Source organism: Mchenga conophoros, linkage group LG20 (assembly GCF_057382185.1).
Source record: "Mchenga conophoros isolate Kocher_MC1m ecotype Shallow Benthic linkage group LG20, M_conophoros_male_GT1.1, whole genome shotgun sequence".
Taxonomy (NCBI): Eukaryota; Metazoa; Chordata; class Actinopteri; order Cichliformes; family Cichlidae; genus Mchenga; species Mchenga conophoros.
In genome coordinates, this window is record NC_140545.1 from 18,727,130 (window position 1) to 18,871,308 (window position 144,179).

The 144,179-nt window shown below is 42.2% G+C and overlaps 1 protein-coding gene across 4 annotated transcripts; it reads right to left on the reverse strand.

The window, feature by feature from the left end:
- Nucleotides 1-888: 888 nt before the first annotated feature.
- LOC146550617 (paired box protein Pax-7-like) lies at nucleotides 889-108,640 on the reverse strand. Of its 4 annotated transcripts, none has more exons than XM_085260858.1 (9): nucleotides 108,215-108,640; nucleotides 107,172-107,407; nucleotides 106,821-106,950; nucleotides 106,324-106,452; nucleotides 69,012-69,211; nucleotides 59,665-59,824; nucleotides 58,467-58,666; nucleotides 36,540-36,807; nucleotides 889-2,043 (listed from the first exon to the last, which is right to left on the reverse strand). In XM_085260858.1, exons 1-9 carry the CDS (start codon nucleotides 108,297-108,299, stop codon nucleotides 1,928-1,930), a joined length of 1,524 nt encoding a protein of 507 aa, XP_085116984.1. In that variant the 5' UTR covers nucleotides 108,300-108,640; the 3' UTR covers nucleotides 889-1,927. The 4 variants fall into 4 exon arrangements, with proteins under 4 accessions (XP_085116984.1, XP_085116983.1, XP_085116986.1 ...); XM_085260857.1 differs by having other exon boundaries at nucleotides 106,806-106,950; XM_085260860.1 differs by having other exon boundaries at nucleotides 106,821-106,947; nucleotides 107,172-107,444; nucleotides 108,201-108,640.
- Between the last annotated feature and the right edge of the window lie 35,539 nt (nucleotides 108,641-144,179).

The window sequence follows — 144,179 nt, forward strand, 5'->3', positions numbered from 1 at the left end:
TTCTTTACAAATCCTACCATGTGAATTCATGGATTTTTTTTTTCACATTCTGTCTCTCACAGTTGAAGTGTACCTCTGGTGCAAGTTACTGACCTCTGTCATCATTTTAAGTGGGGGAACTTGCACAATCGGTGGCTGACTAAATACTTTTTTGCCCCACTGTATTAGTATAATCCCATTTAACCACCAACTTAATTAAAAATAAGTTATGAGTTAGAAACTACTGTTAAAAGGTACGTGAAGTCACGAATTTATGATAAATAAAGTATGCACCATCTTAATCAAAATATTTAAACTACTTGGATCTTTAGGTTTATCAGATCTAACTTACTTGGGGTTATGTAGCATTTTCTTTTCTTTTTTTAGGCATGGGAATGGGTGGTGACATTACAGAAATATATATTTATTGGCAAAATCCTTAGTGTTATAATACAAAATTTTAAATTCTGAGTGCTAAATTGCTTGGATCAGCAACATTTTGTAGTACTTAAAATCAGCAGTCTGTTTGATATCATTTACAGTCCACTGTTCTACTTTACAAAAAATGTATTGAAGACAAGCATTTGTTAAAAGATGTTAATTAGTAGAAATATAGTTGCAGATATGGTTCTACAAAGATCATTTTTTGTTTATATGATAAATATGAACAGAGTAGATACTAAAGGAACCACAATGAAGAGAAATAAATAAATATAGAAACTAGTGATTGATGCAGATGTGAATGATGGCAGTTAATCAGAGTACATGTTAGACTCTCAGTTTTGACCTTGGTGTCCTTGGAATTCAGCTATGAACAGAGCTCAGAATAAGTCATCCCGTGAGGAATTATCTGATATAGATCTGCTACAGAAATGTTATTCTTCTTCACAAACTTAACACATGCACAAATTATGACATTTTGTTTTATTGTCTTATTCATCTTTTTTTTCCATGTTCTGTTGTTCAGCAAGAAGGACTCCTTAGAGTAGGCATCGGACGACTTCACCAATATTGGTGAAGTCGTCCAGGCTTCACATGGAAGAAATTAAAAATAAATAAAAAGGGTCAACAAGGATCAATCTTTCTTGATGAGTGTTTTCTTTAAGACAGGAGAAAAATCAACATATTTGTTGAATCCAGTGGCTTAAATTCTGTTTGGGTCAGATATACAGCATGCATAGTCTCGAGGTAGCTTTCATGGTCTATACGTTTTCTGACAACACAACCAGAATCATATCAATCAAAGATTTACAGAGACTACAAGGGACTTTTAGGGTACTCAGCTGTTGTGTGTAACTCAAAGGGTTCTTTCCTAAATGTAAACAGGCAATAGATCAGTATGTTTTAACAATTCATTGAAACATTGCCATAAATTCATTTTATTTTTAAATTTTTTAAAATTCATCCTAAAAATGTGCTCTGCATTCACATTTTTACTGTAATTCAACCTTTTTTTATTTGTTGAACTACTGCAGTAAGAGCAGAGTGATTCTGTTTCACTTGGAACATTTTGCAAAGAACCAGAAGTAACATTAGAATAACTGGATATTATTTCCTCACTGTGATTCTGGTTATACAAAAGTTATTTTATTTCAAAGATTACATTCAGATTATCTTTTAATTCACATTTAATTGCTTATAACAAATTTCTAGTTATCTAAAAAGTTTGACACACCTGAAATTTGGTGCAAAAAGTATGTTCCTAACACTTCCTCATTGTTAGTTTGGTTGTTTCCATGAAGAATACTTAAAGCTTGCAAAACTGCATCATTCAGTCTTTCACCCACCAATATAAAATAATGTTTAAAAAAACCTAAATAGCAGTCACATTTGTACTCAGTTTGTGGCACACACTCACAAATGCTCTCTGGAATATGCGAGTTGTAGCAGGCAGTGTGGGTTGTGCTGGTGACCCGGTGTACTGCTGTTTAAATATGTTGGGAAAGTACTAGTATGCTTGGCCTGTCTCAACTTGCAGCAGTCCCAGTACAGCTGAGTGGTCAGCCAGCTTCATTCTGCGCTGATTGGAGAGATTGACGTTCTTAGCCAGGTAATCCACAGCAGCTGTGGAGAATAGAAGACAGGATGGAGAGTTAATGAAGATTTGTTAGAATCCTTGCCGCTTGCAATTGATAAAATGGTAAATGGACTGAAAGTCACTAAGGCAAAAACTAATTAATACAAATACAAAGGAATAAGAACAAAACGGTTTACAAAAGGATTACAATGTGAGACAACCCAACCAGACAACCTGACAATGAACAGAGGGAATCTGACACGCTAAATACACACACAGAGGGGAACACATAACAACAGGGGAAGCAAAACTGAACACGCTGAACACAAGACAAAAGACTAAGATGCAGACCAAAATACATGGCATGATACAGGGATAAGAGGAAGGAACACACAGGGGAACAAGGCAGACTGAGGAGAAAAAGGGAGGTGACACAATGAGAGAAACATGGAAGTAATTAAGAAAGACGAGACACTGAGGGAGAGAGAGAGACAGACAGGACGGGCTGGGGAGAACATACATGAATGCACATGACAGACAGGGGAGACAGAATGAAACACAAGGAGGGAAAATGTAAAGGGAAAAGGGAGACAAAACACAAAGGCATTACTGGGACCTGGGAAACATGCAGGGAAAGGCACGTAAACACAGATGACACGACAGACACGAGAGACCAAAACACAAGGGGACCCTAACAGACAAGAAACTAAACATAGTCAATCACCCAGGAACACAGAATAAACTAAAGACTAACTAATGAACCTTAAACCATCATCATAATATATAACAATCACCAGAAGCCAAGAAACTCAAAATGCTGGGTCGGATGACCCAGAACCATGACACTACTTTTACATTATGAGTAAATCATGTTATTTCATGGTTTACTATTTATCCTGCAAACCTAAATGATCAGTTCATTTCCCCTTGTACTCATTCTTGATAGCACCTCCTGACAATGTGTTATGACTAGAATAGAATAGAATTAGAATAGAATAGAATTCAACTTTATTGTCATTGCACATGCACAGGGCAACGAAATGCAGTTTGCATCCATCCAGAAGTGCTTAGTGATATAGATATATTACAATATATATTAGCAATAATATAGATATGTAAGTATATTACAGAAATGGGTCTATTATGTTATAATGTACACGGTATGAAGTATGTTGTGAATATTCTATAACTATAAGTATGTACAGGCTGTAGTGAGTACAAGCTGTAGTGAGTACAAGCTATGTACAGGATATGGACAGGATATAAATATGAAAAACTATACAGAATATGAAATAAATAACTTTACAGGAATCTGAGATATACAGCTATACAGAAATGGGAACTATGCAAGTTGTAAACAGTTGTAGGGTTAAAAATTATCGTATGTACAGAATGATTGTTTACACAGGGCTATACAGTAGTGCAGTTAAGGTAAGTGAGGGTGTGGATAATTTCTACAGAGGCTATATAAAGTGCTAGTGGTTGTGAGTGGTGGTTCACTCCATGTTATTATTGTGTGTTTGAGGGTACAGTTGTCCATTGTGTGTGTGTGTGTGTATGTTCAGTCCATGAGTTAACGTGGGTCAGATGTCAGGAGGCAGAGTTCAGGAGTCTGACAGCTGTGGGGAAGAAGCTGTTCCGGTACCTGGTGGTCTTAGTCCGGAGGCTCCTGTAGCGCCTCCCAGAGGGCAGGAGGGTGAAGAGTCCATGTGATGGGTGACTGGGGTCTTTGATGATTTTCCCAGCCCTTTTCAGACACCGCTTCCTGTAGATGTCTTTTATGGCAGGAAGTGGTGCTCCGGCGATGCGCTGGGCAGTTTTCACGACCCTCTGCAACACCTTCCGGTCCGAGGCAGAGCAGTTCCCGTACCAGACTGTTATACAGTTGGTCAGGATGCTCTCGATGGTGCAGCGATAGAAGTTCACCAGGATGTCTGAGGACAGGTGGTTCTTCCTCAGAGTCCTCAAGAAGAAGAGGCGCTGGTGAGCCTTCTTGACCAGCTTGGAGCAGTTGGTCGTCCAGGTGAGATCCTCGGAGATGTGGACTCCCAGGAACTTGAAGCTGCTCACACGCTCCACAGCCGTCCCCTTAATGTGGATGGGTGGATGTGGGTCAGCATTCCTCCTGTAGTCCACGATGAGCTCCTTGGTCTTCTCGGTGTTAAGCAGCAGGTTGTTTGTGTCGCACCACTCAGCCAGACGATCCACCTCCTCCCTGTAGGCGGCCTCATCGTTGTCACTGATGAGGCCAATCACCGTGGTGTCATCTGCAAACTTAATGATGGTGTTGGAACCATCAGCAGGTCTGCAGTCGTGGGTGAAGAGGGAGTAGAGGAAAGGGCTCATCACACAGCCTTGTGGTACACCGGTGTTCATTGTGATGGTAGATGAGCAGCGGTTATCCAGCTGGACATGTTGGGGGCGGTTGGTCAGGAAGTCCAGTAACCATTTGCAGATGAGGGAACTGATGCCCAGGTCTGTCAGTTTCCTGATGAGTTGTGAGGGGTGGATTGTATTGAATGCTGAACTGAAGTCTATAAACAGCATTCTGGCGTAGGTGTTGTTGTTGTCCAGGTGTGAGAGGACAGAGTGCAGTGCGATGGAGACTGCATCCTCTGTGCTCCTGTTCTGGCGGTATGCGAATTGGTGGGGGTCCAGGGTGGGGGGGAGACAGGATTTGAAGTGTGCTAGGACCAGCTGCTCTAAGCACTTAGTGATGATGGGGGTGAGTGCTACTGGGCGGTAGTCATTGAGGCAAGATGGGTTGGAGTTTTTGGGTATCGGGACGATGGAGGTGGATTTGAAGCAGGCCGGTACCACAGCGTGGGCCAAGGACAGGTTGAATATGTCTGTCAGCACTCCTGCAAGCTCCTCAGAACACGCTCTGAGAACACGCCCGGGGATGCCATCGGGACCTGCAGCCTTGTGGACATTGATCCTGCTCAGCACCGCTCCTACATCGGTGGGGGAGAGAGTCAGAGGTTGGTGGTCTGGCGTCACGTCTGCTTTGGTTGTGGGGTTCCCTCGCTCAAAACGAGCATAAAAGTTGTTGAGCTCGTTGAGGAAGGAGACTAAGAACAACAGTGGCATTTCACTGCACAGGGTACTGCTTTGTCATTTTTCATTGTCCAGGGCTGCACTTCAAGTGAGTGTATTGTTTGATGAGAAAGCCTGAAAAACTGTTAAAAGGGTGTTCTTTCTGGTCTATCTTGGGATTATCTGATCATATGTCTCTCTAATGTTGTAGAGTATTTATCTTTCAGTATAAAGAGAACTGGAGTGTAGGACGAACAGAATTTTTGATTTTAGCTTTTCTTTTTCCACTTTGCTGTTTGTTTATATGTAGGTACCAAAACTGCTTGGTTAAACTCTTAAGCACAAATTAGAAGGCAATCTTGTCCCCTATCATTTCTTCATTTTTTAAATCACCATGATTGTGAAGAGAACTTGTAGAAGGCAAAGGAACTCAGACTCAAGATATCTTATACATGTGCACACATGGACGATCGTCCCTCACCGTCCAATCCATCCTGCACCAGACGAGTGCAGGACAAATGTGAGACAGAGGAAAGACCGCCCAGGGCTTTCAGAGCTTTCTTTATTTATACTTAACCCAAGCTTTCAGGGAAGTAGGAGTGGCAAAAACATTTCCACAAAAGGAGAAAGAGACCGTTAGCTTGCCTGTTAACAAAGGAGGTAGTATGTATGTATAGAAATTCAGACATTCCCATATAATGAGAGAGAGACCGTTAGCCTGCCTGTTAACAAAGGAGGTAGTATGTATGTTACAGCATTCCTCTGCACATCAGTTTTCACTCCCTTTTCCTGTGTGGTAGTTTCAATTCAACAGCTCTTCTTCCTTTAAATGAAGCTACAACTAAGCATAATCACAAAACTCAAAAATCTCTCAACAATGATGATGAGAATTTTTGATCAGCAGAGGAAATTTGGTCTTGTGATGTACCAGTGCGTATATGTATGAGGTAACTGTTTTGATTTGATTGATGTATAAAAAATAAAGTACTTAATTACTCACAAGTAATTTGATATTCAATTCAATTCAATTTTATTTATATAGCACCAAATCACAACAAAAGTCGCCTCAAGGCGATTCATGATATACTACTCTGTACATTACTTTCATGTGACTCCATAAATTAGTGTTTCCTAACCTTTTGGAGCCATCGCACATATTTCACAAAAGAAAAATCACATGGCACACCACCAATCAAAATTTTTTCCTCGCACCAGGCTCTGTTTGTCCCCAGTATACCTTTCTTGCTTTCTTCTGGCCACTACTCATGCTAGGGCCTTCATCTGGGTCAGAATTTTTTCCAGGACCCAGGTCAGATTGACTACTTTTTTCAAATCTCACAGCATGACTATTATGCAATTTCTTCTTCTGTTTTACCTGCAGTTGGCAACCTATTTAATTAGAGCAGATAGTTATACTAGTGCTAGTGGAAAAGAATGTAATTGTTCTGCCCGTTTCTCCCGCCGATGGCTTAGAGTACGAATCAGGTGGAACCAGATAATCTTCAACGGAACACCTGATCAACTGTTGGGAAACAGCCATAAATGACCATGGTCACATAATTACTATTTCCATACATAAACACAAATCCCGATACTAATGAGGACACATATGATCTTTTAGTTTTTATGCATGAACATGAAAACTGACAAAACAAGAAAAATTGAAAGAGACTTAGGAGAGAATGCCACAGTGACTTTTAAAAACATGAACACATACAAATGCGCTTGCTCATCACTGCCTTTATTGTGTGTTGAAGAGGCTCTGGCTGCTGAGCTGGGGTCAACATACACTCACCTTTACATCATTCTGGGTTCTAGCCAGTGTTGGGAAGGTATTCCAAAATGTATTATTCCACTACAGATTACAGAATACATGGCCCAACATGTATTTTGTAATGTATTCCATTAAGTTACCCAATGAGTTAAGTTACTCAATCTGTCTCACAGAAACATGGCTAAAAGACTCAGCCTTCCCGATCCATGGCTGAGTCCATGGCAGAGTGAAACAGTTCAGGGGGTCGGCCCCACAGAAGGTTGTGGAGGCAACACAAATCCAAAAGCCGGCCGTGCGGAAGGCAGCGGCGGCGACACAAATCCGGAGACCGGCAGCGCGGAAGGCAGCGGTGGCCACACTGTTCAGGCGATGGTGATAGTCGGACGGGCTCCTCAGACCCCCCCAGCGGAAGCCGCAGGCGACGGTGATGGCCAGACGGGCTCCTCGGACCCCCCCAGCGAAACTAGGAGGCGGGAGCGGATCTTCGTGCCCCCCCAGCAAAGAATGAAGGCTGAAGCAGCCCCTCGGACCCTCCAGCGAAGGCCAAAGCGGCTCTTCGGACACTCCAGGAAAGACCGAAGGCTGAAGCGGTTTCTTGGACCCCCAGCAAAAGCAGGAGGCTGGAGCGGTTCCTTGGACCCCCCCAGCGAGAACAGTCACAGAACCAGTGTGAGCCAGTGTGAGCTTCTGGCACACACGAAACAAAACCAGCAGGCACGGGGGCCTCTGGCACACACAAAGCAAAACCAGCAGGCATGGGGGCCTCTGGCACACACAAAGCAAAACCAGCAGGCATGGGGGCCTCTGGCACACACAAAGCAAAACCAGCAGGCACGGGGGCCTCCAGCAAACATGAGGCAGACTGCTGCGCAGAGCACTGACCCTGCTCAGGCAGCAACAGCCGGGCACAGTCCTCAGCTGGCTCCTTAGCCTCCAGGGGTCCAGAGTCAGCTGAGGCCTGGAGTGAGTAAAAGTCTCAGAACAAGCCAGCTTTTGAGAAACCAGTTTAGTGTTAATATGTTTGTCTCTCTGCTCTGTATGGGAGGTAGAAAAACAGTCCTTAATGCGTTGTATTGCCATAGCTTCCTGTACAGAGGCAGGTGAAAGCGAAGGTTGTACAGGTGACAAAATAGAAGAATGAGTAGATGAGGAGGCAGGTAGCTGAAGAGATAACTGTGCTACTGGTGAGGCTAATGGCTAAACAGGTGACCGGGCTAAGGGTAAAGGTGTAGGCTGGGCTACTGACTGAATGGAAGCCTGAGTGGCTGACTGTAATGATGGTTTTAGCGGAAGTTAAGCTGGTGAAGAGGGGAAATCAGAGTCATTATTCTCCCCTGTCCCAAAACACAGAGCCCCCGAAAAAACAGTCCCAAAGACAGAAGTGGTGTAAAAAATGTCCCTTTGACTCACCACAGCCAGCTGCTTAGATGTCAGCCGTTGTCCGCTGCTGCCAGACGAAGTCTGCTAATTCCCGAGCTTGCACTGCCGCCTGGGCTTTATGTAGATCGGCAATTAGATCTGTGAATCCTCTGGCCTGGTGGAGATGGGGATTTCCCTCGAGGATTGCCTCAATCGCATTCATTCCCACAATCTTCGCTCTTGTATTTGAGGTGTGGGTTATCCATTCCACCAGGCGTAGGACTTGCGCCAGATCACTCTCCCCAGGAAAGTCCGCTGGATCCATGTTTGTGGTCACTCCGTAATGTCACGGCTGGGGCAGCAGTCGTGTGGTGTAGTGAGACAAGGATCCAAAATGCAGGTACTGGCTGAGGTAGGCATGTATTTGTAGTGAAAGCAACGTACAAACCAAGAAATAAGGAACAGGGAGCAACTAAAACCTAGACTGGGAAATCTAATAAACAAACCTGAAAACATAAGGACACGGGGAGACACGCAGGGAAAGCACGAAGAAAGGAGAGCGGAGAGACGCAGGGAATACCAAATTACACAGACGGAGCAACAAGGAACACAGGCAGGCACACACTATAAATACACACAAGGTAATGAGGGAATGATACACCAGAGGGGAACACAGCTGAACCTAATGAGACACAACGAGACACAGACCTTCAAAATAGAACAGGAAACTCACAAACTGTTTTACAAACACAAACTCAGGGACATGAACAGAGCACAGGGGGGGGGGGGAGAACACAGGTAGGAATAATAGAACACTGAACACCAAAACCAAACCCTAAGAATTAATACAAAATCAGAAGAAACTAGAAAATAATAACAATAAACTCAAAACGCTGGGTCACCGACCCAGGACCATGACAGTTTTCTTTTTATTGTTTCTCGGTTATTCTGTTTCTTTCACTCCAGGACCGTGTGCACCTAATTTCATTCCACCTCATGTAAACATGTGATGCGAATAACACTAAAGAATCCTTGAATCCTTGAGCGTAACGTATTCTAAATACTTTGGATTACTTAATATATTGTCTTGCTCTTTACAACGACATGAATTATGTGATTTATTACTATTACTGAAGGCTACTAACCATACCAATACCAACTAGATATTTAAATCTTTATATAAAATGCCTAACAGTAATGTGGACATTAGGTAAGGCTGCACTTTTTGCAGTGCTTGTATAGAAAACTATTTCTGTATCAGTAATATGTTTTCTTTTTGTCTGTTAACAATCATGTGAAACTGCACATGATTATTTGCAGCTAGCAGGTTGTTAATGCTATCCATCAAATCTAAAAACACTATGTTAACACATGGAGATCCTGAAGGCTACTCCAAAAAGGATCGGATTATATTTTAAATATTTGTTAAACTCTCTTCCAAACCCCAGCTCTCTATTGTAAGTTTTGAGTGTTTACTAAAATGAAAATAAAAGCGTTCTAACTTCTCACTTGTCTGTTTTTATTCAGGCAAACATGTATAATATTTTTATTAAGAGAGATTAGGCTTTACCTTTTAAGACTTAAACTTAAGTGTTTCTGTCACGTAGTGATTGTGCTCAACTGTACAAAGCTTATTAGACATTATGAAACACATGATATGTAAAAGCGAATTTTTGAATTATCTTTTTTTTTTTCTTAAAGAAATCTACTACATCATGTGTAATTTTTTAGTTAAAACAGTTAAATTAAGAGGGAATGGCAATAAAAACTCTGGAGCTGTGATGTCATCAAGTATACTGCAGTTCCAACTATAGCATTCTCAGGAAGTCTGGTGACGAGTAGCCTTCATAAATAGTAATAAAATTCACACACCAATAGTACATCGTAGATACTGAAGTTTTGATCATCCCATTTATCTCCGGAATTTCCAAGTAAGAAATGCATACCTGCCCGTGCACTGCTGGCTCTGGGTCCATTGTCTAACTGATGCCACCAACATTAACAGGATGCTTACATTAGAGCCTCCTATTGTGTGTTTTGTTTGAGTTTCTGACAATCAGAATCAGAGAAACTGTATTAATCCCAGATGGAAAAAAAAGGCCATGGGTCAGACTCGAGCCCAGGCAGGCCACTCTCAGCCATGTGCCATAGGATTGCATGCTCTTCCAACTGACCTAAACCTGCACCCAACTGCATTTAATCACCAAAATTGGAGAAGGGATAGAGCTGGGATAGCCTAACATTAGTCAGGAAACAACAGGTGTGTATTCCACTTATTTCAATAAAGTAACTGTATTCTGATTACCACCTATTTAAACGGTAACTGTAATGGAAGACAGTTACTCATATTTTGTATTTTAAATACGTACCGCCTTTAAGCTATAAAGGTTGGACTTTTAACTGTATTTTTATAACTTTTAAAACTTTTTTTTTTTTTTTTTACCAATAAGGCCCTCGCTCATGGCCATTCACAATACACCAAAGTAATTTAATAACAAAATTTTGGGACTTTACACATTACTTCTTACAATCTGAGCTCAAAGAGTCATGCTGACAGATTTCTTTCATTGATTATGGCAGCATTTCTTCACCATGTAGAAAAACTGAGACATAATGTTGAATTTGCTGGGTTTTTTTAATCTTATATTAAGATATGGTAAATGGTCTGTATTTGTATAGCGCTTTACCAATAATAGAACATCCATCCATCCATTCGCTTCCGCTTATCCTTTTCAGGGTCGCGGGGGGCGCTGGAGCCTATCCCAGCTGTCATAGGGCGAAAGGCGGGGTACACCCTGGACAGGTCGCCAGTCTGTCATAAATCACCAATAATAGAACACTGAACACCAAACCCTAAGAATTAATACATATCCAGTCATCCACCCATACATTCACACACTGGTGATGGCAAGCTACATTGTAGCCACAGCCACCCTGGGGCACACTGACAGAGGCGAGGCAGCCGGACACTGGTGCCACCGGGCCCTCTGACCACCACCAGTAGGCAACGGGTGAAGTGTCTTGCCCAAGGACACAACGACTGAGACTGTCCAAGCCAGGGCTCGAACCGGCAGCCTTCGAATTACAAGGCGAACTCCCAACTCTTGAGCCACGATCGTTCCTATCTAATAGATTGAATGCATAGTTATACTTTTTAAACTGACAGAAACTGGAATTTCACCATTCCGTGGACTTACTGTATATCAAGGGCCACATATATCAAGTATGTGGCCCTTGATATAAGATGATTTTAATAGCCATGACATAGATGCAATCTAAATAGGCTGATTGTAGCACAAGTGCAGGAGGAAAAAAAAATTTGTTTATATATTTTTTTTCTCTTTTTATCGAGATTACAGATTACCAAGGAACGTTTGCAATGCAAACAATGACATCATTTTAACTGTGATGTAATACCTGAATTTAGGATAGGAATGTGCTACATTACCACATTATTGAAAAATGTAATTTAGTTACAGTACTGAAACATTTCGGAACATATTACATGTTAACCTCAGAAATGGGAACAGGCTAACCCACCGATCCCTACATTCTGTTTGAAAATCAATCAATCAATCAATCAATCAATCTTTATTTATAAAGCACTTTTCAAACAAAAAATGTAGCACAAAGTGCTTTACATAGTTAAAAGCAGCCCACCCCACCCTCCAACTCACTCCCCGCACTCTCATTAACATAAATGATGTGAATACACACATATCTCCCCCCCCCCCCCCCCCCCCCCCCCCACACACACACACACACGCACACTTAACCCTTCTTTGGCCCTGGGACCATTTTTGGTCCCTTTAGTTTTTCAGTTACAAGCCATTTGCACTGTGTTGAATGGAATATAGCCAAATTCTCTAAAAAAAAGTTTGGCATAATTTCATTTCAAAATTCAAGTCTGACTTCCTTAAATTAGCTTCAGTGGCTAAGCTAACAATACACATCCTCTTAGAGCCCTAGGGACCATTTTTGGCCCATTGACTTCCATTATAAATGCTATTTTTCACTGCAGAATTATTACCGTTAATGTCTTGGTGATTACTTATGTTTCCGTCTCGTTTTGGTCTATGAGCCTTAGAGTTGTAATTTTTTATTTGTCCACCGGGTGGCGCCCTTGCTCCACATTTGATCCCTGCTGGAAAACAGCGGGCTGCTTGGACAGACCTGTGGGAAACGAAGCCTCATTTCCGGCGTGCAGCAGCGGCTTCGCCCGATGATCGGGCGGGACCATTTTTTGGTCCCTAGGACCGTTAGAGGGTGCTTTTTTTTTTTTTTAGTCAACAGGAAATGACGTATTTGTTGTCACGTGGTATCGGATGTGTGGGCTGGAAAAAGCAGTCCCCGGTGATCGTGCCCCGGTGATCGTCGCGACTTACCCCGGCAACATGCACTTATTTCGGCCTAGAGGAGGAGCATTTGCCGCCTGGAGACCATTTTCTGGTCCTGAAAAAAAAAAAAAAGGCGATCGAAATGAATGTTGGTGCCAATCTTTAGTCCATCTAAAGGCCTAATTATAATAACAATTGAATATTACCTTAAATGTTTTTTTTGGAAAATATTCAAGTTTTATGTTTTTTGGGGCAAAAAAAGCAGTGCGCTCATGTGACGAAACCGGGATATAAAGGGTTAAAATCCGCGAAATGTAATTAAAACTTGACATGAATATTTCAAGGAGAAGTAGGTCTAAAAGATTGGCTAATTTAAAGTGGAATAAAATATTAATATATAAATTTTTTATAGCACTTTTTTGGGCGTGGTCGATTAGGACCGATAGGGTGTGCATTTTATGAAATGCGCTCCTGCAAAAAAAATAAAAGGCGATCGAAATGACTGTTGGTGCCAATCTTTGGTCCACCTAAAGGCCTAATTATAATAACAAACAAATATTACTTCAAATGTTTTTTTTGGAAAATATTTAGTTTTTTGTTTTTTGGGGCTAAAAAAACAGGGCGCTCATGTAATAAAACTGGGATTTAAAGGGTTAAAACAACGAAAATATAATTAAAACTTTATATGAATATTTCAGGGAGAAGTAGTTTTAAAAGACTGACCAATTTAAATTGGAAAAAATATGAATATATAATCTTTTTATTACACTTTTGGGGCGGGACCATTTTTGGTCCCCAGGGCTCTAAAGGGATGCATTTTTAAGGGTCAGCGAAGGTTAAAGAGTAAAAATTGGGCTGGGTTCACATGAGCCAAGTGAGCCAAGTGAGGAAACACTATAACACGGAGCCGTCAGCACCGAGAGCCGGTCACAGACCGCAGCCTCCAGGCCGGGCACACAGCAGGAGGGAGGCAAAGGAGCCCCCCAGCCAGGCTGAGAGGACCCCCAGAGACCCAGCAGCCACGGTCGATCACAGCCCCGGTGCAGAGAGCGCCCTCCGAGGAAACACTGGAGATATGCCACAATAGGCTATATACAGGGTAAAATGATAAAATAAATAAGAACGGGTTACAATATAAATATAAATATAAATAGAGTAAGAAGATTAAAAAATGGATAAGAATAAAATCAATAAATATTAGGTAAAGCCTGAATTAATAATAAAATAACAGGATAGAATAAATAAGCATAAAATAAATAAACGCTAAGTAAAAGCTAAATTAAAAAGGTGGGTCTTGAGCCTGTTCTTAAAAACATGTACGTTCTCTGCGGCCCTGAGCTCCTCCGGCAGGCTGTTCCACAGACGAGGACCATACCACTGAAACGCTGCCTCTCCGTGAGTATGTGTCCTGACTTTAGGGACAATCAAAAGGCCAGTACCAGAGGACCTCAGGGTCCGCGAGGGTTCATATGGTAAAAGCAGATCTGAGAGATAAGAAGGCCCAAGACCATTAAGACATTTAAAAACCAATAAAAGAACTTTAAAATCGATCCTGAAACACACGGGGAGCCAATGCAGCGATTCTAAAACCCTCTGGTCTTCGTCAGCACACGAGCCGCCGAGTTTTGTAAAAGTTGTAAAGTTGAAATATTCTTCTTAGGAAGACCAGAGAGCAGGGCATTACAGTAATCAATACGACTGGTAATAAAAGCATGCATCAGCATCTCTGTTTTGGCCTGAGAGAGAATAGGGCGGACTCTGGCTATATTTTTTAGATGATAAAATCCAATTTTGGTCACATGTTTAATATGTGGGACAAAACCAAGCTCAGAGTCAAAAATAACACCCAGGTTTTTCACTTGTAGCGAAGGACATAGTGAAAATGCCTCTAATTTAGACAAGAGTTTCTCTCTCTGAGCCTCAGGACCGACGATTAAAACTTCAGTTTTGTCCTGGTTAAGCTGTAAAAAGTATTCTGCCATCCAAGATCTTATATCTAAAATACAGTTAAAAAGGGCATCCATTGGTCTGGTGTCATCAGGAGACATGGAGATGTACAGCTGCGTGTCATCAGCGTAACTGTGGAAGTTCACTCCATGCCTCCTGATGACACCGCCGAGAGGGAGCATATACAAATTAAAAAGTACAGGGCCTAAAACCGACCCTTGAGGCACACTACATGTCATTTTATGGATCTTAGAGGAGCATGTATCCATACTCACCATAAAAGTTCTGTCAGAGAGATAGGAAGTGAACCAGTTGTGTACAGCACCAGAGAGGCCTACCATGTGTTTCAGTCTGTTTAAAAGAATAGCGTGGTCTACTGTATCAAAGGCTGCGCTTAGATCCAGTATCACCAGGACTGAGAGCTTTTGGGCGTCCCAGTTACATCTAAGATCATTTAAAACCTTTAGGAGAGCCGTCTCTGTGCTGTGGTTCACCCTAAATCCAGACTGGAATATCTCCAGGATCTGTCTATCATTTAGAAAATCATTAATCTGAGTAAAAACAAGTTTTTCTAAGATTTTACTTAAAAATGGTAAGTTGGATACAGGTCTGTAGTTATTAAAATCATTACAATCCAAATTGCTCTTCTTCAGAAGGGGCCTCACCACCGCCGTTTTAAAGGCAGCAGGGAAGACACCCAACTGAAGAGAGCAATTCATCATGTATAAAAGCTCAGCCTCAAAAAATCCATAAAGTGTTTTAAAGAGTGAAGAAGGGATTGGATCTAAAAGACATGTGGTGGGTCTCACTGTGGAGAAAACTTTCTGAAGGTTCTCAGCATTAACCAGGACAAAGCTGTCCAGTGTCTCCTCAGGTACAATCGAGCCCTCAGATGTGTTTACAAACATATCGCGATTAGATAAAATATCAGATCTGATGGCGCTGATCTTTCCCCTGAAGTGGTCTGCAAACTGCTCACAGAGTGAGTCTGTGGGGGTTCTTTGGGAGCTGTTAAAATCAGGGTTAAATAAATGATCTATGGTGGAAAAGAGGACCTTGGGATTATTTTTGTTATTACTGATTATTTTGGCGAAGTATGAATTTCTTGAATTCCTTAATGTATTATTGTACACTTTAAGTTGCTCGCAAAATATTTGATGGTTGATAGTATTTTTATTTTTCCTCCATCTCCTTTCTGCTGCCCTGCAATTTCTTTTGAGTTTTTTGACTTCTTCGTTTCTCCAGGGTGATGCATGTTTTACGTTAATCTTTTTGGTGGTGAGTGGAACAACGGAGTCAAGGCTTTTCTTCAGTTTGCTGTTAAAATGATTAAAAATCAAATCGCAGGGTGCAGGTAAAATCACAGGGGGGCATTCGTCTAAAACCCTGGTAAAATTTGCAGCCACTTCAGAGGTTAGATAGCGCCTCCTCACAGTTCGCACCGAGGTCTCCCGCTGAATAAAACCGGTGATGTTAAAAAACACACAGTAGTGGTCAGAGACAGCCAAGTCAACAACAGAGGACACGCTGGTGGACAGCCCATGGGTGATGACCAGGTCCAGAGTGTGTCCTCTGTTGTGAGTCGGTTGTGTGACGTGCTGGGTAAAATCCAAACAGTGAAGAATGTTTAAGAATTCTTTTGATGCAGGGTCAGAAGGATTATCTATGTGCAGGTTAAAATCACCGGTTAAAATTATCATATTATATTTTGAATGTATGTTTGTTAAAAATTCTGAGAATTCCTTGATAAAAGCAGCACTGTCTTTAGGTGGTCTGTAAACTGTGACAGATAAAACTGGAGGGCTGCTGAAAACAATAGCGTGGAATTCAAAAGTGGTAAAATGATCAAATAAAATTTGTTTGGAGGTGAGTGTGTTGTTGGTTAAAGATGCAGTCCCACCACCTCTCTTACCAAGGAGATCATTGTAGATTTCCGGAAGAGGGGTCATAACAACCATCTGCCTCTCTTCATTGGCAGTGAGGCGGTGGAGAGGGTGAGCAGTTTTAAATTCTTGGGGGTAACTGTGACCGAGGACCTGTCCTGGGGCAACCATATCACCTCAGTTGTACGGAAGGCCCAACAGCGCCTCTACTACCTGAGGAGACTGCGGAGCGCACACATTCCCAGATCTCTGATGTTGAACTTCTACAACTGTGCCATCAGCAGCGTTCTGACGTATGGATTTCTAGTGTGGTTCCCCAGCTGCACCAAGGCCGATCAGCAAGCACTCCAGCGGGTGGTGAAAGAAGCTGGCAGAATTATTGGAACAAGTCTGCCAGAGATCAGTAATATCTTCCCCACTCGCTGTCTGAGGAGGGTGCACAGTATCCTGCGGGACCAACATCACCCTGCGCGCCACCTTTTCCATCTGCTGCCCTCAGGGAGAAGGTACAGGTCTATACAGGCCAGAACATCCAGACTGGCCAACAGCCTGTATCCACAGGCTGTGAGGCTCCTGAACTCTCTGCCCCCCTCTCACGGACAATAACCATATCCAACTTCTTAATAGCAATGAACTGGTCTGCATTGGTGCATCATATCTTTATTCTCTTCCCCCTCCTGCCCCCCCCCCCCCCCCCTCTTTCTTAAATAGATAACTATCATATCTGATATCATATCTCACAGTACAATAATATTGAATGGGTTGCATTGTTGTATTTTGTCATGTTTCTCAGGTCTTTGTCTGAATTTCTACGAACATTATTGCTAAGGATTGTCTTATTGCATTGGAGTCACACTGGGTTAAATATGTACACTTGGGTTTTAAGGGGTATTTATTATTTTCTTCTCTTTTTTTGGGTTGTATGGAAGCCCCAAACGCAATTTCATTGTTCTTGACAATGACAATAAATAAATAAATACTAAATACTAAATAATAGAAAAAGAGAAATTAAAATTTGGTGGGGAGGCCTCAGTGAGAACAACTGGTGCATCCGAACCCAGCCATGTTTCAGTTAAAAATAAACAGTCAAGTTTATTATCTAAGATTAAATCATTAATAATAAAAGACTTGTTCAACAGAGAGCGGACATTTAAAACTGCCATACTGATTGAGACTGGTGGATTTTTGACAATAGAGTTGAATGGATGTTGATATTTTTGAAGAGGCCGGAGGTTATTAATGTTTTTGGAGTTACTGGATTTATGATAATTCTGTTGCTCTCTGTTTGTGATTATGACGGGTATTGTGTTGACTGTGGGAAAGAGAGGTCCGAGTCCAGAGTTTTGTGTATTACTGTTAAAAGTGGAACAAATATAGGAGCTGGGACCAGGGGAACATCAGTCAGTGGCAGTCAGATCAGCAGGTAATGTCAATTTGGGGTAGTGACAGGGCGATGTGCGGGAGTGCTGTACGCCAAATGCCAAATTGGCGGACAGCAAACGGCGTCCCCAGGCGTTGAGGTGGAGCCCGTCTGCCCCAAAAAGATGCCTCCTCTCCCAGAAGGCATCAAAATTGTTAATAAAACCCACACCGTGGGAGGCACAGGCGGAGGAAAGCCAGGTGTTAAGGCTGAGCAGCCGGCTGAAACGGCCTATCCCTCTGCCACAGGTGGGGGTGGGCCCGGAGATAAAAGCACTCACCTGCAACTGACCAACGAGGCTGAAGAGTTGGAGGAAGTCCAACTTCAGCAGCTCAGATTGCTGTTTGGGGATGTCATTACTTTGTACAACTATCTACCTACAACCCATTCAAGGGTTACATGAAAGTTAGTAGAGTTTTTTGGGATTAACAAAGTCCGTGTAAGGTGTTGAGGAACCAGGACACCCTGATGACAAGTGGGCTACTGGAACAAGGTGGCATCGGTGGAGAAGAGATAAAAATTGGGCACTGTTGGGAAGCTACTACCCAACTAACCCCAGCAGAAAAGGTTACATGAATAGGATAATTGAGCTATGGAATCTTTGATTCCCAGCATCCAGAGTGATGGCGAAACGACTAGTATGACCCCCCTATGAGCAGTGTTGGGGAGTAACGGAATACATGATACGTTACGTATTTAAAATACAAAATATGAGTTACAGTTACCGTTTAAAAAGGTGGTATTCAGAATACAGTAACTTTGTTGAAATTAATGGATTGAACAGCGGTATTTTCCTGTTTCATAAGGCTATGCTCTCTATTTTTGGTAATTCCACGCCAGTGGAAACCCAAACAAAACACGCATTAAGAGGCTCTAATGTCTGTGTCTCAATCTCGCGGCCCATGGGCAGTGTAGTCTGTGCTGCAGGGAGAATGGACTGCCATACCTGTTATGTGTCTGTGAGTGCCAGGGAGGGAGAAAAAGAGTCGAAACGTACGAGTTGTCATCGAGCAGAAACAGAAGATGGAAGCATGTAAATAGAATAATAACCACTGCAGCCAAAAAGAGTGCCTGACGAGCCCAGTTGTAAGTAAGCTATTGACTCGACTGTACACAGTGTTTGTGTTTTCCTCTCAAACAATAAGTTCTGTTGGAGCAGCCTTTCTCTGTCTCTCTCTCTGTCTCTCGCTAGCAAAGTTGACCCAGACAACAAAGTAAAGCTAGTTTTCGGCTACGAGCCTGACACGGAACCCGACATATTAGCCAGAGGTCCCTTTACGGGGTGGCTGTAGCTCAGGTGGCAGAGCAGGTCAGCCAGTAATCAGAAGGTCGGTGGTTCGAACCCAGGCTGCATCCTGGCTGCATGCCAAATATCCTTGGGCAAGATACTAACCCCATGTTTGCCCACTGGTGGTGGTCAGAGGGCCCGGTGGCGCCTGTGTCCGGCAGCCTTGCCTCTGTCAGTGCGCCCCAGGGCAGCTGTGGCTACAATGTAGCTTGCTATCGCCTATGTGTGAATGACTGAATGTAGTGTAAAGCGCTTTGGGGTCCTATGGACTAGAAAAGCGCTATACAAATGCAGGCCATTTACCATTTACTACGGTTCGGAGCCGCGGACATGTTTTAAATATACGCGCAAAATAGTTTTCTATACGAAATCGCTACAAAATCTCGTATAGGCTCTCCATGTATTAACATAGTGTTTTTAGATTTGATGGATAGCATTAACAACCTGCTAGCTGCAAATAATAATAAATATAATAAGTTACTTTAAATTACTTTACTTTAAATTAGTAACTTAGTTACATTACTAGTTACTTCTATCAAAAGTAACTCAGTTACTTCAAGTTACTCGTTACTTTCAAAGTAACTAGTTACTAGGGAAAGTAACTTTGGTGTTACTCAGAATTGTCTTGTTAATGTGTTGCTTCCGTAACTGGATACCCAGCAAGATTGCCAGTCTTCTAGCTTGCTTCACAGTAGGTATGGTGTTCTTGGGATGCAACTCAGTATTCTTCTTCCTCCAAACACGACGAGTTGAGTTTATACCAAAAAGTTCTACTTTGGTTTCATCTGACCACATGACATTCTCCCAATCCTCTGCTGTATCATCCATGTGCTCTCTGGCAAACTTCAGATGGGCCTGGACATGCACTGGCTTCAGCAGCGGAACACGTCTGGATTTGATTCCCTGCCGTTGTAGTGTGTTACTGATGGTGACCTTTGTTACTTTGGTCCCAGCTCTCTGCAGGTCATTCACCAGGTCCCCCCGTGTGGTTCTGGGATCTTTGCTCACCGTTCTCATGATCATTTTGACCCCATGGGATGAGATCTTGCGTGGAGCCCCAGATCGAGGGAGATTATCAGTGGTCTTGTATGTCTTCCATTTTCTGATGATTGCTCCCACAGTTGATTTTTTCACACCAAGCTGGTTGCCTATTGTAGATTCACTCTTCCCAGTCTGGTGCAGGTCTACAATACTTTTCCTGGTGTCCTTCGAAAGCTCTTTGGTCTTGGCCATGGCGGCATTTGGAGTCTGACTGTTTGAGGCTGTGGACAGGTGTCTTTTATACAGATGATGAGTTCAAACAGGTGCCATTCATACAGGTAACGAGTGGGGGACAGAAAAGCTTCTTACAGAAGACGTTACAGGTCTGTGAGAGCCAGAGATTTTCCATGTTTGAGGTGACCAAATACTTATTTTCCACCCTAATTTACGAATAAATTCTTTACAAATCCTACCATGTGGATTCATGGATTTTTCTTTCACATTCTGTCTCTCACAGTTGAAGTGTACCTCTGGTGCAAATTACTGACCTCTGTCATCATTTTAGGTGGGGGAACTTGCACAATCGGTGGCTGACTAAATACTTTTTTGCCCCACTGTAAATGCATTTTGCCAGAAACACCAGAATCACAAAACTATTTCAACAACCGCCAAACAGCTAAAACAAATGAGCAAATGAGCAACAAACAAGCAAATGAGAGCAGGTAAACAGATTCCGCACAAAGACAAAAACACAGAGCGTGGACCTGAAGGATCAGAATCTGTGAGCTGTTGGTTTTCAGCTCCGATGGCACAACAGCTCACAGATTCTGATGTGATGTGATAACTAAATATTTGGCAAACAGAGAAGGAGAGTATTGGTCAAACAGCTGGAAGCCCTTACTAATACTGCAAGTAGTTAAGCTAGCAAACCTGATTAAAATAAAAAACACTATACCTAGAATTTTTAGCTATTTAAGGAGAATATATGCTTTAATGTATGCTTTAATATATGCTTTCATGTATATTTTGTAATATGCAATAGGTTTCTATGAAGATTATAATGTACACTCTGTACACACATGACTGTGTTAGTTTCCACCCAGACAACGCAGTCATCAAGTTTGCAGATGATACCACCGTGGTGGGGCTCATCTCTGGGGGAGATGAGACGGCGTACAGAGCTGAAGTTCAGATGCTGTCAGATTGGTGTGTAGATAACAACCTGGACCTCAATACCAACAAGGCAAAAGAACTGGTAGTTGATTTCAGAAGGAGGAAGTCTGAGCTGCAGCCTGTCAGCATCAACGGGGAGTGTGTGGAAAGGGTCTCCAGTTTCAAGTTTCTGGGTGTGCACATAGACACAGACCTCCAATGGAGCTGTAACACCTATGCGGTTTTAAAGAAGACCCAACAGCTTCTCCACTTTCTGAGAATCCTCAGAAAAACAGACCTGAAGAAGGAGCTGCTAACCGTCTTCTACCGCTGCTCCATTGAAAGTGTGCTGACATATTACATCGGTGTGTGGTTCTCCAGCTGCACCACAGCACAGAGAAAGGCACTCCAGGGGTCATCAATATGGCCCAAAAAAATCATTAGACATCCTCTTCCCTCCCTGAAGGACCTGTACAGCACTCGCTGTCTCAAGAGGGCACGCAGCATCCTACGGGACGGTACACACCCAGGACACGGGGTGTTTAAGCTGCTGCCATCTGGCAGGAGGTTCAGGCTGCTGAGGTCCTGAACAAATAGACTCAAGGACAGCTTTTACAACAGGCAATAGCCCTGATCAATGCAAATAGCTGATCTGACTGGCTACCTACCTGGACTTTTTTGGGGGGGTTAACAACGGTAAAAACAGTAATAATAATAATATTTATATCTGTAACAAGGTGCAATAATAATTAATGTGCAATAATAACAGTGTGCAATACAAATTATTGCACATTATTCTAATTTTTTATTACTAAGTTATTATACTGTGTTGTGTTGTTTGTGTTGCGTTGTGATGTGTTGTATCGTGTTGTGTTACATGTAGTGCCGACGTAGGACAGTTTTCCAATTTCATTGTACTATTGTACTATGTATGACTGTGCAATGACAATAAAGAGTTATCTATTATCTATTGAGCAAAATGATCAGTTAGCAGCAGCAGACCATGATCGTGGGCCACCAACCACTACCAACACACACAACACCAAAAGAGTGCCAGCAGTGAGTTAGAAAGTCAATAATTAATGTTCATTGTAATAAAAGAACATCAGTGCAACAGTGTTGTTATGTGAGAAGTTATTAATAGTTTCTGAGTGAAGCTCTCAAAATAAGGTGGTGTCCTTATTACTTGTCATGAGGACACAGTCACTATGACAGAAAAACAGGATATAAAATGTCACCACACTAATTCTTTAACATCTATTGTCACAGAACAGATTATTATATATCCAATCATACAGATTAATAAGAAGACACTACATTTGACAGACAGACACAAAGAAGTCAACAATTTGGTTTATATACCCAAACACAGAGAGGCAAGCAGTCACTAGAATAAATGTAGTTTTTAGAAAGCTGACATTAATGCTTAGCATATTTTCTCTCAGACTGGTAAATGTTGCCCCTCCCTGGTTCAGCTGGTGATAGGTTCTCTTTTATGATAGATGTTATGTGACATGTTGTGTGTGGGTTGTATATGTGTGTTTTAGTTATGGGGAGAAGATAAGTAAGGCATGTCAGTTAAGTAGCTTGTGGGCATAGAAAGGAAACTGTCACTACTGTGATGATGAATGAGAGAGAAAGAAGAGCACCTTTGGGTGGGCAGGTCTGTCTGCCAAAATGCCAGTCACCTAGACAGCATGCGGGGGAGCAAATGCATGTATTTGTGTGTGTGTGTTTCACAGGGGCTTAGAAGGCCCTGCAAAGGGAGCTGTTTTTTTCCTGTCAGGTAGGTTTATACCTTAAATCCCTGTTAAGCAGTCACACTGAGAGTTTTCTGCCTCTGAGATAAAGCCTGATAACACATAGGAACAAACAGAAATTCGCACGGGCAGTCATGTCAGCTTTTTTGACATTATGCACTTTAATCTGTCAGGAGCTTCCTGAAACAGAAGAGTAAGTTGTGGTGTGAAAAAGTATATGCCCCCTCCTCAGTCCTTATTTTTCCATGTTTGTCACAATCTAATGTTTCAAATCATTAAAAAACTGCAAATATTAGCATAGATTCACCCCCCCACCCCTCCACACCCCCCACCCCCACACGCACACACACACACACACACACACAAAATGCAGTTCCTAAATGAAGGTGTTAATTATTACAGCAAAAAAACTGTAACCAAGCATTGGCAATAACGTTTTTTCCCCCTAATAATAAAAGCCTACATTTATTTTCATTTGTGTTATCTTTGACTAACTTTTAAATTTGTTTGATGATCTGAAACATTTAAGCATGACAAACATACAAAAAACATAACTGGAAGGGGGCAAACACTTTTTCACAGAACTGTAAATGCCAGAAGCAAGCTATTAAATCTGTCTGTAAAAAGGAAGAATGGGGTGGATGGTCATGTCCATACCCTAAATGTCATATTAGACAATGACCATAGAAAATCTTCTTTTAACTGATAGAAATTTGAAGGGAAACATCTAAAAACCCAGGACAAAAAAAACCCATTTTAAATCTTTCAGTTAAAAAGTGTAAAACATAAGTAAACCAATTTTTCAGCATCTCTGTGAAAAAGGATGTTTCAATTTTAGAGAAATTGTACAAATGCAAGAAACCAGTACTACATATTATTCATGTCTGTGGGATAAGAGAACTGAAGGAAGAACTAAACTAAAGCAACTGAGAACTAGGTACAATGAGTAATTATTTAAACTGAACTTCAAAATAGCTGGGTAATAGACCCAGGACCATGACACAATGCCATAATTGTAGTAGTAGTAAGCTCCGCATCACAATTATGGCAAAGGTGTAAACCTGATGAGCACCTGGATGAGCACTTCCTTTCCTCAGTGAGAACACTGAAGATGGGTTCTTGCAGCATGCTAGTGACCCAAAACATTCAGTTCAATTCAACTGTAATTATATAGCACCAAATCACAACAACAGTCTCCTCAGGGTGCTTTATATTGTAAGGCAGACCCTACAATAATACATACAGAGAAAAAAACAACAATAATATGATCCCCTATGAGCAAGCACTTTGGCAACAGTGGGAAGGAAAAACTCCCTTTTAACAGGAAGAAACCTCCAGCAGAACCAGGCTCAGGGAGAGGCAGCCATCTGTTGTGACCGGTTGGGGTGAGAGAAGTAAGACAGGATAAAAGAAATGCTGTGGAAGTGAGCCATATATTAATGACAAAAAAGATTCAATGCAGAGAGGTCTATTAACACAAAGTGAGTGAGAAAGGTGACTAAAGAATAATTACTGAATGCATCATGGGAATCCCCCAGCAGCCTATTGCACACCTATTGCAGCATAACTAAGGGAGGATTCAGGGTCACCTGATCCAGCCCTAACTATATGCTTGAGCAAAAAGGAAAATTTTAAGTGTAATCTTAAAAGTAAAGATAATGTCTGTCTCCTGAATCCAAACTGGAAGATGGTTCCACAGGGGAGGGGCCTGAAAACTGAAGGCTCTGCCCCCCATTCTACTTTTAAATACTCTAGGAAACACTGTTAAATGTTCAGTTTCTATGCCATATGTTAAAACAAGATCTAGAGTGTGATTAAAGTGGTGGGTGGGTTCTTTTACATTTTGACAGAAGCCAATTGAGTCTAGTAACAGATTAAATGCCATGTTGAGGCTGTCATTTTTAGCATCTTCATGGATGTTAAAATCACCCACAATAATTATTTTATCTTAGTTAAGCACTAAATCAGATAAAAAGTCTGAGAAATCTGACAGAAACTCTGTGTAAGGCCCAGGTGGATGATAGAATATTACAAATAACTGGTTTCTGAGTTTTGCAGCTGGGGTGGACAAGGCTAAGCATCAGGCTTTCAAATGAATTAAAAGTCTGTCTGGGTATTTGGTTGATTAATAGGTTGGTGTGAAAAATTGCTGCCAAGCCAACCCCTCTGCCTGTGCCTTGAGGATTCTGATAGTTAGAATGCCTCGGGGGTATTAATACATTTAAGCTAATATAATCATCCTGCTGTAACCAGGTTTCTATAAGGCAAAGTAAATCGATTTATTGATCAATTATTAAGTCATGTACCAACAGAGACTTGGTAGAGAGAGACCTAATGTTTAATAATCCACATTTCACTGTTTTACTCTTTGGTGCAGATGTGGATACTGTATTGTTCTTTTTTTATGATTTTTTTTTATGTTTAAGTCATTTTTTGCTGGTTTTGAATTTGATTTTTATCTGTTTGGGAGCTGACACAGTCTCTAAGGGGATGAGGTTTTGGTGGGATAACAGGAGAAGAGAAGCTGCAGAGAGACATGTAAGACTACAACTCTGCTTCCTGGTCCCAACTCTGGATACTCATGTTTTGGTTTAATAAATTTGGCCAGATTTCTATAAATGAGAGCTGCTCCATCCAAAGTGGGATGGATGCCGTCTCTCCTAACAACACCAGTTTCCTCCAGGAAGTTTTCCAAGTACCTATAAAGCCCACATCATTTTTTGAAGACCACTCAGGTAGCCAGCAATTTAAGGAGGACATACAGCTAAACAAACTACAGAGTCCAACATCGGTGTGATTGCAGCCATTCCCCAACTCTCTGTGAATGGTACTCATGGCCATTGATTGGTGGTCACTGATCAGTGGTCACTGATCAATGGTCACTGATCAATGGTCACTGATCAATGGTCATGACAATATGCATATTAATGACCATGAAACTGACCTCATGGCCCATTGTTAGTCAGTGGTGCTAGTGTCAGTCATTATGCAAATGTGCTATTTATAAGGTTGGGGAAACCTGCAGTCAGCTGAGACTGCAGAAGTCACTTGGATGAGTGACGAAATGTTTCTTCCACTGAAAACCTTACATCCAGATGATCAGAATCAACTTTTGGGGATCTTCTTACCTGGATGATTGAGCATGCATCAAGACAGTGTAAGGGACTATTTCAGTTACTACTAACATCCCAGACAGCAGCTAACGTTAAAGATCAAGTCACTTGGTTTCATGCTAGTCATTGCAAGAGAATTTCAGAACACCAATCATACCCCAAAGTGGTTAAAAAGAGTACTACATTGATGTTGAGCAAGACATGCTCTACCGCTTTAACCTATGTTGGAACAAAGAGAGAGAGAGAGATGAAAAAACACAATCCTCTAACAAGGGCTCATCAATGGAACACAGACAGCACCTGATTAAACAACAAGTCAGATGTGACCTGAAATGTTCCTCGTGTTTTTCAGTTCTGGTGGCACTGGATGTGACTTTTCTCATAATTTTTTACACGACAGACATTCCCACGACATCACAAACACAGGAAAAGCTAGCATTAATAATTAAGGCATTCCTTCCAGTAAAGTTTTAAACCTTTACCTAGTCTTATGTCAAACATAACGTATGAGAACAGCATACCAATTTCACAACCAAACAAATTACCTCAGAAACCTTTGTATCAGACCCTTATTTTCCTGATGCTGATTACAGCTGTAAGATGCTTTGTGATACTGTCCATACTGTAACATGTGACCTATGTTTGCATCAGCCACTAGATGGCACTGTGTTACTGCAGAGTATGTATTTTACCGGCGAGCAAGAAGCACCGGGAAAAATGGAAAAAGAAAATGAAGTGGGATCGGAGCAGAGATTGGTGTGTGCGTGCATTTAATAAGAAGCTTGGTATAAAGACAAAGATAATACATGGTGTCAGAGTAGCGGTTTTCTAAGCAATCCCTCACCGTCGGACAGCGCAGACATGGAGGCTTATGGCGTTCCCACACCGTGCATGGATTGGGACTCTAGCAACCTGCCCGAGGCATGGCGGCGCTTCAAGCAGCACGCCGAGTTAATGTCCACTGGTCCTCTTTCAGGGAAGGAGGAGGCAGACAAATGCAGCTACCTTCTTCTATGGGTCGGTGAGAAACGACGGGTGGCAATTAATACAATACAAAATACTACATAGAGTGCACTATATAGGTCATCAGATGTTCCAGATGGGCTTTACATCTTCCAACAACTGCTCACACTGTCAAAGCAATACACCAGACAATTACATCCACGCTCTTTGGTTCTGTCCACCAGTGCAGAGGTTTTGGTGCGGGATATGTGAAGACTTATCAAAGTGTCTGAAATGTAAAATTCCATGCTCCCCTTTAGTGTGATTGTTGGGCAAATTGGATGATGTCACTACAGAAACGAAATACAGTCCACATGGTTTTTACTGCCCTATGCATAGCCAAGAAAACGGTCCTTATGACCTGGAAAAATAAAAATAATCTTAATTTTAGCCAATATAGAAACCATCTAATAGATCACATTAGTCTTGAGACAACCTCTGCCACCACATTAGATCAATCCCTCTGGGCTCCTTTGATTGGCTCCATCACCTAGCAGGGGTGGGGGGTCGTGGTTTGATCCCGCCTTTGCCATTGTGGTTGATGTGGAGGTAGGGACAGGCTTAGGGCGTCTGGAGAATCCCTAGGGACGTTATCCCTGGAGGGCTTAACCCAGGGGTTGTGGTCATAACCTGGTTAGTTGCTCTTAGAGGGTGTTCTCCTTGTGGCTGCGTGCAGCAGGGCTGGGGGAGGGTCTGTGCTGGCGGACGTAGGTTACTGGCCTGGTAGCCTGGCTGCCCCTGAGTGGATGCCCATGCGTGGGGGCTTGGGGTTCGGGGGTGCTTTGCCTCTGTGCTAGGGCTCTGGCTGGGCCTTGGGGGCTTAGGTCCTTGTTGGTGTGTCGCCGAGGTTGTGGCGGGTGGGTGCACGGAGGCTCAGCCCTGGTGCAGGGGGCCTCTGGCGCATCGGCCCAACTAGGGGGCTCTTCAACTGACAGGGAGTTTGTTCCATCCTTGCAGGAGTCCACTCTGCAGGTGGGGGAGAGTCATAGGAGAGGTGGAGAATAAACTTAACCTGGGTGTCTACTGTCTTGTGCAGTCTGGGAGATGATTGAATGTTAGGGTGGGTACAGTTTCCTCTGCGGTGGGGTCGGGTGGGCTGCCCCGGGTCCTGTGGGGCTGGGGGGTCCTGCTGCCGTAGGCCCCCGATCTGGATGGGCCTGGGCTCCCTTGCCTTGGTGGGTGCCGAAGGATGGGGGTTCCTACTGGGGTCAGCGGGGGAGCTGGCCCCAGGGAGGGTCATCTTGCTCATCCCTTCTTTTCCTCCCCATCCCCGGCTGCCTCCCACTTCCCGCTCCAACACACCCACACAAGTAGGGCCTTGGGGTGCGGGTGTGTCACCAGGGAACAGGGGAGGCATCCCTCCCTCTGTCCCCTTCTGGCCACCTGTGCCTCAATTTTATTCCACAACTTAGACATCCACATTACTCACACTCTCATAACACATACATATAGGGCCTTGAGGGTGGGCACATTAACGGCGTCCAGTGGACGGTCTGTGTATTCAACCCCACCTCGGGCACTGGTGCCCACCTCTCAATTTTAAATTCATGTAGACATTGAGGGTTCTCGGGAGGGGCCGTGCTAACACCTGCTGCTCTCTGGCAGCAACACCATGCTCTCCCACGTTTTAAATGCACCTTAGAACAGCACGCAGCAACACTACACATGAGCGAGAGGAGGGAGGTTTGGGGTCTTCACACACCCCTGTTCTCTGGTGGCCATCGGGGCAGGGGGGCAGGGAGGAGGTGTTGGTCGTCCGATTGGGATCTGCTGCTGCGGAGCCTGGGGCCGTCTGCTTGCCTCCACCCCGGGGAAAAGGGTAACATCTCCTGGGTCTAGGTGCCGTTTCCCCCTCCAGGGGCGAGGGTACCTGGACCTGGGGTATAGAGTTTGTTTGAGGAGTGTGATTGTGTGTACAGTGTCCATGTATGTGTATCACTACGTTGGGTGAGTGCTGAGTATTTGTATATGTGTGCATGAGGGTGGTAATGCATGTTTGTGTCTGTGTGTGCCTGTTTGTCTGTGTTTATATGTCAGGTCGGGTCTTACACTCCACCTCTCTGGGAACTCCCAGGCCCTCCAAAGGCCTATCTCCCCTCACCACACTCCCTGCCGGTAACTGATGCCCTCAGGGGTCGGTGCGTTGGTGGTTCTTGGTGTCCGGGGCTGGGCGCTCAGCTATGTACCAGCTCACTCCCGGTGACTACTTGGCGGGGCCTGGTGCCTGTTGCCCGGTCAGGCCTCTTCCAGGGCAAAGGGGGCCCTCGGGCCTCCGGCCTCTAAGCCTGCGGCTCGGTTCACTCTGGCACAGTTGGCTGCCAGCAGAGCCGGCGGGCACGCCACTGCAGCCCCCTCTGGCTTCTGCTCCGTGGCTACTGGGTGACCCCTCATCTGGGGCTCTACTCAGCTCTTCCCAGGAGGGTGACACTGATGCCCCTCCGGTGGTCCTCCTTGGGTTCTCGCACTATGGGGCCTCTGGATGTCTGCAGCCTGGATCTCCTCCATGCCTGCTTCATGCCCTGGGAGACAGGGCTATGGCTCTCTACATCCTCTAGCAGACCATTATATGGGGAAACCTTTTGAATACAAGCGCAGTGATCCACACAGGTGTGCACACGGGTGTTCACTGTTCATAGACATAAACTACACCTTTAGTGGCTGCTATTTCCAAGCACATTGTGCGCTGTCGGTCCTGCTTGCTACACAACAACATTCAATATTTAGTATTTACTGCTGTTTACACTTAGTCAAGTCAAGTCAAGTCAAGTTGGCTTTATTGTCACTTCAACCATATACAGTTTAACAGTACACAGTGAGGCGAAACAACGTTCCTCCAGGAACCAAGGTGGTACATGCAACATAAATTTACAACATAAATTAACAGAAAACACTAAACTAGCTAACTAAGAGGCCTAGTTAGCTGGCTAGCAGAGACAAGACAGACTGACCTAACATAAATTACAACATAAATTAACAAAGAAAAAACTATCTAACTATCTAAGGAAGACTTTTTTTTTGTTATCAGACAGCAGACAACAAAGTGCACGTGCAAATGTGCAAACAAACTTAGCTAGATTAACGTGATGGTGTTGTGTTTAGTATGTTGCTCTCTTTTTTTGTGTGCTTGTTTTCTCTTCTTTTTCTCTCAACAGGTGATCCAGAAGATTTTTTTTCTCTTCTTTCTCTTTTTAAGTGCCCTTTCTCACTGTCCCTCTTCCCTTCTGTTTTTCTTTTCTTTCATCTTTTTTTCTCCCTTCCCTATCCCTCTGTCACGACCTGCGGGATCGGCAAGGCGCTGATCAGCATCTCTCCACTCCTAGCCCCCCTTCTCTCCTCTTTTTCCTCTCTCTCTCCCTCTCCCCTGTTTTGCCGGGGCGGAACTCATGGCGGGTTCACGCCCTCAGTCCACGCCTTCCCGGATCGTGCACACCTGGGCCTCATCAGACCAGCTGGTATATTAGAAGGAGGAGATCAGCTGTTCAACGCTGGATTGTTGTGAAGGCTCTTGTCAGTCTTGTTCCTAGATTCCCCGGACCCGTCCCCGTGTTTCCCCGTGTGGAGTGTGGAAGGAGTGACAGGTCGCTAGCGGAGTAGAGAGAGGCTGTTCTGACCGCGTGTGTGATTTCCCCGTTTTCTCTGGAGCCCTGGACCCCTGCCCCTCACATCTTGTAAATAGCACTAACCTCGCACTGTCTGTACATACACTTGGTGAAAATCTGTAATAAACAATCTCTGTTTGAACGCTACCCAGGAGTCCTGCGAGTGGATCCTCTAAGTAACCCGTGACACCCTCAGTCATGTCTGTCCCGTCTGTAACAACTGAAAATAAAATAAAATAAATAATAACAACAAAGGTTGATCAAATGGACAAATACGGCAAGGCCGTGATGATCCATTTGGCAAAGTAAATCCATTGGGTATCCTTGTTGGTCTTCAGACAACCATTCTGACGACTGAAGAACCCAAAAAAAAAAGAGAAAGGGGATGTCTACAACACATGGACCCTTACCGCAGACAACTCCCAAAAGCTTCAAACGTACTACGATAAGTACACTGATTAATAATAATAATAAATCACGCCATCGGCCCCTCTGGCCAACACCAGTTGGTGGTAGGGTAAAGTGTCTTGCCCAAGGACACAACGACCAGGACAGAGAGCCCGGGGATCAAACTGGCGACCTTCTGGTTACAGATATGCTTCCCAACCCCCCTGAGCCACGGTCGCCTGTGATTACATCACACCGAAAGCTAACCTAATCTACACCAGATATAAGTTCCATGAAAAGATGCAGGGTGAAAATGAGGCATTTGAATAGTTTATTACAGAACTGAAACTGCTTGCTAAAGACTGTGGGTACCCAAATACAGATGAAATGGTCAGGGATTGCATCGTATTTGCCACTAACTCGCCACACGTCTGAGAAAAGCTACTCAGCCAAGGCGCAGAGCTCACGCTAGAGAAAGCTATAGATATAGCATTATCACACAAGCTAGCAAAGCAACAGGATCGTGATGGCAGTGACGGAGGAAAGAGACAAGACAGCTAACAGTTCGCAGGCAATACTAGACAAGTATGCTGACATATTTAAAGGGATAGGAGAATTTCCTGGTGAATGCAGTTTCCATGTAAACCCAGACGTCGCACCCACAGTCAACCCACCTCGTTGGATTCCCATCGCTCTGCGAGCCCGACTCAAAGACAAGCTCGACAGCATGGAAATGAATCAAATAATATGCAAGGTCACAGGTCCTATGGACTGGGTGAATGCACTTGTTGTCGTGGAAAAACCCAAGACAGGCAGACTCAGAGTATGTCTGGACCCCAGACCCCTCAACAAGGCTATACAAAGACCCCATTACCCTCTACCCACCTTGGAATATGTCACCACAAAACTTGCTGGGGCCAAGTATTTTAGTGTTTTGGACGCCAGATCAGGCTACTGGGCCATTAAGCTAAGCCACAAATCATCTCAGTTAACCACATTTAATACTGTGTTTGGCAGGTACCGCTTCCTCAGGCTGCCATTCGGCATAATCTCAGCCCAGGATGAGTTCCAGCAATGCGTGGATGAGACCTACCAGGGCCTGAGGGGCGTGGCAGCCATAGTGGACAACGTGTTGGTCTTTGGAGGAACCAAACAGGAGCATGACGACAACCTGAGGGCCATGCTGCAGCGCGTGAGAGAGAGTGGTGTAAAACTGAAACACGGACAAGTGCATCATCTGCGTCAAAGAGGTCAGTTATTTCGGTCACCCATTGCCACATGAAGGACTATAACCAGATCTAAAAAAAGTAAAAGCAGACCAAGACATGGCGCCCCCACAGAACAGGGCATAACTGGAAACAGTGCTGGAGATGGTTAATTATTTAGCAAGATTTGCCCCACACCTGTCAGAGTTAAACGCACCGCTCCGCCAGCTGTTAAAGCAGGACAGTGAGTTTGTATGGGACAAGAACCATGACAGATCCTTTCAACAAATGAAGGAGCTGATCACTAGAGAGTTCTCTCCTTCTTCAACCCCAAGAAAGCGCTATGACTCCAGGTCGACGCATCCTCGGTGCTGTGATGCTTGTAGGACGGCAAGCCAGTCGCCTACGCATCCAAGTCTCTTAACAGCACCGAGCAGAACTATGCCTGTGGCGGAGGTGTGGTCCCGGGTGCGGCTGCAGGGGAGGAGTGGTGCAGTGGGCTCAACGGGATGGTGCTGGAGATGCCGGTGAGAACAGCTGATGGCGATTTGGACTGATAATGGTTTCCTTCCCTTTTTATAGTGAGACGGAGAGGAGCGGAGACAAAGGGAACTCAGCTGGGACCGACAGCTGTCAGACTGTGTTCAGTCATAACCTGGGAAAATTGTAAATAAATGTGGAACCTGGTGATAAAGACCTGTGTGTGTGTGTACCTGTGTATAGTGTATTTCACAATGCCCAAATAGAAAAGGAGCTGTATGCTGTTCTCTTTGGCCGCAAGCGGTTCCACGAGTACATGTACGGTCGACATGTGTCCATTGAATCGGACCACAAGCCACTAGAGTCCATACTCAAAAAAAACACTAGCATCAACACCACCATGGCTACAGAGGATGATACTACAGCTGCAAAAGTACAACATCAGCATCATCCACAAGCCAGGGAAAGATCCCGGTAGCCGACACGCTCTCCCAGAAATCCATAGTTCCACGATAAATCACTATGTGACGGAATGGATGAGCAGAGCTACACAGTCCACAGCAACATGCCTGTCAGTGATCAGAGACTCTCAGAGATAAGAAACGAAACAGGCCAGGACCCTCAGCTCAACACTCTGAGAAGGACCACATTGAGTGGATGGCCGGATAAAAGGTCTCAATGTCCGCCTGACATCCAGGAGTTTTGGAACCACAGGGATGAGATCTCACTGATAGATGGGATCATGTTTAAAGGAGAGAAAATGATCATCCCAAAAAGGCTCAGAAAGGACATGATAGATCGGATTCATCCAGCCATATGGGCATAGAAAAGAGTAAAAACAGAGCTAGAGACCTTCTGTTTTGGCCAGGCATGGGAAAGCAGAGAGACAAACTGCTAACCCCAAGGAACCCCTGCTGTCACATGCAATACCAGAAAGACCGTGGCAGGTTATAGCAACCGATCTGTTTACTTGGAACTCGGAAGACTACATCATCATTGTAGATTACTATAGTAGATTCTTCGAGTTGGAAAGACTGCACAGCTGCACTGCAGAAGCAGTGATCCACAAACTAAAGTCAGCCATGGCCAGGGTATGGTATTCCAAAGTCAGTGATTAGTGACAACAGCCCGTGCTATGCTTCAAGTAAGTTCCAACAGTTCGCAAAGTCATGGAGTTTCACCCACACCACTACTAGCCCCCATTACCCACAGAGCAACGGCCTAGCCGAAAAGACTGTCCAGACAGCAAAAAAACTACTGGACAAGGCCAAAGCTGAACATAAGGATCCCTACTTGAGCCTATTAGAATACCAGAACACCCCCGTGGACAACTTAAAGTCGCCTGCACGGCTACTCATGAGCCAGAGACTCCGCTCCATCCTCCCTGCAACACCAAAACAGTTGGAACTACAAGTAGTTTGCCAGCAAACCGTGCGTGAGAGGAGAGAAGTCTGCCAACAGCGCCAGCAGACTTATTTCAACAGAGCAGCCCAACCTCTGCCTCAACTATATCCTGGCACACCGGTCCGGTTCCATCAACAAGATGGTTCCTGGAACCAGCTGTGGTCACGAGTTGTGCAGACACGTCCAGAAGCTACAACATAACCACAGATACAGGACAAGTTTATCACCTCCTCGAAGGCAGAAACAGCGTAGGAGGTGAGGAGTTCATTCAATCGACAGTCAACAGCAATGACAGCGCTGTGGTTTCTCAGCCCCCGCCTGTGGAGCCCCCTGATAAAGACATTACAACACCCGGATACATGACTCAATATGGGCGTGTTACTAAACCAAGACAGGTCTTGGACCTGTAATATTGTAAAGGGTGCAGGCAGATTGCTGCCCTAAAAAAAAACAAAAAAACAGCTGTTCACATGTTTGTTGTTCCAATGATGTCACTAAATGCATCTGTTTATTATGGTAATGATGTAGCCAGTATTGAGCCGAATGCTATGTTATTAATGGATGTTGCTCAGGATGTTTATTCCCGTAATTTCAGTTGCCTGACAAATTTTAAAAGCCTGAGTTGCTTTATTGTTTTGTTCTTCTTCTTTTTTTTAAAGAAGGGAGATGTAACATGTGACCTATGTTTGCATCAGCCACTAGATGGCACTGTGTTGCTGCAGAGTATGTATTTTACCAGTGAGCAAGAAGCACTGGGAAAAATGGAAAAAGAAAATAAAGTGGAATCGGTGTGTGCGTGCATTTAATAAGAAGCTTGGTATAAAGACAAAGATAATACACATACAAATTCTGGCACGTCGACTAAAATTCCTGAGTTTTGTGATCATTTTATTCCATCAAATGACTGTACAAGGCCTACACCACCCTTGAAATCTCCAAAATTGGTGTTATTCCTTAAGAGCTAAATGTAACAGATTGTGTTGTATCTCCCTGGAGCAAATGCTGTTTGTAAATAAATGGTACCGGGTCCATAGCCCAGGTGTTGGGGACCGCTGCTCTAATGTATATATAAATGTTATGTCAGTTGTTCTTTGGGGTGTCCCTGAGGAGTATAAAAGGTAAATTCCAACAGGACTTAACACAGGACATATCATTACTTCAATTCATAGGACCCACTCTAGAAAACCAACACAAATAATAAGTGGATCAGTTGCATCTATTACAGCCATTAATGATTTACAAAATTTTCTACAGTTTTCACTGAAAACTCTCTCTAGGGACAACAAATACATGCACCTAGGCCTATGTCATGACAAAATAGAATGGAACTTCTTATGTGTTCTTATGTGTTCCATATTTATTCCTAACAAGTTAGGGGTTACTGCAGCTGATGGGTTATTTACAGAAGAACTCTCTAATTTGAAACATTGGCTAATGAACCTGAAGAGAACGTTGGCACAGAGACTTCTGTCTGAGTGGCTGACTAACAAAACACTTTGTTGGTCCCTCTGATCACAAGAGTCATTCTAGCTTTGGCTCTCCTAACGTAGAGTGGATGCTGTGTAATCCCCTGTATTAGAGGCCTGTTTGTTAGAACAACTGATAAATTCGTCTTTCATCAAGTGGCTTCTTTACCTGAAAAACAGCCTGCCTCTGAATTAACAATCCTGATATAAATCGTATACCTAACTGGTTACCTCCCTATCATGATTTTATAAATACACATTCCTTAAACAGTGAATAAAGTGAAGATATATATAATTTTAAATGTTTTTAGTTTTTAACTTGTAGAATGCCTACAAAACAGCTAAGGCTGTTTCATTTTCAAATTCATGATGTGTTTGCTTAAAATCCAGATCTGTAAGCACCGATGTTTTAGAAAGTTTTTATTATTATTATAGATATCTGTTATTGAGTTTTATTGATACCCATTAAAAATACTTGGTATGTGACAGGAACTTTCTTGAACAAAGGAAGCATGTGTGAAAATTAGAAAGAATGGGTCTAAAAAGTGCCAGCAAGCTGTATTCCGGCATTATTAATATCGGCAGGTACCTATATGACTGAGAAAATTACTCAGTAATAAGTAAGCTTTTATCAACACAAGTATAAAGGAGCTGCTTATTATTTTCTGCATTAATGCTGTTATGACAACTTTTCCATGCATACTGATCCCTTTGTAAAGGTTTTGTTCAGTGAATGTCAGAATGAATTAGTTTATTAAATGTTTGCTCAAAAGTTATTTTGTTTTTCCATGGCATACAGTGGCAGTGAAGGACAACTAGTAATTGTAGTTTGCCAGCATAATTTGTGAAAATAGGACCACTAAGCTCAAAGGGAAAAGCATAAGGAACTCTACCCAGGAAAAGTATTTAAAAGTTATTCTTGTTAGTTAATCTGAAGTAGTAGGACTCACTCTGGCCGTACTGACTGTACTGATAGCCGGCAGCAGCCACAGATGGGTCCATGCTGTAGCTGGTGGTGCTGTATGTGGGGGGACAGTAAGACTGGGAAGAGGGAAGGCTGTCCACCGTCTTAATGGAGGCCTCAGCTGAACGCTGGCTGCAGCTGGCTGAAATACTGTTGGATGAAGTAGAGTCCAGAGTGCTGTGGAGAGGTGAGATTGGGAAATCGTGCTGTGTTTGTGAGGACACACCACTGGAGTTACTCAGGATGCTCATAACCTGCAAATAAAGAGAAGATGCATCAGAATTTACCACAGGCAACAGAGCAAAATATCTTGAGGACCACTAGCTTATGCATAAGAATAATTCTCAATCATCCTGATGAATACCTAAGCTTTAATTTGTTACCACCAAAAGGTTATTGGTTCTCACAAGATATGCTGTCACATGATTTGTCAAAGTTCTTTCTCTCTGCAGGTCACAGAAAAAGGCACAAAATACAGTTTATAAAGTTGCATGTTCAGTGTGGTTTTATTATTAGCTTATGCAGCCAAAGGACCTGTAAGCTCACACCATGGCGAGGCCTCTTTCATCTCATCCATCCACAGTTCACAAGAACAGCTATTCCTCTTAGACCATTTGTCAGAATTTAATTAAACTTATAATCAATGATCACATAATAGATCTACATCCAAAATATCCTCAAGGTCAAGGGCATTTTTCCATTTTCATAGCATGATGTCCATCCACAATAAAAGCAAATTCTTGTCCCTGATGTAGTGAACAATATTAAAAAGCATCACATCTTTGCTTTTTGCAAATGATCATAGTTTCTCTCAATATCTGCACAGGGAGGAAGACCCTGGAGCACTCATATCCAGTTTGACCTTCCCATATTTCTCATAAGTTGCAGACATGTTTCAGAGCATAGATAGAAAGTATCTGAATAGGATTACACAGATATACAGTGGTTAGCACTGTCACCTCACCACAAGAAGGCCCTGAGTTAATACATAGTAAATACATTTAGACATTGTTCTCTGGAGGGGCTGTGCTGATACCAGCTGCTTTCTGGCAGAGATTATCATGCCCCTTCCATGTTTTAAATGCACTTTAGAACAGAAAGCTGCAACACCACATACGAGCGGCCGGAGTGAGATATGGGGTTTTCACACTCCTGGGGCCTGTTCTTCGTACCTCGCTAAGTAAGTTAGCTGGATTAGATTGTTGATGATTTCGCGTGATCTTTGATCGTTCGGTTCCCCGAAGCTCATCCGGGACTTGCTGTCATAGCAACAGAGCCGTAAGCGTAAACCTGCTCGGGAGCAGGTTTACTTTATGTAAACAGGATTAGATCGCGGCCACGCAGGTATGTCCGCTTCATTTATACGAAAGCAACAGCGATATTTTTCCACTGTTTCACCATAAATAAATATTATCAATGTAACTAAAGATAATGCAGCACTTGATCCTTTTATTGATGTCACACAGATACATACAGGTCATTTCCTAAAAAAGGGAAATGAACTATTAACATTCTATTACATGTATGTGATTATTACAGATGTAATTCATATTTCAGAGTAGTAATTGTAAATTACTTCGTGTAATCAAGATGAGAGACCACGGCTATAAAAGCGAAGGTGGATTTGGGAAGCCTGTCGCAGCCATGTCCTGTCCGTATACGTGACCAACCCATTGCGGAAGGTGCAAGATTGATAAGGAGAGTCCTCAGAATTCAGCGTATATTGCGGGATAGACAGGATCCTTTAGCTCAGCGCGACAGTGTGCTCATAGAGAGATATCGATATTCCCGTGAGGGTATTATTTACTTAACCAACTTGTTGACGAGGGGGTGCAGGACCACCACCTGTCTTTTTTTCCTCTGCCCTTTTCTTGGTTGCTGTTATGAACAAACTAACAGAGTATTACAGGCCAGTATTACCTTGCCAAGAGACGCAAAGCAATCTAAGAGATAAATATTACCATTCTGTAGAATACTCCTGTATTCCACTTTTACTTGTTCCCATGTTCTTGTGGGTCCTGTTGTGGCTCTAATGTGAAAGGGGATATAATATAACATATTATAATATAATATAATGCCATATGATATTGGACAATATAGTGTCATATGATAGATCTACCCTACCGCCTACTGGTGTTGGCCAGAGGGGCCGATGGCGCGATATGGCAGCCTGGCTACAACCGTAGCTGCCTCCACCAGTGTGTGAATGTGGGAGTGAATGAATAGTGGTATCGTAAAGCGCTTTGGGTGCCTTGGAAAGCGCTATATAAATCCAATCCATTATTATTATTATTATTAAATTACCTACGAGTTTGATTTGTCAGCAACTTTCTGCCAGCCCTCTCTCCTTGCTTTTGCAGCCTTTGCAGTGTTCTCTTGCGTTTTAATTAAACTCTGAAACTCCTGAAATCCCTCACTCATGAGTTCTTGCTCTGCTGCCGGAAAATACCGAGCACGCCCCTTCGACATTTTCGCCGACCAATCAGCGGGTTGCCGATCAATGTTTCTACTATCGATGCGTAGCCCCTTTTACGACACCCAGTGATGTCACATTCCTGCGTCCAGCTGTACTAATCGTCAACAGCAGGTGTGTTCGGGGAACCGGATTAGCGAGCTCACGGTTAGCGCGATGGTTTGGTCTTGGATGTGTCATTTGATCTTGGATGTAGTAAGCGACGTACGAAGAACAGGCCCCTGTTCTCTGTTCGCCATCTGGGGTGGGGGGCCAGGAGGAGGAGTTGGCAGTCTGATCGGGGTCTGGAATGCTGGGCTTCCCTGCTGCTGCCCGACCGGGGGCAGTCTGCTTTAGGGCTGGGTATCATCACTGATTTCTAGAGTTGATTCGATTCAATTTGATCCACGATTCGATTCAATCCACGATTCGATTCGATACAATTTGAATTGGGGAAATTTTGCCCCAGACAGTCATAAATATTATAATCCTGATCATTTTTCAGTACATATCCATATTTTTATATCAATAAAAACAAAGCTGACACTTGTGAGACTTTATCAAAGGTGTAAGCATCACAGCAGATGCCTTTGTGTCAAAGTAACTGAACATAAAACACAGAAAAACATGAGGGAGATTTTCCTGGCCTAGCTTTTTATGGCAAATAACCACCTTAAAAATATTGCAGTAGAACAAAAACGTTCTGCAGTAGAACAAAAACTGAAGAAAACCGTGAATCATCATATAAACATTACCTGATGCTGCTGAAGTGAAGCAGACCCAAGTTACAGTGGTTTAATTAGAGACACAGCTAAGTGTTTTGCAATTTTGCATAATTATAAAAAGTTTAAATTTCTTCAGTATTGAACAGTAGAAAAGAGAGTTTCTTGTCGGAAGTCAGTGGCTGACAGCACTGTACATAACAGTAGACTGGTGGGTAATAAGCAAGGAATAATGCAGAAAACAGAGATTTTTAGATGGGAAACTGTTCTTGAAGTACACTGAGAGAGAGCAAGAGAGAGAGAGCTGTGCATGAAGTGTCTTTTTATCGTGGTGGAAGCAAAACAGCAAAAGTAAGAGGGAATTCATGACGAGGTTTATGTGAAGCGAAATGTGAAGCGAAGTGTGAAGAGTAGTTTGGACTTCTTTGGTGCTGGTCAAATTTGACTGGAGAGTGATGAAACCTGCAGCATCAGAATCTAAACAGTTGAAACAGTAAATGAGAGCAGGTAAACAGATTCCAAAAAAAGATGTAAACACAAATCACGGACCCGACACATCAGAATCTGCAAGCTGTCTGCTTTCAGCCCCGATGTCCATGTACGTGCCATCAGGTGAGAAAGCCAACATCTCACTGATTCTGATGCGTCTGGTCTGTGCTTTGTGTTTACATATTTTTGTGGAATCTGTTTACCTGCTCTCATTTACTGTTTCAACTGTTTGGTGGTTGTCGAAATTTTGTGAAGTTTTAACCTGAGATTCTGGCGTTTCGGGCAAAATAAATTTATATTTGAAAATTGATTCAGGATTTTAATGAATCAATATTACGCTATTCAAGCTAGAATTGATTTTTAATAAGAAAATCGATAATCAAAACCCACCCCTAGTCTGCTTGTCTCCACCTGGACCTGGGGGGTATAAAATATGTTTGGGGAGTGTGAGTGCGTATACAGTGTTCATTTCTGTTTTTCTCCATATTGGACGACTATTGACTGTTGACTATTTGTATATGTATGTATGAGGGTGGGAAGGCATGTTTGTGTCTGTGTTTGCCTGTTTATGTCTTTGTGTCAGGTCGGGTCTTAAACTCCACTTCTCTGGGAACATCTCAGGCCCCCTCAGGTGTGTCACCCCCCACCTGGCTGATGTCCCCACTTGTCGGGTGCGTTAGTGGTTCTCGGTGTCCAGGTCTGGGTGGTGGAGTGTGTACTGGCTCACTCCCGGCGGCTTCTTGGCGGTGCCTGGTGCCCGTGGCTCAGTCGGGCCCCTTCTGGGGGTGGGGGACCCTCGGATCTTGGGTCTCTGGCCCCGGGGGCTCTGCAGGCTCCACCATGTTTCAGGCTCCACTGAAACACGGTGGAGTCTGTCACCGCAGCCCCCTGTGGCTTCTGCACCGTACCTGCTGGGTGACCCACCTCAGCTCTTCTCTAGGGTGGTGGTGCGGCTGCCCCTCCAGTTTTCATCCTTGGGCTCTCGTGCCTCCAGATGTCTGGTTTCTGGATCTCCTCCATGTGTGCTTCACCCGTGTGCACGGATGTTCACAGACACACACTATTTTCCTTGGCTGCTGCCTCTAAGCATATCGAGCATTGTTCGTCTTGTGTGCCTCTCAGCATTCAATATTTATTATTCACTGTTATTTATAGGTTGTTGCTGTGGTTTCCCTACTGTGTTTTCTTATTTTTCTTGTTTTCTTTTTTCCAGCAGATTATGATTTTTAGTGTCTTTTCTCTCTGTCTCTCTTCCCCTCTGTTTTTCTTTCTCTCTCCTTTTCTTGAACTTCCATCTACGTCTTTTTCTTGCCTACCCCCTGGTCCTGTCTGTTCCAATTGTAATAACTTAAAAGTTTGAAAAAAAATATGTTTTTAAATAAATCAATAAATCAGTCAATTAATGATAAAGATCAATTAAGTGGACCAGTATGGCAAAGCCTTAATGATCTACTTGGGAAAATCAAATCTGTTGGGGATTTTTATTGGGCTTTAGACAATAATTCTGATTGCTACTGCCAGACGGGACAGGCAAAAAAGAAGAAAAGAAAAGAAATGTCGGTACAGATACTATATTGGAATAAGATTATTCATTATATTGTTTCTCCACTGAAGAACACTGAGAAATTTGACTTTGTGAACATCACACCAGTTTTATGTCATGGTAATTGTTCTAGCCAAATAAAAACTATTTTATGCTACATGTACACTCATTCATGCTTTACTATAACGCACCACTTACTGTCAGGTTGAATGTTTGTTGTGAGCAGATATAGCAATTGCGATTAAGGCTAGTGTTGCTTGTGTTGATCATATCTAACACAGTCTTCCTTTGAATCTTAGTCAGGAAGTATTTGCAAAGCATTTCAAGAGTATCAGTATGCATTCAAATATCTGATGCAATCAGAGGTAATTATGCCATTTTACTAATCAATATTTTTTGTTAGGCCAAGCATCTTCAAAATCCCAACTCCCCCATCAGTTAAAAAACAAATCAAATTAAATTTCACACTGTTAGCCTTTGCAGTAATTTCCATAGCTTAGTACTGCAAAATCAACAGTAAAAAACTCTAAAGGATGTTAGCAGTTTAGTACTGTAATTTGCATGTAATTGTGGGAAAATTCCATGAGATTACATTATTTTTATGGTAACTCACCGTACTCATGGAAACAGCTGTAAAATACAGCAAATGTAACAATTGGTGATGTTACTGAGATTATACTATTACACCATCCGGATTTCTGTTGTTTTCTACTGTAGATCTAAGAGTAATTACTTAAATCCTCATTCAGAGTGTATTACTATAAAATGTGATTCACTGTGAAAGTAGTATAACATATAAACTACAATATACAGCATAATTTTTTAACTTAAGGAGTAAGTTGCAGCCACACTAAAATTAAATTCCTTGAGCTGAATGGAACCTCATATATTAATAAATGTATTTGTTTATTCAAACAATGTGAAACATTATTAATACTGTAAGGTTAGTATTGTGATAGAGTCGAGTATATTTTAATTATACTTTTGTAGACATTATGACATTATGCTAGTACAATTATGGTGAACAGAAAGTACATCTAAAAGTTAATTTCAAGAATACTGTTATGTACTAAAACGGGGGCCAATATAGTCCCAAGAAGCATTATTAGTATACGTACTAGTTAAGGTATACTTGGGAAATATAATTGAAGTATACTTATTTTTTGTATGGCCAGCAACAAAAACTAATGGCTACATTTAGAGTAATGTTTAAAAATGACTTCATTTAGCAGGGTGTTCCTTTTTTTCTCTTCTTATTCTTTCTTATACTGGACCTTCATTTGTTTTGTATAAGGTGGTACTTTTTAAGACACCTCTGCCTAACTACAGTGAACTAACCTAATAATATGCTCTGGTCGTCATTTTACACAAGTTAAGGTGTCACATCCATGAAACCTACACCACTAACCAGCATCAGTCCTACAACTTCACTCTCAAAATTAATAAATCCTGGGACAAGCAGAAACTGTATTTTTAGCAGTGCATTTTGTTGCAGGCCAGACTGCTATTAAATGCACTCTCCTAAAGAAATAATTCCTTTGTAGCACCACTTCGTCTTGGTTCAGAAGAGATGTCCTGGATATACGTGATAATGTAACACATTATCACAGTTTAGCGCGTTGGGTTGGGTTTTTAAAGCGATTGTTATGTTTATTGTTACGTTTTTAAAGCTTTTTAATGCGACAGGTGCGATAGCCGACACCACACCTTCACCTGACGTACAACGTGACGTATGACGCACACGTCAGGTATTCACTTTCTAAACAACAATGGGGATAGAAAATATTGCTCGAGGTGGTTAATGCGCCTTTCGCTGGTTGCCAACCACCATTAAATAACAACAAGAAGAAAATATTGATCTGCTTTTCTTAGTTTTGCACGTTTAAGCCGCAATTCAGACTCAAACAAAGCTGCAAGGCAGGAGAACAACATGACCATCAACTATTCTGTGCCACAGATCCAGTTCGCTGCAGCACAGAGTGATGATGAGACCGTTAACATGTGCAACTTAGAAGTAGTCAGAGGCATAGCTGGACTGGCCATCGGGCATACCGGGCATCTGCCCGGTGGGCCACTGGCGATTTTTTGTTTTTATGGGCCGATGGATTTTCTTTTTTTTTAGGAAGGGTATATATAATGAAAGGTGTCGGATTGGCCAATTGGTCATGATCGACTCTGGGCTGGACCAATTACAGCCGAAGAGGCCGGATGCACCCTCCCCCTTGTTTATCAATCACGTGATTTTCGTGCATTGCATGCCAGGAACTCGTGGCAAAACAATCCAAGTACCGCATCAAATGCAAGCATTTGCAGCACCGCAAAACGTTCTTTCCTCGGTTCCAATACCTTCTTGTTTTTTCTTTGCCGCACAAAAAAGGAATGTACAAAACAAAAGTAGAACAATGCCGGTCCGTACAGACTTGACGAAAAGACAAAGAAAAGATACGAGGAAAAAATCAAAGGAGTGAAAGGGTCAGACCGTTACGAGCACACAGAGTGGACAAAAGACGTTAGCGTGCTGCCCAACTTTCACCATGCTCAGATTTATAATTATACGGTTCTTGGAGTGAGTGCATACACTCATGAAGTTTTTACTAACTTCAGGTCACTGCAACAAGCCCAGGAATAGTTTAGCTACAGATGGGTACAGGACCTTGAAATGCACTGTGTAGAACGAAAGACCATCGTACGAACAAAGGTAAGTTTACCAGTCTCACAAATCTTCTTCATAAATACACATTCATTAACCATTTATTAATATAACCTTTGAGCTCAACGGTAATTAATTAGTAGTGGAAATAATTTCTGGTAGCATTACAGAAATGTAGCAGTGACAATAATATTGTATGCTGTAATCGTACTGGACAATTAGTGATACAAAACAACTGTTTTATCCTGTGAATAAAAGTATATGTTTTTGTCAATGTACCATGGTAATAACAGAAGCGAAATGCAATATTGTGTCAGGACAATTCACTATTTATGCACAATAAATAAAGGAGCATAGCGCGACAATTTCTGTTCAGCGCCAGACTTGCTTGTAACCTATATCACCAATTATGTTAAGAAAAATGATGTATTAACTACTACAAAACTCTGACCTTTGTGGGAATGGTTGGAGCAGACTAACATGTGAGCTGGAGTGTTCTGAGACGTTATATTTGGTATATCCAGACCATCCGTCGGCTCTTACTTCGGAAACATGGCTTAAACCCATTAAAGTGTCGAGCTCAAATATCTTTTCATTTTTGTGCACTGTTCTCTTGTCGGCACACATTTTCTGTTTATTGAAGCCTTTTGTGAATAATTTTGATCATGTAAAAACTGGGAATTGGTCCCTATTGACAATACTCTTATTTTTTGCATTGTATATGTCATTTAGGAACTTTTTGCAACTATGTGTATTTCTAAATTTTGTGGCTTCAGTGCACGCAAATTTATATTGTTCAGTTTGCATGTTAAAAGCCTACCAAGCACCCCAAGGCTGATTATGCTTGGTAAGAAGTCATTTATGAAATAGAGTTGATTAGACCATATTAAAATTTCTGTTTGGCACAGGAGCTTTTCGTGGACGCAGGTATCCAGTCTCTGTTTTGTTAGCTCAAATTTCTGTAATTTCTTTTATAAACCAAGGTTGTTGGACATGTGTCTCAGTGAATCCAGCAAAGTAACAATATCAAATTTCACATTACATATTACTGATCAACATAGTAGTCTAGCTACAGCAACAGCAGAAATACTGAAGTCAATACTGTAAAGTTTAACAGCAGCACAAACTATAAACTCCAAAATAACCATACAGTTGATTCATCTCCAGTAATTTAATTGGGCTGACTGTTTGTTAGGTGTGTTTAATGTGCAGAATAATTCCCAATTATGTCCAATTACAATATGTTAAAATGGACTTATGTACATAAGGCCATTAATAAATAACTGTACATAGCTATTTGCTTTATGACTATCTAGACAGTGTGAAGAAGTGAAGTATTGAAATTATTTTATGTTGCATAATGACAACATGTTGCCCCTATATATTTAAGGACAAAGTTCAATGACCGCCACCTGCTGGATGGTGAGTGCAGAGGGGCGTGTAATTGTTGAGCTGGACAAAGAGAACATCTTTGCTGATGCAATGTCAGTCTTCTTTGGTATTGAACCTGGAATACCAGGAGTCAGCGTGTGCAAGGTTTTTTGTAAGGATAAACCCTGAAGAGGGAACAAAATGTACCTCCAAGGTTGGGACAAGCAGAAGGACTGGGACCACTGTGAAGCATGTCACATCAGTCACAACTTTCCTCCAGCGGCTTACTGAATTTGAGTGGAGAACTTCAAATTAGGTAACTGTTTTTGCCATTTTTAGTGCATTTCTTGTATAATTTAAATGACCAATGTGTTGTTACCCATGTCTCCAAAGATGATCCATGGCCCATGCTTTCTGGACATTTACACAAGACGAGCAACAATGAAGACAAGCTCTCTTGCCATCTTGCAAGACGCTGTCTCTGTCCAATAGGTTTTTTGAGTGCAACAGTTTTGATTTTTTTTTCCTTCTTTTACCCGTTTGTTAAAAATTATTTCAGCTACTTACACTTTAATTGTCACATGTATTGTCTCACCCTACAAATCAATGAACTCAGTCCACAAAGCAAGATCAGGGTTCAGTGCAGGTCAGTCAAGTTCCTTCACACCACACATGCTCATCCATGTCATTGTGGACCCTGTTTTGTGCATTGATTTGGTGGTGTGAGCCAGTATTTTGGACAAAGTGTATATAAAGGCAGAAGTGTGGGGCTTGATATTATATTCATTACAATTCAGTTTATTTGTATGGTGCCAACAAAATGAATGCCAAGCCACTTCACATTGTAGGTTTAAGACCCTACAAAATATAACTAAGAAATCCCAACACTTGAGCATATGTTGTCTGCCATGATATGGATATGACATAATATCATTATTGTTTGTACAACCATCTGAGAAAATAATGGATTACATGGTTTAGTAAAAACAAGTGCTTCCTCAATGAAAATATGTTTTCAGTTCTTTTCAGTTTTTGATTTTGGAAATGTGTATTTCAGCAGGGAAGAATCAGAATTGAAATAAAGTGGTGTAAAGCACATGAATTATATTTTGTGTGTGCGTGTCTATCTATCAATCAATCAATCCATCCATCCATCCATCCATCCATCCATCCATCCAATTTTTTTGGAACCCTCCAGTCTCTTACAGTATGTTACTGTTAACTGAAATTACGGTAAATTACGACCTGTTAAACAGTAAATGACCGCCTGTTGGGACACGGTATCCTCTAGCAGAGATGAATATTTTTGATACTGATGATGTGTGATAACGGTAAGTTACTGGTTAATATATTGCAGTTTATTACCTTGCAGCGGGCTTACAGTGACATACCGTGAATAAACGGTAGTATACCAATTTCTTAATCACAGTATGATGTTACTTTGTTGACGTAATTTACGACATAACGACATAACGGGATCTCACTGGCGTCACTGTCGCCAGTAAGATACCGTAAAAAAGGCTACGGTGCGTTACCATAATTTGTCCAAGAGTATTATACCACACCAGCAAAAAACGGTATCATCCTGCAGAACGGTAAGCTACCGTAACACGGCGTCACAGTATGACGCTGGCAACAGTGACGCCAGTATGTTACTGTAAAGTGGCGATGAAAAGTCTAACAGTGCAGGAAGAAATATCTTATTTTGGGACAGATAAGTGCCACAATTCTGTTACCATTATGTCAACAATAAAGACACACTCAGCAGTAAATCTCCTTGAGTAAGTCACAATATCAAATAACCGCTGTGAAAAATACTGCAACTACCCTGACTCATTGGAGACAAGTGCACTCTTTGGTCATGATACAAGAACTTGTAAAAACACAAGCATTTAAACAGAAAAGCAGATGTTATTTCCAGGTTATAGTTAATATTATCTGTAGCCAATCAACACCCACATTTTATCCAAACCACAAGAACCAGAGAGGCTTAACACTTCTCTACCCACTCAGTCAGTCAGACAGAACTCAGTGGATATGTTTAGTTTTTACTGAGGGAGAAGGAGAGGGTAACACTCTAAGTGACAAATAAAGAAAAATATATCCTACAAACATCAGTGGGTATGATTTAAATTCCTCAGCTTTTCTGGCAGCTTTCTTGAGTAGGTCTTGCATTTTATTTATATATTTTCTTGATAAAGCTGCTTGGTTTGCGTCTTGCCAAACTAAAGCAGCGTCTGTGTTTCAGGGGATTTCCAATTAACACCCCACACCCCCATCTCGTATCCATTTCTCATTACGGGAATGATGTAAATATATGTGCTCATCCTTTTTGATTTGTTGACATGGTAGCATGCCAGTTGACAGCATGCCCAGTCAAAGGGCTTAGTACTGCAAATTTTAATAGCAGCTGAGCCTAGTATTAGGTACAACTGTCATTGATATTCAGGTGCATAGAACTATGTCTCCATGTCTACACACTGTAAACTGGGGCGCTTTTTTGTAAGTAATATTTAATTGAGGATGGAGGTGGTTGGTGTGTGTGTGTGTGTGTGTGTGTGTGTGTGTGTGTGTGTGTGTGTGTGTGTGTGCGGGGGGGCTACAAATGCTCCCATTTCTTGAATAAAACTCAACACATTTCCTCATTGAGGAAGCAGAAGCATATATTACAGTATTGCTGGGGGTGGATGGTGTGCAGGCAAGCCCCCCCCCCCCCACACACACACACACCCTCCATCCCACCTCCTTATCTCAGGCCGACAGTTGTCGGGAATCACGAGCAGAGGCCTGAGTTAGTGCGGCAGGCAGGCCTGGGGATATGGATCAAAGAGACAGAGCTGGAGAACCAAAGAAGCTCTGATCCCCCAACACTGAAACGCACTCTATTCTATCCTTACTCACCCACTCTCCCTCTCTCTCCATCTCTCTCTCTCTCTCTCTCTCTCTCTCTCTCTATCTTTCACCCTGACATCAAATGGCAAGCCAGAGAGCTTCACCATTCCAAAGCAGGCTAAATCTTCCTCTCACAACAAATTGGAGAGAAAATGTGAGAGGAGAAATGTGTTGTCATGGTGTGCTGAGGTGTTGGGGTCACTATAGGAAAATAATCATTTCATCTTTCAAGCCATGTCACTGAATTTTCTGACCTGATAAAAAGGTATTCGTGAAGCATTTCTGGCTGCCTGACTGAAAAGAAGAAGAAAAAATCCTCACCATTTAGAATGCTGTAAAACAAAATTTAATTTGTCCAAAAAATAGAGTGCTGCTTAAAAAAGGTTTCTTTTTCAGAGAGGTTTGAAACAGCTCTGTTTGTAAAGCTGTGAAATTGTCCCTATTTACATGCAGTGCCATCACAGGGATAGTATTTCACACTGTCATTTTGTCTGTCTGTCAGTAACTGTTGGAACTGGGATGTACTCAGTCTCAACATGAAAGTCCACCTCTAATTCTTTCCCATTCAATTTAAGAGGAGGTGGTGCAGAAATGGCTTGTGTGAATTACATTGCAAATGCAATATAGCTGTTTCAAATTGAATTACTGGCTGTCAGACATACAGCATATCGTCTTCCTGCCATTTTGAAGTGAGATCTTAAGAAATTCTCCCTGCATTGTTATCTCATGTAAATGCTTGGGAACATGATGAAAGGGTCAATGCCAGTAAAGCCATAATGGAAACCCTTCAGCCGGGACTCAGAATAGACCAAGAGGACAATAAACAGAATCCAGCAGCCTTTACTGCAGGCAAATTTCATGTCAGGAATGAATACTGTTTCAGTCAAATGAATTTACTAGAATGGATTTGAATTTAAAATTTGATAAGATGTACTCCACAGTGGACTGATATGTCATGGCTTTGTTTTACCATAAAACAGGCAATAGTATAAATATACTTGAAAGGATGATACACTTGTTTTAAACTTATTTTAAACGAAAGATTTAATTTTGTTAATGAAATCTTCAGGCTGCTTAAGATTATCCAGTATTTCTGTCAGGGTCCTGGGACTGGGCGACCCAGGATCCCTGAGCAGTTATGTATTATATTATTATTATTATTATTATTATTATTATTATTATTATATGTATTTTGGTATGGCTGCTGCTCTCCTCCATGATTGTAGATGTGAGTGTGTGTGTTTATGTCTGCGGGGATGCTTGGAGGATGGAGCTCAGCCACCTGCAGGCCTGAGGGGTGTGGCCCTGCGGAAGGACTGGCCACACCCAAAGCCACACACCTGCCGCTGATCAGGGCTCGTCGGGGGAGCTACTTAGGAGAGTCTTGGAGCTCCCACCGACGCGGGATCATTGCATGAGACTCCACGTTAGTCACCCTGTCTAAGCTAAGTCTGAAAGTGTATGCCTGCCGATCTGAGTGTCCTGACAGCTGCCGTTATTGTTTCCCGCAGGAAGAGCGTGGAGGGCACGAAGAGCAGCGAGCACCGGGGGGTGCTGACACGGGAGCAGAGAGCACACGGACTATTCACGGGAGACACGACACGGGAGTCTGGGAAAATACGGGGAGTTATTGTTACGTTGTTTTTCACCTTGTAAATAAACACTGCATATACATAGAGCACCGCGCCTGGGTCCTCCTTCCCCACTCCTTCCACGGTGTGCCATGCCATACCGTGACAGAATGATCCCGCCACGTATGGACCCAGCGGTCTCTGAGGAGAGGCTCAGGAGGGAGGTTATGGACAGGGTTTACAGACTCTGTGAGTTATGGTGGGAGAAGCCCGTGGAAGGTTTGCGTCGCGCCGTGGAGAGGCGGCTGCAGGAGACGCTTTTTAAATTTCCCTGGCTGGTTGACGACCTTAATCCTGTCGTCTTGGACTTCTTACTTTCCACCCTCCACCTCCACTCTCCTCCTCAGGCTGCTCACCGGCCCGGACAGCTGGTGGATTCACTGCCTGAGACGGCGGCCCCGACGCCGACACGGAAACGACGTTCGCGCCGCCAGCGTTCCTCACCGCAGCCACATCCACGGACATCTCAAGAGCCGGCTGTGGTGAGTAGTACGGACAATTTTCCATTTCCCTCACCATCTGTGTTTGTGTCTGCAGTGGACGAGCTAACGACGCAGGTAACGTCACCTTGGTCTGAGGTCGCTACACCACCCGCTGCTTCACCATCTGCAGCTGTACCTCCGCCACCGTTTCGTCTGCCTGCAGCCACCATCCTGATTTCTTTTTCACTGCCAGCTGCGGAGACACGACACGGGAGTCTGGGAAAATACGGGGAGTTATTGTTACGTTGTTTTTCACCTTGTAAATAAACACTGCCTATACATAGAGCACCGCGCCTGGGTCCTCCTTCCCCACTCCTTCCACGGTGTGCCATGCCATACCGTGACAATTTCTTAAACTGCAAACAGCAATGGGGGCATACCTGCTAATCAGTCTTTGTTATTAAAGAATCTCTCTAGAACTTATTTTCACCTCGGTGACACTACATATTGCTCATCTCAACAGTCAGTTACAAACCATTAGTACTGTGAGCCCACCCCATCCAGACAAATAGTCAAAGTATCAATGCTTTTCCCCCCACCTGGACTTGCCTCACTGTTGGCCAGGTTTTGGTTAAACAGGGAGGAGCATGCTTTTTATCCTTTCTAAGGTTCTACCATAAGGAGAAAGGGGACTCTCATCATTGTCACTCTCTACTTTAACAGGGCAGTTCCACATTTTCCTCTCAAAACACTGCTGCTCAAATTCACTATATTGCCAAAAGTATTCACTTGTCTGCCTTCAAACACATTTAAACTTCAGTGATATCCCATTCTTAATCCATAGGGTTTAGTATGATGTCAGCCTATCAGCTTCAACTCTTCTGAGAAGGCTTTGCACAAGGTTTAGAAGTGTGTTCATGGGAATTTTTGACCATTCTTTGAGAAGTGCATTTGTGTGGTCAGACACTGAAGGCCTGGATTGCTTTTCTGTCAGGTTGATGTCAGGAGTCTGTGTAGGCCAGTCAAGTTATTGGACATCAAACTCACTCAACCATGTCTTTACAGACATTGCTTTGTGCACTGGTGCTCAAAAATATTGGAAGAGGAATGGGCTATCCCCAGGTGGAATTATCTTACTAATACTGTTGCTTGCTCTTTGTTACAGACCATACAAGAAGTTTTGGGCGTCAGTTTTGATGACTAAAATTATATTGTTTTATTAGTTCATTACTTTATTATATTTATATTTATGTAGCTTGCCATCACCAGTGTGTGAATGTGTGTGTGAATGGGTGGATGACTGGTTGTGTAAAGCGCTTTGGGGTCCTTAGGGACTAGAAAAGCGCTATACAAATACAGGCCATTTACCATTTTACCATATTTATTGTTTTATTAGTGCATTAATCAGTTGATATGTGTGTCTGTGTATTGTATCCTATACAGTTTATCAATGTAGCTTACTAATCAAGCAAAGTAGTAACCTGATAACTTATAACTCTACCTGCTTGTCCATTTAATCTAACTTCTGGCTAAAAAGGAACAATATGCCAAAAACACAGCTGTTTCAAAATGTTAAGTCTGTGGTTTTGTTCCAGTAGCCAACTTCTCATCAGTATTTATACCGATTTTTATCTATGTACAGTAGTCCCTCGTTTATCGCGGGAGTTATGTTCAAAAAATAACCCGGGATAGGTGAAATCCATGAAGTAGCCGACTTTATTTTTTACAATTATTATAGATGTTTTATGGCTGTAAAACCTCTCACTACACACTTTATACACTTTCCTCAGACAGGCATGATCATTTTCACACGTTTCTCTCTTGTTCAAACAATCTCAAAGTTTAAACCTTCGTAGAAAAATAAGTCCAGTATTATAGAAATCAAAGATCAAATCCTGTTTTCAGGTCCAGAAAATGGGAATAGAGCAGCTGCCAGAGAATTCAACATTAATGTATCAATGGTACGGAAGTAGAGGAAGCAAGAAGAATGAGTCGAATAAAGTTTGACTTATCTAATTGTTTTGTTTTGCTTAATGCGCCTTATAATCTGAAAAATATGGTAACTTCCACCTTCCTTTAGCATGTCCAGAAGTCCAACTTTTTGTGTGATGGTTAGCATCTTACTCTGCCTTTTGGGTTCTACCGCAGGAGCCTTTGACGTTTCGTCAACTTTGTTGTGTTTGTTGAACTTACAAACATACAGTACAGCACTTCAGAGTCACACTGCTAGCGATCAAAGATTTATGTAAATTTGACAAGCTGAACGCATTCTGTACTGTACAGGAGACACGGCAAGAGATGATTGACAGCCAATCAGAACACAGAACACAATGCGCTGTATTAAAAAAAAAAACATGGAAAATTGCACACAAAACACGAAACAGCGAGGTGAAGCGTTATAGTGAGGAACCACTGTACACACTCTCCACAAACTTCCTTTAGTCTCCTTTCTTATCCCTATCTCTCCACAACAACCTTTGGTCACCAAATCATAATGTTCCTTCTCCTGTCAATAAAAATAGGAGAAGTGGACTTCTGATGATGTCATGGATGGATAGATAGCCAAACTTCTCAGCTCTCGATAGTCTGCAATAAAATCCCCTGAAATCTAACAAGAATAGTGCTAGAAATTGTTCCAGTGGTATATAACTTTAGGGTGATTGATATGGGATGAACAAAAGAGGTTATTCCAAGAGTGAGATGCAAGACGAACAAGAGGACATGCATGACATGTGAAGACATGAGGCTGGAAAAGATGTCGTCAGTGAACCTCCGCAGTCTGCTAGAGACTCACTCGATTGAAAATATAAGTAAGGAAGTAAAAGAGCTTTAAAAAAGACATCAAGAAACCCTCCAGTCTTTTGGTGAGAACCTGAGAAATGACATGAGGAAAGACCTGGATCATTTCAAAAATGAAATCCAAACATGCGACTGGAGAAATGGGAGGAGTGGGGAATAGAGGCCGACACAGCTCTCATTAAAAGTTTGGAAGGACAAGAAAGCCTGCAGGAAAAATTACCAGAACTAGAGTCAAGATTGAGGATGAATAATATTTGTATATTCAGTGTTCAGAGGAAAAGAAGGCGACTCAGCTATCAAGTTTGTGCATGAATTACTCAGGCGTGAGGTGGATCTTTTGGATGAGCTGAACCGCACAACTCATTAACTGGGACATCTGTGGATAAAGCCCCACCAAGACCCATCATTGTGAATTTCCTTTAATTCATCACTAAAGAGAGAATTTTGAGGGAGGCATGGAAAAAAAAAAAGATCCACGTTAAAATTAGGAGCAGATTCTCAGAATCATTGGAGCCGTGGTAGAGGCAGTGTGGGGACCTGTGTGCCAATCACACCCATATCTTTTGAACAACAAAAAAAAGGCCATTTTGGATAAAATTCAAATTTAACTGTATAAATTACTTAGATATAAAATACCTAAGTGCGAAGATCTTTCTTTTTTGTCATTTTAGCAAGGCTTTTGTTAATTGCTTGTAAAAAGTCAATAAGCAGAAGATGCTACAAAGCTGAATCACCAAATTTAGATCACTTCAACAGGGATATCAAATGGTATTTATATTTTGGAAAAGATGACTTTTCAGCTCAGATTAAGGGGAGAGAAGTTTCATAAAAAATGGCAAAAAATGACTTCCTACCTTCAAGGGACTCAGGATGCTGAGGATAAAAATTACTTATGATGTGTACTGTACAGATCATCATATGGACTTGTGAGCCCAGGCTCACACAGTGCTACTCTGCAAGCCATTTAGACCATTTAGATCAGAAAAAAATCTTAAATAAATAAACAAACCTGCCACTCCATATGAACAGCAATATTAAACGGTTTTCGTAAAGCCATCCTAGGTGGGCTAGAACCAATCCCAGCTGTCCGGCAGGAGGCAGAGTACACCCTATACAGTACACCAGCCATTGAGGTGACAATGCTAACCACACCACTGCGCTGTAAAACTGTTAATTAACTGATTAATTTTGGATTCCATCTATAACAATGTTTTCTTTAATAAACTTTTTTTTCAATATAGTCATATATTGTGAAAGACTGAAGTTGGTTATTAAGAACAAGAAAAAAAAACGTAATTTAAGGTATGTGTTAGCACATGTAGTCTAGAATTTGCATCGGGATATGGATGGGCTACCATTCGGAAATATTCAAAATACTATACATATTATGTTTTGCATCAGATTATTGTCTTAAAATTAAATCTTGCTTTTGTTTTGGTTCAGTGAGTGAGTGGGTGCCTATATGACCTGTTGGTATGATGTTCTTTTTATGAAATCCTGTATTAGTTTTATGCCAGATATAGCTGGTCTCAAGCCTTCTAAAAGTCTTTGTCTTGTTAGTCCATAGATTCATTAAGATGGGGGTTTTTCTTTGTTTGTTTGTTTTGCTTTTGTCATGTGAGATGAGTTCTTGTATTCTTTTTGGTATCTTTTTTGGTCAACGGTGTGGTTTTTTTGCCCATTCTCCCATGGATACTATAGATATCATTTTTGCCCAGTATCTTTCTTATTGTTGAATCACAAACAGTGATCTTAACTGAGACAAAATAAGGCCTGCAGTTCTTTATATGTTGTTAAGTGTTCTTTTGTGACCTCCTAAAAGAGTCTTTGGCTGTGTTGGAGTACGCATTTTGAGACCTATTACGTCACAGTGACATGACGACAGCTGTCCCAACCCGATGTGTACTCCAAATGTGTACTCCAATGCGCCATCGATTTCCCCAAATTTGAAGTGTGGTCCGGTGTACACTTCGTGGTCCCATATGTTCCACAATTCATAGCGCGGCGGTGGGTATAAAAATATACGCCATTCAATAGTTGACCATAATCTTACAGAGATGTGATGTTTTTATACATAATTAAAGTCAGTCATATATCCACAAACACAACAAGCTGAAAGTCAGTGATGCTGCTCGGTTTGCAGTCCTGAATATCACGGCACAAGCAGGATTCACTGCACTGTTAATGTTAGCTATGTTATATTGCTGCCTCTGTTTGGTGGTGTCAAGCCAAACGGACTGTGTGTTTGAACGAGCTGACGGTTCACTCGTTAAGCTGAAAGAAAGATGCTTTAATCACAGGAGTCACACATGTGTCCACTGTACCATCTGGGAACTCTTCTTGTTTAGCACTCGTAATAACACAAACACTAAATACTCCTTCTCTTGTGCTGTGCCCTGATGATCCAGCAGGACAAACTCAGCAGTGTATGAGGAAGAGCAGGAGGAAGAGCCAGCAGGAGCTGACAGATGGAGAGAATAGACAGACTGTTCCCTGTTTGTGTAGGACTGCTAGAAAAGTTTAAAATAACTAATTGTCTGTCCTGAATCAGTCTTATTAGGTAATGTTCAAATAATTTTATCATTCCAGTGTTTTCAGTGTGGGAGAAAGTACTCAGGGCCTTCAAGTTAAACACTATGAAAGGCAGAAACAAGTTTAATATTCAGAAACCTAAAGTATGTATCAGCAGCAGAATGGACCTAAAAATAAATGTTTGTTTCAGTTCTATGAAGCTTTGAGTATTTTGGATTAGTAGTACTGCTGTGTTTGTTGTATCATATTGCTGTAATTTTGCTTTATATATAGATGCTTCATATATTCTGAGGTAAGTTGATCTATAGTGTTACATCATATTCTATAGGGATGTTATGTGTTTGTATACTTTCTGCCCAGTTTGACCCATTTAGCAGAAGTCAGACTGTTTAAGGCTCTGATATCTATTCTGTATGAACTAAAGCAGTTATGACATGGTATGATTTTCTCACCCAATAAAGGAATATTTAATATATGAGTCTACTCTTCATTCTATCAGCAACAGTTATCACAGCTCGTACATTTTCTTTTTACGCATATATGTAAGCATTGAGCCAAATTTAGTAATGCCAACATATTAAAAGAACAATATTTGTCTCTTATATATATTACATCTATATATACACTGTCAAAGATACTTGTTTTTGAGTGAAGATTCAAGGTGATTGGAAATTTAAATAAATGCAACTTGAATCTTTACTGAAGCTCAGTATTTGACACAGAGTTCATGCTCACTGCTCTAATATATCATAATAATCTGAGAATGAATATAATATTGTCCATATTATATTTACATTAAAGTGAGATGATTTTAGTCTCATGAACAACATTAGCTAATTGTTATTTACTAGCTAATCTTGAAATGACTGTTCAGTACAGAAATGAAGCCCAACAATTATGTTTTTACAGTCCCGTGGTCTCAGCCTCAGATACGCAACTAATCAAAGTGATGTCATAAAAATGAATGAACAACAAAACATTTTTTCTCCTTCATTTCTGTCAAACAATGCTGTATGAAACGTTTCTCGCGGTTAGTATCATGGTTGCTAGGGAACCTGAGCAGGCTAGACCGTCCCATTTCACAAGCCTCTCACTTCCGCACTTCTCGTACTTCCTAGTACGCGCCGTACCTAGTACACAAACTGCGCGTACTCCGAAGCATACGGTCGCTGGATTGGGACACAGCCACTATTGTAGTCTTAGAGTCATTTTGGTCTCAATGTAATTGACTGGTGTCCCAAGTGCATTAATGCATTTCAGTCCAACAGTGACAAGTTTAATCGATGTATCATTTGTTTGGCCGTAGTCCTGAACTCTCTGAGGCAGACGGAGCTCGCGGCCAGCCTCAAGAAGTGTGCAGTTGGATGGAAGGTGGTACAGTATCTGTGGTACCATTTTGGGAGGAGGGCAGGTGCACCCCAGAACAGACAAAGCAGCAGGGATCACATCCTGCTCAGACCCCAAGAACAAAAAAAAGGTGACTAGTTTCTTGGGACTGGCTGGTATTACCGTCAGTTCATGTAGAACTCGGCAGGGATGACCAGCCCCATGACAGACCTCACCTGAAAGGGTGCCCCAGATCCAGTGTTCGTGCAGGTAAGTAGGGGTCTATTTTTGAAACCCATATTCCACATTCCTGACTTTTCTCTCACTTTAATCCTGCAGACCGATGCCTTGAACAGGGGTCTGGGGTGTATTTTGTCCAAGCAGTTGGGGTTGATTGCCTGCCTGCATATCAGGTCCTTTTGTATCACATCACTCAGTTGACTTTGTCAATGAGAAATATTTAAAAATAAGATTTTATTTGGAACATCTACACTAACTTGTTGTACTGTGGATCATGACAAGAAATGCTAAGCTTAAAACTTACCATAGAGCCATCTGGTTTGTAGTGTCACTACAATCAGGCTCCACACCATAATTAAAATGTTTATTTTCCACAATGGAAATTAATATTTACCTATGGTCATGTTGCGGGAAGCTGCCTAACTTACTCTAGCCATAGCAACAATATACTTGAATGTCTTGTAAAAATATATAACACAAAAAGACTACTGTGACTAAAACACTGTTGGTGAAAACCCACATGCATTATTTCCAGCTCATAATCATGACAGTGCTGTATGAAGTATCACTGCTCCAAGTTGATCAAGTAAAAGATAGACAAAGACTTTAATTTCCTGGTTAAAAGTATCAAAGGCATTAAATGTCAAAATCCATTTTGGTCTATGGCTTGTTTTTTTATTTCCTATTTATATTGAATTAACAACTACTTATCCCCTTCTTTTCTTGCATTTTCAAATGAATATGAATAGAATAAATTATATACACTGAATAGAGTCCTTTCATGTTATATATTTTTATTCATGACTGAGTAAATGCTTATCCTCGTGCATAAAGCAGGACTTGCCTGTGGAGATAGCCCATTGCTGACAGGGTTGACATGGTTACTAGGAGTACTAGAGTTCATGAAGGTATCAGTGTAGCTGGAGAAGCTGTGCCGGTTGGTTGCCAGACCATAGGCAGTGCTGCCGTCAGGACTTGATAAACCACTCTGGTGCATGGTGGAAGGAGGTAAGGGTTGGGGACGGTGAACAGTAGCCCCACCATCTGAAAAGTAAAACACTTCACACATTGGTTCCTTCCTTTATGTAAATAAGACACTAGCTAGGCTAGGCTACCTGTTCTACCAGTTTGTATACCAGATGAGAAAAAACACATTCCCGAACATATATATATATATTTAACACCAACATATAAACAACGCAAGTTTGACAACTTAAGTACACCACCATGATGCCCCACAGTATGTTGAACAGAGACCTGCATAGTGTGGATGTGATACCAAATAGGCTTAATTGGAGGCTTCTGTATCTACTTTAGGATGTCTTTACAACTAAACACAACAGGGAAAACTGGGTTAAACCTGACTGACATTTTGATAGTTACAATTACAAATATTTCCAACAGCAGGTTGTATCACACCTCTCTCTCTGTCTGGGAATTTTTCAGCTTTTTCCAAAATCTACCAAAACAAAATTCATAAACCTTGGAGCAGTGGCAGAGGACGGGCAAAGGAACAACCTGGCATGGAGATTTTGTTTTGTTAAAACTGCAAAATATGCATTGACGTTGGTAGACAATACAGTTTCTTAATGCTTTTCAATACAGTACTAATTCTGTGAGTGCTTTGATGACACGCTAACATTAATTGGGAATGCATACTCTCTGCAATCAGTTTTTTATTCTGTGAAACCACCTAATAATCTTATAATTGAAACAATACTTTTATTCTGAGGCAATATGCTTTAATGTACTAGATAGAGGACAACACTGCAGTTTCTTCTGCTAGAGATAAGACATTATTGGCATATCAGGACCTCTTCCAGAGAAAAACTTAAATTGATCATTAAATTGTTCCATGCATCCAGTCAAAAAACACACACACACACAAGAAAAAGACCCAGCAATATAGGTGTAAAAGTGCCTATCATGAATCATTATTTGTTGGTAAGAACATGGCCAAAATAGCATAGTATCCACGAACTCCTTAGGAAAACCTATAGGTCACATTTGTAATCTGTCAGTGAAAGGATTATCTGTTCTACCTTGAGTGTTGGTCGGGTAGTTGGATTCTGGCAGCTGATATGTAGGAAGTGTTGGCATCCCTGCAGGAGGAAATCCACCTGGCAGAAGGTGATTGAATGCTGCAAGTTGATTGGCTCCTGCTTGTTTTCGCCACCTGGCCCTTCGATTGCTAAACCACACCTTGAAAGAGAAATATATATAAATAAGCTGGAAGGAAAACACCAAAAATGATAAATGGCCTGTATTTGTATAGCGCTTTACTAGTCCCTAAGGACCCCAAAGCGCTTTACACATCCAGTCACACACCCATTCACACACTGGTGATGGCAAGCTACATTGTAAACACAGCCACCCTGGGGCGCACTGACAGAGGTGAGGCTGCCGGACACTGGCGCCACCGGGCCCTCTGACTACCACCAGTAGGCAACGGGTCAAGTGTCTTGCCCAAGGACACAACGATCGAGACTGTCCAAGCCGGGGCTCGAACCGACAACCTTCCGATTACAAGGCGAACTCCCAACTCTTGAGTCAGCTGAATAGCTGAATTTAAAATCAGCAAGAATTTGCACATTTACATTGATTCTATTCTGATGCCATGCTCTAGGTCTCACAGATTCTCCGCTGAAAGAGAATTTTACCTTTTCTCACCACAAAGTACATACAGATAGTCCTTTTGTGAAATTTCACACAGAGGGCAAGATCCACATTCAAAAGCCTATATTTCATTGTCCCGAATATCTGAAATGATTCAGGACATATAACTTACTCTAAGCATTAATATATTGGGACATGCCATCATTTCAAAGGTAAAACTTCAGCAAATTAATGTTTGTAGTGTGTGTTTCTGTGAGTAAATAATTTTTTTTTTCATTATCCACTGTTTCTTCTTGACATTTAGTCCTGCATGTTTGTTTTCATTTCAATTAAACTATACCACTCACATGATTTAACACAGGCATATTTAACACCTACACATCTCTAGGGTCACAGCAGAAATCTTTGCATTGCTTGCAGCTTTCTACCTGCCCACTTTTTCCAGGAATCTTCTTTTTTCATTTAGTGCAAACGAAAATGTGACTTTTATGTAGAGAAGCTGATTTGGACTTCTATATCTGCAGAGCAGACTTAAATTATTACAGCAGGCGTTGTTGCCTTGAGGTACTTGCGCAAAAACCGCAGAAGTAGATCATACGGTCTCACTACCTCTGTAGAAGAGACGTGACGGAAAGGAAACAGAATATGACCTATCATCATTTTAACATGATATCTTTGGATTGCTTTCTAATGCAAGGATGCATAGATGTGGAATGTATATGTTTGTACATTTATAGATACATATTTCTGGCACATTTAGAGACATATTTAAGGCTCTGTGTGTGGAACCCATGTTCCACATTCCTAACTTTTCTCTCCCTTTTATCCTGCAGACCAATGCCTTGAACAGGGGTCTGAGGGGGTATTTTGTCCAAGCAGGTGGGGTTGATTGCCTATCAGGTCCTTTTGTATCACATCCCTCAGTTGACATTGTCAATGAATAAATCTTTAAATATAAGACTCAATTTGGAAAATCTACTCTGGAACAAGAAACACTAAGTTTAAAACTTGCCATAGAGCCCTCTGGTTTGTAAGATTTCCTCAGTGAGAAAGTGTCTCTATAGTCAGGCTCCACACCATAATTAAAATATTTATTTTCAGGAGCGGGACCACACCTCCAAACATGTTCCTTCCGGTTGTAATCTATATAGGTTTTCCCCAGTTCTGCAAACTGTTCATTCTCGTTCATTCCCCAACCTCCCTCCCTCTTTGTTCTCAATTCTTTAACTTCTTCACTCCTATTTAGTACATGGGAATCTGCCAGGCCTGGGAGCCGTCGCCAGTCCCCTTCGAAGCCTTCCCTAAACCGCAGCTCAATTCATGTCCAAGCATTCGCCTTTACCTACTAAAACGCTGTCAAACCTAAAATGAGGATGTGGGCCCAGCTAGTGAATCGAGCCTAAAGGATAATGTACCAAAGCTATCCTTGGAATTCAAAACAAAAACTGAACTTCATATCAGTTGCGCCAACATCGCTGTGGAACAAGATAAAAATCCATCATCCAAGGAAAGTCTCCACAAAACTCAATCCACTCCCTAGGCTTCCTTTCCTCCTGCTATGGCAGACCACTCCTCCACAGTGGCGCCCTGTTCCACTCCTGTATTTGCTGACCTCTGTACCCTCCAACCACCCACCAAGAACGTCACTGCAGACTCTGGAGTGACTGAAAAAATGAGATCACAGATACAAGCTGGGGAAATGAGCTTCCTCCTTAGATTGGATGGCTTCTCCCTTAGCGATAGGGTAAAGGGATTAGCGATCCAGGGGGGGCTCAGAGTAGAGCTGCTACTCTACCACATCAAAAGGACCCAGTTAAGGTGGTTCAGGCATCTGATGAGGATGCCTCTGGGAACAGTTTCCTGTGCATGTGCCCCCGAGAGGAAGTCCTAGGGCAGACCTAAGACATGCTGGACAGACTAAATCTATCAGCTGGCCTTGGAATGCATTGGTGTTCCCAGGAGAAGGCGGCTGGGGAGAGGAAGGTTTGGGCTTCTCTGCTTAGGCTATTGCCCTCTCAACCAACCCCAGATAAGTGGAAGAAAATGGAAGGATGGATAGTTAAATTGAATTGACCTCAACAGCTGGTGAAGAGATGAATGCTTCCCTCCAAGAATGTGGACAAGTGGAAGAAGAAATTATCTGACAGATAACTAACTCAAGCAGAGAAAGCAATCCTTTTGAATGATTTTAATTTTGATGTCAAATCAAAAAAATCTCGCATTTGGAACTAATTACAGCCACAGATTCAGTAATCCAAAAGAACAACACTGTGGATGCAGAGACAGAGCAACTGCAGAGGAAAGTGTCAGCCTGTCTTAGCAACACAAGGCCCCCTGTCTGATGCACTTGAAAACAGACAATGCTTCTGATCACATCTCATGCAACAGATTATACCCAAGGGAAACTATACCGAGTCAGTATGGTGTACCAGTGATACCTAAATAAGGGGGTATTTTTAAAGTTCATTGTCAGTGTGATCAATCAGTTACCTCCAACACCTCAAAATACCTGGCTTGAAGTTTGTGGAGAAAGGGAAAGATGCTGTGAGGGCAGAAGAAATAAGTGTCTCTTAGGCCACTCCAGGACTTTCAAATGCTTCTTACGGAGCCACTCCTTTGTTGCCCGGGCGGTGTGTTTTGGATCATTGTCATGTTGGAAGACCCAGCCTCGTTTCATCTTCAAAGTTCTCACTGATGGAAGGAGGTTTTGGCTCAAAATCTCACGATACATGGCCCCATTCATTCTGTCCTTAACACGGATCAGTCGTCCTGTCCCCTTGGCAGGAAAACAGCCCCATAGCATGATGTTTCCACCCCCATGCTTCACAGTAGGTATGGTGTTCTTGGGATGCAACTCAGTATTCTTCTTCCTCCAAACACGACGAGTTGAGTTTATACCAAAAAGTTCTACTTTGGTTTCATCTGACCACATGACATTCTCCCAATCCTCTGCTGTATCATCCATGTGCTCTCTGGCAAACTTCAGACGGGCCTGGACATGCACTGGCTTCAGCAGCGGAACACGTCTGGCACTGCGGGATTTGATTCCCTGCCGTTGTAGTGTGTTACTGATGGTGACCTTTGTTACTTTGGTCCCAGCTCTCTGCAGGTCATTCACCAGGTCCCCCCGTGTGGTTCTGGGATCTTTGCTCACCGTTCTCATGATCATTTTGACCCCACGGGATGAGCTCTTGCGTGGAGCCCCAGATCGAGGGAGATTATCAGTGGTCTTGTATGTCTTCCACTTTCTGATGATTGCTCCCACAGTTGATTTTTTCACACCAAGCTGGTTGCCTATTGTAGATTCACTCTTCCCAGTCTGGTGCAGGTCTACAATACTTTTCCTGGTGTCCTTCGAAAGCTCTTTGGTCTTGGCCATGGCGGAGTTTGGAGTCTGACTGTTTGAGGCTGTGGACAGGTGTCTTTTATACAGATGATGAGTTCAAACAGGTGCCATTCATACAGGTAACGAGTGGGGGACAGAAAAGCTTCTTACAGAAGACGTTACAGGTCTGTGAGAGCCAGAAATCTTCCTTGTTTGAGGTGACCAAATACTTATTTTCCACCCTAATTTACGAATAAATTCTTTACAAATCCTACCATGTGAATTCATGGATTTTTTTTTCACATTCTGTCTCTCACAGTTGAAGTGTACCTCTGGTGCAAATTACTGACCTCTGTCATCATTTTAGGTGGGGGAACTTGCACAATCGGTGGCTGACTAAATACTTTTTTGCCCCACTGTATGTCTGTCTTTACTTGTCTTCCAGCTACTGATTACATGGTAGTTTGTACACTGAAAAGAGTTAAAGAAGCAGGCACCCGATTGGTCTGTAATGAGGGTGGTCCTATTCTGAAGTGGAATCACTGTGTAATTTCTTACAAAGTCCACATAAAAGGACCAGTACTAGAAACGTAGGTGTGTCATGGATTCCATAGGCACAACCCCGTTCATTTCCAATGATTCTGACCAACTATAATAGATGTTTTTAGAATAAAATGGGTTGCTAATTGCAGCCATGCAAAATCAGTAATTTCAGTGACAATCATTCAAGCTGACTATAACTGGTTTTATTTTTTGTTTCTCCATGTTTATACATTAAGTAGTACTGAAACAATGATTTGATTTGACACACCACAAATATTTTTTAGTTACAGTCTTTGCAGTTCTCTGTTTCCCATCACTATATCTCTACCATACAGTATTTAATATTAATATATTTTTTGAAACCTTCCATGGCCTCAGCTTAAGGACACAGAAATAGTATTCAAATGTAGTGTAAAGTTATAACTAGGCCTACTTAACTGTGCCATAATCCAAAGTTACAAATTTTGTCAACATGAATGAGAAATAGTTAGCTTCAAAGCAAGTTAGAAGGTGGGCATTGAGTTGGATTTTTTTTTTTTAATTTGTACTCCAGTAACTTATTCTGTGAGTAGGATGGACGTAAAATGACCATTGTCAAGTCGAGGCATACAGATAATTCTGAGGTCGGCATTTATGACCTAAGTGGCAGGCATGGAGGAGTTTCCATGCCACGCTGGTTTCTCATTGTCTCAGTTTTCTGTGACTTGATTGAGCCACTTTGCAGTTATGGCTTAAAGTTCCCCTGAGAGCGAAGACTTCCATGATCTGCTCTGATTTTTACAATGAGTGGTAGACTCTAAACTGGTGGGAAAAACAAATTCCAGCCAAGAATCTGGGAGTGAGACATGCAAGAGGAATGCAGCACCCACCCTACTGCTGAAAACTTACAGCTGTTGTTAGAACTCTACAATATTTTCCAAAACACAACTGAGGCACTGTGAAGCTGTCAAACAGAGACCAAAGCCAGTTTCCTTAGTGGAGATGTGAACAGCTGGCAGAGTCTCCAGAAGTTAGAGAGAGTTAGTCTTGCACACTGAACAAATATATAAAACACTGTGAAAAAGTCTCACACCTCATTTTGTTATATTTTGCTAAGAATATGGGAAACGTACAGTGATGTACTGAAAACAAACATACTTGAAAGTACAGAGTTTGTACAATTCTCATGAGATTAAAAGTCAGTATTTCTATGACCAACTTTATTGTTCATCACAGCTTGAACTGTTTTTGGCAGCCATGCCAATTAGAAACTTTGCATCGGGGTCAAAATCTGACAGTACTTTTCTGCATTCATAATTGAAATGCAGCCAGTAGTTCTTCTTTAATGTGGCATACCAGAACATTCTCTCCCACTTTCCCTTCCTTATAAATGGCTTCTTGACCATCACCTTTGTTGAGCAATAGATGAATCAACTGAAGGACCAGAACTGTCTCTCAGGTCCTGTGTCAGGTCATTTTATCCTGTTATGGACATTTCTTATATCTTTCATCTACTTTAGATTCCTTTTAAGACGTCCTATTTTTTGTACTCTAGTTGTCCAGTTTCCTCATTTTTTAAGGATTCACTCCAAAGCAAGCTGGTGAGCAAACCGATCTTTAATCATAACCTTCTTGGTGCAAAAATACAATTTTACACCTGCCAACCTGTGTTATCATTAACACAATGATATGAAAGAAAATAATGTATTTTTGTAACAAGCTACTTAGTTTGTTCATTGTTTTTATTTCATCATCATATTCCTTAGAACATTTTAAAATTCGGTCTTTGTTAAGTTGTCTGTTATGTATTGACACTGGCCAGCAAAGACAGAGGGACCATGAGGTCCCTCTGTCTTTGCTGGCCTGACCTGCCATTTCGGGGGTGGGGTTCCCTCCACCTCAAGCCCTCTTTCTCGCCCTCCTCTGTGTGTGTGTGTGGTGTTCTTTTCTTTTTGCAGCATTGGGACCTTGAAGAAGTTCCCACTCTTGAGCCACATACACTTGCTGGCAATCATACATATGCCGCTGATGTTCCCGTCAAAGGGCACTATTTAGTAGAGCGGTTGAGCTTCAATCAACACTGCATCATTGAGTGACAATAGTTAGTTGAACCCTGGCTCATCCAAAGAAGTGATCTTGTTGTGTTTCTCTTAGTGAAGGAAACTAAGCCATGGAGAGTTTTGGAGAGAGCACCAAGGTTTTTGTAAATATTTCGGAAAGAACTGTGGAGAGTGTGTTTGGGAGAAATTGCCCCACCACTGAGAAAATCACATTTTGTTGGAACTGTTTTGCACCTTGTTTTTTCACTGTAAATAACCTTACTGTAACTGTTCAGGAAGTCTTGTGACTGGGTTCTGTTACTGTGCCATTTGGCAAACCCGACAGACACAACACTGGTTCATCCTTTGAGTTAGGTGCCTTTTTATGTTTGAATGACACATAGGTCATAGTTAGCATGCAAAACACATCTGAATATGTTCAATGGAATAGGAAAAATTAGTTAAAGAGAATTAAAAAAAAAAAAAAACTTTGGAAGGTTTCCAGAAACCTGAAAAACCTTTGCTCATTTTTAAAAATGACTGGACAGTCTTGCTCATTAAAAGCAAAATATAAAGAAACAAGTGATGGCTCAAGACTTCTGAATAGTACAGCAAGTTAGTAGAATATAGTAGAATGCTGCATAGTCAGCAGTAAAGGTTCTAACCAGTCTGTGTGATTTTAAAAAAGCAAATATTTTACTAATTAATCTACTGAGAATGTTGCAGCATTGTATTCGACGACACACATGTTCTCAATAAAAAACATTATTCATGTTCTTATAGAGATGCTCTCTATCAGTCCCTCAGTTCAAGTAGTGAGTTTCAACATTTGAAATGAGTAAGTGTGTCTTTGTTTGTGGGTTTAATGTTTAAAAAAAAAAGAGATCAAGGATGGACTTTAGAGGGAAAACCAGCACACCGCAGACCACGGGCCTCTCTGTGTGAGGATCTAAACGTATTCTACGCTAGATTCGACACAGCGAACACCATGAGACCGGACAGTGTGCGCACCGCGGATGACGTCAGTGCGCACACTGTGTCTGAGGAGGATGTGCGGAGGTGCTTCAGGAAGGTGAACGCACACAAAGCTACTGGTCCGGACGGGATTCCCGGCCGCGTCCTCAAGTCATGCGCGGCTCAGCTGGCCGGAGTGTTCACGCACATCTTCAACCTTTCCCTCTCTCTGTCTGTAGTCCCAGCCTACTTCAAAATGGCCACCATCGTCCCTGTACCCAAATCCTCCACCATCTCCTCACTGAACGACTGGCGACCTGTAGCCCTGACCCCCATCGTAAGCAAATGCTTCGAGAAGCTGGTCAGGGACTTCATCTGCTCTGCACTACCCGACTCACTGGACCCTCTACAGTTCGCATACCGCCACAACAGGTCCACTGATGATGCCATAGCCCTGACACTATATACTGCCCTGTCACACCTGGAGAAGAGAGACACGTATGTGAGAATGCTGTTTGTAGATTACAGCTCAGCATTCAATACCATCGTTCCCTCGAAGCTGGACAGGAAACTGCAGGATCTAGGACTGAGCAGCTCCCTCTGCAGCTGGATCCTTAGCTTCCTGTCTGACAGACGCCAAGTGGTCAGACTGGGCAGCATCACCTCATCCCCCGTCACACTGAACACTGGTGCTCCACAGGGGTGTGTACTGAGCCCTCTCCTGTACTCACTCTACACCTACAACTGCACGGCCACTAACAACTCCAACATCATTGTGAAGTTTGCGGACGACACTACAGTGGTGGGTCTTATCACCAACAGTGATGAGACAGCTTACAGGGAGGAGGTCAGCGCCCTGACCCACTGGTGTCAAGACAACCATCTCACCCTCAACGTCGCAAAGACAAAGGAGTTGATAGTGGACTTCCGGAGGTGCAGAGAAGTACACACCCCCATCACCATCAACGGCGCTGCTGTGGAGAGAGTGAGCAGCTTCCGGTTCCTTGGTGTACATCTGGCTGAGGATCTTACGTGGTCAGTACACACAAACAAAACAGTGAAGAAGGCGCAGCAGCGCCTCTTCTTTCTCAGGAGACTGAAAAGATTCGGCATGAGCCCCCGCATCCTCAGGACCTTCTATCACTGTGCCATTGAGAGCATCCTCACTGGATGCATCACCACCTGGTATGGCAACAGCACCGCCTACAACTGCAAAGCTCTCCAGCGAGTAGTGCGATGCTCTGAACGGATAATTGGAGGTGAGCTTCCCTCCCTCCAAGACATCTACAGGAAGCGGTGCCTGAGGAAAGCGGGGAGGATCATCAAGGACTCCAGTCACCCCAGCCATAAACTGTTCAGACTACTTCCATCAGGAAGGAGGTTCTGCAGCATCCGGTCCCGTACCAGCAGACTGAGAGACAGCTTTTTCCATCAGGCCATCAGACTGCTGAACACTTCATAGACACCTCAGTTTCACTACTGGAACTTTAACATTATGCACTCCACACTGTACAGTAACGCCACTGTTTTGCACATGTCTCACTCTGTATATTTTATTTTATATATTTTATTTATTGTTTACTCTATTTAATTTGTAAAATATGTGTACACACACACACACACACACACACACACGTAGAAAAATATTTAGTATACACATCCAGAAATGCATATACTATTATATTTATTAGTTTCAGATGTAGCCATTCTTGTATTTTGCTTGTTTACATTATTGTATTTGCACAACTCTGTTGCTTGTGAAGCTCGCACACAAGAATTTCACTCACATGTGCTGTACCAATGTACCTGCACATGTGATGTGACAATAAAAGTGATTTGATTTGATTTGATTTGATTTGAATGAAAAATAGACAGATGTCGCGTGGCTGGAGAGATCTATGGATTAATGGATAGTTGAATACTAATGCATTACCTGGACCCTGGCCTCAGTAAGTTTTGTTCTCTGGGCCAGCTCCTCTCTAGTGTAAATATCAGGATAATGTGTTCTTTCAAAAGCCTTCTCCAGCTCCTCCAGCTGCTCCGCTGTGAAAGTAGTCCGACTCCTACGCTGTTTCCTCTTCAGTGGAAGGTCAGGCTCTGATTCCACATCTGACGATTCATCCATCCGGCTGCCTGAATAAGCACAAGGTAAATACGAAGGTATTTAGAGCATTTAGGAAGACTTTAGTCATCATGTTTTTGTGAACATGTATTAATGCAGAATATTCACAGGACAACTGAGAATTACAAACAAATTGCCAAAATTTATAGTTGCAATGGGATGCTAACCATAACCTCATATTTAAAAGTCATTAGCATAAAGTTTGAACTTCCATGAAGATACCCTCTCTTCATGAACTAATTTGAAATGCTGTTAATTTATAAAGTCTGCTCTCAAAACAAAGGTTCCGCTTCAGGTTCCTTTATCTGTTCCTTTTTGTTAAACCTTGTTGTTTTACATTTTGGAATCAGAAACCTTTGCCCAGAAAAAAGAAACTGAAACTCACTATGCAAGGATGGTAAATTAAACCATTATTAATTAAGAAGAACAGGATAAGTCTTTACACTATTACTTTGGTATTATTCACTAAAATGACCTGAAATGCACTGAAACATAATTACCATTTCATGGTAATGTACAGGGTGGCCCATTTATATGGATACACCATAATAAAATGGGAATGGTTGGTGATATTAAAGTCCTGTTTGTGGCACATATGTGAGGGGGCAAACTCCTCAAGATGGGTGGTGACCATGGTGGCCATTTAGAAGTCGGCCATCTTGGATAGAACTTTTGTTTTTTCAATAGGAAGAGGGCCATGTGACACATCAAACTTATTGGTAATGTCACAAGAAAAACAATGGTGTGCTTGGTTTCAACGTAACTTTATTCTTTTATGAGTTATTTACAAGTTTCTGACCACTTATAAAATGTGTTCAATGTGCTGCGCATTGTGTTGGATTCTCAATGCAACCCTCTTCTCCCACTCTTCACACACTGATAGCAACACCGCAGGAGAAATGCCAGCACAGGCATCCAGTATCCGTAGTTTCAGGTGCTGCACATCTCGTATCTTCACACCATAGACAATTGCCTTCAGATGACCCCAAAGATAAAAGTCTAAGGGGGTCAGATTGGGAGACCTTGGGGGGCATTCAACTGGCCCACAAAGACCAATCCACTTTCCAGGAAACTGTTCATCTAGGAATGCTCGGCCCTGGCACCCATAATGTGGTGGTGCACCATCTTGCTGGAAAAAATCAGGGAACGTGCCAGCTTCAGTGCATAAAGAGGGAAACACATCATCATGTAGCAATTTCAAATATCCAGTGGCCTTGAGGTTTTCATTGATGAAGAATGGACCCACTATCGTTGTACCCCATATACTACACCAAACCATCACTTTTGTTGGTCCAACAGTCTTGGAGGGATCCATCCAATGTGGGTTAGTGTCAGACCAATAGCAGTGGTTTTGTTTGTTAACTTCACCATTCACATAAAAGTTTGCCTCATCACTGAACAAAATCTTCTGCGTAAACTCAGGGTCCTGTTCCAATTTTTGTTTTGCCCATTCTGTAAATTCTGTGCACCGATCTGGTCATCCTCGTTGAGATGCTGCAGTAGCTGGAGTTTGTAAGGGTGCCATTTGTGAGTAGCTAATATCCACCAAAGGGATGTTTGACTAATGCCACTCTCCAGTGACATGCGGCGAGTGCTACGCTGTGGGCTCTTGCTGAATGAAACTAGGACAGCCACTGATGTTTCTTCATTAGTGACAGTTTTCTTGCATCCACATTTTGGCAAATCCGACACTGAACCAGTTTCACGAAACTTAGCAAGCAGTTTACTAACTGTAGCATGGGAGATGGGTGGTCTCATAGGGTGTATTGCATTGTCTTGCTGCAATGACCCGATTACTGCGTTTACCAGATATCAACACAATTTTGATCCGCTCCTCACGTGTTAACCTCTTCAACATGTCAATGGCTGTGAACAAAGTTACTTGTAAATAACTCATGAAAGAATAAAGTTACGTTGAAACCAAGCAGCACGGTGGTACCGTGGTTAGCACTGTTGCCGCACAGCAAGAAGGTCCTGAGTTCAATTCCACCATCAGGCCGGGGTCTTTCTGTGTGGAGTTTGCATGTTCTACCCGTGTTTGCGTGGGTTCCCTCCGGGTACTCCGGCTTCCTCCCACCGTCCAAAGATATGCAACTTGTGAGGATAGGTTAATTGGATAATCCAAATTGCCACTAGGTGTGAATGTGCGAGTGAATGCGACCTGTCCAGAGTGTACTCTCGCCCTATGACAGCTGGGATAGGCTCCAGCGCCCCCCGCAACCCTGAAAAGGATAAGCGGAAGTGAATGAATGGATGGATGAAACCAAGCACACCATTGTTTTTCTTGTGACATTACCAATAAGTTTGATGTGTCACATGGCCCTCTTCCTATTGAAAAAACAAAAGTTCTATCCAAGATGGCCGACTTCTAAATGGCCACCATGGTCAACACCGATCTTGAGGAGTTTGCCCCCTCACATATACTAATGTGCCACAAACAGAACTTTAATATCGCCAACCATTCCCATTTTATTACGGTGTATCCATATAAATGGCCCACCCTGTAGGTAATGTAGCTCAGGAGGTAGAGCAGGTCGAACGATTCCTGGCTCCCCCAGTCTGCATACCAAATATCCATGGGCAAGATACTAACCCCCACTTGCTCTCCAAAGCATCCATCTGAGTATGAATGCGTATGAGTGTATATTAGTTAGAAAGTACTGACAAAGCATAGAGTGCTTGTGTGAGTGGGTGTGTATGGGTGAATGCGGCATGTTGTATACAGCGCTTTGAGTACTCCAGGAGATTAGAAAAGCACTATATAAGAATCCGTCCATTTACCATTCACAACAGCACAAATTCCTCTCATATTGAGAACACACATACAGCCTTTGTTTTGTTGTTTATGTTTGAATATAAAACTAACAAATCAAAGCAAAGTTGGAAAAACAGCCCAAAGAGACTTCAAAGCAATCACTGCAGTGATTCTGCTTTAGGAACATGAATAGGTAAAAGGTGATAAAAGGCTTGACTGCTTATCACTGCCTTTGTTACCTGCTCAAGATCAGGCTCTGGCTGCTAGGCTGAAGTCAGCATACACTCAGCTTTAACATCATTCTGGGTTCTTGGCTAGCTTTGTGTTAGCATGCTGTCTGTGCAGATGCTTGCAAAGAGACAAAGTCTTGTTAGCCACAGACACAGAGCACCAGCCATATCTCAGCACAGCAAAGCTGCCATGCAGGAGCTGGCAGTGGGTCAGAAACTGATCTGTAAATACAAGAATGGCCATTATTACCAGAGCAAATGTGGTGCTAACCACGGCTAAGTTCTATGAAGTGGTGTTTGACGACGACTCGTTCTATGACAACCTCTTCCCTGAGGATATTAAAAACTGTGTCCACCTCGGTCCACCCACTAAAGGTTGGAAGAAAGGAACCTCCAGCAGATCCAGACCCCGATGCAGAGCCATAGTGACAAAAGACTCGGTATGGAAGAGAGTCCAAGAATTATAATAACTAATGATTAAATGCATTTATTAACACACAGTTAATAAAAATTGCAGCACAACTAAAGAAGGATTCAGGGTCACCTGATCCAGCTATAACCATATGCTTTATCAAAGGAAAGCTTTAAACCGAATCTTGAAAGTAGAGAGGGTATCTGTCTCCTGACTCCAAACTGGGAACTAGTTCCACAGAAGATTGGCCTGAAAGCTGAAGGTTCTGCTTCCCATTCTACTTTTAAACATTCTAGGAACCACAAGTAAGCCTGCAGTCTAGTCAAAGACATCTACTGGGAGTCAGGAAGTCTTTAGGGCAACCTGATAATAATGATTGACAGTAGTCCACCCTAGAAGTAATAAATGAATGAACTAGTTTTTCATCATCCCTCTGAGACAGGATGTTTCTAAGTGTTGAGAAGTTGCAGAAATGTAATGCAGTTCTACATACCTGTGTAATATACACATTGAAGGGCATACCTGGTAAAAAATCATTGATTCCTCACAGTATTACTGGACACCAAGGTAATGTTATCCAGATTATTTGGTTGAACACCATATTTCTAAGATATTTATTTAGGGCAGTGTAACGGTGTGTTCACACCGAACGCGATGGACGCGAATAGAGCGTCAGGTTTACATGTAAAGTGAATGGAAAAGCGCAATGACACGTGATTGCAGGTCCCACGAAAATTCGGAAGCAGATTTCGTCGCGAAAATGCGAAAACGCATGAAGTGCGCATCAGTGTAGCACGTCTGGCGCGTTTGACTCGCAAATAAAACCACACACGTGAGTTTTTGTGTTGCATTTTGTGCATACGCGCGTTTCGCGTCTACCGCTCGAGTTGGAAAAATCTGAACTCCAGCGTCAAATCGCGCCGCGACAACCAATCAGGAGCCTGGTGACGTGGCTGTGACCTAGGTCAAAGGGGCAGATCCAGCCCTTCATACTTCAATGGAGGGAAGGCTAATCAATGCCGTAGCAAACAACCCGGAGCTGTACGACACCAGCTGCTTTCTGTACTGAGACAGGAATAAAAAGGACCGAGCTTGGAGGAAGATATGTGAAGAGATCGGGCAACCTGGTAAGTTCATTCATTTCTCTTTTGAAAGTTTTCACTGACCCGGGGAAGCCGCACAAAAGCTAGCAAGCCACCGCTATTTTCCCACTGACGTACCGTTCTGCTTTTATGCATGTTGTCATTTAGGAATATATTTTATTGTTTATATATCCTGTTTGGTTTTTTTTGATGTTGAAATTAAAATCTAGTAGCAGTCTTCTCATTTCTTTGTGTTTTGTGCTGTTTTACAGGCCCACAGAGGAGGACAGCTCCGAGGCAGATGAGGGACGGGTCCCAGGACGGTCCATCGGCGGTGGAGCTGGCCATCCTGGAGTCCCTGAAGAGGCCACACCAGTCTCCAATGGAGCATTTCCTCCTCAGCCTTGTTCCTGCTCTGGAGAGCAGCTGGGTCCTTTTTATTCCTGTCTCTCTGTAAATACTTATATTTTATATATTTATGTTTAATGTTTTTCTGTGTGAGAATTTTAATATTATTTCAAATAAATTTTTATAATGACTAATGTCTCAGTTCTACTACACAGCAAATGTTGGCACAAGACTTGACACATGTAGAATTTATTTCATGTTATACTAATGACAAAATATACTAATACAGTGGGATGCAAAAGTTTGGGCAACATTGTTAACAGCCATCATTTTCCTGTATAAATCGTTGTTACAATAAAAAACGTCAGTTAAATATATCATATAGGAGACACACACAGTGATATTTGAGAAGTGAAAAGAAGTTCACTGGATTTACAGAAAGTGTGCAATAATTGTTTAAACAAAATCAAGCAGGTGCATAAATTTGGGCACCACAAAAAAAGAAATGGAATAAATATTTAGTGTATATCAATGTGTGTGTCTCCTATATGATATATGGGGTTCCTTTGGGCGTGCTTCCCATCCAGAGCTCCACAGCACAGAGGGATGTTCCAGTGCTCCTGGAATCCCTCTGTGATGGACCGCCAGTCTTCAGTTGAAGGCACAGCCATGAAATCGTCCACTAGACAGTCCCAGATGGCCGTCGCTACCTGGGGGATGATCTGGCTCACCGTGGACACACCAACTCGAAAACTGAACGCGATGGTCCTGAAGGAGTCCCCAGTGGCAAGGAACCTGGACAAAATTGTTTAAAATGAGTATTATGTGTACTGGAGTTACAAAATACATTATTGAAATTCCAAAATTACAAATTATAAAACATAAATCTTACATAAAACATTTTGTAATTATAAGGATAATTACATGATATATATTAGATATAATCTAAAACAGTCTGCGGTGATTATATACAAATATTCAACTATCCCAGAATTAAACCAGGTCTAAATAAAAAGGAGTGAGTATCACTACAAAGGTTAACTCAGTGGTCCTAATGCTACAGTTTGATATCAGCAAACACCGAGCGCATACATTGATATGACACCACAGCCATGCTATCATTGCAAACACTGATAACAGCATAAATCGAATTAAATCAGGACTTGATGAGACCTGAGTATCACTAGAAATATTATAAACAGTCGTTTCCGTACCACAGTTTGCTATCAGTAAACACCGAGAGCATTCACTGTTAGCATAGCACATCCATGTTAGCAGTGTATAAATGGATGGTTTAGCATATATTAGCACAGGTATCAATAAAGGACTACCGTATTAAATACTTTTACTAACCTCAGGCAGATGGACAGGCGCTCTGCAGGTGGGATTGAGCGCCTGTAATTGGTGTCTAGGCGGGCGATTCTGGGACCGACGCGGGAAAGCAGGTCCTCAAACTGACCGAGTGAAAGGCGGTGATATCGCTGGAATTGGCCGTCATCCAGGAGCAAATGGTGAAACTCACCAAACTGCTCACGCCTCTGGAGGACCTGATGGACCCAGGTACGGCGAGGACGTCTTTTTTTACGCCGCTGCTCTGCTCTCCACAGTACATAGAGAAGGGAGACTCTCTCTTCAAGCGCTAGCTCGACAGCTGCCATCTTGCAAAGATACCGTCTGGCACAACTTCCTCCCACATTCCTCCCACATTTCCGGTTCACGATTTTGACGCGCAATGGATTTTTCTTGGACACGCGTTGAGGCGCGACTGTGCACTCTGTGGACCTCCATAGCATAAAGGGAATAAATTTTCCAAACTCAGTCTGAGATAAGATAAGATAAGATAAGATAAGATAAGATAAGATAAGATAAACCTTTATTAGTCCCACATGTGCTAAATTTGTTTGGCCACAGCAGAAAGTGGACAGTACAAATTTAAGAGCAGCAAAAATTAAGAAAAAAAATTGAATAGAACAAAATACTATACAAAATAAAATAAAATTCTATAAAATTCTATAAAAAATAGAATAAAGTACTATACAATAGATAGCTAGATAGCTAGCTAGATAGCTAGCTAGCTAGATAGATAGATAGATAGATAGATAGATAGATAGATAGATAGATAGATAGATAGATAGATAGATAGATAGATAGATAGATAGATAGATAGATAGATAGATAGATGTTTAATGAATATTGATGACTGTGGGTTCTTCATTATATGAAAAGGGTGCATAGGTACAAGTGCCACATTTTTTTTTAAATCGCTCCTTTTAAATATAAAGTCAATATTGAGAAAAAAGTAAAATATGTCAAGATTACAGTTGTTCACATACATTACAGTTGTTCTTTCAAGATAAAGTGCAACAGCTGCTACACCCTCTACAAAATGCCATGTGTAGAATCGGTTTCAGTAACAACGGAATTATTTCTCTTTAAAACATAAACACAGTCTGGTGATAAGTAAGAAGATGTTGAAGACATGGTGCAATCTGGTCATAAGGATAAACTACACAAACGTGGAAAAGTTGGCTGGATTTGTGGATTAAACCTTATACTATAAAATTCTAAATTCAGATGTGATGTATGATGAACGATAGAAATGTGTGAGAATTGTCAGAACAGTTGACCCTCGATCTGTGACTGTGACAGTGAGTTTGCACAGAAGTTAAGGCATGAACAGCACATTAGCAGAATAACAGCTACGTTAGTGTGCTTAGCACTAGGGTGCAAGGATTTTCAGTCTGTCAGTGTTCAGAGTGGTTGGGCAGTAAGACTCAAGAAGATGGACCTAAGATACATCCACAAGCATGAAGTAACACAAAGGAAAAGCAGTAATGAAGCCTGTGTAGATGGCTCACTCTGTTCCATGAGAGTAAAATGTGCGAGGCCTTTAAAGACCAAAAGTATCCTGATGACAAAGAGTTCTGTCACAATACTGACGATTTAGTCTTAAATACTTATCAGATATTCTATTGTAATTCAGTACTCAACACTGACTGTGAGCTCTGGCTGTGAATATTTCAATTCAATTCAATTCAATTTTATTTATATAGCGCCAAATCACAACAAAAGTCGCCTCAAGGCGCCTGGTTATTGATTTTTTTTGTACGAACTGAATTCAACTAACTTATCTCAACGCATTCAGAAGTTGGTCTTGGTGGTAAAAGAAAAAAAGAAAAGGCCTGTTAAACTGACTTGGACAACTACAGGGTCGACTATGAAGTTTAATTAAACAAGGAATTACGGGATTAGTGTGAGGTTCACAGTACAGGCCACTGGAAGAGTCTCGGGGAGAATATGTTTTTGTATTCCCCCTAACTCCCACCCCCCAACCCTCTGCCAAACACTCCCACTAGAGAATTGTCAATGGATTACATGTGGCCACAGGACATGCTGCTGCATTAATTAAATCAATTCTTTCAACATTTAGTCTCTTCTAAGGTTTGTTTTCCTGAAGACCAAGGTAAAAAATAATAATGAAAAAATTTTATTTATACTTCTCCACATTTCTAAAGTAAGTCTCAATATACCGTATGTGTTTTATTTGTAGCTGGTAGGTTTGTGAAGGAGTGGGGTAGACAATTTGGCACTAACTCAGCGTAACAACACTTGAGGCCACTGGGATCACTTTCCAAAAGGCACCTCAGAGTCCTCGGGGTGCTGCTGTGACAGGATAGACTATTTGTTTTCCCTCCACATGCTGCTGGATTTAGGGCAAGAGAAGGGCAGAGGTGGCAGCAAAGGAGGAATGTGAAAGAAAAGAAGCATCCTCGCTGAGAAAACTGGCTAGAAGCTTGCATTTTTTCTTGTATACCTACTTTTTTTTTATTCACCTTACTACCAAAGCAGTTACTTTAAGGCTGATGGTTTTTGTAACAGCAAAGATGATGAGTAGTATTTTTAAAGTGCACCACACAATAGTAGCAATACTTGCAGACTGTTTGTGTCTGTCCAGGTTGTGAGAGCATTCTGTTGCTTTGATTTCTGACATCACGCCGTTTCACTGAAGAAGAACATAATGTAGAGTGTGCCAGATATGGAAATGTAATTAAAACTTTTAGAAGTACTTTTTATAGTACCACAATTTGGTCATTAGCAAATGTTTATTAGTATTTATAAGTATACCAAAACAATCTCTTTGTCTCTATCCACTTGTGGCTAAATTGTGTATTTTAAAATAAATGTGTTTCATGTACATATTTGGTAGATGGAGTGGAACTTCCTGAATATGGCACCTTTTTGCTCTAACGATTAGGTAAGTTCTGATTATACATGTCTATAAAATTTTGTGCTATATAAATGCCAGTCTACTTTCATGTACCATTCCCACCCCTACAGGCAATTTAGTCAGTAACACAAAGTCTTTTAGTGACAAACAAGCTCCATTAACTGCATGAAAATTACAATCAAAAAGATGAGGAACTGTATCTATAATTCAACTTGAATTTGTCTCCAGAGTACAGATTGCACATAAAATACAGCACATGAGAATTAATTTATATTAATTTATATAAGGCTGTAACTCACTGAGAATTTCATTGAATTTGACATGTAAATAAAAAGACTGCATAGCACAGTGTGATCTGCAGTGTTGCAAATGGCATCTTGAACACCATTGGAGGTTTGGTATCACATGCTAGCAGCAGCTCCATATTTGCTTTGGAAAGCAGCACAATAAGAATCCCCAGCATGGATGAGACTAAAGTTTGACAGGCCGGTGGATCAGGAGGGTCAGCTCCTCTTTTCAGCTGATAATGGAAAGCAGAGATTATGGTAATGAGACAGACGCCTAGAGCCGATAGAGGGGCTAAACCTGGACTTCATCTTTGTCCACGCCAGATCTCCCGATTGGCATGCTATGACTTATCTGTAGAATGGGAGTGTGATTTAGCTCCCCAGAAACATGCACCCTCACACATTCACACACAGGGTTACACATGTGCAGCTATAACAAACACAAGAAGAGACACGTTTTTGTTACAGAGTGAATACAACCAGCACTGAAACACATCCAAGCTTTTATGTTTTATCTTTCATTGCACACAACAACATGCAGTGCATCTCCCTTGGGAAAGTCACAAAGAAAGTGCTGTATGGATGTGTGTGTGTGTGTGTGTGTGTGTGTGTGTGTGTGTGTGTGTGTGTGTGTGAGAGAGAGAGAATGGGTGAATGGGGCCATATAGCTATATTTTAAAGGATCGTTCTAAAGCTGAATCACCTTGATCCAGATGTTTCAGTTAGGTTATGATGAAAAAAGTCTGCTAGAGCTTCATGCAATTTTCCTAATGGGATACCCGTAATAAGATAAATCCATTATATAATACGTTATGAAAAATGTACATATTTAAATATACTTTTAGGTGGGAAAACATTTTGTATATTTTCTTCTAACAATAATAGGCCCATGCAATAAGCCCATGAACATTTTTTTTATTACAGTATGTCCTTTCTTGAGAATTTTATTTCCTATTATTGAGGGGTATGTTTAACACAAGGAAAGAAAAACACAAAGAAAAAAGAAGAGGATTTGTCGTTTTGTTTTTGTTTTATTTTTTTGCCTATGACTAATTTAAAGTAGCCTTTAAAATATACAACTTGTCTTTTTTTAATAAAGAAATTTTGGTAAATATATTATTTTACATTTTCATAACATAAAATTGTCATATGTTTATAAAATGTTTTTTATAAACAAATCACAAATTTTATGTTTGCGTATTATCTTTACTGTATCATTGAATATATTTGTAATAATCTTTAACTATATGAAGCAAACTATTCCAATCATTAGGCTTACTAAATGTAGACGTGAAAGCTAACTGTCATATGTTTGCAGAGGTATAAATAGCTGTTTGGGGTTCACAGAAAAGGCCTTCTAAGACATTAATATTTTGATATGCCAGATATAATGCAAGACATTTGCTGGAAGAATGCAGTGTGAAAACAGTCAGTCTGATGGACAATAGTCATGATATTGTTCCCCATTTTGACCAAGACATGGGGACAAAGACTAACTGCTCTGGAGAGCTACATGAAACTAATTATGGGTCATTGTGAAAATCATATTAGTTCCAGTGTAATTACACCCAGGATCTGCTTTCAGTTCAGCTCAATAGTCTCTGACCAGTTAAACAGACTGTTGGCTCAACAGTTAATGAATTTTATTATTGAAAACAACGTTTTTTTTTCTCAGAATGGAAAATTAATGTTGCTGTTTGGTCCTCTGCTGTTGTGTTTGCATGTGTGAGAAATAAATGGTCTGTTAGCATCTCTCTTTTGTTCACTGTCTCAATTTATTTACAGCCTGCTTAGGCTATGGGCACACCTGAGAACAACAATCATCTGCAAAGAAAGAAATGCCTGAAATCATCTAGCACTTAGAATGTCTTTACAAACCGTAGTCACAGAGTAATTATGGTAAATGGACTGATAATAATATAGTGCTTTTCTACTCTCCCATTTCACTCATTCAAACAAGCCCTTTTCTATGCTTAAGTGTTCTCTATCGAGCATACTCCACTGCAGGCATTGGAGAGCAACTTGCTAGGATATTTTGCCCAAGGATATTTGGCATGCAGACTGCAACAGCCAGGGACCTTCCCATTAATAGATGGCCTGCTCTACCTCGGGAGCTACAGCCACCCCCAAAATGACATGATCCATACAGCACTTTGCTAAGACACAGCCACACTGATTCTCACATTGGGGGCAACTTAGGGTTTAGTATCTTGCTGAAGGACACTTTGACAGATCTTCTGATATGTAAATCACACACGCACACAAAAGAAAATACAATACTGACAATACAGATAGATCCACATAATTATGGAGTCTGCCATAATATTACTAAGATATATTTTAAAGCAGGAAAACCTAACTCTGTCAATACCACAGTGAGACTATACCATTAGGAAATCTTAATTTAATGGCACACTTTTAAGTTTTAGTCATGTGATCTAATGGATACTGTAGCAGCTTAGCATAGAAAGGATTTCCTTCATCTGTATAGTTTCTACCATTTATTCCATATACCAGCTCTAATGGACTAATTAAAAAAAGAGGGTACAAAGTTCTACTTGCTGACTTGTTCTTATCCTATGCAGCTAAACAGATTTAGGAGGTGTATGAACAAATGGGAATAAAGTGAAATGGAGAGGTGCTGGCTGTGGTTTATGGGCAGAAATCTGCGCCATCAGAAACTGAATTTGAATAAATTCAATTTGAATTTGAATTGCTCAGATTGAATCTGAATTGTAACTTGAATAAATGCTTTTGAAAACTGAATTTGAATTAGTCTAATTTGAAATTTAATTTATGGTTTGAAAATGATCATCACTAAATTGAAATTGAATTTTATATTTTGAAAATGAATTGATTTGCTTTGAAACTGCATTTTATCCTTTAAAAATTAAGCTCTCGAATAATTTCAGTTTCACTTCTTACCATTCAGTTTCAGTTCTACAATTCAATTTCAGTTCCAAAATTCCGTTTTTTGGAACTTACATCCGGTTCCGGTTCAAGCGCAGATTAATAGAGCTACGTTTTACTAGCGGACCGAAAGTGTTACCGACGGGAATCTACATTAAGACTTCAGAAGTCATTCGTCATGTCGAATGACCAGCGGATAAACTCTCAGGTTGGTAATAAATGTATTACATGTATAAGAACAAGCGTCATGTTAAGAAAAGACAGCCGTACAGTAACTTTTATGCTTATTGTAGCTGTTAGCTAAAAACGCTAATTTAGCGTAGTTTGCCCTGAATTCAGCTTTGACAAACAAATATGATCGACTGTTTCTAGTAGAATTCCAAAGTTGTCATCTTGTACCCTCTCAGAATGCTTGCAGAGACCCCTACAGTAGGGAAACATGCAAAACGGTGTCCAAACCTTTGTATTTTAGCTTTATTTATGTCTTACACAGCATCCCAACTCTTTAGCTAACTTAATAACTTTAGCTAAAGTGAATAGTTAGTCTAATTCATTAGTGCAGCATTACTGGATCACCTCTGTTTGAAGTGATATAATATGATATACAGCTATCACTGAAACAGCAAACTTTGTAAATAAGCAAACAACACTTCTCATTCTCTAAACGTTTGGCCACAGCTGTAGATTACACTATCAGCGCTTGTTCACTCTTGACAATAATTACATTTCTAAATTTACTTTGTGCATTTACAGGTAAACAATATCTAATATTTTATCTAAATGACTGCTTTGTCTTTGAAAAGGGTGAAGAGCCTGAGGCCGGTGACAGTCCAGTTCTACTCTAAGTACATCCTTACAGTGGCTCACAGGACAAGGCCACATTCCTGTCCTGCCAGAAGAGAAGAGAAACTTCAGTCTTCATGCAGTTCAACCACACCTGTCATATTCCATATGACAGGGGTCTCAAACTCCAGTCCTCAAGGGTCAAAGTGTCATGCAACTTTTCCATGCCCTCGAGGACTGGAGTTTGAGACACCTGCCGTATGGTGTTCATGCTGTTTTCTACCCCACAGTTACAGCATGTCTGACTGCCTGTTCAGCATATGCAAAAATATATGATGAGTTTAAGCATGTGATGACTAAGGCCTTCCATTATGGTGTTTGTCATCACATGTCACAGACATCTGGATGATCATTTGGAATAAATAAAATACTAAAAACGTGTTACTTCATCTTTTATCTTCATTATTATTATTATTATTGTTCTTATTTTACACTTTTCATTGTTAGGCATTAGGTTTATTTGTAGTAGTCCTTTCCAACGTCTTTCCCTCTTCCATGTTACTGTGTCAGCTTGTCAGCATCTATTTGGGTTTGGAAGTGGAACAGAAAGTAAAGAAATCCAAAGTGCCATTAAAACCAGGAGAGGTTCTTATATTTCAGAAGAAGGGATTAATTCAAAAGAAATGACCTCAATGCCATATTTTATTTAGGAACCCTAGAGAGCACTTTGCAAAATAACACATTCTTATAATTTCACCCTCAGATGAGCCAAGCTACGACTGTCAGGGAAGGTGATGTAGGTTCAGAGCATATGAGAGTGGTTAAGTTAATGTCTCTTGTCTAGATGAAGGCACAAGAGGGATCAATGGCAAGGCGTAGAGATTCAGTATCTTCAGTCTTCAGTGGATACTCCATTTCTGGCACAAAACACCTGTAAAAGATGGTCGATTTAGGAGGTGACCTGACAACTTCAGCCTGTCAAACATATTAATGGAGCAGTATGCTTTAAAAAAAAAAATCTAATTAAGCATGCACTCAGTACCCTAAGAATTATTATGGTAGTTAAACACAGTGATAGTTGTATATCACATTATATCACTTCAAACAGAGGTGATCCAGTAATGCTGCACTAATGAATTAGACTAACTATTCACGTTAGCTAAAGTTATTAAGTTAGCTAAAGAGTTGGGATGCTGTGTAAGACATAAATAAAGCTAAAATACAAAGGTTTGGACACCGTTTTGCATGTTTCCCTACTGTAGGGGTCTCTGCAAGCATACAGAGGGGGTACTCTGAGAGGGTACAAGAACTTTGGAATTCTACTAGAAACAGTCGATCATATTTGTTTGTCAAAGCTGAATTCAGGGCAAACTACGCTAAATTAGCGTTTTTAGCTAACAGCTACAATAAGCATAACAGTTACTGTACGGCTATCATTTGTTAACATGACGCTTGTTCTTATACATGTAATACATTTACCAACCTGAGAGTTTATCCGCTGGTCATTCGACATGACGAATGACTTCTGAAGTCTTAATTCAGCTCAAGACGCTGTAGATTCCCGTCGGTAACACTTTCGGTCCGCTAGTAAAACGTAGCTCTATTAATCTGCGCTTGAACCGGAACCGGATGTAAGTTCCAAAAAACTGAATTTTGGAACTGAAATTGAATTGTAGAACTGAAACTGAATGGTGAGAAGTGAAACTGAAATTATTCGAGAGCTGAATTTTTAAAGGATAAAATGCAGTTTCAAAGCAAATCAATTCATTTTCAAAATATAAAATTCAATTTCAATTTAGTGATGATCATTTTCAAACCATAAATTCAATTTCAAATTAGACTAATTCAAATTCAGTTTTCAAAAGCATTTATTCAAGTTACAATTCAGATTCAATCTGAGCAATTCAAATTCAAATTGAACTTATTCAAATTCAGTTTCTGATGGCACAGATTTCTGCCCATAGTGGTTAGCCATCCTGTCTTAGTACAAAGTAGACTTCTCTTAAATAACAGTTGCCCTGGAGCCTCCCGAGGCCTTTTGAGGGTGATAGGTATAGAAGAAGCACCTCATCGGGGGGACATTGGACATAAAGGCAATAAAAGACCCTGTCACACTCTGCAAGATTTCAGTAAACACTTCCAAAATGATTTACTAAAGCTGTGCAGCGAGCAAAGTGCAGCCTGCATAATCAAGGATGAAGGAGGTCAAATGGTGCAGCGCTATGGGACAGAACAAAATATTCATGTTCATATATTTAACTAATATTGTTTATGTGAAAGACTGAAATATAAGAATCTAAATGTTTCAGCATAGTTCATTTTGCAAGGTTAGACAATGCTCAGTCATTAGCATAAATACATGTTAAATAAATGTTTACCAGCCAAAATAAACCAGCAATTAAAGGACAATCCTCATTAAATGTTGCAAACTCTACTAAGAATATTCCGACAAGGAAGTCTTAGCTGCTTCCGTCCTGAATGTGTAAGTTTACTCTAAAATCAGCTAGAGGTTCATTTCATTTTTGCTGGGATGGCTCTTTTCATTTATGTATGCCTTTACCAACAATACAAGTCCTTGAATTGCTGGTTTAAACACTAAGCTAATTGAGGCCAAAGCCAAAGTTTGAAAAATTATTCAAAGAACACAACAGAAAGTACAATATAATCTGCCAGTTGGCATCAGGAGCAGCTTTGTCAACAATGGCCTCAAATACAAACCCAAATGGGCAAAATCGAGCTGAAGCAGAGAAGCACTGCGATGCTGTTGCGCCTCTGCAGACTCTCCCATTCACACAGTTTAGTATTGTTCCTGCCTTTGTTCCAATACAGCTCCCTCACAATAGTATTTAGTCACAACAAATGCAGCAAAAGTGTATAGTAAGCAGCATGAGTGGAGTGTGTGCAGCACAGGCCGTGTTAAAGCAGTGAGTAAAATATTTGCCAAAGGATTTAAAAACTCTGCACACTTTCTTTGAAAAATGAATGAAAAAAATCCCAACTTTTGTCGTTTAACTATGGAAAAATATTTGACTGCATCCACAAAATATAGTCTCCCCGAAAGCTATGGGAGCTGTTACAGAAGCCTCATGGTTTGCACAAACGCTACACAGAACTGGCACTGAACTCAATCCAGCCCACACAAAGACGCTGGCTTTATCAGAGCATTATGTCTTAGCAAACTGCTATTAATGCAAAGTCTTTATCTTCTTTCCTCCCCAGGCACTGGCATGCATGTCTTTATTTAGTAGATAAAAAAATAGCCATAAACAAAAATTGCAGACTGTCAATATACATACTGATAGAGATTAGAGCTGGGAGCAAATATAATAATAAGAGGAACTCTTAAGATATTCTCGACACAGTAAAGCCTTCTGGACAGCTGCAGGCTTAAAGAAAGCAGAAAGTTTTAAAGAGTAACGGTATAATCTTATTTTGGAAGAAAGTAGATTAACAATCAGAGTGGTGCAAAGAAAATGAAGTGATTTGTGCTTGCTGACCATCTTTACAGATTTTGGTTAAAAAGCTCTGATGTGCTTGTAGGAGATGGAGGAACAGGTGAGGTTTTCCTTTGTACCATCTTTGCTCGTGCCGCCATTTTGCAAATGTGGGTCATATGTCAAATGCACTCTGAATTATACAGTCATAAATCAGTTTGATGTCAAATGTTTATAGCTCACAGTAAAAAATGGTCTTCATAGGAGAAGATTGGATTACTAATAGAAACTGTTCCAGTTTTTCTTTTATCCAGAAGCAGCAATAATACTAAGCTTCTTTCATTTAATAAAATAACAAAATAATGATTTGAACTTCACCTCCAGATGGGTGCAAATGCATCTCAAAAGCTAAACCTGTCAGGCTTCCCTAAGGATTTAACCATTAAGCTTACTGCTAAGGCCTATGATACAGAGCAATCAAACTGTAGTTTCTTAAAAAAAAATCTACAAACAGGAGGAAATTTGTCAAACCAAACTACAGCATGAGTATTATGGTAAAAAAAAAAAAAAAAAAAAAAAAAGAACAAATCCAACAGTGGGATTCACCTCAACACCTGGCTGGACAGCGTCAGAATTTAGAGTGATACATCTACTAATTGAAACGTTGGTGATTTGATCCCCAACTGCTCCAGACAAAGTGTCCTTGCATTCATTAGAGTGTGCGTGTGTCTAAAAAGCACTACATATTCCATTTATCATTTACACACATGCTATACTACCAATTCAAGGACTCAATCTTATTTACCGGGCCCCTTTAATATCTTACTAAAGCTTATTGAGCACTGTATGGGCGCTATTTTGACCTTTAGTTAGGAGTGGTCCGATTGAATTGTGGACCAATGTGCTGAAAATGTCTGATTTTCAGCATTACAAAATATATGACTAGGCAAGGCAAGGCAAGGCAATTTTATTTGCATAGCACGCTTTCAGCACAAGGCAATTCAAGGTTTGCTTTACATGATTAAAATAAAACACATAAAATAGAACATAAATCACTTTAAAGGTAAAAATACAAGAAAACATTTACAAGAAAGCATTTATGATAAAACAATAATCAAGACAATAATTTATATGAAAAATTAAAAACAAACAAGTAGAGAGCCATAATAGGATCAGTTATTCATAAGTCTAAATAAGTAAGTTTTAATTTTAGACTTAAAAGAGTTCAGTGTCTCTGTAGCTTTGCATTCTTTGCATAGTGTGTTCCAGATGTGAGGAGCATAGAAACTAAAAGCTGCTTCTCCATGTTTAGTTCTGGTTCTAGCGACAGTCAGTAAACTAGAGCTGGAGGACCCGACTGATCTGGATGGTTTGTACCATGATAGCAGATCTCTAATGTACTCTGGTGCTAACCCATTCAAGGATTTATAAACTAATAAGAGCACTCTAAAGTCTATTCTCTGAGCTACAGGGAGCCAGTGTAATGACTTTAGAACTGGAGTAATGTGCTCTATTTTCTTGGTTCTAGTGAGAACACAAGCAGCAGCGTTCTGGATCAGCTGCAGTTGTCTAATTGATTTTTTAGGTAAACCTGTGAAGATACTGTTATATTAATCAAGGCGGAAAGAGATAAATGTATGGATGAGTTTTTCTAGGTCTCCTTGTGTCATCAGTCCTTTAATCCTAGAAATGTTCATCAGCTGATAGAAGGCTGACTTTGTTATTACTTTTATGTTGCCCTGGAGGTTCAGGTCTGAGTCCATTATTACACCTACATTTCTGGCCTGGTCAGTAGTTTCTAGTTGGAGTTTAAGCTGATTACTGATATTTAGTTGATTTTTTTTGGCTCCAAAGTTTTGTTATTATTCAGTTGAAGGAAATTATGAGACATCCAGTTGTTAATTTGCTCAATGCATTTATTAAGAGTTTGGATAAGTTCAACATCACCTGGTGACATTGAGATATAAAGTTGAGTATCGTCTGCATAATTGTGGTAGTTGATATTATTGGTGGTTATAATCTAGCTTAAAGGGAGCATGCAAATGCTAAATAAGAGGAGCCCTAGGGTGGAGCCCTGGGGGACCCCGCATGTGATTTCTATATTTTGTGATGAAAATTGGCTAATTCCTGTTCTTAAGGTAGGACTTGAACCAGTTGAGTGCTGTACCAGAGAGTCCAGCCAGCTCTCTAGGCGTTCCAGTAATATATCATGATCAAAGGTGTCAAACGCCACACTAAGGTCCAATAGTACCAATACTGTGGATTTACTACGGTCAGTATTTATACGGATATCGTTAAACACTTTGACAAGGGCTGTCTCGGTGCTGTGGTGCCTACAAAAACCAAACCAGACTGATAAATATCAAAGCGGTTGTTCATTGTGAGAAAGCTGTTTAACTGCTGGAAAACAGCTTTTTCAATAATTTTACCAATAAATGGAAGATTAGAGACTGGTCTATAGTTTTGCATTAATGTGCTGTCTAGGTTCTTCTTCTTTAATATTGGTTTGATAACTGCTGTTTTTAAGGCTTTGGGAAAGACACCTGATAGGAGGGAAGCGTTAACTATTTGGATCAGATCCTCCCTGATGGTTGGGAGGACCTTTTTAAGAAAACCTGTTGGTAATATATCCAAGCAGCAGGTGGCAGAGCTTAGTTTCTCAATAATTTTATCAAGGCTTGATTAATTTATTGTTTGAAAGTGAGTCATTTTCTCTGCATAGGTGTTAATTGGGCTTAACGTCGGTATTGGGGTTGAAACTAATGTACTGATTGACCTTCTGATTTTCAAGATCTTTTCAGTAAAGAAGCTGGCAAATTCATTGCAGGACCTGGTGGAGCTTAATTCGGGGACTACTGCCACCTTAGGAGTAGTTAATCTCTCCACTGTAGCAAATAATGTCCTAGCATTATTGTTGTTTCTGTGAATAATCTCAGAGAAAAATGATTGCATCCTTCATGGCTAGTTGATACTTATTCAGCCTCTCCTTATATATCTCGCAGTGAACCTGGGGTCAAGTTTTACCACCATTTTCTCTCAGTGCGCTGGCACTCTCTTTTTTCATTACATACCAGTGGATCACTTCTCCACGGAGACTTCTTTTTACTAGAGACAGTTTTAACCTTAAATGGTGCAATCTTATCTGTCTGTGAAGGTTCTCAGTCATCCAGGTCATCGTAGTCAAAGGAGCTTGCAAAGAAAAGCGTCTGGACTTCTTTAAGTTACTTGAAGACGTTTCACCTCTCACCCGAGAAGCTTCTTCAGTTCTAAGGTCAAATGGTGGAGAGTCCCAGATATAAACCTAGTGAGAGTAACCCCCCACAGTCCTTTTGTCCCTCTGTGGGGGGTTACTCTCACTATATCTGTGAAGGTTCTCAGTCATCCAGGTCATCGTAGTCAAAGGAGCTTGCAAAGAAAAGCGTCTGGACTTCTTTAAGTTACTTGAAGACGTTTCACCTCTCATCCGAGAAGCTTCTTCAGTTCTAAGCTCAAATGGTGGAGAGTCCCAGATATAAACCTAGTGGGAGTATCCCCCCACAGGGGGACAAAAGGACCCCCTGATGATCCTCTAATCGCCTGAGACAAGGTGTGAAACTGGGTGTGGGTCCCAATCAGCCAGAGTTTCGGGTGAGTTCATTGTGAAACCTGGCCCCACCTTATCATGCAAATTCCTGAGATCAGATGGCCCAGGATGTGAGTGGGCGTTAAGGCGTCTGGGAAGGGATCTCAAAACTGGATTATAGATGGCAGAGAGTTGGTGTCGTAAACCACCGCCTCTGTTCAAAGATGGTCGCTCACAGTGGACATAGATGGCTTTTTTCACTCCTCTTTCAAACCATCTGTCCTCTCTGTCCAAAATGTGAACATTGGCATCCTCGAAAGAGTGTCCTTTATCCTTAAGATGCCGATGGACTGCTGAGTCTTGTCCTGTGGAGGTGGCTCTTCTGTGTTGTGCCATGCGCTTGTGAAGTGGCTATTTGGTCTCTCCAATGTAGAGGTCTGAGCATTCCTCGCTGCACTGTACAGCATACACCACATCCGTGTGTGTGGGCTTCCGGTAAACTTCGATGTTGAGGTTGCCGTTCTCTTCACCAACTCTCTGCCATCTATAATCCAGTTTTGAGATCCCTTCCCAGACGCCTTAACGCCCACTCACATCCTGGGCCATCTGATCTCAGGAATTTGCATGATAAGGTGGGGCCAGGTTTCACAATGAACTCACCCGAAACTCTGGCTGATTGGGACCCACACCCAGTTTCACACCTTGTCTCAGGCGATTAGAGGATCATCAGGGGTCCTTTTGTCCCCCTGTGGGGGGATACTCCCACTAGGTTTATATCTGGGACTCTCCACCATTTGAGCTTAGAACTGAAGAAGCTTCTCGGATGAGAGGTGAAACGTCTTCAAGTAACTTAAAGAAGTCCAGACGCTTTTCTTTGCAAGCTCCTTTGAGTGCAATCTTATCCATCATGTCTGAGATTTTGGATAGAAAATCATCTGTCAGTTTGTTTACTGAATGTGTGTTGGTGGATGTTGGTGATTTAAATAAGGTAGAAGTGTACATCAGTTTAAAATTTTCAGCTGAGTTTTCTCAGCTACACTTGCTACACTTGCTTGAGATTCATTTTGGAATCAGAATCATATTTTCTCCAACCCATAGAACGTGGAAAACAGCAGGGAAATTAGCAAGGGCTTTGTTTAGGCTTGTGTTAATATTTATTTGGAAACTTATCACACAGCACCAGTGTTGGGGAGTAACGGAATATATGTACCACCGTTACGTATTTAAAATACAAAATATGAGTAACTGTATTCTGTTACAGTTACCGTTTAAAAAGGTGGAATTTAGAATACAGTTACTTTGTTGAAATAAATGGATTACACGGCGGTACTTTCCTGTTTCATATTGTGGTGGGTCAGGACTGTTTGGGTTTCGTGTGACAGCTACGTTCTGTTGTTCCAGGCGGCAGCGTTACGGTTGCCATGGTTACAGGGTGACGCTCTCTCTCTCTCTCTGTTACTGTGTGTTTCCTGGGTGAGAGAGTGCCTTTTTGTTGTTGTTGTGCTAAGCTAACAGGCAGAATGCTACAAGCATAGCTCTAAAGAATATAGCCTCATGGGCAGTGTAGTTCGTGCTGCTGGGAGAATGGACTGCCATACACGTTATGTGTATACAAATGTGTCTGTGAGCGCGAGGAGGGAGAAAAAGGCGAGTGGAAAAGTATGAGTTGTCATTGAGCAAAAACGGGAGCTGGAAGCATGTAAATATAATAACCACCTCAGCCAAGAAGAGTGCCTGACGAGCCCAGTTGTAAGTAAGCTATTAAGACTCGACTGTACACCGTGTTCGCGTTTTCCTCCGAAACAATAAGTTCAGTTGGAGCAGCCTTTCAACGCCTCTCTTTGTCTCTCGCAAGAAAAGTTGACCTAGACAACAAAGTAAAGCTAGTTTTTGGCTACGAGCCCGACACGGAACCCGCCATATTAGTCAGAGGTCCCGTTCAGAGCCGCGGACCTTCAGTAACAGTAATAAATCACAGCAATAGTACATTCACGTAGTTGTAAAAAGCATGATAATATATTAAGTAATCCAAAGTATTCAGAATACGTTACTCTCATTGAGTAACGTAACGGAATACGTTACAGAATACATTTTGGGGCATGTATTCTGTAATCTGTAATGGAATACGTTTTAAAAGTAACCTTCCCAACACTGCACAGCACTGAGAGGAAGGTCGTGTGATATGCTAAATATTAAATATATTGTCATACCTATAAGTGTCTTGGTCCTGAGTCTGGTGACCGAGTGTTTATGTTTCTGTTGTTGATATTCTTTGATTCAGTTAGTTTGTGGTGATTCTTTGTTTTTGTCTCCGCATCTCCCCTGTGTATGTATATATATATATATATATATATATATATATATATATATATACACATATATATGAGATGTAGATATATATATATATCTACATCTCCATAGGGGTCGGCACACAATGCACCCGACCCCTATGGCGCCTCCTGCGGGTGGTGGGCCTGCGGGAGGATGGGCCCATGTCTCCTCTTCGGGCTGTGCCCAGCCGGGCCCCATGGACTAAGGCCCGGCCACCAGACGCTCGCCCTCGGGCACCCTCCCCGGGCCTGGCTCCAGGGCGGGGCCCCAGTAACCCTATCCCGGGCAGGGTAAACTGTTCCCTCGATATCCTTTTCATAAGGGTCTTCTGAATCGCTCTTTGTCTGGTCCCTCACCCAGGACTAATTTGCCATGGGAGACCCTACCAGGGGGCAAAAGCCCCCAGACAACATAGCCCCTGGGATCCCTGGGACACACAAACCCCTCCACCACGATAAGGCCGCGACCCGGCCTTGGATAAAGCGGATGAAGATGGATGGATGGATGGATAATAATAATAATGATAATAACTGTTAAATATAACTTGATTTACATTCTTTAGGGAATGTTTAAGGATTTTGTTTACTTGATTAGACAGGCTAATTGCATTTTTAGTTTGTTTTTTTCCTTTCCCTTTCTTTTCTTTTCTTTGTTTTTTTAAGGTCAGTGTTGCCCTGTTAGTACAGAATACTCTTTATTCCTCTGGGTACTGGAAATACACAAATAAAGTGTTCTGTGTTCCTACCTTTTATGTGTCTTTTTTTCCCCCAAATATCAGCCTGTAAGAGTTTAAATAAAAACATTTCTCTGTTTGACAGTTAAAAATGTATAACAGGTATTTTATTTAATAAAAGAATCACAATTCATGTTTATTAACAGATAAATTAGTACATCATACCATGATATGTAACATATAGTGTGACATTTTTTTTACTGTGACAAGTATGGTTTGTCATGAAAGAAAAGTATATAGTACATTTTCTAATGAACACAACCAAATTTACTAATAACCGAAGCATCTGGCATGCATATTCAGAAGATCATTCTATATATTCAAGTTTCATTCAATATGATTTATTCATATTGAAAAAAAAATGGCACAAAAAATTTTGTATATACATATACACACACACACACACACACACACATATATACACACACACGGCAGCAGTGATCAGCAGTGATGCTTGGCTACAAGTTGAACAGCCACAAGGAGGCTAGACCCCCTATGCTAAGCAAGCCTACCGCAAACATGAGCGAGACAGATAAATATGAAGGCATGCCAAGAAGGCATCGGTGGGCAAGAGACGAAAGCCTGAAAGATAGAATCATGGCCAAGCTTGAAACCTGGACCCCCCGTAGCCGGTTACCAAGATTACGTGAAGTACCCTCAGAAGGTCTGCTAGATGATGTTAATGCAGCACTAGGGACGATACCTACAGCCACGGTTACCGACACTAACAAGCTGATCTACAATACGGCAGCAGTGATCAATGAGATGCTTGGCTACAAGTTGAACAGCCACAAGGGGCAGTACCCTCCGTGGAGAAGGAGGCTAGAGGCTAAGATCAAGGTAGCACGGAGGGAGGTTAGCCAACTATCAGAGTTGCAGAAAGGCGCAATGAGGAAGGTGCCTAAGAAGTACAGGAAGCTGTACATACCTGAGGCCTTGGAAACTGCCAAGCAACGACTCACAGCCTTGGCCAGCCGCTTGAAGAGGTACACCAGAGAGATAGAAGGCAAGAGAATAAACCAGCTGTTTTCCACGGAACCAGCCAAGGTGTACTCTCAGTGGCAGGGGAACAATATGAGAACAGCACCACCAAGGCTGGAGGCAGAGCAATACTGGAAGAGCATATGAGAGAAGGACGCAACCCATAACGACAATGCTCAGTGGCTAGTGGATCTGAGGGCAGACCACGGCAACCTCCCCGAACAGGGTCCAGTAACCATCACAGTGGCAGATACCCAAGAAAGGGTCTCCAGTATGAAGAGTTGGACAGCACCAGGCCCTGACATGGTTCACGCCTACTGGCTGAAGAAGCTGACTGCACTCCACGAGCGCCTGGCAGCACAAATGAACCAGCTGCTAGTTGACGAGAGACACCCAGAATGGCTAACCGAAGGCCGGACAGTCCTGATCCTCAAGGACCCCCAGAAGGGACCGGTCCCCTCCAACCACCGACCAATAACCTGCCTCAGCACCACGTGGAAGCTCCTGTCAGGCATCATAGCGGCTAAGATGAACAGGCACGTGGGTCAATACATGAGCGGGGCACAGAAAGGGATGGGCAAGAATACCAGAGGCGCAAAACACCAGCTACTGGCAGACCAAGCAGTCAGCCGAGACTGCAGGACCAGACTGACCAACCTGTGCACTGCCTGGATTGATTACAAGAAGGCCTATGACTCAATGCCCCACACCTGGATCCTGGAATGCCTAGAACTATATAAGATCAACAGGACCCTGAGAGCCTTCATCAGGAACTCAATGGGGATGTGGCGGACAACACTGGAGGCCAACCTCAAGCCCATAGCACAAGTCACCATCAAGTGCGGGATCTACCAAGGAGATGCTCTGTCCCCACTGCTGTTCTGCCTAGGCCTGAACCCCCTCAGTGAGATAATTGACAAGACTGGCTACGGATACCGACTACGGAATGGAGCAGTTGTCAGCCACCTCCTGTACATGGATGACATCAAGCTGTATGCCAAGAGTGAATGAGACATCGATTCATTGATCCACACCACCAGGATATACAGCAATGACATTGGAATGTCGTTCGGGCTGGAGAAGTGCAGTTGGATGGTAACAAAGAGAGGGAAGGTAGTCAGAACTGAGGGGATCAAACTACCAGAAGGCAACATTGCAGACATAGAGGACAGTTACAAGTACCTGGAGATCCCATAGGCGAATGGGAACCATGACGAGGCCGCTAGGAAAGCTGCAACCACCAAGTACCTGCAGAGGGTCAGGCAAGTCCTGAGGAGTGAGCTGAATGGTAAGAACAAGATCTGGGCTATCAACACCTATGCCCTGCCTGTGATCAGGTAGCTGGGGTAATAGGCTGGCCAAAGGAGGAGATAGAAGCCACTGACATCAAGACAAGATAGTTCCTTACCATGCATGGAGGGTTTCACCCCAAGTCCAGCACTCTGAGGCTGTACGCTAAGCGGAAGGAAGGGCGCCGGGGACTGGTGAGTGTCAGCACCACAGTCCAGGATGAGACAAGGAACATCCACGAATACATCATGAAGATGGCCCCAACTGACAGTGTGCTCAGTGAATACCTCAGGCAGCAGAAACCCAAGAAAGTGGAGGAAGGCAAGGAACCATCATGGAAGGACAGGCCCCTGCACGGTATGTACCACCGGCAGATAGAGAAGGTGGCTGATATCCAGAAATCCTGGACAAAGCTGGACTGAAAGACAGCACGGAAGCACTAATCATGGCAGCACAGGAACAAGCACTAAGCACAAGATCCATTGAGGCTGGGGTCTATCACACCAGGCAAGACCCCAGGTGCAGGCTGTGTAAAGATGCTCCAGAGACAATCCAGCACATAATAGCAGGGTGTAAGATGCTAGCAGGCAAGGCATACATGGAACGCCCACAGGACTTCCAGATACAGACGGACAAAATGGTGGTGGCTAAACAACCGGACATAGTGGTGGTAGACAAACATGAGAAGACGGCCGTAGTGATCGATGTAGCGTTTCCGAATGACAGCAACATCAGGAAGGAGGAACACGAGAAGTTCGAGAAATACCAAGGGCTCAGAGAAGAGCTCGAGAAGATGTGGAGGGTGAAGGTGATGGTGGTCCCAGTGGTAATCAGAGCACTAGGTGCAGTGACTCCCAAGCTAGGTGAGTGGCTCCAGCAGATCCCGGGAACAACAGTGGAGATCTCTGTCCAGAAGAGCGCAGTCCCGGAAACAGCTAAGATACTGCGCAGGAACCTCAAGCTCCCAGGCCTCTGGTAGAGGACCCGAGCTTGAAGGATTGACTGCCCACAGGGGCGAGTGGGGAATTGTTATTTTTTTTAATATGTGTGTGTGTTTATATATATACATATATATATACACACATATATATAACTGTAGCAAGTGTATATATATATATATATATATATATATATATATATATATATGTGTGTGTGTGTGTGTGTGTGTGTGTGTGTGTGTGTATACTGTAGCAAGTGTATATATATATATATATATGTATGTATATATAACAAAAAACTATATATTTATATAAAACAAAAAACAGTAACTAACTGAAAAAAAAATCTCAATCCATTTTCATTTATAAAATAAATGATCTCTCAATTTGGAACGAATCTGCTGTTGAACTTAAAATGCCTCAACAGTGACATCTGCTGATATCAGGGGGGCAGGATCTCTTCTTTCAACTGAATACACTTGCCTTTTTTTATTCATTCATTCCCTCTTAATGAGCACGGCAGTTCAAATCATGGACAAAGGGAGAATGTCCTTCCTTGCTGATCAACAACCACAACAAAAAACTGACATCAAATATGTTTAAACGCATGACTAAATGTGACATTTTATCTGTTCCTTTTCAGAAGACATTTTCTTTATTAGTCCCAACACTTAGCTCAGTTTTTTTTTTATTGCTTTATTACTTTGTATAGTATGGATGGCTTTAAGGGAGGTTTTTATCGGTAGGAAAACTTGTAAAAATACAGTTAAAAGTCAAAATTTCTGCTTGTTTGTTGTGAGCAGCAGCTCAACCAAGAATTATAAATGGCTTCTCATGCACATTCAGGCCTCATTTAGACACTCTTTGCTACAGGCAGACATTTCTGCATTTCTGCCATTCAAAAACACTTTGTTTATAGTGTTATATGAAAGCCTTATTTTTATGCATTTGTTACTACTAAGGAGAACACATATGATGTTTAAGGCCTAGACAATTTTTTATATATTTTTTTGTCTTGCACAATGGAAAATGTCTGAAAATAAAAGTGGGTATCCCTTTATCCAGCTCTTAATTTTATAAATTCTCCAACATGATGGAAATGCAGCCAGATGCTGCTCATTTTATGTTTTTGCTTGTTTTTGCTCCACAAGCTTGCACTTGGCTCTCTGTGTACCTGGCCTGTACTACTACACTTGTCTTCAGATCATCTGCCATCCTTCCTTCTTTTACATAATGGTATGATCCAAGTCTGTCTGTACATGCGATTGCTCGTATGATGTGCCAATCAAAATAGAGTCCCGCCCCTGTCTGCATGAATTCTCAGCAGGGCTGAAGATTTGGCTTCCACATACTGAGGGGCCATTAATTACTGACATAGGAAATTATCGCACGGCCCGGATATAAATGTATAGTGGGCCGTATGTTTGAGACCCCTGCAATATACAGTTTATTAATTAATGGAATAAATAGCTAGGGTATTTATATTATTGTGTTGTGTGACTTCAGGCTTCAGAGAAGTTGGCTTTCCTCTCATATGCACAGTCCTATACAGTGGGGCAAAAAAGTATTTAGTCAGCCACCGATACAATAGGCAAGCAGCTTGGTGTGAAAAAATCAACTGTGGGAGCAATCATCAGAAAATGGAAGACATACAAGACCACTGATAATCTCCCTGGATCTGGGGCTCCACGCAAGAGCTCATCCCGTGGGGTCAAAATGATCATGAGAACGGTGAGCAAAGATCCCAGAACCACACGGGGGGACCTGGTGAATGACCTGCAGAGAGCTGGGACCAAAGTAACAAAGGTCACCATCAGTAACACACTACAACGGCAGGGAATCAAATCCCGCAGTGCCAGACGTGTTCCGCTGCTGAAGCCAGTGCATGTCCAGGCCCGTCTGAAGTTTGCCAGAGAGCACATGGATGATACAGCAGAGGATTGGGAGAATGTCATGTGGTCAGATGAAACCAAAGTAGAACTTTTTGGTATAAACTCAACTCGTCGTGTTTGGAGGAAGAAGAATACTGAGTTGCATCCCAAGAACACCATACCTACTGTGAAGCATGGGGGTGGAAACATCATGCTATGGGGCTGTTTTTCTGCCAAGGGGACAGGACGACTGATCCGTGTTAAGGACAGAATGAATGGGGCCATGTATCGTGAGATTTTGAGCCAAAACCTCCTTCCATCAGTGAGAACTTTGAAGATGAAACGAGGCTGGGTCTTCCAACATGACAATGATCCAAAACACACCGCCCGGGCAACAAAGGAGTGGCTCCGTAAGAAGCATTTGAAAGTCCTGGAGTGGCCTTGCCAGTCTCCAGACCTCAACCCCATAGAAAATCTGTGGCGGGAGTTGAAAGTCCGTGTTGCTCGGCGACAGCCCCAAAACATCACTGCTCTCGAGAAGATCTGCATGGAGGAATGGGCCAAAATACCAGCTACTGTGTGTGCAAACCTGGTAAAGACCTATAGTAAACGTTTGACCTCTGTTATTGCCAACAAAGGTTATGTTACACAGTATTGAGTTGTATTTTTGTTATTGACCAAATACTTATTTTCCACCCTGATTTACGAATAAATTCTTTACAAATCCTACCATGTGGATTCATGGATTTTTTTTTTTTTCACATTCTGTCTCTCACAGTTGAAGTGTACCTCTGGTGCAAATTACTGACCTCTGTCATCATTTTAGGTGGGGGAACTTGCACAATCAGTGGCTGACTAAATACTTTCTTGCCCCACTGTATCTCCCTCTGGGTTATTTAAAGGGCCCATTCATCCAAATTAACAGAGCGCCCATATCTTTCATGTTACCTAAAGCTTTCTTCAGTCGTGTTGCACCGCTATTATTGTTTTATCATTAACTATTGTCATGCAGTTGAGTTGAAACCATGTCATTATTAGGTAATGTTTGCTGCAGGCAGTCCAAAAAGGACATTCAGGTAAAATGCTTCTCTAGTAGTTCTGCTATACCTGCTGCTTGAAGTTGCTGTAAGAATTCTTCTAATGCTAATAATAGAGAGTAGAGCGTCGGCCACAGCGATCCCTCCCACTGCAGTGGCAAATTCATTCAAAACAGAAGCATTAGAAATGCCGATCAGCTCACCAGCACAGAGCAGAAGCCTTTCAGCATTTTGCTGTTGTCTAGCTCAATCGTATCACTTTGACGGAGTCTATTCAGAGGTATTCATGCATCTGCCTTCAGGCTACAATGGCAGCCACTTTATAAACTGTCAGGCTGCTTGCCTCAAGCTTTCGGTTCATATTGTTTCCTTTCTTTAATAGACTTGGAGGAGTTCATCAACTCCTTCAGTGGCAAATGCAGGCACAGAATAGCAGGCTGGCCTCCTTGTCCATTTCAACCCAGGTTAATTTTTTTTTTCTTCTCATCCTGTTAGCGGCCCACAACATACATAAAAGTTGTTTCTACACACTTGCTCATGCCTGCACACAGCAAACACAAAACATTTCGCAGTCTGGGCGAAAGCAAATTCTTCAAATCAAGATATTTTTTAAAATTAAAAGACATAAATATAGGCACACAGACAAGGAAGATTAATTATATTAAAATGTCATTTTCATCAAACTCCTGTTTTGATGTAAATGTGAATATTTTGTTATGCCATCCACAGTAATAGCAGCTGAAATATGAAATTACAGCAAAATTTTGGACCAGTTTGCATGACTTTTTTTTTGATGTGCTGTAATTAGAGTTAAACACAATCAGAGAATAAATCACTACTACTGCTGAGGCTGTTCTCGTGGGTCAGGTTGTAGTAAAACCTACTAAGAATCGCATGCTGTGTTAATCAATACCTTTAGACTTCTCTCAGAACAAAGTGAAAAAAGATTTTTGTGCAAAGAGCTGCAGCAGATCCATTCACCAATCCAAGGTTACTAGCGTGTCAGAGTGTGGTCCCTCATGAAGCCACAGTGTGAACAATGCTGTTTCCACCATGACCAAAGACTGTGCTAAAGATTTGGCTCGATTATTTTTATTGCAGTGATAGAGAAATGGCTGATAATCCACTTTCATTCCTATAAACAGGGTGAACATTTTCTCACCCACCAACCAAAAACACTGTTGGGCCTTTATACCCAAGTAATCTCTGTTTATTTAAGGTTGTTTTTTTAGCCAATAACTATGAATAGATGGTGTTTACTAAATGAGATTTACTTCATGAACTTATGGAGAAACCCACAGAAAAGCCACTCACCCCCAGAGAAATTAAACTTGCTAAATAATTCTTAGATGATTTCCTAATCACCCAATACAGATAATCACTTTCACACACTCTCTGCTCGTTTTTGTTTGTTTTATGTTTGTCATAAAATTTAACATTTGAAACAAAAATTAAACAGGCAGTGGGACATTAAAAGATTTCAAACCCTCTTTTCAGTATTATACTATGATCTTGTTCTTTGGATCCTCCTTTAATGCAAATCTTTTCTTTTCATGCTTAATTTCATTCATATTAATTAGGCGCAGGCCCCAACACTCACATTTAAGATAATATCTGAGGAGTCTGGGTTTTTGGAATTTTATCCTAGTTTTCCTGGGACCTTAACAATATCGAATTCCATGAATAATACAGCAACAGGATGATTGGTTTACATGTTTATATTTTTATACTGAAAAATAATAGTTAAAATTTTTACTTTGCAATAAAGCAAGAGAACTATGGCCTTGTTATTTCTTTAAATCCAGATATCTGCTTTGATATATTTTTTTTGTTGTTGTTGTTGTTGTTGAATTGTAAACATTATTCCCCCTAAATCTCAGGGGCATCTTGTTTTTAAAGACTCACAAGCTATATGGCGTTGCTGTATTATAAAGGAAGTGATATTGCAAATCAACATGTAATCTACATTAAAACTTATCCAAGCTTAATTTTTAAGCTATTTTAATTTCAAAATAAATTCAGTGGTGCTGCAGATGGAAGAATAACCTAAAAGGCATTACAAAGCTGCTGCAGAGTATTTCTGGTCCGACTGATTTTGGCAGGGAGCGGTGTCTTTAAAGACAGCAGAGTTTAATCCTACAGCTAGCTGTGAGAGAAGCAAGGTGTAGAAAGAACATTCTCTGAATGGTCTGTTAGCATACAGCGGAAAGTTTTCCCGTGCAGCCAAATGAACCGGATTAAAGTAGATATTTCCCTTCTACACCCTGACACAGGCAGCTAACAAACCAATCAAGCACATGATATCAAATGAAGTTCTTAAACCTTGAAAAGGTGAGTGAAATCTTCAAATCTAAAAAGGCTTTTTAAGGTTTCCAAAAATGTATCTTGGCATTTAGTGTTTTCCGGCTATGAGGTATTCCACTCATTTAAAAATACATGTAAAACGTTGATCAATATAATTCATAGAATAATGACACGAGCGATACAAATTCAGAATTAGACTAGAACTATACAGCCGAGGTATAATATTTCTTTAAGGTTTCAGACTGACCAAAGTGTTAACATTGCATGATTTTGTTATAATATTGTTTGTGCAAATATTATATTGCTCTCTTTGCATTTGCACTGTGTATATCCTTTACAAATGGGTTGTTAATGGGATGCCATAGGCTTCTGACTGCCCTCATCCCAGTTTTGCCTGCTTACTCTTTGTGGACCATTCCTCTTTTGTTGGCTGATCAGCTTCCTATTGGGTTGCCAGACAAGATCCTTGGCATTTGTCGGCAAATGAAAGAAGGATTAAGGGATGGCTACTAAACACTCCACGGCTAAGAAGTGGGCTGCTATTCTCCTATTCAAAGCCCTCTCCCAGTTCAGCAGCTCCCCTTTATATATATTTGTTTTCTCAAAGACAACATTGAGAAGTCCCCAGTTCTGCAGAAATAAAGGAAAGTCAAGCCGGCAAACATGCTTATAGTTGTTGAAAAGGAAAAGAAATCATACAATTAGCTGCACTCTAAGTACCAACAATTACAATCAAGTGTGATGTTTTCTTGGTGTAAACCTTTAAGATATTTCATATGTTGAAAGTATTAAATTAATTTATCAACTACCTAACTTGGTGGTAACTGAAATGTCTGAAAGAAATCAGTCTCTGTTTGATGAGACTACAGAAATGGAACCAATACTCATAAATGGGAATAAGAAAATATTAGCAGATCAACTGGTGTAAAAATAGGTATTCTTCTCTGATGTTCTGTAGAACCTGTGGATCCTTCTGCTGGTCACTGAATTTGATTCATCCACATTATCATTGTCATCAGCAGTAATTCAGTATTATCATTCATCATCAAAGCAAGCTGCGACAAACAAAATTAATTTCTGGGCACATGATACATCTGAACGTCTGTTATACAGAGCATTAGACTGATTATATGCAACATAACAAATTATGTGGAAAATATTCTTGTTAAATATCTCGGTGCCTATTTTTAAGGCATATTTGAACAACCAATACAATGCTCCAAAACACATGTGAATCACTCCACAAATAGTCTTCACTTTTATTGCAAATTGCAGTCTTCTTTTCACATGTAATCCTTAAATTGGATGTGAAAAATAAAACTCAGAAAATTCCTCCACATACGTAAATGAAAACATGATCACTAAAACAACTGAGAAGTCTGAAACTTTTACTGATTTACTGCTGAAAATTTTGCTTAAAGTAGATGTTATCAAAAACTGGAAATGCAAACTTGTTTAGTTATTTCTTCTGTTATCAACTGTTAAAAAACCTCTAACGGCCACTAATGAAATCTCTGCTCTCCCTGGGGCAACAACTTATATTTAGCATTGTTCATCCTTGACAACAAGCCCTGAACCTGCTTTAATCTGAAACCTTACTGTCACACATTTCTACATTAACTGACTCACTTTCTGATGTCTGTCTTTTATATGATTTAAATATTTCAGTTTTGATCTTTTCACACAGTAAGGCTATTCGAATAAAACATTCCCATGTTGCTTTCTGATTTTTCCTATTTGCTGTGTGTCTTGTGTTACTGTGCTTTATCTTGTTCCTCTGTGCGTCTGCAATGACCCAGTTTCCCCACAGGGATCTAATGCTGTCCCTGCCCACCTCCACAACCTCATCCAACTATGATTCCCTTCATTTCACATGGTGAGAGAGAGGGAGACAACTGTAATTTTAAAATGTATGTTAAATATTTATCTCTGGTTTTAAGGAAAGCAGCTATTAATTCAAGATGTGAAAACTTGATGTCATTTGTTTCCAAATAACCACAATGATTTCACTCAGACATCCCAGGAAGAGAGGCCGTCCCTCTAAACAGAGGGCTGGACAGATCCTCTGTCATATAGAAAATGGGCTTTAATTATTATACAGGCAAGCCTGAAGGCAGTGTTGGCTTCAGCTAATGTGATGAACCCTCATTGTGGCAGTGTCACTACAAATGCTACAAATAATGAAAAGCAACAGAGGATCAAAGCCTCTAAGCTCCTCACTTTGCACCAGCAGCTTCATACCTTCCTCACCTACTTTTTCCTCTGCTGTTAAAGTCTGAAACAGAGCAGAGGAAGCGTGCCCTCAGGTCTCCCTCAGGCCAGCATACCACCACAGCTTCAACAGTCAGCATTACAGTGGAACCAGCTTCTGTGAACATATGTGCCTTTTTTATACTTATAACTCATTTGTAAGGGAGTAAAATTTCCCTGTTATGACGCAAAACAACCTCTGCATCCATAATCACAGACTACTAGCATGTCTATATGTTGATTCTTTTCAAAGCTTTAGGGACAGTGTTAGCTGATTCCTAAGTCTGTGCATTCTTTTGTCCTTCAGAGGAATGATTTGCTATAAAATCAGTGCATCCTAGGAATGTTTAGTCGAGGGCTACGTGATGATGTTTATAACATCATGGTCTCACATCACTGATTTTTTACATTTTCACTAGTGATTAATTTATTTTATCACTCGCTATAAAAATTAAGACTTTTGGTTATATTGGATTTTTATATCACTTCTTATATCAGTACAATAAAGTGTTAATGTAACATACTATATTAAAATACATTTTATATTCATATGCCGTGAACAAAATTTCATCAAGGATCTTACAAAATTTTATTTACAGTACATCATTATAAACTATACATCTGATCGGTGGTAATGCTTTGATGTAATCTAGATCATTACGTAAGACAACAAATATTATCTCCACAAAGATTTGGAATCAGTGTGATGGGATTTATTTCTGATGTTTGGAAACCTTTAGTTTTATATTTAAAATTCAATACACTTTTTATATGTTCATTGTAATATTTACAATTCTTTGTTTAATTAAAATGAAATAAATTACATGTGCACTCTGCACAGCAAAATCTCCAGTGTTGAATTAACACTAGAGAGTGTATATATGGGTCTACACCTCTGAGTGTTAAATACAACACTGTTGAGTGTTAAATTAACACTTTTGACAGTGTTATATGTTTAAAAGTAACCTAGTCAGTTTTGAAGATTAACAAAGTCTAACACTGAGCAGTGCTGATTTTCTAACACTGGAAAATAACTCAAAATGTTAGAAATATTCCAGTGTTAAAAAATCAGCACTGCTCAGTGTTAGACTTTGTTAATCTTCAAAACTGACTCGGTTACTTTTAAACATATAACACTGTCAAAAGTGTTAATTTAACACTCAACAGTGTTGTATTTAACACTCAGAGGTGTGGACCCATATAGACACTCTCCAGTGTTAATTTAACACTGGAGATTTTGCTGTGTGGGATGATGCCTTCAAAATGCTATATTTAAGCATGCCAACTATTACCACAGGTCAAAGACAGAAAAGCAGCAGATCCTCACACTGACGCAAATGCCAGCAGCATTTTTGAATTTTTACCCCACGAATGACTGTGACACATCACTGTCATGATGATTTTGACTCACTACTCATTACTGCTGATACACTTCCACTGACTTCCAATCCCCTTTACATTTTGTAACACAGTTGTTAAAAATGTGAATTTTGGTGCACAACAGCAGGGGAGAAAAGAGAGGTTAATCCCAGTTTAATACAGTGATGCACAGCCCAGGACCGTGGCTGTGATGATTGTGTTATCTGCAGACAGCATTTAAGTCTCCCTCAATTTCAACCCAGGTAAAATAGCTGGAGGAAAGTGAAGGTGGAGTAGAGTAAGTGTGAATGCCCGGGGAAATTGTTATTAATAGCTGCAACTTCCCACAGACCGTGCTCTCTGCAAAGAAGCTTCCCGTCACCTCCACTGGATTTGTTTGAAGTGCTTTCTCTATCCTCACTGTGTACCTTTTTTCTTTCAACCAGGCTGGACTCTAGAGGGGTTTTTTCTACATAATGCTTATTTATATCTTTAAGACACAGCATACGCACTAAATAGCTATAAACTGTAGAAAGACAGCCTGGACAGCTGTTTAACTGGATTCCAGTCACCTCCAAGAAGCATTTTCAGTGTTTTCTACAACGTGACAGTAATTTACAGAACCAAGGCCATTACTTTGAAGCTTTGATATGTACATTTAGCAAACGTAAACAATGATCCTAACTGAAGATTAACAGTAAGTTTGTCATATATCAGTTATATGTAAATGTCAGACTATCATGTGTTCGTGTGTGTGTGTTACTTTTAAAGGTTATTTCAAATTAGGCTTTCTCATTTTATGGCGTTTTTAGCTTGCTGTAATCAGTGCTCACATATCATGTAAATAAAAAAATCATCTCATATAATTGATCAAATAAAACTGGTAAACAGTACCCTTCAATGAGTTTGTCTTAATCACTACTGCCTCTTCCATTCAACCTAAAATTCCCTCTGACTCCTGCTGAAATATGTACAGCACACCACCAAAAGTAAACATTAAAATTAAAATAATTATATATATATATTTAAAAAAATACTATCTAAACAAGGGGAGCGGAAAGCTTACAATCTCATGAATTTATGCTGCAGGCTTCACACCATGAAGTGAGCCACTGAGAGATGAAAGTGAAAAGAAATAAAAGGCTCAATTTAATCTGCTTTAAGGCCCTTCAACAGCATGTGCCTGGGACTGTGAGAGTGAGGGCTGATAGGGGATAAATATATTTCTTACCATGCCTTCCAGCTATTACACCCCTCTCCAACACAGACGCCTATTCAACAGAGGCAGGTTTCATTACCAGCTGTAATAGGCTAAGTCTTCAAATTATGAAATGCCAAGCTCGGATGACACAGAGACACTAGCTGGGCTGATCTTTTGAAGAATGTGGAAAGGGGGAGACTTGATAGCTGTTTGAAAAAAAAAATCACCAGTGAAACCAGTGGTCAGAAAGCACTGGGCCCGCTGCAGGCCTCAAGTTTAAAGAACAGACGGCCGTCCACACGCTACATTCAAACATGCTGCATCGACGTCACTTTAATAAAAATGAACTAAACAAAAGCTTCCAACCGCCATGTATACGTGTGTATATGAAAGAAATATGAAGAGGGGATATTTAACACCTTCCATTAAAATCGTACTATAACGATATATTTACTATGCCTTTTCATTTTAAAAGTTGTGAATTTAATACATGCATATATGTAATTGTGCCATTTTTGGCTAGGTTCATGTATTTATTTAGCGTTTGTTTGTTTGTAGGCTAAATGTCATTTCAGAGGAAAATTCTGCTTGAAATTGGTATCCACACACGGAGCTGACGGCCTGGCTCCTGTCGCCTGTGATCGGTATGGACATTTGTCACCGTTTAGCGTGACGGGAGCCCGCGCCAGCGCTCACCATGAATATTTAAGCGGCTCCAGGCGGGAGAAGTCATGGGGCAAAACGCCCGTTTAGACCTGATTAGCAGACAGTTAGCCGCTAGTCCTCCCGGGGCCTACCTTTGTCCCCGAGGATGCCGTCGATGCTGTGTTTCGTTTTCTTTTCTCCGTCCTCTTCCTTTTTATCGCACTCATCCTCATCTTCCTTTTTCCCAAAACGAGCGCGAAGTACACGGCTGATCGAACTCACTGCGAGCAGAAAGGCATCTTTAGCAATAACATAATAATAATAATAATAATAATAATAATAATAATAAGAAGAAGAAGAAGAAGAAGAAGAAGAATGTTTTTATATTAAATTCACTGTTATTCTATTATTATATCATTATTATTTTATTATATTGTACTGTTATTATTTTTGTTATTACCATATTACCATTTACAACGATAGCAACAACAACAACAACAACAATAATAATAATATTAATAATAATAATAATATATTTTTCGTGATAACTTCCTTGATTTGAAAGTCTGTTTTTATGTATTCTTCGCGGAGGGCAAAATTCAGAGAGTAAAACTGTGAATTAAACGCCGCTTACCAGAGGAGGCCTCACCTGAAGGGACTGTGCTTCTGTCACACACCCCGTCCTTCAGTAGCTTATCCCGGATCTCCCAGCTGAACATGCCAGGGTTGTCCCGCTTGTACTCTTCAATCCTTCTCTCTACATCCGGCGTGGCTACCTGCTGCAGGTTGCCGTGAGCCACACAGAAACAAGGAGAGTGAGCTGAGCCACAGGCTACAGGCCCCGAAATCTTTCGAGTGACTTTTTAGAAAGCAGGTGGAAATATAAACTATAACAAGGCTGTGGAAGCCTACAGATAATCTACAGATTACTAACTTATCATTTAGCCTAGTGGTATTGACAGACAATTATCCGTGTTGTCCTTTAGATCGTTTCTCTCACCCGGGGTTTGCTGCCACCTATGGCGCCGGGTCGGATGGACCCGGTCTCTTGGTAGCGACAGAGGATCTTGGACACGCAGCCGTGGGAGACACGAAGTTGGCGCGAAATGACGCAGGGCCGGATCCCGTGGTGGGCCATCTCGACTATCTTGTGTCGGATATGGTTGGGCAACGGTCGGCCGTTAATGAAGACCCCCCCTAGCTGGTTGACCCGTCCCTGGCCCAGAGGAGTAGATACTGTGGATGACACAAGGCCAGATTCGGTACAGAGCGGCTTTAAGCGCAGACTGTTGTCTGTTATTAAATAATCCAGTTTGATGACAGGCTATTTTTCTTATCAATCACACCTAATGCGAGCCCGGTGTTCTTTCAGCTATTCCCTGCCAGTATTCACTGACAGTACCACGTGTCAATTGTTTTCAAATCTCATTTGATCGCCATTAAGGGCTAACACTTCACAGTTCCACATGCCAAGCAGAGGAGGTGAAGAGCACCTGCTGCCACGTTTCACTGTTCGCCGTCACGCTGTCCAAATATTGGACTGATCCTCTGCTTCTGCCGGTGGGTGCCAATTTCCAGGCGCGCGGAACTTGAAGCAACCCAAGTGCTGTAGAGACTGTCTCTGTTTTCTCTGGAATTTCTAGTCGTTTTCAATTCGCTGACAAAGTGGTCACTGGATGATTAAGTGTGCTTGTGACCGGGGCCTTTAATATTTAGCATAAGAATAATACAACGGAAATTGTATTAGCATAAGAATAATGCAACGTGAGCTTTTTTTGGGGGGGGGTTGTGGGCGGGGGGGGGGGGGGGGGCACTTGCCTTTATTCATGCAATTGTGTTCAGTGCCAGTCCTTGCACACAAAGTTTACCCTGGAGTTGAGGCCTTAACTGTTAAGCACGCTGAAGGTCTTCTCACGTGCCTTTAATGTTTAATGCAGAATATTTGTTTGAATAATCTTCAAATTAGGCTCGCATTTTTTTTAGCCTCCGCAAAAAATCTACCGGAGTCTGAGAGGTTGTTCAGGGCTACTGTCAAGCTCCTACCTTCCAGAGGGAATCCAGTGCGGGGATAGTTCTGTCCGGGAGCCGGGCGCATCATTCGTGGTACCGTTCCTGGCAAAGACGACATTGTAGCATTAAAAACAACAGAAAAGAAAAGAAAAAAAGACAAGAGAAAAAAGAAAAAAAGATGGACACGTTAGATGTCCGATTCAAGAGTTGATTTGTTGGTCACACGCGTTCTGAGGATAAAAAGTGGCAGTCAGATCCAGCGTGGAGTAAAAATCAAACAAACAAGCAAACAAACGAAAACGGCGGTTGGATGTTAAAATGTGAGCCCACAGCATTCAGGCACACGGGACTGCTGTGGAGCGGAGTCCTTAAAATGCTAATGTGCTCGCAGTATACAGTTGTTCTGTCTGACATCAGTTTATTTTCTCCCGGAGAAGTCCGGACCAGGCGGACTGGAGAATGGACGATTTTTCGCGAGAACCAATAGGTTCTTGGCGCTTTCTCTTATTTGAGGGGAAAAGGCTCCAACAAGTTTCAGCAGCCAATGAGAACGAAGAACGCACAAACGTACACACACACATACCAAACACACGATACACTCACACTGAAAATGCAGGCCTTAACACAGACTTAGCACATCCTCCACACCCGCACATCCGCCTGTACGTCACACTGGATGGACACAAAACACCAGCACCTGTCAAATACAGGCTACTGCAAGCCAGTGCAACTACTCTATAATGAACAGCTGCAGGCATTGACGTGTGCTGTGCTCACTCTTTCCTTTTATTTACAGCTGGGAAAAAAGAAGCTTAAAGCAGTTTGAGCCAAAAGCAGCAACACAAGCTAGTCCTCAAGGTTTGACACTTTTAGTCTTTAAGGTGAAAGTGTTTTCCATGTCTCATTTTCTGATCACGTCTTTCTAAAAGTTTGAAAAAATAAATAAAATTGTGAAGCAGTGTCTGTCCTCTGAATGATGATAATAATAATTTTTAAAAAAAAACCCTGAAAAGCTTAAAAAAAGGAAATACAAAAAATTGTGTAAGATTCTAAGTGAAGCATTCACAAAAAGCTCAACAGGATTTATATTAATCAATTTTAATTCAGATCAAAAAATTATAAATGTGTTAAATTCAATACACCCAGTGCTGAATGTGAGGAGATAATGATAATCAATATTATATTATATTATTATATAATATATTATTATTCACTGAGTTGGAGATGCTCTGTATCTCACTGTACAGCTGTAAAGTGGCAATAAAGGCACTCTATTCTATTCTATTCTTTTCTATTTATTTACCCCTATTTATTTTGATGAAAAAATGACTACATATGGTTGTGTTTTTAATATATTCTTTATAATTAAAACTACATTTAAAAAAAAATTAGAATTAAAGTTTCAGTCCATACATAGATACATTCACACATAGAATTAATTGTCTAATTGATCAACTATATGATACAATAATAGGCGCAATTTTACGGGTGATCAGCTCTTATTGTTTGACCAAGCAGACAAATCAGAAAAGTCTATTGTTTCTTAGAGCCCTGAAAGTCTCTTGCAGACATCGTGTTCTACTGAATCTCCTGAGACAAATCCTGAGAGAAAACTTGTCTTTTGAGAGATAAATGGTATTTAGAGTAAAGTAGAACTGTTGCATTACATGAGCTGCATTCGTAGGGATGTACTGCAAGAATGTACTATATACAAGTACATATTTGAAATCGTCAAATCAGCAGCCGTTATTCAAACTAGAGCTGAGAATTCCACAGATAGTGTTTGTATAAAATTATTTATTTTAAATTAATAGGTGTGTCTTTTTTCAAATTTATTTGTCACACTTTGTGGATGTTATGATACCAAGCAAAGCCTGAAAATGCTACATAACATTAAAAACATCCTGAATGCAGAAGAGAAGGCTTCAAAGTGTTATAAGAAAAAGTGAAACATTTGCTGTGGATTCAAAGTATTCTACCCTGTGATATCAGTGAAACTGTTCAACAGCTTTTTTTGTGGGGAAGGAGCATTCCACAGTATATACAGATCTTTACTAAAGAAACATTATGAATTCTGGTTTAACTGTACATCCTTAGGATGTTTTCTGACACAGCTGAATTTAATTCAGTTCAGTGGTTCAGTTCATATAGCACCAAATCATAACAAAAGACACCTCAAGATGCTTTACACTGTAAGGTACACTGTAACTCTACAAAAATACACTAAAAACTATGTTATTGTAGAAAACCCCAAAAATCATATGACCCCCTTTGAGCAAGCACTTGGTGACAGTGGGAAGGAAAAACTCACTTTTAACAAGAAGAAACCTCCAGCAGAACCAGACTGAGAGAGGGGCAGCCATCAGAATAATCAGAATCAGAATATTTTATTAATCCCTAGGGAAAAGCCATCTTCTACAATCAGAAGAGATTAATACTAACTAAAGATTAAATGCAGAGTGGTTAAATGCAGAATGGTGTACACATAGTTAGTGGACAAAAAGGTGAGTTAAGAAGAAACACGCAAACTAGCAGGAGGGACTATGCGCTTACCTGCTGCTCTCTGGCAGGTAGCTCCATGCCCTCCTGGGTTTTAAATGCACCTTAGAACACACATGCATCAACACTACAATGAGCGGGTGGAGGGAGGTTTGGAGTCTTCTCTCACCCCCATTCTCTGCGGTCTGCTGGAGCGGGGGGGCTAGGAGGAGGAGTTGGCCGTCCGACTGCCGTCTGGAGTGTGGGGCCTCCCTGCTGCTGCGGAGTCGGAGCGGTCTGCCTCTCCCCACCGCAGGGAAAAGGGTAACACCACCTGGGTCTGGGTGCAGTTCCCCCCTCCAGGGACAAGGGTACCTAGACCCGGTTCGTAGAGTACGCTTGGGGAGTTTGATCGTGTGTACAGCGTCTCTTTATGTCTGTCTCCACGTTGGTTGAGTGTGGAGTAAGTGCATATGAGAGCATGAGGGTGGGAATGGATGTTTGTATATGTGTGTGCCTGTATGTCTGTGTCTATGTCAGGTTGGGTATCAGACACCACCTCTCTGGGGACATCTCAGGCCCTCCAAGGTTTGGAGGCCTATCTTCCCCCACCACCACTTCCCCTGCCAGTGGCGGACTCCCTCAGACATCGGTGCGTTGGTGGTTCTTTGTGTCTGGGGATGGGCGTCCAGGTACACACCGGCTCACTCCTTGGCAGCCGCTTATCGGGGCCTGGAGCCTGGGGCTCGCTCGGGCCACTTCGGAGGTGGGGTGGCCCCAGCCTCTCGGCCTGGGGCTCGGTCACTCAGGCACAGTTGGCTGCCGGCAGAGCTCACGGGCGTCACAGCGCGGCTGCTGAGTGAGCCCTCATCTGGGACTCTCCTCAGCTCTTTCTGGAACAGTGGCGCGGCTGCCCCTCTGTTAGTCTTCCTTGGTCTCTCGTGTTCTGGGGGCCTCTGGATGTCTGGAGTTTTGATCTCCTCCATACCTGCTTCATGCCCTGGAGGATGGGGCTGTGGCCCCCCCACACCCTCTAGCAGATCATTACATGAAGGAACCTTTTAAAAAAACAAGCGCGTCCATGCTCACAGGTGTACACACGGGTGATCACACCCACAAACTACACCCTTTTTGGCTCCTACCTCAAAGCACACTGTGTTCTGTTGATCTTATGTCCTGCACAATAATGTTTAATATTTAGTATTTACTGTCATATTCCCATATATCATTGTGATGTTGTTTATTCTATTACTCTTGTTCTCTTCTGCTTGTTTTCTTTTTTTCTTTCTCAACAGGTGATCCAGGTGATCGATATATGCATTTTATTTCTGCCCATTCTGTTGGTTTTTGTTTTTTGCCCTTCTCCCCCATCCCTCTTCTCAGCTGTTTCTCTTTCACTCTTTCTTTCTCCCCTTCTTTCCCCCAGTCAAGTCTGTCCCGTATTCAGCAAGTGAAAATAAAATAAACAATAAAAGGTGAATCAAATGGACCATTATGGCAAGGCTGGGATGGTCAATTTGGTAAAGTAAATCCGTTGGGCATCTTTCTTTGCCTTTAGACAATAATTCTGATGGCAAAAGAGCCAAACGGGACAGGCAAAAAAAAAAAAAAAGAAGAAACACGCAATCTGGGAATCCCCCAGCAACCTGTTGCAGTGTAATTAAGGGAGGATTCTCAGTCACCTGATCCAGCCCAGCTTTATAAAAAAGGGACGTTTTAAGCCTAATCTTAACATTAGAAAGAATGAATGTCTCCTGAATCCAAACTGGTTTCACGCAAGAGGGGCCTGAAGGCTCTACCAATCATTCTACAGGGTGGGCCATTTATATGGATACACCGTAATAAAATGGGAATGGTTGGTGATATTAAAGTCCTGTTTGTGGCACATGAGTATATGTGAGGGGGAACTTTAATATCACCAACCATTCCAATTTTATTACGGTGTATCCATATAAATGGCCCACCCTGTACTTTTTAATACCCTAATAGCCGTGTGAGTGTTTCATGCAGGGAGGGTAATCCAACCATTTGCATCATCCATATGTGAGAGACAGGCTGGAGGGCAGGAATGAGGAGGTGTGTGAGTAGAGCCAGCGAAGCCTTTTGAGGTGAGTAGAGAGGGAAATCCAGCATTCAGGAAGCAGCTGCAGGTGAGGTGAGTAACGATCCTAGATTGGTTAGCGGAGAACACAAGGAGACACAAGGTACAAGAGCCAAGTTACCACCGTGGGGTAGCGGACGGCTGAATGCTGTTTGATGGCTTGCAGATGGCCACGACAGTTGAGGAATGGAACCCTGGCCTGAGGGTCAGACTAGGATGGTGTGTATTGTAGCATAAAGATGACACTCAATTTGTGCTCCAGTGGACTATAAGAGTGAAACCTAAACATGCATTTTGAAGAACTACCCCCAGACAACCAACATGAACATTATTAACTGGCCTGGACTAGCCTTAAATCCCTTTGAAAATCTGTGGGTTGGAGTTTGAGATTCGGCTGGGATAGCTCAGGAGCCGTGTCTGAGACTTGTTAAAAAATGTTAACAAATAACTGCAGGTTGTTATCCAGAAAAAAGGATACATAAATTACTTTTTTTAAAAAGATAGGAAGCTGCTGTGGCTCTAGCTGCTGGTGCCTGGTCTTGCGGATTGCACACCTGGCGTTCGCCTAGGGTTTTGCAGCCGGCTGTTCCCCTGGCACATTGCTCACGGTCTTGCGGGTTCACGCGGCCAGTGGGTCCTTGCTGAGGTTTGCCTGGCTAGTGAGTTCTTTAACTATTGTGGGTGTCTTTCTGTTCCCGAGGTCTTGCAATTTCGCTGCTGCCTACGAGTTGTTGCTGCAGGCTGTGTTCCCCTGGCATATTTCCTGGGGTTCACCAGTTTACGTGCCAGTCAAATCTCGCTGTGTGTGATATGTCAGCTGGCAAGTGAGAATTCTCCAGCCTGCAGTGTCGGCTTCCTGCATATTGCCCACATGTTGTGAGTTTACGCGGCCAGCAGGGGCCCACTGGGGTGGCTGTATCTCAGGAGGTAAAGCAGGGCATCTACTGATCGGATGGTTGGTGGTTCGATCCCTGGCACCTCCAGTCTGCATGCCAAGTATCCTTGGGCAAGATACTTACCCCAAGTTGCTCTCCGATGCATCCATCGGAGTGTGAATGTACTTAGAAAGCACTATGTATAGAGAAAGTGCTTGTGGAATGGGTGTGACTGGGTGAATGTGGCAGGTTGTATAGAGCGCTTTGAGTACTCCGGGAGATTAGAAAAGCACTATATAAGAATCAATCCATTTACCATTACCATTTACCACTCGGTAGCTCAGTAACCTAAGCTTCCTTCTGTACACGAGTGTCTTGCTCGTGAGTTCACTCCTGCTTTACCCCCACTTGTCTAAGCAGTTCACCGAGTTCAACATGAGAACTAAAAAGGCGGGGGGGGACTTATCTGGTGGCTGGAGGGTTGAGTGTGTTTTTCTGGGTTCGGTTGGCCCCGCCCCCTTGTTATACCAGCGTATAGCAGTCCTCAGCGTCGCAGCGGAGCTGCTGGCCACCTCCACCCACCAGGCTACGCTGATGAAGGAGCAAGTCGTAGCTACTGGCCATATGGAAAAGAAATAGTAAAAACTCATAAAAGACTTGCATAAGATGTGGCCTACTTCATATAGTGAATCATATAAGGCTTATATGATTTACTCATGAAAGTGGCCACTTTCTCATTACTTTCATATATTGTTTTAGTCCATCCATCCATCTTCATCCGCTTTATCCGACGCCGGGTCGCGGGGGCAGCAGCCTAAGCAAAGAGGCCCAGACCTCCCTCTCCCCAGCCACCTCCTCCAGCTTATCTGGGGGAACACCAAGGCATTCCCAGGCCAGCCAAGAGATATAATCTCTCCAGCGTGTCCTGGGTCTGCCCTGGGGCCAACTCCCGGTGGGACATGCCCGGAACACCTCACCCTGGAGCCGCCCAGGAGGCATCCTTGTCAGATGCCCGAACCACCTCAACTGGCTCCTTTGGATCTGGAGGAGCAGCGGCTCTACTCTGAGCCCCTCCCAGATGGCTGAACTTCTCACCCTATCTCTAAGGGAGAGGCCAGCCACCCTTCGGAGGAAGCTAATTTCTGCCGCTTGTATCTGTGATCTCGTTCTTTCGGTCACTACCCACAGCTCGTGGCCATAGATGAGGGTAGGGACGTAGATCGACTGGTAAATTGAGAGCTTCACTTTTGCACTCAGCTCCCTCTTCACCACAACGGACCGGTGCAGCGTCCGCATCATCCTCTCCATGAATCGCTACCTTATCGTGGTGGAGGGGTTTGTGTGTTCCAGGGATCCCAGGGGCTATGTTGTCTGCAGAGGTGGGTAGTAACGAGTTACATTTACTCCGTTACATTTACTTGAGTAAGTTTTTGAAAAAAATGTACTTTTAAAGTACCCTTTTTGCATGATACTTTTTACTTTTACTTGAGTACATTTATGAAGAAGAAACGGTACTTTTACTCCGCTACATTTGCAAAATTCGACTTGTTACTAAAAAAAAAATAGTTTAACACATTAGATAACATGCCGCCAGTGGAGTTTCTGGTACTTTTTTACCAATGAGATGTGGCCATGCAGTCACATGACCAGTTTGAAACTGTGGCGGGCAGAACGGCCCAAGCGTTTCAAAGTAGCGGACACACGGAAAGAAGAAACATGAAAACATGGCAGAGTCTACGCTAGAGCTGAAGACGATGAACAGCATTTTCCTCACATACAAAGAATGTTTCGCTTAAAAGCAGTACAAAAGAACAGCTATGTCTGCAGTGTCGGTGTCTTCAGTGAGAGCCAAAACAAACCAACTTTTCAGCGTGAAACAACTCAACTCGTGTAACCTGAGGAAACAGTAAGTTTTCTCTAAATATCTTTTTAGCTGTGGTTAGCTGGATGCCAGTCTTATGTTACAGCAGCTGTGTCGAGCTCGAGCTGCGAGTCATATTTTCGGCGCTACGTTGTAGTGAGATAAGTTTGTGGGTGTTTTGTGGAGCTCCAGCTGTCTTTTTAACTGCTCGCTGGTTAGCTAGCATGAGCTATAAGCTAACAGCTAGCCTGGTTAATGAGTTCCATGCACATGCAAACAGCTCGTCTCTACTGCTTTAACTGTTAAAACAGAAGGCAATACTGCAGGTGACAGGGTTTATTATGTGAAACAGCAGCTTGTTTAGTTTAAACAGTCTGCATTAAGCTGGGCAAACACTGTGCGATTTTTTTCAGTCACGTTATTCAGCTCCTGCTCAAACTGTACAATTAAAGTTCATAGGTCACAATGCAGGGTCTCACACTATACGGCCTGATGCTCTGATGCGACCTGAGTACTCAAACTGTGCATGCATAACATGAAGCTTATCATACAAAATCTGTCCCTCGCTCTCCCTCTCTGTCTTTTACTCACACACACACACACACACACACACACACACACACACACACACACACACACCATCAACTTTGCTAAATTACTAATGAAAAACATTGACCAGGCAGCTGTGATTGAGTAGCAATGTCCATCCAACTCTTTTTGTGGTTGTTGTAGTCGTGATAATTTTGTGAGGCCACATTGAAAAGCCTCGGATACGGAAGCGTAGAGCTGCCACCCAGGCAAAAGAAAAATAGAGCCATATAACGTTATAACATGAAAAGTATATTGTTCTAACAATATACTTTTCATGTTTGTACAATATACTATCATGTTAGTACAATATACCTTTTCATATAATATCACGTTATTACAATATACATAATTATCACGTTCGTACAATATAAATATTATATTGTACGAATGTGGTATTATATTGTTCAAACGTGAAAGGTATATTGCACGAACATGAAAAGTATATTGCTACTTGAGTAGTCTTTTCGCCAAGTACTTTTTTACTCTTACTTGAGTAACTTTTTTGACGACTACTTTTCACTTTTACTTGAGTAATAATATTTTAAAGTAATGCTACTCTTACTTGAGTACAATTTTTGGATACTCGACCCACCTCTGGTTGTCTGGGGGCTTTTGCCCGCTGGTAGGGTCTCCCATGGCAAATTGGTCCTGGGTGAGGGACCAGACAAAGAGCGATTCAGAAGACCCTTATGAGAAAAACAGTGAGGGAACAGTTTACCCTGCTCGGGATAGGGTTACCGGGGCCCCGCCCTGGAGCCAGGCCCGGGGAGGGTGCCCGAGGGCGAGTGTCTGGTGGCCGGGCCTTAGTCCATGGGGCCTGGCCGGGCACAGCCCGAAAAGGGGACATGGGCCCATCCTCCCGCAGGCCCACCACCTGCAGGAGGGGCCGTAGGGGTTGGGTGCATTGTGTGCTGGGCAGCGGCCAGGAGCGGAGGCCCTGGCGGACTGATCCCCAGCTACCAAGACTGGCAATTGGGACATGGAATGTTACCTCTCTGGTGGGGAAGGAGCCTGAGTTAGTGCATGAGGTTGAGAGGTACGGGCTAGATATAGTCAGGCTCACTTCTACGCATGGCTTGGGCTCTGGAACCAGTTTCCTGGAGAGGGGCTGGACTCTGTCTCAGTCTGGAGTTGCCCCTGGTGAGAGGTGGCGGGCTGGGGTAGGTATTCTAATATCCCCTCGGCTTGCTGCCGGTGCGTTGGGGTTCTTCCTGGTGGATGACATTCCAAATTCCTTTAATTTTAAATATGTTTATATTGTCTATTCTGTAAAATAGTCAGATGTCTATTCTTATTAATGTACAGAATTCACCTGCTTGCAGCTATTACTGCACATTCACCCAATGTATATACTATATATATATATACATAATGTTCTTCCTCTACCCCCCCCCCCCCATTTTTGCACATGTCAAGGACCGTGTCAGGCTACATTTTACTGTGTGTTATACTTGTATAACTATGCATGTGACAAATAAAGAACCTTGAACCTTGAGAGGGTTTGTTCCCTGCGCCTTGGGGTCGGGGAACGGGTCCTGACTGTCATCCGCACTTATGCGCCGAGTGGCAGTTCAGAGTACCCAGCCTTATTAGAGTCCCTGGCTGGGGTGCTGGAAGGTGCTCCACCAGGAGACTCTGTTGTCCTACTGGGAGACTTCAACGCTCACGTGGGTAACGAAAGCGAGACCTGGAGGGGCGTGACTGGGAGGAACGGCCTCCCTGATCTGAACCCGAGCGGTGTTTTGTTATTGGACTTCTGTGCAAATCACAGTTTGGCCATAACGAACACCTTGTTTGAACATGAGAGTGTCCATAAGTGCACGTGGCACCAGGACGCTCTAGGCCGTAGGTCGATGATCGATTTTGTAATCCTATCACCAGACCTGGACACTCGGGTAAAGAGAGGAGCTGAGCTGTCAACTTATCACCACCTGGTGGTGAGTTGGATCAGGTGGTGGGGGAGGACGCTAGACAGACACGGTGCACCTAAATGCATAGTGAGGGTGTGCTGGGAACGCCTAGCAGAGGCCCCAGTCCGTGAGATCTTCAACAGCATCCCGAGGGAGACTGGGGACATTGAGTCCGAATGCTCCATGTTCAGCATTTCCATTGCCGAAGCTGCTGCATTGAGCTGTGGCTGCAAGGCGGTTGGTGCCTGTCGTGGTGGTAATCCCCGAACCAAATGGTGGATACCAGAGGTGAAGGGAGCCACCAGGCTGAAGAAGGAGTCCTATCAGACTTGGTTAGCCTGTGGGACTTCGGAGGCAGTTGACAGGTACCGACGGGCTAATGCGGCTCGGGCAGTGGCTGAAGCAAAAACTCAGGTGTGGGAGGAGTTCGGAGAAGCCATGGAAAAAGACTTTCGGACTGCCTCGAAGAGATTCTGGCAAACCGTCAGGCATCTCAGGAGGGGAAAGCGGTGCTCTACCTGCACTGTGTATAGCGCTGGCGGAGCGCTGCTGACTTCGACTGAGAAAATGGTTGGGCGGTGGAAGGAATACTTTGAGGACCTCCTTAATCCCACTGACACGTCTTCCAAGGAGGAAGCAGAGTCTGGGGGATGGGGATGACGGGGATGGCCCGCCAATTTCCAGGGGCAAGGTCACTGAGGCAGTTAAACAACTCCTTGGTGGCAGAGCCCCTGGTGTGGATGAGGTCCGCCCCGAGTTCCTGAAGGCTCTGGACGTTGTAGGGCTGTCCTGGTTGACACTCCTCTACAATGTTGCGTGGAGATCAGGGGCAGTACCGCTGGACTGGCAGACCAGGGAGGGCTTTAACTTTGGTGGCCTCAGAATCTCATCTCTGCTTTTTGTGGATGATGTGGTTCTGTTGGCTTCATCGAGTGATGGCCTCCAGCTCGCACTGGAACGGTTCACAGCCGAGTGTGAAGCAGCGGGAATGAGGATCAGCACCTCCAAATCTGAGACCATGGTTCTCAGCCGGAAAAGGGTGGAGTGCCCACTCCGGATCAGGGATGAGTTCCTGCCCCAAGTGGAGGAGTTCAAGTATCTCGGGGTCTTGTTCGCGAGTGATGGGAGAAGGGAGCCAAAGATTGACAGACGGATTGGTGCTGTGGACACAGTGATGCGGACACTGCACCGGTCCGTCGTTGTGAAGAGGGAGCATTTAATTCATTATTATACTGATATTTTCTGTATTTTATTTACTGAATATTTCTGTATTTTTATGTGATAGTAAATTTTCATTATTTTACAGTTTTCTCTGGCAACCCAGCTGCCTGAATATTTCTGTTGTTTTACAGAATTTTCTTTACAGTGCATATAACAAAGCCCTTGTAGAATGATTAATACCACAAAGAACCATCCCATGACTAGGACTTGTACCACTCAGCATTTCCTTAACTGTCTCCCATCCCAATTCATTAATTCCAAGGTATTTTTCTGCAGCCTTCCCAATCATGTTGATTTTTTTTTACAGTTTTGTTTTGTCAGTTTGGGCTGTGTAGTTTTTACACAAAATCATCCTTGTCTAGCCCTAACCCTTGTGTAGAATGGGATAAAGTTAGGGTTTTGAATGAGAGACAATGAGGTAACTATTATTAACTACTACAGTCCATGTAAAATACTTGCTTGTTGATATAGTGAAGGCTGTTGATGGAAAATAATATGGTGTGGAGTTGTCAATGCAAATAGCACACTGTGGAGATGTAGAGGATTTTTGGCCATTTTCTGGAGTAGGAAAGGTACTAGGTATAATAGTTTACTAAATACAGAAGTTGGAAGTATTGCTATTTGCAAAATTTAACAATAATTAAAGTAGAGAGCACAGAGATTGGACCTTGGTAGAATAAACTGGGAAAAGTTTAGTTACAAAGTGTTAAGTAAGTGAAATGTGAAGAATTTCTTTGGGACAATATAAGTGTAGCCAAATCTTTTTAACAAAAAGCTGCTGACAGTAAACATGCAGATTCCAGAAGAAACCATTCAAAGGGTTGTAGTGGGCAGTGGTAAAAAATAGTGTGCCTTGGTGGAATGAGTAAATAGAATAGACTAGAATAGAATAATCCTTTAATTGTCCCACAAGGGGAAATTTGGTTGTATTAGCAGCAAAAAACACACACATATCGTTAGCTTCATAGCATAAGTGCCTAAGTCATTGACTTAGTCAAATGACTTAGGCAATTATGCTATGAAGCTAACGATATACAAAAAGAACAGGACACAGAACAGAAAACACAATTTTGTTTTACATATTTACATCATGGACAATAGTTACCAGAGCAGAGTACAGTACAGTTGTTAGAATTAGCGTACAGATAGTGTGCAAACAGAGCAGGATACTGAAAGATGTTTAAATAGTTAGGAATATTTAGAATAATTAGAAATTTGCAGATTGTGTATTGTACCTGTGCATTAAAAAGTAGACATGTAACTTCCAATAAGTTAGTGTGTATATATAAGCTGAGAAAAGTAATGTGCAGTTATAACAGTAGAAGTTGTTAGAGCACTGATGTAAACATCTATGTTTGTTGGGAGCAGTTTTGAAAAGCACAAATGAACAGAAACAGAGCATTTAGACAGCTGAAAAAGCACCACTCGATAGAGGCACTGATTCACTGTCTTAAAGACATAAAGACCTGGATGGCCACTAACTTTCTGCTTCTTAATTCAGGTCAAACTGGGGTTATTGTACTCAGCCCTGAAAATCTGAGAAATATGGTATCTAACCAGATTCTTACTCTGGATGGCATTACTTTGGCCTCCAGTAACACTGTGAGCAACCTTGGAGTCAATTTTGACTAGGATATGTCCTTCAATGCACATATTAAACAAATATGTAGGACTGCTTTCTTCCATTTGTGCAACATCTCTAAAATTAGAAATATCGTGTCTCAGAGTGACGCTGAAAAACCATTTAATGCATTTATTACTTCCAGGCTGGACTACTGTAATTCATTATTGTCAAGATGTCCTGAAAAATAAATAATTTCCCCCAGGGATCAAAATAATTTCCCCCAGGGATCAATAAAGTATTCTGATTCTGATTCTGAAACTCCCTGAAAAGCCTTCAGTTAATCCAAAATGCTGCAGCAAGAGTACTGACAGGGACAGGCACGTGCAGAGGGGGGGGGGGGGGGGGGGGGGGCTAGAGGGGCTTGAGCACCCGCCCCTTTCCTGATGGGTGCCCAAAGTGCCCTTTTGTTGAGGCAACTTTTTTAAAAAAAAATTATTTTTTTTTTAATGTGTGCGTGCGTGCGGAGTCCTGTCTGTGCCCCTCAACAATAATATTTAACTATTAATCACAGTTTTGCTAAATAAAAGGATCTGGCTTGCATCAGTCACATGATCACATTTAACCAATGATCGCCCTTGACGGCAGAACGCACTGGTTACGAGCCGGAAACGAGCTCACAAAGAGCACGCGCATTTTTTGCGGTCCGGAGCTGTAGGAGAAACACAAGTTAACTCAGAGACATAGACTGATGCGACAAAACCAGTAAGTAGGTGTACAGCGTAAACTGTAGTGTATAGCACACAGGAGTATTAGCTTATTACGTACACGTTGGTAAGTTGTCTTGTTGCAACTGACGAACTGAAACAAACGAGCGTGCTTTGTGTGCAACAGCGCAACAAACATTACCTGTCCTTTTATTAACTGCACAAGTAGTGCTGGTCATAGCTGCTGGCTACCTGTGTAAGGCTGTCATGGGTCTGTAGCTCTGTCACCGTTTTAGGGAACATATTTAGTTTTGAAGTATTTAGAAATATATTTAGTTTTAAAGTAAGTTTCCGGGCTTTTCCTGCCTTTCTGGAGGGATTATATTTCACTAAAAAAACGATCTAATATGCATGTCCACATAATAATTATTATAATTATAATATATTAAAAAACACAAGCTGTATTTTAAAGAACATACATTAAGAAGCTATGGTGGCCCCTAGAGACAAAGCACGTACAAACTCCAAAACACTTGCAAACTCCAAAACACGTGCAAATTCCAAAACACATGCAAACTCCAAAACACTTGCAAACTAAAAAACACATGCAAACTCCAAAACACGTACAAACTCCAAAACACATGCAAATTCCAAAACACTTGCAAACTAAAACACACATGCAAACTCCAAAACATGTACAAACTCCAAAACACATGCAAATTCCAAAACACATGCAAACTCCAAAACACTTGCAAACTAAAAAACACTTGCAAACTAAAAAACACATGCAAACTCCAAAACACGTACAAACTCCAAAACACATGCAAAATCCAAAACACTTGCAAACTCAAAAACACATGCAAACTCCAAAACACGTACAAACTCCAAAACACTTGCAAAATCCAAAACACTTGCAAACTCAAAAACACTTGCAAACTCCAAAACACATGCAAATTCCAAAACACAACGTAAGTGCTCCAGGACGCTAGGGGCAGTGTTGAGCTTTTGTTACCTAGTAACTACACAAGCCAGGAAGTACCAATGACCGGATTTGGGGTTTGCAGCCTTAAAGGCTGCATTTTAAGGCCGATTACGTCACAGCAACAAGAGAAGGCTGTCCCAATTCAAAGGCTGCTCTACATGCGGCCCTCAAATGCGTCCTTAATTTCCCTGAATTTTAAGGATGGGTCGGTGTAGCCTTCATGGCCCAACATATCCCAGACTTCATAGTGCGGTGGTGGTGTGGATAATTTTGCCGAAAAAAAACGGTGGAAGCGGAGCGGAGGAAGAGTAAACTTTCAGAAGTAAGTACTGAATATTATGTCACTTATTTATGCGCAAATATTTTTTTAATGAAGAACATTAAACCATTATTGTTGGCCACATGTCGGGAAAGTTATGTGACATTAGCGATGTCTGTACTTTCAGAATTAACTTGGTTTTAAAGCCTTTACTTTAAAAAAAAATATATATATATGTAGTCGACCTTAATCTTACAGAGATTGTGATGATTTTGTGGATAATTAAAGTCAGTCATATATCCACAAACACAACAAGCTGAAAGTCAGTGATGCTGCTCGGTTTGCAGTCCTGAATATTACGGCACAAGCAGGACCCCTAATGATCCACCAGGACAAACTCAACAGTGTGTGAGGAAGAGGAGGGGAAGAGCCAGCAGCAGCTGACAGATGGAGAGAATAGACAGACTGTTCCCTGTTTGTGAAGGACTGCTAGAAAAGTTTAAAATAACTAATTGTCTGTCCTGAATCAGTCTTATTAGGTAATGTTCAAATCATTTTATCATTCCAGTGTTTTCAGTGTGGGAGAAAGTACTCAGGGCCTTCAAGTTACACACTATGAAAGGCAGCAACAAGTTTAATATTCAGAAACCTAAAGTATGTATCAGCAGCAGAATGGACCTAAAAATAAATGTTTGTTCCAGTTCTATGAAGCTTTGAGTATTTTGGATTAGTAGCACTGCTGTGTTTGTTGCATCATATTACTGTAATTGTTTATATGCTTTATATATTCTGAGGTAAGTTGATCTATAGTGTTACATCATATTCTATAAGGATGTTATGTGTTTGTATACTTTCTGCCCAGTTTGACCCATTTAGCAGAAGCCAGCCTGTTTAAGGCTCTGATATCTATTCTGTATGACTTAAAGCAGTTATGACATGGTCTGATTTTCTCACCCAATAAAGGAATATTTTAAAATTTCCTACAATAGCCCGACGGGCAGGGCAGAGATAGATTTTGGTACCCCGACTGAAAAAATCGCTAGCCCCGGGACGTTGGGCTAGCGATATTGCGAGCCCTGTATCTGATTGAGGAATCACTCATCTTTGGAAAAGAGAGTTTATTACAGAGAAATGTCTCTTTCCAAAATAAAAGCTATACTATCTGCTTCTTCTGGGCTATATTCTCAGCAGCATATTAAACAGCTGTCTAAATGACTCGGCTAAAGTTAGCAGCATGCTTGCTTGTTTTTTTTCTGCTTCCACTTGTCTTTGCACTAGGATGATGTCGGCGTAAATGTGCAGTCATATTCGTTGTGTTCCCACTAGTGCTTTCAGGTTAATCTCGTTGAAAAATGACCTTAACGCCACAACACGGCAAATCTCCGTTAATGAGCTACCGCCGATCGCCCCGTGCATGGGGCTAGACGGCCAACACGTTAACGAGCTAACTGCGCTAACACACTAGTTCCCACCCATGTAATTGAGCATTGCATGGCACATCCAACATACTGTTTTACTTTAGTCCATGACTCGCTTACCTTCAGGGTCATACGTCACATGAAAACCAAAATAATTCCAAACGCCAGATCTGAATGAGAGTGGGGGAGGTCCATGTTGTAAGGAGAGCTTAACTTCTGTCTCGCTAGCTTGCCCTGCGCTCTTCCTTCTGACGATGCTGTCTGTGTTGAGCGCTCAGTGAATCTGCGTTCGACTACTCCGCCTAGGCTGCACTGTCGACCCTAGGCAGAGTAGTCGAACGCAGATTCACTGAGCGCTCAACACAGACAGCATCGTCAGAAGGAAAGTTGATAAAATAAATTACAAATTTTGTATTGTTCGATACATATGCGTACCGAACCGAAAGCACTGTATCGAACGGTTCAATATCGATACGAATATCGTTTCACCCCTAGTAAGCAATGAGCCAAATTTAGTAATGCCAACATACTGAAGGAACAACATTTGTCTCTTATATATGATACACCTATATATGCACTGTCAAAGATACTTGTCTTTGAGTGAAGATTTAAGGTGATAAGACATATAAATAACTGCAACTTGAATCTGTACTGAAGCTCAGTATTTGACACAGAGTTCATGTTCACTGCTGTAATAGCTAATAATGATTAATATAATAACTATAATATTGGCCATATTATATTTACATTACCAAAGTGATATGACTTTAGTCTCATGAACAACATCAGCTAATTCTTATTTACTAACTAATCTTAAAATAACTGTTCAGTACAGAAATGAAGCCCAAAAATCATGTTTTACTGTCCTGTGGTCTCAGCCTCAGATACTTATCAAATCACACAAAGCTCTTGTAGAAACAAACAAACAAATGAACAAAATATGTTCTCCCTCATTTCTGTCAAACCAAGTTGTATGACACGTTTCCAGCGGTTAGTATCATGGTTGCTAGGCAACCTGGGAAGCGCGACGGAGACTAGACCGTCCCATACAGACAAACTTGCCGTTTATTTTGCAAATCGAGCTCAACACTGCCCCTAGCGTCCTGGAGCACTTCCGTTGTGGTTTGGAATTTGCATGTGTTTTTGAGTTTGCAAGTGTTTTGGATTTTGCAAGTGTTTTGGAGTTTGTACGTGTTTTGGAGTTTGCAAGTGTTTTGGATTTTGCAAGTGTTTTGGAGTTTGTACGTGTTTTGGAGTTTGCAAGTGTTTTGGTTTTTGTAAGTGTTTTGGAGTTTGTACGTGTTTTGGAGTTTGCATGTGTTTTTTAGCTTGCAAGTGTTTTGGATTTTGCAAGTGTTTTGGAGTTTGTACGTGTTTTGGAGTTTGCATGTGTTTTTTAGTTTGCAAGTGTTTTGGAATTTGCATGTGTTTTGGAGTTTGTACGTGTTTTGGAGTTTGCATGTGTTTTTTAGTTTGCAAGTGTTTTGGAGTTTGCATGTGTTTTGGAATTTGCATGTGTTTTGGAGTTTGCAAGTGTTTTGGAGTTTGTACGTGCTTTGTCTCTAGGGGCCACCGTAAGAAGCAGATTATATTAGATTTATATTTTAAATAAGACAAAATTTGGAATTTACAGCAGTAAAATTATTGTATCTCTACAGTTTAAAAATGTAATAAGCTTTGCCCCTGCACAGAGTGGATAGGGAAACAAATGGAATCATCATAAATACATTATTTCATATTTATTACTTCCCCCTCCTCATTGCTTTATTATTGTAGCTCTAGTAATAAATAATAATGTAAGGATTCTGGATCAGCACCGTGATTCCCATAATATATACAGTATTCTGAAGAAGGTCTAAAATGTCACTGTGTGTGCGTGCATGTGTGTGTTTTATTTAGATGGATTTTAAAAAAAAATATTACTCATGATATAACATTGTCCAGACATGCCTGGTAAGGACATGAGGAGGAAACAGCAGGAGCTGTGTGAGGCTACTAAAGGCAGTGCTATAACATGTTTCTGTCATCATTTTATTATAGATTAAGTGCAAGAGTTGTTAGGTGTGGATAATTAGATTATAGTTTATTGCAATAGCAAGTTGTGCCTTGTTCTCACATAGCAAGTGGAGAGTGATATATGAAATGATGGAAGGAAGAAGAGAAGTAAAGAGTGATTCACAGACAGAGCCTAAATTATTTCTCACAGTTTTTTGTTACCTTATGGTTCCAAGCGCTGTCACCAATCTTTGCATTTTGTTATTATCTCATGACACTTGTTTAATCAGCTACCATCTCTCCTATGGACTTTTTAATGTCTACAGTCTCAGATCAACACAGCCCTGCCCTTCCCATATTAGATTCTTGATGAATGTGTGTTGTTGTTATTCAGCCTGGTTCAATGTGCCCCTTTTTAACTTTGAGCACCCGCCCCTTTAAACCTCTCTGCACGGCCCTGGACAGGGACTAGAAAGAGAGAGCATATTTCTCCTGTATTGGCTTCCCTTCATTGGCTCCCTGTTAAATCCAGAATTAAATTCAAAATCCTGCTTCTCACATACAAGGTCTTGAATAATCAGGCCCCATCTTATCTTAATGACCTTGTAGTACCATATCACCCTATTAGAGCACTTTGCTCTCACACTGCAGGCTTACTTCTTGTTCCTAGAATATTTAAAAGTAGTATGGGAGGCAGAGCCTTCAGTTTTCAGGCCCCTCTTCTGTGGAACCAGCTTCCAGATTGGATTTGGGAGAAGGACGCTATCTCTACTTTTAAGATTAGGCTTCAAACTTTCCTTTTTCCTAAAGCATATAGTTAGGGCTGGATCAGGTGACCCTGAATCCTCCCTTAGTTATGCTGCAATAGGTGTAGCCTGCTGGGGGATTCCCATGATACATTGAGTTTTTCCTTTTCAGTCACCTTTCTCTCTCAACATGTGTTAATAGACCTCTCTGCATTGAGTCACGCTTGTTATTAATCTCTCTCTCTTCCACACCATGTCTTTATCTTGTCTTCCTTTTCTCACCCCAAGCCGTCGCAGCAGATGGCCCCTGAGCTGGAGGTTTCTTCCTATTAAAAGGGAGTTTTTCCTTCCACCTGTTGCCAAAGTGCTTGCTCATAGGGGGTCATATGATTGTTGGGTTTTTTTCTCTGTATGTATTATTGTAGGGTCTACCTTACAATATAAAGCGCCTTGAGGCAACTGTTGTTGTCATTTGGCACTGTATAAATAAAGCTGAATTGAACTGAATTGAATCCACTGCAAAAGAGCACAACTGATTGTTTGTGATAAGGTCTACAAAGCCGATATATTGGAGACTAAGCTAACTAACTAAGCGAGACAACAAGAATCTCAGCAGCACTGATAAGGGCGCGCAATAGGGGTGGGGGGAAAATTTGATTCTGTGTAGTATCGTGATATTTTGTTTGCTAATAATGTATCGATACAGGGACAGCAGAAATCGATATTTTGTTACAAAAAAGGTTTTTGTGCTCTGACTTCAGAGCATGTTGATCCTGACATTCCTTCACTGTCCAAATGTGTTTAACTTTTTTTTGGCAGCAATAAACATGACAGTTTACTTATTTAAATTTAAGACATGTTTTATTTTAATTAAGTTTAAAACTTTTTTATTTAATGTAAATTATATTTTGTTTTAATTTACTTTCAAATTCTTCAGTTGCTGAAGGGGCTGCATAGTTTTCATAAATTTCATAGTTCAGAATAGCTATAATTGTACCAGATGGTTGCATTCAGTTAAGTTGGACTAGACTGTAATACAAACCGTTCAGTTTGTCAACAATAAAACTGACTGAAATGAGAGAAACAAGGGGAAATCAAATAAGGAACAAAATACAAAAAGACATGAATACTAAGACTGCTGGGCCAACATGGCCCAGGATCATGACATCATCCCCCCCCCCCTCAAGGGCTGGCTCCCGACAGCCCAAACCCGAGAACCAAAACACCAGACAAACAGAAAACAACCCACGCAGGGCGGGAGGCGGGGGACCAGGTCGGAGGGAACGAAACCAAACAAAAGACGAGGAGCATGAACCAAAACTGAGTCCACAAAGACACAAAAACAGTTCAAAATAGGGAGGCAAATGTCCAAAGAGGTCAGAAAGTCGAAACGGAGGGGCGACAGCACAAAAGTTGACAGTTCGGCTGTTCCGAGGACCGGCCACGTGGAAGACGGCGGCGGCAGCAATTAGACAGAATTCAGTAATTAAGGGCATAAAATGCAAGAACGTGGAACATAAAATCAGCCTTTATGCGGATGATGTGTTACTCTTTCTCCAAAATTCACAAACCAATATCTCTGGGGTGATTGAATTGATAAACTCTTTTGCAAGAATATCAGATTACTCAACTGGTCAAAATCTACAGTTCTACCGATTAATTGCTCCCTCCATAATTCCTCTTCTACACCACTGCAATCGGGAAATATAAAATATTTAGGTATTAATGTTTCTCCCAAGCTTGCAGATCTAACTAAATTAAACCATATCCCACTTTTAAAGAAGGTAGAAGATGATCTGGCTAGATGGAAATGTCTACCCATATCACTCATGGGAAGGGTTGCCGCTATAAAAATGATGGTCTTACCAAAAATTAATTATTTATTCTCAGTGATCCCAACTAAACCGCCACAAGATTGGTTCAGATCTCTAGATTCATGTATGTCCAAATTCCTTTGGAAAAATAAACCCCCACGTATAAGCTTAAAAACACTACAAAAGACCAAGGATAAAGGAGGACTAGAACTGCCTAACTTTCAGCACTACTTCTTAGCCAACAGGCTTCAGTTTATCTCAGGATGGCTAAAACATACCCTCTTAGATGAACCTTGGCTAGATGTAAAACAAGCACTTTGCAATAATCTAGAGATCTCAGACCTACCATTTATCAGCTCAAACATCCAACGACATGAATGCTTTAAAAGCATCAACATCAGCGCTTCTCTGACAGCATGGTGGGAGTTTCTAAAATTGACAGCGTCTTCATTAATCCCATGCAAACGTACACCTATCTGGAACAACCCTGACATATTACAAAACAATAATATGATAAACTTTTCAGATTGGAGTGGTAAAGGAATCAAATATTTAGAACATATACTAGAAGGAACAGAATTTATTTCATTTGACAGACTAGTTACACAATATGGGATCAACAAGAAAAGATTTTTAGAATATCAACAAATTAAATCCATAGTAAAAAAGAAATTTAAACCGGGTCAAGTTGAACTACAAACACCACCAAGTGTGGTTCAATTTCTTACTCTTAAAACCCCCAAATTACTATCCAAAATATACAGAATGCTTTCTAAAACAGATGAATCAATATCACTTCCTATTGCAAAATGGGAAGCGGATTTATCAGTTAACTTAGACCTAAACTTCTGGTCTCAGATTTGCTTAAAAACCTTTCATCTAATTAGAAATCCCAGTCTTCAATTAATTCAATACAAAATATTACATAGAGTGCACTATACAGCTCATCGGATGTTCAAGATGGGCTTTACGTCTACCAACAACTGCTCACACTGCCAAACCAATTCACCGGACAATTATATCCACGCTCTTTGGTTCTGTCCACCAGTTCAGAAGTTTTGGCGCGAGATATGTGAAGACTTATCGAAGTGTCTGAAATGTAACATTCCAACTTCCCCCTTAGTGTGTTGGTTGGGCAGCTTAGATAATGTCACTTCAGAAAAGAATATCGCCCATATGGTTTTCACTGCCCTATGCATAGCCAAGAAAACAGTCCTCATGAACTGGAAAAATAAAAATAATCTTAATTCTAACCAATATAGAAATTATCTATTAGATTACATTAGTCTTGATACAGCCTCTGCCACCACATCAGATCAATTGCTCTGGGCTCCTTTGATCAGCTCCATCACCTTCACTGTTGTGATTGGTGTGGGGGTAGGGACAGGCTTAGGGCGTCGGGGGGTTCCCCGGAGGCATTTTCCTTGGGGACTCAACCTGGGGTAGCGGTCATGTCCGGTAAGGGGCTCTGTTGGCTCTCAGGTGACTGTTTCCTCGCGGCTGCGTGCAGCGGGACTAGGGGAGGGTCTGTGCTGACGGACGTGGGTTACTGACCTGGTAGCCTGGCTGCCCCTGGGTGGGTCCGGGATGGGCGTGAGGTTCTGGGGGCGCTCCGTCTCTGGGCTGGGGCCCGGGCCGGGCCTCGGGGGCTTGGGTCCTGGTTGGTGTGTTGCCGGGGTTGTGGGCGGGTGGGTGCATGGGGGCCCAGCCCTGGAGCAGGGTGCCGCCGGTGCATCGAGCCACCTGGGGGGCTCTTCAACTGGTGGGGAAGATTGTCACATCTTGCAGGAGCTTTCCTCTCCTCAGGGGCTCTCTCTACAGGAGGGGGAGATACAGGAGAGGTGGAGGAAGATCTCAGCCTGGGTGTTTATTGTCTTATGTAGTCTGGAAGAAGAGTGGATGGTGGGGTGGGTGCAGTTTTCTCTGTGGTGGGGTTGGGTGGACTGTCCTGGGCTCTGTGGGGCCGGGAGGCGCTGCTGCGCTGGGCCCCGGTCTGGATGGGCCTGGGCCCCCTTTCCCTGGTGGGTCGCGGAGTATGGGGGTGCCTACTGGGGTCAGCGGGGGAGCTGGTCCCAGGGAGGGGTCACTTGCCCCTCCCTTCCTTCCCTCCCCATCTCCAGCTGCCTCCCTCTTCCCGCTCCACCACAACCACCCACACATGCAGGACCTTGGAGTAGGGGTATGTCACCAGGGTGCAGAGGAGGCCACCCCCACCCCCCTGTCCCCTTCTGGCTGCCTCTGCCTCAATTTTATCCCACAACTTAGACATTCACATTACTCACACTCTCATTACACATACATATAGGATCTTGGGGGTGGGCATGATACACGGAATCCAAAGTACCATCAGGGTGTACACCCCACCCCTGGCGTCGTTGCCCACCTCTCAATGTTAAATACACGTAGACATTGAGGGCCAGCAGGAGGGACCATGCGCTTACCTGCTGCTCTCTGGCAGGTAGCTCCATGCCCTCCTGGGTTTTAAATGCACCTTAGAACACACATGCATCAACACTACAATGAGCGGGTGGAGGGAGGTTTGGAGTCTTCTCTCACCCCCATTCTCTGCGGTCTGCTGGAGCGGGGGGGCTAGGAGGAGGAGTTGGCCGTCCGACTGCCGTCTGGAGTGTGGGGCCTCCCTGCCGCTGCGGAGTCGGGGCGGTCTGCCTCTCCCCACCGCAGGGAAAAGGGTAACACCACCTGGGTCTGGGTGCAGTTCCCCCCTCCAGGGACAAGGGTACCTAGACCCGGGGCTTAGAGTACGCTTGGGGAGTTTGATCGTGTGTACAGCGTCTCTTTATGTCTGTCTCCACGTTGGTTGAGTGTGGAGTAAGTGTATATGAGAGCATGAGGGTGGGAATGGATGTTTGTATATGTGTGTGCCTGTATTTCTGTGTCTATATGTCAGGTTGGGTGTCAGGCGCCACCTCTCTGGGGACATCTTAGGCCCTCCAAGGTATGGAGGCCTATCTCCCCCTACCAACACTTCCCCTGCCAGTGGCGGACTCCCTCAGACATCGGTGCGTTGGTGGTTCTTTGTGTCCGGGGATGGACGTCCAGGTACACACCGGCTCACTCCTTGGCGGCCGCTTATCGGAGCCTGGGGCTTGCTCGGGCCACTTCAGGCACGGCTGGCTGCCGGCGGAGCTCACGGGCGCGTCACTGCAACTCCCCCTGGCTTCTGCTCCGCGGCTGCTGAGTGAGCCCTCATCTGGGACTGTCCTCAGCTCTTTCTGGGACAGTGGCGCGGCTGCCCCTCTGTTGGTCTTCCTTGGTCTCTTGTGTTCTGGGGGCCTCTGGATGTCTGGAGTTTTGATCTCCTCCATACCTGCTTCATGCCCTGGAGGACGGGGCTGTGGCCCCCCCACACCCTCTAGCAGATCATTACATGAAGGAACCTTTTAAAAAACAAAAAACAAACGCGTCCATGCTCACAGGTGTACACACGGGTGATCACACCCACAAACTACACCCTTTTTGGCTCCTACCTCAAAGCACACTGTGTTCTGTTGATCTTATGTGCTGCACAATAATGTTTAATATTTAGTATTTACTGTCATATTCCCATATATCATTGTGATGTTGTTAATTCTATTACTCTTGTTCTCTTCTGCTTGTTTTCTTTTTTCTTTCTCAGCAGGTGACCCAGGTGATTGATATATGCATTTTTTTTCTTTTTTTTCGTCTTTTTTTTTCTTTTTCTGCTCATTCTGTTGGTTTTTGGTTTTTGCCCTTCTCCCCCGTCCCTCTTCTCAGCTGTTTCTCTTTCCCTCTTTCTTTCTCCCCTTCTTTCCCCCAGTCAAGTCTGTCCCATATTCAGTAAGTGAAAATAAAATAAACAATAAAAGGTGAAAAAAAAAAAGAAGACGGCGGCGGCAGCAGAGCGGGTCCGGAGGCCGGCCGCGTGGAAGACGGCGGCGCTGGCAGCAGAGCGGGTCCGGAGGCCGGCCGTGGGGAAGACGGCGGCGGCTCTTAAGCGTCGGGCGTACTGGTCGAGGCTTGGTGGGCGCAGGATCAAATGAGGCAGGACCAGACACAAAGGCGGAGCTGAAGCCGATGCAGAGGCCGGATGGGCGAAGGTGGAGCTGAAGCCGATGCAGGGGCCGGACCGAGTGAAGGCGGAGCTGAAGCCGATGCAGGGGCCAGACCGGGCGAAGGCGGAGATGAAGCCAATGCAGACCCTCCAGCGGAGACGACGAGGTGCTGGCCGGGCTGACCAGAGCCGCCAGCGGAGACGACGAGGTGCGGCTGGAGAGGTTCCCCTGAACCCCCAGCGGAGACGAGGAGCGGCTGGAGAGGTTCGCCTGAACCCCCAGCGAGAACAGACGCAGAGCCAGCTGGTGCGGAGACCTCTGGCTCAGCGGACGCTAACTGTAGCTGCACAGAGCACGCAGTCGGCTTGGGATGCAACGGCTGGGGCTGTGCAGGGCAAACAGTCTGTCCAAAGTCCGTCAGTACCACGCAGTCCTCAGCTGGCGGAGCGGATGACTGAGCAACTAATGGAGCTGATAACTGTGCTAGAGACTGCTGGTGACAAAACAGGAAACTGTAAATGGCCTGTATTTATATAGCGCTTTTCTAGTCCCTAAGGACCCCAAAGCGCTTTACATATCCAGTCATCCACCCATTGGTGATGGTAAGCTACATTGTAGCCACAGCCACCCTGGGGCGCACTGACAGAGGCGAGGCTGCCGGACACTGGCGCCACCAGGCCCTCTGACCACCACCAGTAGGCAACAGGTGAAGTGTCTTGCCCAAGGACACAACGACCGAGACTGTCCAAGCTGGGGCTCGAACCGGCAACCTTCCGATTACAAGGCGAACTCCCAACTCTTGAGCCACGATCGCCCCTCAACTGTGCTAATAACTGAGCTAATGACTGCGCTATGGACAGAAGTGCAAGTTGTAGTGGTGGTTGCAGTGATGGTGGGTCAGCAGGTAGTTGAACTGGTGACTGAGCAGGTGACTGGCTCTTGGCTGCTCTCCTCCGGGGAACAGGAACGGGTGCTAGGCTTGGCCGAACACCAGCCATCCCCACCCAAGGAACAGATATGGGTGCAGGGACGAGCTGGGCTCTGGCTGCCTTTACCCTGGAGGCCGGTGTAGGTGCAGGAGCTAGCTGGACCTCTGCCGCTCCCACCCGAGGAACTGGGATGGGTGCAGGAGCCAGCAGGGTCACAGTTGACCTCACCCGGGGAGCCGGAACAGGCGACGGCTGGGTGTCCATCAACCCCACCCGAGGAGCAGGTACGGGTGATGGGATGAACGGAGCCTCTGCCAGGCTGGGGACAGTAGCAGGGACCAGCTGGACCTCAGCCACCCTCTCCCGAGGAACTGATACGGGAGCAGGGGAAAGCTGGACCCGCGTTGCCCTGGTTACAGGAACTGGAGTTGGAGAGCTGAGCTCAGGAGCAGTAACAGACACTGGGAAAACCAAGTTAGTGGAGCGAAACACAGTTTCAGCAAACAGAGACTTATGGCAGGCCAATCTTAGCAACTCTGCTGTTCTTAAGCTGTCCATGTTAGAGGTAGCAGTCTTTAAAACAGTCATTGTACAGAAAGATCTAGGCTTAGCAGAGTTAGAGTCTGTAATTCTTGGCTCAGAAGGAGCGGTTATAGAAATAGAAGCATTCTCATAGACTGTTTCTAAATACGCAGGTTGGAGAGCAGCATAGTCCAGGAGTGTAACAACTGTGATTGAATGCACAGTCTTATTGTTTTCAAAACCTGAGTTAACAGACTTCGCATCAGCTATTGTTAACTCGAGAGGAGCAACATTCTTTATCCCTGGAGAAACAGAGTCAGAGCTAACAGACAAGGCAGGAAAAGCTAGATGTGACAGAGGGTCAAAAGCAACCTGAAGAACAGAAAGCGCAGCCTTTGAAGGTTGGAAGACACACAGGTCATTTTCCAGGGGGTCCCCTCCGGTTTCAGCAGGAACCTCAGGACTGTTTGTTTTAATATTTAGTTCACAAGTATGCAACTCAAAAATAGTCTTTTGCTTTTCTAAGGTGAGATTATCAGTCTGTGTGTTAATTACCGCTGACCTGGGAGGAGCAAAGGAAAAACAGTCATTCTCAAACCATGGGCGTGAGGGTAGGTAATGCAGACCCTGGATTAACTGACCCAGAATTATTAGACACAGTGTTAACGGGCTCTGGGATGACGCACACAGGATTTAGAGCGACAGATTTATGTAGTTCAGCCTGAACAGCGGTCTCTTGGGGGACAATGAAATCAGTCTCATGCTTAATAGGTGCAGAGTCGAACTTAGAAACATTATGAGGCCTGGAAACACAGTCATTTTCAAACTTACTATTCGTCTCTGAAGAGTTACAGACGTGGAAAACTGCGGACTCAGGAACAGAATATTGTCCGAGCCGGTCTGACTTGGAAGTGGCGTGGAAGAAACAGTCAGATTCACTCACCACCGGAATTTGCTCAGTAACTTTAGGGTGGCGACGGCGTGAGCACTGTTTTTTCCTGGGAACTGTGCTGTGAGTTCCTGAGGCTGTAGACGCAGGCACCTCAGAGACGTCGGCTGACTGAGCCGATGACTGGCTGGGCTGCGTTGAAGAGACAGGGAGCTTGTGCAGCTCCGAGCGTGGAAGTCCTAGGAAGAGTGCAAAGGACTGCAGCGGAGATAGGCTGCTTGTCGGAGGCACGAAATCTCTCCTTTGCGCGGGACGTGGGCGGCGACTGGGGAGGTGAACCGGAAGGTGAGAAGGCCGGAGGAGTTGTGGCAGGCGATAGGCTGAATCCTCCAACTCTTATCACCGTGGGACGATGTGGGGAAAAGGCAGCAGCGTTTGCAGTTTGGAGGCTGCGCGGCCCACCTAGAGCCAATCGAGTCCCATAAAAGGCAGACTCGCGCTCCCGGGCATGCTGAGCCTCCTGCCTTCTCCTCTCGTTAGGGAAGGCGGGGTCTGCACGCTGCCGGTTCCGTAGGGAGTTTGCTGGGTCCATTATTGGTCGCATCGTACTATCATGAACTGGCTGTGTGGAGGCAGAAGAGGACCTAAACGCAAAACTCACGGAGACAAAAAGCTGAACTCAAAAACACTGCTTTATTGCAGGCCTTAAAAACGAAACAGAACTAAACTGGGAATGCTAACAGAAGCCCGAGGGAACACAGAAAGACACACAGGTTCGGGGAGGAGACATTGACGACGCGACACCAAACTGAGGGAGGCACGCACATAAATACACAGAGGGTTAACGAGGGAAGTGGAAGCACACGGGGAACACAGCTGACACAGATGAACTTAACGAGACATGGCAGGAGTAAACAACACTGGCAGGAGTAAACAACACTGACGGGAGACTGTCAAAGTAAAACAGGAAGTACACAGAGGTGCAGACAGGAGGAGAGAGAGCACGGGCATAGTGGGCTGGGGAAACATGGAATGAAACACGAGGGGAGACGAGGGCTCACAGATACATAGAGGGGGACACAGGGGATAAAAGTCAAATCAAAGGGAAATCAAATAAGGAACAAAATACAAAAAGACATGAATACTAAGACTGCTGGGCCAACATGGCCCAGGATCATGACAGAAAGACTGAGTGCGAGACTTTGACATTAGATAAAATGAATATTGATAAAGTTTACCTTTATGTACAGAATCTGAATATCGCAAAATAGTTTTAAAAATTGCAATAATATCGTATCGTGCGTTAAGTATTGTGATAATATCGTATCGTGGGATGTATGGTGATTCCCACCTCTAGCGCGCAACTGATTGAAAGAATTTCGGCCACTAAGTTTCTCCACTAGTTTACTACTTGAAGCTTTAAAGGTAATAGAAACAACAATTGTAGCTATATTTCAATTGACTGCACTCTGGAAGACCGTGAAGGAGATATAGACATTTTACAGTATTCGACAATCTTGAGCATAATGTTATGGTGAGACCAACAAACAAGGTGCCGATTCCCTCCAGCAGCAAATTGGCTCTGTCCATCATGAAAAGTTACCCAGAAGAGCCAGCCTCTTCACAGACTGGCAGCAAAGTGTACATTTTAGAGTCTATGGACAAAAGCCTGTTCAGCTTTGACACATGCCTGGCCCAGCTGGAATAGCTCAGTAGGTAGAGTGGTGGCCCCATGATCGGAAGGTCGGGGGTTCGACTCCACTGAACGGCTACCCTGAGGTACCCCTGAGCAAGGTACCGTCCCTACACACTGCTCCCCGGGCGCTGCACTGGTGGCTGCCCACTGCTTCACTGGGTGAATGGGTTAAATGCAGAGGAACTATTTCCCTATGGGGACTAACACGCACACTTTACACTTTATACTTCATAAAGATTTTCTGGTGCTGCAGGAGTCTGGGGAGTTCAGCCAGCACCAGGTGGAAACATTCGCTCCTGAAAACACTGCTGAAAAGTTAATTCAAGGAGGCTCCCAAGCTGTCATCGTGTTCGATAAGCTGAACATCAAAGGGCAGCTTTGCCATGGCTGTACTGAGTTAGATGATCTGTATCAATCCTTTTTCTAATTTTCTCCTTTCACTTTTCACTTTTCATTTTAAGTCATTTCAAACTTGGTAGCTGCAGCAGCAGGTATTCCCCCTTGTCACTTTTCACATTTTTCCCTTCTCTTTCTGCATTCAGCATTATGTTTGCTCTGCCTTCAGTGCTGCAAATTAGTACATAAATAAACAACACAGGCACATATACAGAGGCACAGACCTGACATCCCAAACAATGGTCCCTCTAAGCTGCGCGCGTGCGCAATTGCGCACTGCTGCATTCTGTGCACAGAAAATCTGCGTTGCGCACAAAAAATTTTTTTAACCTAAATTGAAATTAAAATTAATACTTTAACAATTCTGTTTTGCAATGTTAGTCAGTAGGTGACTGGCTGCTCCCATATGGGATTAGAATCATGCCACCTTATCCCATAGTCCAGCCAATAATGCGATTGACATTCATATATACACAGCTAATCAACGTCGTTGACAGGCTATGACAGCGTCCTCATGTGCCGACACCGGTGTTTTAGCTAGCAAAGCGGCGTGGCTGATGTGGAGTGAAGCCACTTTAATGACAACGTGTACAACCATTGGAGATGTGAGCAGGACAGACGGAACAATTGACGGGAAAAGTGTGGACTATACCACAATTTAAAAACTATACCAGTTTTTAAATTGTGTTGATAGGTCACGTAAAACAAGAGTTATGATAAAAATATATGCAATGTTTGGTTTTCTTGCTGAATACTATCGTTGTTTATATTTAGTGCAGTAAGAAATGGTAAAAACGGCATTTTATAAGGAAAACGCTGGAGAGCACTCTCCGCCTGTGAGCAAAAACAAAACCATTTTTCGACCCTTTCCTATTGGTCGAAAAATGTACCATGTCAACCAATCAAAAAATGATATGGCAACATGGCATTTAGTTGTTTAGGAAGGGGGGAAGTTTCAGGAGTTTTGAGATGTGAGAGATTTGGAATGTTTAGCGCAAATCTTGTGTAGTTAGTGTGTAGTGTAGTCAATAGTTTTGTTGTGTGTCAGAACAATGAGGCGACTACTGAATGTTACAGGTGTTACAGGAGTGATACATCTCCTGTTGTCAGGCCTGCAGGTATCAGGCTGTTGTTCTCCTTTATCTCATAGTGGACAGAAGTTATTTTTTGGAGTGGCACAAATAATTTGTGTGGCATCAAATTTGATGCAGAACAGCTGATTGTTCTGTAAATAGTTTGAAATGTTTATTTTTAAAAAAACGCCTTGGCTGCATTTCTAGGCAAACAGCTGCAAAAAACTTTGTTGTTTGCAAAACTCAGTTACTTTTTCGAAGAAGTAACTATATAATTAATTGCCCAACATTGGTCATTATATACTGTATTTTGCAGACAGAGAGTTACAGGACTCTCTCCCAGACCACAGACTCATACTCATAATACAAGTCAGAGAAAGAAAGGGGGAAAAAAGTTGTGTTTTCAAAATTGGAGTTCAAGTTATTTTTACTTCCAATAGTGTTAACATACTACACAGGTCATGAACAAGATTTTTTTTAATTTCCATTGTAAGTGGGCTAAAGCAGTTTATTAAAAGTAGTCTAACATAAATGTAAATGCTGTAATTTGATTATTTTAATAAACCATGTAACTTGGATGGATTCGATGCTGGCATGACCACAGTGCACACGTCTGCTGTTGCTCACAGTGGTCCAAGGGAATTTGTTTGTTCACTCGACCCATGAAAAATTAGAGGGAACATTGATCCCGATGTAAGCCAACTCACCCCAAATGGTGGGGGAGCCAAAGGGGCAAAGACCAGAAAATGAGCAGTCCTGAGAAACGGAGCCCCAGGCCCTGCACTTGGACCCACACAGAAGAAGACATCCACCCAACCTGGGGCCACCACCCACAACCACAAGCCACAAGTGAGTTCTATCTCCATAAAAAACATTAATTTTAGTTGTGCTTACTCTTCCCATGAGTGATATACTGTAGTTAAAGTTTGCCAACGTGTGAGATGATCTTTTACTGTTTTTAATAGAGGAAAATAGTTAAATCCTACCAAGTCTGAGAACCTGGTGGAAAAACCTATACCTAAATATCTAATGTTGCCTGACTGTAGTGGGGTAGGTCTGAAATTACAATTCAGAGGCAGAACTGTTGATTAAGAGAACGTATCTATGAGTGTGACTGTCTTTGTCATTGTCCTGAGTTTGATGACTCAGTGTTTTGTGTTGACGACTCAGTGTTTTGTGCAATGATCAAATGTGTGAGGATTCAGTGTTAACTTTTTGTTGCAAATGTGACAGTAATTGGTTTTTCAAAATGACAAACTACTGTCTTTAAAGTTGCATGGTTAGATACTATAGCAATGGACTACTTGCACAATCACTTCCGCGTTCTATGTAGTCCTGCCCCAGTGCTTCCGGTGTGGTTAAACCATGGCGATGTTCTACACTCGCTGCCTACAAGAGCTCCCAAAATTGAACATCACTGATGATCATCGGATTTGCAGAGTAACGACTACCCCCGCCAGCAAATTAGATAAAGGATTTAAGTTATATGCTGCATCATATATACACAACTACGAAGGTAAGAAAACGTAAATTAACCGACAAAGAAACGCTAGCTAACGTCAAATGCAAACACTACGTTACTCCGCTATGTCCTTCATTTGATGTCAATTCTCTATATTACATGTTTTCTTAAACGGTATTTTATGTCGTCTGAAACTATAGTTGAGGTTTTCTTAATTAATGTCACTTTTGTTGTTAGACACTGTTATAATAGCGATAGGTAGTTGGCTAACTAAGGAGGTAGTTAACTACCTAATGCTACTCTTGCTAAGTGTAAAGTATATATGCTTAAGACGTGCTGACATGAGTAATACAGAAATAATGCTAATGGTACTTGTATCTTTATTCAGTGTCCAAACAGGTTGTCAGGGGAGGTCGGTGTGAGAGCCTTGTGCTACAGGTCAATGAGGAAGAGTGAGGCACCACACAGACTAAGTGTAGGCAGGAAGCTGTGTAAAGTTGTTAATCCCCGTTCAGTGGGGTTCAGTTCATTTAAACTTACCGAAAGCTCATAAAGTTGCTTTTACTGTGTTTCCAGTACTCTTGCAAGATGGCCTTTGCAGTGTGAGCCTCACCATGCCTCTGTATATTACCCAGTATGTAACCATAAGCTTAACTCCTGTTATTGTCAAGGGCATTTCTCCCAGTTACACATGCACAGTTGTAAATTCCCTTCAGGGACTGCCTTGCTGCCCCCAAAATCTAAGATTGTTGATCTTCTTGCTTTTTTTTTTTTTTTATAAGGTCTCCAAGAGAGCTTTTCGTCAAACAAAACACCTAGAAATTTGACTATATTAAATGGACTACTTGCACTAGGGCATGTGACGTATTTCCGTTTCCAAATACTACCGCTTGGGCGTTTCCGGTATGTTTGTTTATCTGTCGGTAGCTATGCTAATGTCGCTTCAGAATGAGTATAAAAAGGAAAGTATTTAAAACAGAACATTTTCAAAAGCAGGAGAAGAAATACTCCGAGCATTGCTGTGTCCCACTTTGTTCGGCTTCAGCCAAATTTAACAGCATACTAAGTTTTCATGGCTTTCCGACCCATTCCGACTTGAGAAGACAATGGCTGGTAAACATACGCCGGGATCATTTCACGATTACCTCTCACACCAGAGTCTGCTGCAGACACTTTGCCAGTGATCAACTCATAGAGCCAACAACCCTCGATGGTCGAAGGCGGCTTATTAAAGGTGCTGTACCAACACTTTTTGAGTGGAATGGCTATAAAGTTGAACCACCGCGGCGTAGTGTTTGGGAGAGAACGGAGCAACGCCCTGAACAAGTTCCTCCTGACGATCAAGAAGAGCACAGTCTTACAAGAGATCATGACTACTGCTCAGTCCCTGAGCCGTCTGCATTGGACATATCTGCATCAGCTGCAGAAGACCTGTCCAAAGATGTGGAGACTCTGAGAAAGGAAATACAGGAGTTACGTGTCCAGCGAGAATTTGGGTTACAGCGTTTTGCTGGCTCCGACAGTGACATCCGATTCTATACCAGGTACACCTAAGTTCTATTCAAGCTAACTGTTTAAAATATACCAAGGTCACCATCAGTTAAATTTCAAGTGTTTCCAGTCTTAATGAAACACAATAGAAATTTACTTTTTCTCTGCTGATTGTATGTTTCATGTAGATGCTTTAGTATTTAAACGATATCCTAATGCTACAGGTAAAATACAACACCAAATAGACTCTTAATCAGACTATTTTATACAGCATACCATTAGCATATTTGTCACAGTTTACATTATTTTTATGCCAATGTTGGATGTTAATTAATGATTGACACGATGTATGTCTCTCTCGTGAATAGATTTCCAAGCTATGATCATTTAATGGCATTTTGGTTTTTGATTGAGCCCTGCATCTATAAAATGATCCGGGTTTCAAGAGCCAAGTCAGCTGCCAATCAGAACAAAGAAGCGTTGACACCTGCACGCACATCAACGGTAGTTGGTAGTTAGAACTAGAGGTGTAATGTTATTGTATTTATGTATAATAACATTACATAATGTACAATAGCATACATACACAGGTGTATGTATGCTAGACTCAGTATCCTTTACATACTGTGTGCTACAGCACCTCATTGTTTACCCCATGGTACAGTATGGTATGCATAACCATTACAAAACATTTAGCCAAGAAAAGCATAATTTTACTAGTTCATAGCTTAAGGAGTAACATTTTCCCTTTTGTTTTCACCTTCCAGAGGCAGCTGCTACAGCCAATTGACGAGTTTTTTTCTTTTCCTGGTTTTCCTGTCAGTTGGTTTGAAGGTGAGGGACCTAGCACACCGATTTAACATACACCAGTCCACAGTGAGCCGCATTATTGCAACATGGACAAATTTTCTTGCCACTGCACTGGGGTCTCAATGCATTTGGCTTACACGTGAAGAAGTGCAAGCTTACCTCCCTGAGGAATTCAAAGATTTCTCAGACACCCAGATGATCCTTGACTGTACAGAGCTGAGGTGTCAGACACCATCCTCACCACTTCTCCAAAGTGAAATGTACTCTTCGTACAAATCCCACTGTACGATGAAAGCCCTGGTTGGCATAGCTCCTCATGGTCCAGTGATATTCATCTCTAATCTGTATGCTGGTTCGGTTAGTGACAAGGAACTATTCAAACAATCAGGCATTGCTGAGAAGTTGACTGAAGACATGGCAGTGATGGTAGATAAGGGCTTCCTAATCACCGATTGTTGTAAATGCAAAGTGTACTGCCCACTTTTTCTATCTAAGCAGAAGCAGATGCCAGCATACCAGGTTAAGGAGACACAGGCCACAGCCAGACTCAGGGTGCATGTGGAGCGAGTCATTAGGAGGATCACACAGAACAAACTTTTTGATAGCATCATTACCATGTCACATGTTTACAATATCAACCAACTGTTGATGTTGTAATTTGACTAGCATGTATGCTGTCAAATTACCAGAACACAGCATTAGTTAAAAAATGGGTTAAGTGAGACAAGATGGATTTTTCCCAAGACACCAGTGCCAGTAACTTATGGAAAATGACCTGCAGCTGAGGCCACTACAGTTGCATTTCTTCCTTCTCAGCTGACAATACTTGATTACAGAACTGGTACTTGAGTGCTGATAGTTGAGTTTCAGTTATTGATAATTCAAATTCAATGCAAATGTTGAATGTTAATAATACTGTTTAATTATACTACTATATTACTATTCAGATTCAACAAAATTGTTTATCAAAATTATAAAGTAAATCACTAAATCGTTTTAAAATCATAAGTGACATTGTGCTTTTGTAACATCAAAAATACCATTTGTCATTTTCTTCATTCAGTCGTGTTATTGTCTAAATGTATATCAGTATGCTAGGCATGGAGTTTTAAATACCATGTAAATAAGTTCTACACAAATTCAATGTTTTGTGTGTTTTTAAAAAATGAAATTGATGCCATTGCTTAAAATATAAAGGCTTATCATCTGTACTTATATAATGCAAAGTACTGTCCAACAGTCTCTTTTTCATGTATTGGATGTTTATTATGCCATCTGTGGACTTGATAAAAGGTAATAAGAGGAAATGTCCAGGAAAGTTCAGTATATATCAAAAAGTGATGTAGAAACTATATAAAGATAAAGTCCTAATATTTACAAATGGGTCAAAATACATCAATACACACAGTAGAGCTGCTGGCCTTAAAACTGTGTTTGCGGTGGGCAGAAGGAAATAATCAAGAAGATATAGTTATTGCATCTGACAGTTTATCAGCACTAATGAGTATTAGACTGGGAAATAATGCAGGTTAGATACTATTCATGAAATATATATTAGTTTTGAATGCTCGGAAAGCTCCCGGCCCAGACGGTGTGTCTCCTGCCACCCTCAGACACTGTGCAAACGAGCTGGCCCCAGTGTTTTCTGGCATTTTCAACTCCTCACTGCAGGCATGTCATGTGCCTGCCTGCTTCAAGTCCTCCACCATAATCCCTGTCCCCAAGAAATCTAGGATCACTGGACTAAATGACTACAGACCCGTGGCTCTGACATCTGTGGTCATGAAGTCTTTTGAGCGCCTAGTTCTCTCCCATCTCAGGACCCTCACGGCCCCCCTCCTGGACCCCCTGCAGTTTGCATATAGAGCCAACAGGTCTGTAGACGACGCCATCAACATGGCCCTACACTTCATCCTGCAGCATCTGGACTCCCCAGGAACCTACGCCAGGATCCTGTTTGTGGACTTCAGCTCTGCCTTCAACACCATCCTTCCAGACCATCTCCGAGACAAGCTTTCCCAGATGAATGTGCCTGATCCCATCTGCCGGTGGATCACTGACTTCCTGACGGACAGGAAGCAGCATGTGAGGCTGGGAAAGAATGTCTCGGACTCCCAGACCATCAGCACCGGCTCCCCTCAGGGCTGTGTTCTTTCTCCTCTGCTCTTCTCCCTGTA

What these genes read in the sequence shown, in the direction of transcription:
- LOC146550617 (XM_085260859.1), bottom strand. Translation starts at nt 108,299, where the DNA reads ATGTCGTCTTTGCCAGGAACGGTACCACGAATGATGCGCCCGGCTCCC. An exon ending in CAGAAGCACAGTCCCTTCAG is followed by an intron (nt 106,453 to 106,820) that starts GTGAGGCCTCCT and finishes TTCTGCTCGCAG; the next exon opens with TGAGTTCGATCAGCCGTGTA. An exon ending in GTACAGTCAGTACGGCCAGA is followed by an intron (nt 2,044 to 36,539) that starts GTGAGTCCTACT and finishes TATTCTCCACAG; the next exon opens with CTGCTGTGGATTACCTGGCT.